Genomic DNA, 144,179 nt, shown 5'->3' on the forward strand with positions numbered 1-144,179 from the left:
TGTTGTTTTGCTCATTAAACCTATTGTTATTGTGATTTTCTCGTTGCCGTCGCGTCGTTGGATCTTAAAGTCTATATTTTGTTTCGCATTGCTTCGTCTCCCTTCCTATACAATTGTAGGAAGTCTAGATGCAATAAATGTGTTTGCACGGAAAATTATAGCGCTCAAGGGCTGGGACTAAATAAAGAAAGTTAGTTTCCAAGATCGCAAAAAAAGAAAATTCACCCAAATTTCCTAGCATGGAAATATGATATTAAACAGCATTGTGATGATACTTTACAGTAATTTGAGTTTATTGGAAGATACTTATTCGTTCAATTATCACGACTATTGGAAATCATTTTTATTTGCGTTTTATTAGAATTAAACATACAGAAGTTTTTCATTCTCACGGAGATGATTTGCCAAACACCAAACTTTATAAGTTCCTGTTGTTGGATTTTCAATGGCAGGTCCAGATGTCAACAAAATTCGTAAGTACCTGATTTCAAAGATTTTTTATCGTTGTTATGGAAATATCGATTGTACTAAAAATATATTTTGACACACTTTGATTCCAGTTCAATAAGTAGCTTAAATTTTTTTGGCGATCGGAAAAGGATGAAGCGATTGGAAAATATGGGCTATGGGCTCCGGAAAACTTTATCAAATAATCTTAAAAGCCGGTTATTTATTGATATTTTATTTTTGGGGTTTAATTGGAAGAAAATAATTCATAATATCTATAAAATTTCTCATACTACGGTGATATCTTTTTTTCATTATTATTGTTTAAAAATGTTAATTAATTCCGATTATTTTATGTATATTCAATAGGAAAGAAGCCAAAATTATAAGGTCAATTTAATTTATGCAATTTCCAAGAGCTTGATGCTGCAATGAGTTAAGGTGGCTCGATACAGTTATTCAGGGTTAATACCTCCCAAGTTTGAGCACAAATTAAATCGCCATAAACAAGGGTTTGGAAAAATTGTCACCACAATTCTATTAGATGAAGATGAAATTTGTTATGATCAGGCTTGCAATGACATCGGAGTTGTCGCAGCAACGAAATGACGAAATTACCTCTTTTACTTGCAGCAGTGTTTATCGGCACTGGGAGCTGTAATTATCCATTAATTATTTTTTGCGCGATCAGAATAAATATCACGTGACAATGACGTCATAATAGTTTTAGCTCTAAACCGAATTCCTGCCCTTATCGGCATTTTCTTTGGAAATGCTTTACGTTACGGATACTTTGGGTGCTTGTCTTCTGTTGTGCGAAGTTTCACCAAAATCTGTCCGAGGAATTTCGAGATATTTTTGAATCTTTACAAAAAGAGTATAAAAAATGCGCGAACTGAAAACTGGACTTAATGCAGAAAAACTTGCTAAATTATTTCCTAATTCTTCCCCAAATATTACAGTTGTGTGATCGATTTCGGTCTTTCATCTTTGCTGACATATTTATAATCTTTTGTCTGACGGAATTATAACCTTGGTTTCTTGAGCGGTTTATTTGTGGACTATTTCGCTGTTTTATTGGCTTTTTGAAAACTGATTTGTGTGTGAAAGTTTTGATTTGTCTTGAACTGCTCAAAAACTTATTGCTTGCTGCTTTATAATACTTTTTATGGTAAATTGTTGCAGTGGTTTTTTTTACTGAACTTCTCATCGTATGGTGTTACTCTTGCAGGCATTTTTTTATATTGTTTCGTAGTTCCTTAAAAAAATTGTTTTTTAATTAATATCATTAAATTTTGTGTATGATAATATACAGTTTAGTAATTGAACACAACAAAGCTGTGTGACGTACAAAATTCACACATTCCGGAGTTTTTGTCTGAGGAACTTGGATTCCGCAATACAATTGTTAATGGGATTCCGGCTCCCTTGGCCTGTATTCCAGATTTCAAATCCCAGGATTCACGATTCCACAAGCAATAATTGTCCAAATTCTTCGTTCCACGAGCAAACATTTCCTTGATTATGGAATCAGGATTTGCTCACATCAGAGGCGACACAGTCGTGGAAACAGATCTGATATAAAAACACGTATGTTAGCTTGAATGCTGGATATCAATCCATGCACTTGTTTTGATTTTGCTCCTTCTTCTTCTTCCGTTTCGTTTGCCTCCTCTGCCATTTTCTGGTACTCCTCCAATTCCCGCTCCTTTAGGAGCCGGTATTGTTTGTTTCCCTCCATTTGAATTGCAGAGGGGCTGTACTAATCTGCCATCATTTTCTTGGCTAGAAACCAAAAGGCACAACACGGTTCAAATATAGAGAAATGACGGGGATCTGTGCGTTGTGCTGTGTAGATTATAATGTGAGTGCCTTTCACATTTCCAGTAATTGTGCTAAGGGTGTTTCGTTGCTCCTTAAGAGAATGTTTTTTAATTAATATCATTAAATTTTGTATATGATAATCATAAAAGTTTAGTTATTGAACACACCTAAGCAGTGTAACGTACAAAATTCACAACATTTATTTACAATGTTATAATGCCATATATAAAGAAGGTGAAAAAGGGGAAACAATATCAAAGAATGGTCTCTAATATCAAAGAATGGTCAGGCCTAGTTACCTTGTTCACTGGAGAGAAATTTACATTTTAAAATCGAGTACGCCGATTTTTTTCTTTTTGCACCTGGGATGTATTTCGCCTGGGCTGTTAGTCTCCTCGGCCTCTTTGTTGCCTGGCCTCTTCTTTTCCTTTCATTCCCAATCCAGTTCTTTGTTAAAGGGAACAAAACATCAAGCGTTGAAAATGGGGGAAAAAATGCAACAGCACTTGAGACAAAATTCAACATAACACGTCAATTCATTTCAGATGCTGGCTGTCAAGTAAAGGAAAAACTTAACATGACTTTGTGTCCTTAAAGGAAATATCAGGGGCTGTTACAATGAATGGGCGTTTAACAGAAGGTGCAAAATGTTGCCTAAAGGAGTGTGAAAAATGATGCTGGCACTCAAAAAATATTTTTGAAAAAATACTAAGAATAAAAAGACAACGGAAAGAATTTACATACCTTCACTTCTGTTGGATTGTGATTCCGCAGCAGCTGGCCCGTTGGATGTGGAGGCTGCTGTTGCTTTATAACCAGGCCTTGGTGAAGGGAGGGATTCCGGCGAAGAATCGTCCAGCAGTTCATCAGCCTCATCTACCCGGCAGATAAAGGAGACATAAAGGTTTACTGAGTAGCAAAGTGAACAGTGCTATCACGACCATGGTTTCAAAATGAATTCAATACTTCAGTTGTTAGTTTTACAAAGCAGTAATTTGGAGGTGTCATGCAAAAAAAATACCCATCTTTCATGTTTGTACTTGTAGCTCTAAGCTACCTTGATTATACTGTCCTACCCTAGCAAGGAAAATGTACCGTAAAGCAGCTGGGTATATTTTACTCCTACGTTTTCTTCGATGGGATAAAGAGACAAAGTGGAGTAAACTTTCCTGTCTGAGGAAATAACGCAGGTAAATGACTGAATGGGATTTCGAAGAAAAGTGTCTCACCGCAGAAGTAATTAAAATCGGAGTAAATGTAACCTTTGGTTATGCTGCAACGTCTTCGTCCTTTCCTCAGAGGACATGAAACAAAAATTTTCCAACAAGGAAAGCGGAAATTCGAATTGATTGAAAGAACTAACAATGAAAGACTAGGCTTCCTCAGTTGTATCCAAGGTAGCGAACTTTCTTATATCGCATTGAGCCTTTGTTTAGTCTACATAGCAACCTGTTACAGTTGTGGCATGATTTTTTTCTTCAAAGAAAGATGTTAGACCCTGAAGAAGGAATTTTGAAAAATAAAATCGGAAAGTAATAAGAAGGATTCATCTTGACATACCTGAACTAAATTCTTCTCTCTGGGCGCCTTTTTGTTCCTTCCTTAAGGCAGCTGACGCCTGCTGTTCTTTTTCAGATAGGACTATATATGCAAAAAACAAAATGATTACGTTCTGGTAAAATTTTGCACTAAAACTCTGCTCTAAACAAATGGAAGGAAATTACCCAACTTTACCTAAGTTAACCCCTATCTTTGTTGTAACATACCGTTATCTGTAAAAATCTCGCTCTTTTGCAGGCTTTTTAGGCGGCTTGAATATATACTTTTATGGTTCTTATTCTCGAGATCCTATCCCATCCACAGAGAAGGAAAACCAAGTTGATCAAGGTTTTTCATCTACAAATAATATATCAAAAAATTATTAATATTCGACTGGCATGATTAGCTAAATGTAGATTCACCTCATCATAGCGTACAGAGTTCACAAGTGCCTTCAGCCATGGCACTTCAATCATTTAAAATTGTGAGCAAAATGGTCTCATAAAGACAGAAAAAGAACAACTGTTTTATTAGCTTTTAAAAATGGATTGTGTGTGGTAGTTTTAATTTGTCTTTAACTGCTTAAAACTTTTTGCTTGCTGCTTTAATCCTTTTTATGGTAAAATTGTTGCTGTGGTTGTGTTGCTGAACTTGTCATCGTGTGTTATTGCTCTTGCGGGCCAGTTTTTTACATGTTGTATTGTTTTGTAATTAATATCATTAAATTTTGTGTATGATAGTCATAAAAGTTTAGTTATTGAACACACCTAAGCAATGTAACGTACAAAATTCACAACATTTATTTACAATGTTATAATGCCATATATAAAGAAGGTGAAAAAGCGGAAACAGTCTCAATAGAAATTAAATAGTTACATATAATAGTAATCAAAAAGGAAAGTGATTTGATATTTATGTAATATTATATTTAGTGTCAATATTAATTATTATTTAAAGGAAAACCAAAGAAAACATAAACATGAATAACAATGGTATTTATTTTAACATTGGAAACAATTGCTTGGTTGTATAATTTGGCGTTTAATATTCCTTTTTTCCCTGAACAGTGCTATTTTTTTGTGCATCTGGGTGCGCTGTTCTATACAGTCATGTAATAATGGTAGCTATTGCAAACGCTTTTCCCAACATTGCAAGGTTGCCTTATTGTCTGAATATCCCATCAAACTCTTTCCAATTGAAATTAGTTAGGCAAGTGTTAACTAGGAAAATTGATTCCAATTTGAGCGTGTTTCAGTGGGTACTGTTACTGGTGTTATGCTTGTGCTTGTAGCACCTAAAAATTAAGGAAATGTCACAGTCTCGCTGTACTATTCAGTTTGTTTTATTCAACTTTCACTTTGGCTTTTGGGGTACTTACAATCCTTATCCTCAAGTACAATATTATGGAATATGCGCCTCATTAGCATATAAGAAGCGGGTTACACGAACTCACTCTAATATCAAAGAATGGTCAGGCCCAGTTACCTTGTTCACCAGACAGAAATTCACTTTTGAATATGGAGTTGGCCGATTCTTTTCTCTTTGCACCCGGAATATATTTTGGTATTGCTGTTGCTCTCCTTGCTGGCCTCTTTGTTGCCTGCCCTCTTCTTCTTCTCTCATTCCCAATCCAGTTCTTTCTTAAAGGGAACAAAACATCAAGCATTGAAAATGGGGAAAAAAAAATGCAACAACAGTTGAGACAAAATTCAAGATAACACGTCAATTCATTTCAGTTACTGGTTTTCAAGTAAAGGCAAACCTTAACATGACTTGGTGTCCTTGAAGGAAATTTAAGGGGCTGTTACAATGAATGGGCGTTTAACAGAAGGTGCAAAATGTTGCCTAAAGGAGTGTGAAAAATGATGCTGGCACTCAAAAAATAGTTTTGAAAAAATAATAAGAATAAAAAGACAACGGAAATAATTTACATACCTTCACTTCTGTTGGATTGTGATTCCGCAGCAGCTGGCTAGTTGGATGTGGAGGCTGTTGTTGCTTTATCACCAGGCCTTGGTGGAAGGAGAGGTTCCGGCGAAAAATCGTCCAGCAGTTCATCAGCCTCATCTACCTGGCAGATAAAGGAGATATAAAGGTTTACTGAGTATCAAAGTGAACGGTGCTATGGCTTTGATTTGTCTTTAATTAGTTAAAACTTGTTGCTTGCTGCTTTATAACACTTTTTATAGTAAATTGTTGTTGTGGTTTTTTTGCTGAACTTCTCATCGTGTGGTGTTGCTCTTGCAGGGATTTTTAAGTTTTTTTCGTAGTTCCTTGAAAAAAAATTGTTTTGTAATAAATATCATCAAATTTTGTGTATGATAATATAAAGTTTAGTAATTGAACACACCTAAGCTGTGTAATGTACAAAAATTCACACATTCCGGATTTTTTGTCTGAGGAACAATTGTTAATGGGATTCCGGATCTCTTGGCCTGTATTCCTGATTTCAAATCCTAGGATTCACGATCCCAGAACCAATAATTGTCCCGATTCTGCATTCTACGAGCAAAAATTTCCTTGATTATGGAATCAGGATTTCCTGGGAAAGAATTTACATACCTTCACTTCTGTTACATTGTGATGTGGAGGCTGTAGCTGTTCTTTTACTTGAACAGAGGGGTTCCTGCTCTTCTAGTAGTTCATCACTCTCATCTACCCGGCAGATAAAGGAGATAAGGTTTATTGAGTATCAACGTGAACAGTGCTGTGACGACCATGGTTTCACAATGAATTCAAAACTTTTTTTAGTTTTACAAAGCAGTAGTTTGGAGGTGTCATACAAACAACATGCCCATCATTCATGTTTGTCACGTTTTCTGCGCTTAGTAGTGTTTAATTAGTTAGTTATAGCAGCAATTTTATACTTTTTACCTTTTTATTGTTATATTTTATATACTTTTTTTTTTTTATTGTTATTGTAATGTCTTTATTGTAATGTCCTTTTATTGTAATGTCTTTCGTAATTCAGCCTATGACTGCAAGGTATTAAGACAATAAAGCATCTATCTATCTATCTTGTACCCGTAGCTCTAAACTACTTTGATTATATTGTTCTAAGAAAGACTTTAAATAAAATCGGAAAGTAATAGGAAAGATTCATCTTATCATACCTGAACTACGTTCTCCTCTCTGGGCGCCGCCTTCCTGATCCTTCCTACAGGGGGCTAACGCCGCCCGTTCTATTTCAGATGGGACTATATAAACAAAAAACAAAATAATGACATTCTGGTACAATTTTGCAGTAAAACTATGCTCTAAACAAATGGACGGAAATTACCCAACTTTACCTAAGTTAACCCCTATCTTTGTTTTAACTTACCGTTATCTGTAAATATTTTGCTCCTTTGTAAGCTTTTAAGGCTGCTTGAATATATGGTTTTGTTTTTCATGGTCGCTACATCTTTTCCCATCCAAATCGAGGGAAAGTCAAGTTCATCAAGTTTTTTCATCTGTAAATAATTATATCAGCAAATTATTAATATGCAACTGGCATGATTAGCTAAATGTAGATTTACATCATCATAGCGTACAGAGTTCACAAGTGCCTTCAGCCATGGCACTAGAAACCAAAAGGCACAACACGGTTCAAATATAGAGAAATGACGGGGATCTGTGCGTTGTGCGGCGTTGATTATAATCTGAGTGCCTTTGACATATCCAGCAATTGTGCTAAGGAGGTTTCGTTGTTCCTTAAAAAAAATGTTTTGTAATTGATATCATCAAATTTTGTGTATGATAGTCATAAAAGTTTAGTTATTGAACACACCTAAGCTGTGTAACGTTCAAAATTCACAACATTTATTTACAATGTTATAATACCATATATAAAGAAGGTGAAAAAGCGGAAACAGTCTCAATAGAAATTAAATAGTTACATATAATAGTAATCAAAAAGGAAAGTGATTTAATATTTATGTAAAAAATAAGTATTTTTGACAAGCAGTTTTCCGAACAAAAACTGTACACAACAGATGATATTTTTGTCATCTCTTTATATTGGTAGATCTATAAACCCTTACTTTTCATTCTTTTACACTTATGCAACGTCTACTTACTTGTATTGTCTATGTAACAGTAGCCAGAAAAATTATCGGCTCAAATTTTAACTTTTTTTATTTTACGATCTTAACGTGAATCGTATTTTTTTTAACCCCCCCCCCCCCCCGACAAACGTTTGTGTTTGTACTGTTATTATTTTTCAAACCCAAATAACTATCTGAATTTGAATAATGAAGTAGCAATAACTGACCTTTCTCACTTCTACCATTAAGCTTCCTTCAAATATATCCGCCTTTATATGGCAACATCTCTTTGTTGATGTCCTCGTCTCTCCCACCTTGACACTCATTTGTTTATTCGTACAGCCATTCTTTGTTTTTTCAGTCATTCTTTTAGTTTATTCCAGCTGACTGGCTTTCTATTCCAATGAATTTTAGAGCTTCTTGAATGTTAAAAGCGATTGTTTTTCTGCATTTGCATCCTCTAGGGACGTGGTATGGTTTAAAGAAGTGTGATGCCTGAAAACTTATCATCAAAGAACTATTTAATAGCGATTTTAACTTTTCTTAGTGATGAGACTGTCATTTAATTTTGTTCTAGTAAAAATGTAAGTCCTCAATATCAGAGTCAGTTCTAATCAGTGGATGGGGTAGTGAATTAAGCGACATTTCTGTTCATCTCAAGTAAAATAAAGGATAGGGAAAACTTTCATTTAGGTGTTCCCATAAAGGGTACACGAAATGGGTATCTTTTTCTACCAAAGGTGGTTTACTAAAGGGTATATCCATGGTGCTGCTTACTTTTCCAGGCGTTGGGCTGACACTCAATACGACTGGCGGTTAAGTCCACGTTACAGCCTTCCTACAAGCGAAGTTCCGGACACAGTGATTCACAACGAGAACCTAGCGGAGGAATTTGAGATTTTTGAGTGATAAATATTCGTTAAAGACCGAGCGTCAGGTCAAGATGGCTCAATTTATTATATGGCCAAAGCAAAACCTAAACTTGGGGGATAAAATGGGCAATAGTAAGCATGCCAGATAGACCGACCTTGCCTGCTCTGTTAACCAATCAGAACACGGGATTTCGTATTTTCGCGCTCGCTAAAAGTCAGCCTTTCATACGGTTTGAGCTTCGTCATTCCTGCAAGAAGCGAAAGGAAGAAGATGAAATAGAGAAAAACAACGAACAAGGAAGGAAAGACGAAAAAGGGATAGGCATTTACAGCCTTCTCAAAGATGTGTACAACTTATTAATTCAATGGATTCTTGACAGAAGCATGAAAAACAAATAAAACGTGGACATGAGTGTTTCCAGTATGATTCCGGGAAGAGAGATTTCTTGCATTTCGTAATAATGATATTTAATTCTTACTTTGAAGTTGAAACCTTCAATACTTGGAAGTACTGGTGTATCAGGTAATTTTACAAGGGACTTGATGACGTGGTTGTTCCAATTATAACGTCTTGTAAACACAATGCACGAAATTCTTTCGCCATTGTTAAATAATACTGTCACCAATCCTTGCCTCGCCGCTGTTAGGATTTTCCACATGATCTCCTAATGCTAGCTTTTACTATTATAACATTCAGTTCACTTTTACTTAGCAGTCGCTGTTCTCACTTTGACTCTATCTGCTCTACTCTATGGATTTCTTACAGTTTCTTTAGTAACAATCTCCAAACCAAATGGTGAGAGCTTTTCTGCTAGCTCTGCCCATCCCACAAATCTTCGACCATCTTCCCCTGCTGTTCCCTTCTTTGTTGTATTGAATTTCATCACCCTGGCTTTTTCTTTGGTATGGTGTTCAGGTCAAAAAAGGTTTGTTACATCTATTTCAGAGTTGCACACATGCAACGGTCATTGACTTGAAAATCACAAGTTAATTCCAAATTCAACATAACACGCCAATTCATCTCAGGTACTGGCTTTCAAGTAAAGGCAAAACTTAACATGACTTTGTGTCCTTAAAGGAAATATCAGGGGCTGTTACAATGAATGGGCGTTTAACAGAAGGTGCAAAATGTTGCCTAAAGGAGTGTGAAAAATGATGCTGGCACTCGAAAAATAATTTTGAAAAAAATAATAAGAATAAAAAGACAACGGAAATAATTTACATACCTTCACTTCTGTTGGATTGTGATTCCGCAACAGCTGGCTCGTTGGATGTGGAGGCTGCTGTTGCTTTATTACCAGGCCTTGGTGAAAGGAGAGGTTCCGGCGAAGAATCGTCCAGCAGTTCATTCGCCTCATCTACCCGGCAGATAAAGGAGATATAAAGGTTTACTGAGTGTCAAAGTGGACAGTGCTATCACGACCATGGTTTCACAATGAATTCAATACTTTTAAAGTTTTACAGAGCAGTAATTTGGAGATGTCATGCAAACAACATACCCATCATTTATGTTTGTACCCGTAGCTCTAAGCTACCTTGATTATATTGTCCTACCCTAGCAAGGAAAATGCTACAAAAATAGGCCAATTCTGTGTTTTCACTCACGTGGCCAGCATCTATGCAAATTTATTGGAACAAAAGAAAGCGTTTACATAAGAAAAGAGTTGAACTCCCACAGGACTGGTTTGGAACACAAACAAGGCTGCCGTTTCATTGTCTTGGGACACAAATATGACCGCCATGACGTCATGTGAAAACACACAATTGACCCTAATGGCCGCTGCAGATCCTGTCTTGTGTACCGTGAAGCAGCGGGGTATATTTTACTCCTACGTTTTCTTATCAGTGTCTTATATGGGATAAAGAGACAAAATGGACAGAGGAAATAACGCAGCCAAACTACTGAATACGATTTCGAAGAAAAGTGTGTCTCATCACAGAAATATTTAAAATCGGAACAATTGTAACGTTTGGTTATGCTGCAGCGTGCTTCGTCCTTTCCTCAGAGGACATGAAACAAAATGTTCCAACGAGCAAAGCGGAAATACGAATTGATTGAAAGAACTAACAATGAAAGACTAGGCTTCTTCAGTTGTATCCAAAGTAGCGAACTTTTTTATATCGCATTGAGCCTTTGTTTAGTCTACATAGCAATCTGCTACAGTTGTGACATGAATTTTTTTTCAAAGAAAGATGTTAGACCCTGAAAAAGGAATTTTAAAAATAAAATCGAAAAGTAATAAGAAGGATAAAAAGGAAATTACCCAACTTTACCCAAGTGAACCCCTATCTTTATTGCTTCTCGGAGATTTCCCCGCCACAGGCAAAATAATAAAATAAAATAACATACCGTAATCTGTAAAAAACGCGTCGTCTTGAAGGCTTTTTAAGCGGCGTGAATATATCCTCTGGTGTTTCTTATTCTCTAGATCGTGTACCATCTACAGAGACGGACAACCAAGTTGATCAAGTTTTTTCATCTTGAAATAATTATATCAGGAAATTATCAAAGTCCGCCTGACATGATTAGCAAAATGTAGATTCGCATCATCATAGCGTACAGAGATCATTCAGCGCCTTCAGCTATGTCACTTCAATCATTTTAACTAAATAGGAAAATCGTCTCATAAAGACGGACAAAGAATAACTTTGCTGTGACAGGAAATAGAAGTACCTATAGTACTGGGAATTAAAAGATATAACAAAATTAGTGATTAATATTATTTACTTGTCTAGCATTTCCTTAAACCACCGTTTAGACCTTGTAAATAGAAATATCTTTCTTGCAGAGGTTTATTTTTGGCATCGTGGGGTATTCCACAAATATGATGGTTTAGGTGAACCGCCGAGGGCTTGAAACCCTGAGTCTGTTTTGGACAAAAAAAACCCTAAAATACATATTCTGTTTGGACAGCGCCCTTAATTGTCTTACCCTGTTTAGGACAAAGGTCAAAATGCACACCATCCTTGTTTGAAAGCCATTTATTGGCAATTCCAATAGAGCAAATCACGTTATAGTCATTGCCTTTGTATACTTGGAGTAGAAAGAAAGTTCACCTAGCAAGTCAAATAAATGGTGAATGCTAACAGACTCGCACGAAATTATATACCCTGTTTAGGACAGAAAGGTATACCCTATCCTTCGGCACAACCCCGTATAGGCCATATAAGGCAGAATAGTTATTGAGGTTTTTTTTTTTGTCAAATTTTACGTGAAATCTAGAAGCATACTTTCTAAGTTTTTCACTGAAAAGAGCATAATTATTGGCAAGATTTTAGAAATATACAAGTATTGCTAGTAGCATATTATGCTAAATTTGCGAACAAAATCTATCAAAGCCTACCCATGTTAGGGAATCCAAGTTAGTCTTGGCTTCTGGATTCCACGAGCAAAAATTTCCTTGATTCTTTAATCAGGATTTGCTCACATGAGGTGACACAGAGATCACAAGCGCCTTCACCCATGGCACTTGTATCATTATAACTAGTGAGGAAAATGGTCTCATAAAGACAGAAAAAGAATAACAGTTTCCTCACTTCCACCATTAAGCTTCGTTCAAATATATCCGCCTTTATATGGCAACATCTCTCTGCTGATGTCCTCGTCTCTCCCACCTTGTAACTCATTTGTTTATTCGGACAGCCATTTTTTTTTTTTTTTTCAGTCATTCTTTTAGTTTTATTCCAGCTGACTGGCTTTCTATTCCAATGATTTTTAGAGCTTCTTGAATGTTAAAAGCGATTTTTTTTTTCTGCATTTGTATCCTGTAGGGACGTGGTATGGTTTAAAGAAGTGTGATGCCTGAAAACTTATCATCAAAGAACTATTTAATAGCGATTTTAACTTTTCTTAGTGATGAGACTGTCATTTAATTTTTTTCTAGTAAAAATGTAAGTCCTCAATATCAGAGTCAGTTCTAATCAGTGGATGGGGTAGTGAATTAAGTGACATTTCTGTTCATCTCAGGTAAAATAAAGGATAGGGAAAACTTTTATTTAGAATTTGAAAACCTGTCGACACAAATACAGATTAACCTTGATCTATAAACTGATCATAACAAGACTCTATTCACGAGTGAAACGTCAAGCACAAACACGAAATAAATTTAAAATAACCTTCAAAATACTTCACAACAGACGGCACTAATACCCAGCAAAAGGGAATCAAAGTGGCTGTGAGCTGCAAAACTCGGAAAACAATAATGTTGTTAGTAAATTCAATATTAGGTTTTTAATGAAGTTTTTGTTAATTTTCTTAAAGAAATATTTTAATATAAATTGTGCAGAATCGATAATTCACTTCAATGATTGATAAAAAAAATAAAAGCAATTTTTATGTATAATCGTCAAATTCAGTCTCTCTCTTGATATAATTATGGGTTAGCGCTTGAAGGTTAAGGCAAGCTCAGTTTGCCTCCAAGCGGCATAATGGCAAAAAATGTAGCAAATTTTTTAGAAAAGTAAAGGCGATCTCTTAGAATGCCTGTGACACGTGGGCCATTTACTTGCCCACCCCTCCCACATAAAAAATTCACAACCAACTAATCAAGATGGCGGCGGTACCAGCTAAAAGAGCGTGTAGAAGAAGATATTATCCTGGTGATCCAACGAAAGAAGTGGTGAAAGCTGCTATTGGATGAAGGAGATGTTGTTTTACTTAACGAAGTTCTCCAAGAGTTAAGCAACAGCGATCGAGCTTCTATATTGAAAGCAACAATCAGTTCAGAGACCGGTTTTACTGTTCTTCATCATGTTGCTTGGCGTGCACAAGACTACCGGTATGCAAGCAATAATGTCTTGAATTGTTTGATTGAAAACGGAGCGGATGTAAACGTACGTTCGGCAGACAGCAAATGCACGCAATTGATGACTGCCAGTGAAGTTAATGACCTCACTGTAATAAAGTTCCTTTTAGAACATGGTGCAGACGTTCATCTTAAAGACAAGAATGGCTTAACAAGTCTTCACTATGCTGTCATAGATGTGCCCGATGGTTTGATCGCTTGTGATGTTTTGAAGTGTTTATTAGAAAATGGGGCTGACATCAATGCACTTACGAATTACAACAGCACCCCCCTCATGCTAGCAAGTCGGTCATGTGATGTGAATGTCATAAAGTTTTTTCTTAATCACGGGTCGAAAAACGACGGTAGGGCTCTTCACTTTGCCTGTGACAGAGCGGCACGATTGGATATTATGCTTTGTCTGATTGGAAATGGAGCTGATGTCAACGCCCGTGGAAATGACAACTGTACTCCCCTGATGACAGCCAGTAGATCTGGTCAGGTTAATAAAATAAATGTCCTCATTAACCATGGAGCCAACTTGCATCTTCAAGATGATAATGGTGATACAGCAATGCACTATGCAGAGTTTGTTCCGGTTCTAGCAGTTCTAACAGTCTCACGACATTAATTGCTGCTGGAGCATCGCAGCTGATGTGTAACAAACAAGGACTAACACCTCTTCTTCTAGCCAGCTGTAATGGGGCTACGTCTTTGGTAGAGCAATTAATCAAGGGATCAGACATAACAAAAGAACACAGAATTACTGCTCTGGAGCTTCTTGGTGCCTCTTTGATCACCTGCACCTCTTTTTGTACAAATAATGAAGGATTGCAATACTTGATGCTTGGCATGGAAGAACGGTATGCTGATCCTTTGCATCCTGTGCTGAAACAACCCATGGAACCCATTGATGCTTATCAATATAGAAAAGAGAGTCAATCTCTTGAGGAACTTGTAAAGATAGAAAAAGACGTGAATGCCCTAAGAATGGAAAGTCTTATCATCAGAGAGAGAATTCTTGGCAAAAACAATCCTGAATTACTTGATGGAATAAGAAGTTCTGCTTGGTACTATAGGAACATTGATGTTTGCACATGCGTAGGATTGTACAGACATGCAATGAAAACAGCGCAAAGATGTACATGGAAATATGCATTTGCCAATCGTGATATAGCGAGGGTAGAACATTATCTCTTGACTTATGAAAAGTCCTGGAGCAATGAGCAAAAAGAGACATATGTAGTTGAATTACTTGAAGTAATTGCTCATGAGTGGAAAAAAACCCATGAGTTGATGGGAAATAAGGAAAAAAGGATTATTACTGTTGACTATCCAGACAACTTGTTCATTGTTTCCTTGAAGGTTATTACTTTCCTTTGCAAGTGTCAATATTTTGAGTTAGGCAAGACCTCAGCTGTATCAGTGCTACTAAGAAGACTTAGTGGCTTAAATCCTCAGGATCGTCATGGAAGTTCATTGTTACATGAGACTTTAAAATGTTGCCTGGATGTGACAAGTTCACTTTTGGTATCCATAGATGTTGTGAAGATCCTTTTGAATACTGGATTCAATGTTAATGCCGCAGATTTTGATGGAAATACTCCACTTCACCTGGCTGTTTGTTTGCAACCCCACATTAATGAGATTCATATTTTTACAAACTTGTTGGAGATCTTGTTAGATGGGGGTGCTCATCAAGATTTTGTAAACCATGATGGTAAAACAGCCATGGACTTGGCTAAGACTGATGAAGCTCGCAGTATTCTTTGGGACAAAAGAAAACTGAAATTGAAGTGTATAAGTGCCAGGGCTGTTAAGAGGTTTGACCTTCCTGATTTGGGAGTAGTGCCCCAAATACTGGAAAAGTTTATAAGTATGCATTAGATTCAATAAGAAGGACTGAAATGCAATGTGACAGAGATAGGTAAACCAACTTTTTGTTTGCCATTGAATTTAAGGTGCAGAGGATCCAAACTTTTTATTGAGTGTACACAAGAGTACTGACTTAATGTGTTTTTCTGTTCCTTGATACCATTCAAAGAGTAGAAAAAAATTCATAATAACAAAAGAACACAAGGACACATTTTTATTGGTCATGTTGTGGATATTCGCACCAGACCACCAGAATTAACCAAGTGGAATGACCTTGGTTGTAAGAGTCAATGACAACAATAGGAAACAACAATGTTTAGTGATGATTTGTTTGTAGAAAGAATGTTGTTTTCAAATAATAACTTTAAGTGTAATACCCTGGAAATACCCCTCTTCACGAGGTCATCCAGAATATATACAACCCCGTAACAATGATGGGATCCATCATTTTACTAACTTAGGGCCTGTTTACATGGAGATGGGGGACCCCAGATAGGTGAGGTAACATATAGCAGGTCACCCCACCTATCATGTAAACGTGAGGACATTAATATGAGAGATTATATCGTCAGGCAGGTTACCCACCTAAGCGGGTTACCTCACCTACCTGGGGTCCCCCGCCTCCATGTAAACAGGCCCTTATTCACTTGGAGATCTTGTTAGATGGAGGTGCCCATCCAGATTTTGCCATCTATGATGGCAAATAGCTATCATGGACTGACGAGGCTCGCAGTACTGCTTCAGTGCTATAGCAGTTTAGAGGTTTGGACTTCCTTATATAGGAGTAGTCCTCAAAAACTGCAAAACTTTATAAGAATGCATTAGGGTTCCCAAAACAATACACTATAGGTTAAATCAGTATATGTGCAATAGCAGATTGTAGCTTGTTTCAAATGCATTTTTACCTCGCAAATGAATACACCTTTAAATTCATTTTACTTCTTTATTACAACAGTAGTAATGGTAAAAATTAAATTATAAAATTATATCATAATAACATTTAATACTGGCTTTTGGACAGAATATTTATTACGAAGAGATATGTCTCTTTACCCATAATTTGTTGCCGAAATAAAGAAACGCAGTGCTCCAATGATCAATGACTCAAAGACCCTTCCTGCGAGTATCCTTCCTCACAGAAGAAAGGGGGCTGGAACTGAATACAACGTTCTAAACAAAGTGGTCATCATGGTACGACTAAGGAGATTAAGCAACAGCGTTTTTGAGCTTGGACATCAACCTTAAGTAGACTTTTTGTTTCTCGGGGCAGTAGTTTGGTTGAAACTCTCGAAAAATCGTCTTTATAAGAGAAAAGAAACTTGGCAGTACAAATTTGTTAGCGTCAAGGCATATAAACAGGGAGAGGGCATCACTTAGGGAATAGGGAGGAAGGGAAAAAGAGAGTGGGATTGGGGAAAGAGGGTAAGGGACAATAAAAATGTTTTATTTCGGTCGATTATGATATCACTTGAAAAAAGCGTCTCAACTAGACAATTTCGGTAAACAAAGTAATTAAGTTCGGACCATGCTGAGAAGCCCCGTACTTTTGATTGGTCATGTATTGACAGTTGACATTATCGGATTACTTAAGTAACGGTGGGCGAAATACAAAACACCGGCTCTTATAGCAGGCGCTCCCTTCCCTTTCCCCCGCTTTCGCCCTTTTCTCCCTCCCCCTCACGTACCATTTTTGCGCCTGTCACGCAGGCTACTCAGAAACGTCTTTGCTTAATCTCGCTAACGTTATAGACCTTTCCCGCATTCCTGTAAACCAAGGCACCAACTCGAGGCTCGGGTGGACAAAATGCAGTGATTTGTATGAAATTGTCCACCCGAGCCTCGTCCTCATTTCTTTATGTTTACTCACCGGAGCGTAATGCAGGAAAGGTCTATATATTAAACCGAAGGAATGAGTAGGCATTGGTGGTGACCACTGACTCTTATATGTCGGGTAAATTATCAATGGCCAATAGTCCAGGTTCGATATATTAAAATTCTATCATGATTCCAAGGCTCCAGGGTCAAAAATTGCAAATTTTTCAAGACTGTATTGTCTCACAATTGCTAGAAGAGGCTTGAACACAAAGAAAAACCAAACCAAATATTGAAAAATGACCAGAAAGCCACAAAGTTATGTTAGAATCTTAATCGATATCGAACCAGATATGGCCCTTGTTGGAACATGGGCTATTTAAGCTCAAGTCGAATGATCTCTGACATGATACCCATGATACCCTAATAGCTTTCTGTCAATGGAATAACCGATGCGTCTAAAGCAGTATTTCTTATAAACAGATTAACAGTAGCCCCACATGTTGTCCATGTCGTAGTTGTCCGTGGTCGCACACCAGAGCACCTGTCTGTCTTTGTTTATGCATGTGCTTTGTTTAACTCCTTTGTAAAGAAAAGGGAAATGGCAACATGATCCATTTGAATTTCCTCCTTGAGACTCAAGACAGTCTGGAGAGAGATGGAGAAAACATAACCTGAGATCAGGCCCAATTTTAGCAGTTCTCAGCCGGAACGTTATTTACAAAGAGAAACGAAAATAGAGCCTGATCCCAGAGAGAGAGAGAACAGTGTTAACTTAAACCATGAAGCCTCATTATCAAATACAAATTCACCAGACTGATTTTCATACATTTCCTTAAAAATTGAGTTGAAAACGATTGTTCAAAACATTTTCCCTTTGGGTCATCATTTCATAAATTCTCATGGCTTTTTCTCTTGATTATGTATTGATATCGTTAAGAGAAAATTGATGTTGGTCACTCTCAGAAATTAAAGGATAAAGAACATACTGAACAAAACGAAACAATACTTGAAACAGCCTGTGTGGAAGCCGCCAATAAGAAGTAGGGGAGAAACGCCCTACCCCTTTCTCTTCCTTTATGCCACCTTTCGGCGCCCGTAACCCAGGTTATTGAAACAACAACAATAAAAGCCTCTGTAGAAAAAGACACGGAATGCGTGGAACACATCCGGGGGATGGTTACTATCAGAACGGCTTGAAGAAGGCTTAAGAAGCGGAGAATTTTGTTCTGTGAGCATGCCCGGACGCAGAAGGCAAAAGCAAGCGTAGTGTTTGAATTACAAGCAATTAACGTTTTGGGTAGTCTTGCTTTGTTATCATTATAGAGTTACTCTCTGGTAAAAATAGCACCAACCTTTATGATCCGTCGAACTTATTGCCTCAGTTTTGCTGATAATATTCCTCGGGTTGCCTAGAAAACCAGTAATCGCGTCACAAACTTGCAAAAGTTGTCTTAACATGAAAAAGTTTTTTTTCTAGTCCATCTACCTCAGTAAAGAGCTTCTCTTATTATACGATAGAAAGATCTTTGCCAATTTGCAGTGGATTCCTGAGCATCAAAAAACCAACTAATACTTCATATTTGGGCAAGGTGAAAAGTCTAAGCTCGGACCTACAAAGAGCTGGAATACTTTCTCTTCAGTCGTTTTGATGGGTCACACTGAAAAATCCTCTGTCATTAAAAGGGATTTTTTAAGGGCCAACGTTTACGACCTGAAGACTGAGAGACAAATCGTGCGCCTCTGGAAAACTTTCTTGTTATAAAATTCGGGACTCCATGTGATGTCCTTCTTGGATTCAAGTGTTATTCCCTTTCAGAATACATTAGCCTGCGTAGCAAACGTTGCCATGCGGTTTCGGAGCAAAGAACGAGGAACGAGAGTCAAAGACGGCGCGCGAAAAATGCGGCGAGTAAAAGAGCGGGCAGGGGGTAGGGAAGAAACCCAAAACCCGTTCCTCGGTCTTTCTTTGCTCCGAAACTAAACGGAAACGCTTGATACGAAGGCTACAAAATACATGTAATTGTACTCACCACTGTCTTGCTGCAACCCAGGCGCAGGGGATACAGTTATATTAATAAATTTGTCGCTGCAGTCAAATGGTATAATAGATAGTGACTCCTGACCGTCCAATAACAGTTGTGGGGATTTGTCGCCGTTCAGGGCTTCTGCATGGTAAACAACGGGCTTGAACTGATTAGCTACGATTGTTTTTAGTTTCTTTATTTTTCCAGAGACAACAAATCCCTTAAATCTCGTCTTGGACATTGTTTTCCAGATCCTTATCGGCTTGTTGTATTTATTGATGAAAGCCACATTTACACAGCCAACTGAAATTGAAAAAATCAGGGAATTTTTCAGAGCCTCGTATTGCGCTTGAACGCGCATGAGCGAGAACTATTCTCGAGCGATTTCTGTTAGAGAAGCTCTGCTTTTTAAACAAATGTTAATTCAGACCAAGATTTGCCCGAGTAATTATATTGCTAACTTTTAGCAATTAAGTTACTAATTCGAGTGTTTCAGACCGGTGAAAGCGTGAAATGGCCAAGCATAGCACCGCAAGACGTACTTAAGGAAAATATTTGGCTACTATATTTTATGATGTTTTACATTGCCAAACTAGCAATTTTTGAAACGACAATTCTCAGTTCTTGTAAACTGTAAATAGAGTGCAATCACACCAGTCAGACACAAAAAAATGGGTCCCAGACGAAACAACAAATATTTAACAATATTACCTGATTCGGAATCCCGCTTTTGATTTCTCGCTTCATCAAACAATGGTTTCGAAAACACCTGTAATATATACCAAGACAACGGTAGAAAAAGAAGCGCATAAACGTAATGTCTCATTACAGATGTAAAGGGTTAAACGTCGATGATAGTTCCACATTGACCCGTATTGTTGTAGGCGCTTAGATTGTGATCTATCATCATTAAACTGTTCCGCTACATCTGTAGCACGTATTTTTGGCTAAATTTGAATCAATATTTTATTACACAACTTTGTAAACACCTGTTAAATGACCGTGGAATTCACTATGTTCCTATCCTGGACGCGCTATTCACCCATATCGGACAGCTTTTAAAATTTTCTAATGATGCCTTGGCATTCTAAGTCCATCTTAAAACTACACCTAATGCTGAATGTTAAGAATGTTTTTAATAGTTTTTGGCTAAGACTCGGAGTGGAACTTTTCATACACATTCAGGTGCATTGCTAAGAATTTTCCAAAAGCACGTACAGTTTTCCAAAACAACTTGAACCCAAATCGATTTTACGCAGGTATTAGGACAATTGTTTTTGGAGAATTTCAGTTACGTCTTTCGCGAGTGGCAAAAACGGAAACTGAAATAAGCGCATTTTGTTTTATAAAAAGTGACGTTCTCTAAAAGATGTTAAAACAAGAAGGCGTGCATTTTGTACTTTGTCCCAAACAGGGTAATAAAATGGATGGTGTTGTCCTAAACAAGGTACGGTATTTCCTCGAATAATAGCCGTACCTCGATTAACCGCCTCCCTCGAATAATCGCCCCCCCCCCCCACCCTTGACGGAAATACTTAAAATAATCGCCTCCCTCGAATATTCGCCCCTCCCCCGCCCCTCTCGCGATCTTCTCTTCCTTTTTTCCCCTCCCTGTCAAGTTGAAGTGCAATGAGATTTGGCAAAACTGATCAGAGGCGCTTCAAGCTCTGAAACTTTATCAAGGAACTAAATTTGGAACACTTAAAAAGCCCATGTTCAGTTTATTTGACGAGATTATTTTTTGATTTAATAGAAAAATAAAACGAAATATTTTGGGAACAACTTCCAGTGAGAAATATTTGAAGTAATCGCCCTCGGCTATTATTCGAAGAAATAAGGTATGTATTATAGGATTGTTTTGTCCTAAGCAGGGTCAGGCTTTCAAACCCTCAACGGCTCACTTATACCCAAATATTTGTACTGGTGGTCCCTAGATTGAAATACAGATTTACCTACCCTTTATATACTTCAACAAGGGAAACCTTTCATATACCTGAAGCCTGAACAAGGTAGCCCTTTCGGGCGGAGCCTTGCTTAATAGGTCATTACAGGGAGTACACCCGGGGTACACCAACAGTCGCTTCCACAAATGACTATACGATATACAGCCATTTCGAGAAAGGTAGTCGGTGAAAAATCTGCCATGCACACGACAATCCTGAATGGTAATTAACAATTATTCCTTGAGCCCGAATGGGCTCGGCCTCATGGGCTATTTACTCAGAGTCCATGAGGGCGAGAGGAAGAGGAATAATTGTTTCAGTAAAATCCAACTAGCTGGCCAAAAATATCGAGACAAAACAACTTTAGCGATAGTTAGAGCTAGACTTTAATCCTTTTTTGCCCCCCAAAAGGCGGCGCTTTTCGCTACTAGTGGGCTATAACATATAGCCTAGTAGTAGCTCAACCAATCAGAACGCAGCATTGATAATAGACCACTAGTTGGATTTTACTAATATGGGATATGACCACTGTTCCCGACGACTGTAGCTGTCAAACCAGGCTACTTTCGTTGCTTTCCTTTAGCACCCGCAAACATGTCCATGGCATCTCGTGCTATTCTTTTTTAAATTTCTTTCAAGAACAGTGATTTTAAACCCACCCACAATGCTTAGTTGGGATTGTCGAGTACACTTTTTCCGACAACCTTTCTCCGAATGGCTGTTATTATTACATTACAGATCAAAACTGAATTCAGGTTGAATTTTTTAACGTAGGATGATTCTCTGTTTTCTTTGTCTTCTAGCCCTAATTATTTATGAATAAGGTCTAGCAGACAAAAGAAATTGTAATGAGAATCAAAATAGACTAAAAATATTATAATTTGATCTGTAACATAAACCTGAAAAATTAGAACCATAAAACACAAAGATAAATTTGAATATCAAAAGTATTTTTGAATTTTAAAAAACTTGGGCTAAGTTCCTAACTAAAGCACTGAAAAGCTCAAGAGTATATTAATTTTTTTTGTCGTACAAATGTAGTGAACCATATGGGAGACTGGGAAATTCTTGCAGAGAGCGTGTTTGCTGGGCACAGCCAGAATCCTTTAATGACTTGATGTTTAATTAAGGAGGACTTCAGCAAGTCACCCAGAAGACCCAGAAGCTGTGTTTAATGAGGATAATAGCAATATAATAATAATAATAATAATATAATAATAATAATAATAATAATAATAATCATAATAATAATAATAAATGCCTAAATCCTATAGCTTGGAGGCTCAAAGCAATCGAAGGGTGCAAGTTGTCAAAACCGATCAGTCTGAAGATGACAGATTTGTTGTACATTGATGATTGAAGGTATCTGCAGCGTCGGAAAGTAAGCTACCGAGAGTTCTGAGATCTGTTAAGGATGACATGGAATGTGTGGGTTTAAAGTAGAACAAGAAGAAGTGCGCGGTTGCACGTGTGAACAGAAGGTGTTTGATTCAAAGTGCGGAGGACCTGAAGATTGACAATGCTAAAGCAACAAGTAGTTTGGAAAAAGTGGCTCTTATAAGTTTCCGGGAGTATTGGAAAATGTGAAACAAGAAGACAGAATTGTCCTTCGAAATGCAGCAAAGGTGTACTTGCAAAGGTTATCTGTTATCTGGTCTAGCCCGCTGTCAGACTACCACAGAGTTGCTGCGTCAAAGCAGTATGCTTGTACCAACCAGAGATGTTACCAACCAAATTATGCCACCAAAGGAAAACGGGAAAAGGAATTTCAAATGTCATGTGCCGTCATGTGCCGAATGTGTGGTAAATCGCCCTAAAGTGTGGGGCACGTATTGGCGGGGTGTGGGACACTCGCTCAGACTAAGTATCTGGCGTGACATAAAGCAGTTCTTAAAATCTTGTTCTTTGAGATGCTGAAGGACCTGGAACTTATTTCAGAAGTGCCTCCATGGTTTTCAAAGACCCAACCGGCAAACCGTCATATAAGAATGGGAGTGCGCAAGCATTATCGGATTAACTGGTTTATGCAGATAGAATTGAGGTGAGGGCCAACAGAATCGACGCCAGAATAGTCGACGAAGAGCGGAAACGGGTGTTAGCCATTGAAATGAGCTGTCCTTGCTTGGATAACCGCCAAGTGAAAGAAAAGGGGACGACACAGAAATATGGTCCATTAATGTGGGAATTGAGCGAGAGAACCCTGGCTACCAAGTGAAACAGTATGACATCATTTTGATGTTCTGGGAGGATATTCGAGTCAAGCAGTAAAGGAACTTGTTGGAGAGAAAAGTGCCACCATCTTACAAAGAATGCAGAGACCCGTCATATCGAGTACGCTAAACATTGCGCGCAGTTTCAAATTCTTGCTTAGACAAAGACGATTGTCGCTAAGTGACCTTTTTTTAGGACAAAATTTATTATTGTATATTGAAATTTTTATTGAAACCTTAAGCATTTGCCATAGATCTTAACCTAATAAGAATAGTGAACAAAATTTTAAGACAAACGGAAAAATTTAAACATTTTAAAGTTCTATTTTACAAGAGCCAGCTAACAATGTGATATTCTTAATATTTCGATACTTTTTACATAAGACAGACTTCATGGCACAGGGGTTGGTTACGGTCAGACGCCCAACTTCTGTGTTTTTTACTGGGCCTTTTGTGTTTTTTTACTTGGCATCCAGACGTAAAAACAACAATACTATAGTAATAATAATTTTAAGATTCTGTTAATAGTACTGAGTTGTAATAATTTTTTATTATTAAAACTCAGTACTAAGCGAAAACAGTGGTGAATTTTTAAAACGTTAATAGGCTAGACAAACTGATTCAAAAGCTACGCAAATGTGGCCAAAGCTCTAAAACTCCTACCGTTAGGACACGTATGGTATCATTGTGCTATAATTTCCAGCCTATATCATCATTTGTATTACATTTTTCTGTCGCCTTGGCACCATTTTGTTATGACTTGTATGCAGTGTTCCTGAATGCTGCAGCTAAATTACCGGATCCTGGGGCAGACCGCAGTAATGTTGACTAATAAGAGAAAAACTGTTATTTCTTTTCATCGCAGGGTCATGTTAGTGGCTCCAAATCTAAAGGCGATTAAACCTTCGCGTTTAATGGCCCTTAATGGCGTTTTTAAGAGACTCTTTAGATATGTATTTATTATTATTAAATATTCTTATGTAGTTTATACTTCATATGTAACAAAAAACCAGATGAATTTTTACCGTGTTAAAATTTGAGATTTGAGATATCAAAACCCTACTCAGAGCAAGAAAAAACCTTCAATACTAAGATCAAGACGCACATTCCTCGACCCTGGGAATTTCGCCGAAAGTAGCGTTTTTAAAACTTGTCGAGCCATTTTATGGTTTAGAAAGCGAATACTTATCGCAAAACCCATCGCAGGCCATGCACTTCCCAGCCTTCTCAACGTGCAAAGTATTAGCTTTCGAAATTCAGGTATGCGCAGAAAGCAAAATTTCGAGATAGTTTTTGGGTTTAAAAGTGACACGGCAGTCTTGACTTTTCCTTTTCGCTTTCACTCTACCCTTACATTTTCGCTTTTCTTATTTATTTAAATTTCTTTCCCTGGAAATTTAGTAACAATTTTCCAACACTTTGAGTATTTTCTTTTCTTTTTAAAATGCATTGGATAAACAGACCATGAAGTTCCAAACTGCACTTCGTCTGAAGTTGGAGAATTTTATTCATTGGACCTTGGGACACTTAGCAAACTGATTTTAAGACTGGATTGAATATAGCTTGAAGTAAGCTTGCCTCCGAAAGATACACGATCTGATGGAATTTCTAAACGTCAATGAACAATTTTTTTGTTTTGTTCATCTTGTCAAGACTCTTGGGTCAAGTTCGAAACTGATGGAGATCTCCTGGAAACGTCGCCTTAGTAGTCCTGGGACTGTTTTGATGTCTCAAGTTAGAGGATGTAAGTAATATGTTTCATTGTCGTATGTTTCATTTACAGTGCTGCTTGCAGATATCCTATTGCAGTTAGGCTACCGGATCGACTAGGCTAGTTGCCCAGTTAGAGAAAAAGGCTTTTCTTGTTTTCGAAGGGTCATATTACTGGCTTCAAATCTATTAAAACCTTGGCGTTTTCCATTAACAAGATCAAAATCTATTTGTTGCAGAAAACTCTTGTGAGTTTAACATGCACATTCTCCATACTCATTTCTTTACCGTTCATTTGGTACTAAGGAGGAGAATTTGATTAGAAATCACAATGTTTTTTCCCGCTGCTGAGCAGTTTTCCTCTATTTTCAGCCTTTTATGATTGATACTCGTCACTAATAAATAGGATATATAGGGGGAAAGTAAAGCGTTACGGATCATGCACTATTAGGCGTAAAGGTACCTAATCGAAAGAGCAAACTGTTTCTTGTGATCACAACTGAAAACAAACGCAGGGACAGACATTTCAAATATTTCATTATTGTACAAAACTTACATCTAAAATCGAAAATGGTTCGTGATAAAGGCGTTCGTGCTTTTTTAAATGTACTAGCGTTCAGAAAAATGCATGAATCCATTGAAAAGGATCTTTCGCAAAACGTAGAAGGCCACAGTTACCATTATGTTCGGTGAAATTTAGTTTGTTTTTTGTTCTCAGGGACCTTTTTCGTTACTTGGGATTAACTTTTGAGCAGTTTCAATATTTCTTTCCTTGAATGCAGTGGATAAATGGAAGTGTTGCGTGGTAATTCGTTAAGCATTAAAAAAATAATAACGCAGAACAAGTTTTGTCTTACTCAACTGTAAGTGGGCGGGATTTGAGGCTACAGTCTTGGAATACCCGCCAATAATTTATACTAATATATATCAAGCCATACCAAAATATACTTGCCACTCAATCGTTATATTCTTGGCTGGAGCTTTCCCAAAGCACATTTTAGATTTGAAGGGAAGAGTTTAATAAAGAAAAAGAAAAAAGGGTATGAATTTTGAGGAGAGGGTCTCATTGCCTCGCTCTCGTTTGTGCACCTTCCACTGTTTCCTGGGCTATGCGTGACAGAGGACTAAATTAATAATAATAAATGTCTTTATTATGCATTAGATAAAAATACATATCTAATGTTACAGGATAAAAAGATTAAAAGTTCAGCTAAATTACAATAGAATAAAAAGATTAAAAAATGCGAAAAACTAGTTACACATGTCTGACATAAAATATCATAAAAGATTGTATTTGAAAATTAACTAGTTACAAATGTGTTCTTATAACGTTCGGTGTTTATCTTGGGCCTTTGGAAGCTTTTACGTCTAAGATTGTAGGGTAGATTGTTCTTTTCTGGCGGTAAGCACACCTTCAGAGGGGGGTTATCATGCTGTTTAGCTTTTGAAAAATCGCTTTATCTTGTTTTTGTAGTAATGATCTAATATTTAACTGTGTAGATATAAAGCGTAACTTATAGCATCTGTCTAAAAATTGCTGAAGGACATTAATTTCCGCAACGGAGGCACCATGATTTATTTAATAAATCATTAACATAAACAGATAGTCCGTAGGTTATGTTAAGGAGAACAATACTATAGAAGAGATAATCAATTTCTGTCTGGCTGTAGCGCTCTCTTCTACATACTCTCAGCACGTGTAGACATTTGTTGGCCTTGCACAGTTTAGCTTTTATGTGTTCAGAAAATTTGCAGTCATTCTGAAAGATCAAACCTAATAAATCAAGAGTGGCATGTTGTGGTACATTACGTACAACAGGATAGAATGTGGAGTTCCCTTTCTTCTCTATGACGAGTTCTTTACACTTGTTAGGGTTACAGCTCATCGAATTACAGTTCGCCCAGGTTAAAAACGCCTCCACTAAATCACTAGACGTATCTCTGCCTCCTTTCCACACTGATGCGACAATGGTTGAGTCATCTGCGTATTTAAAAAAAGCGGGAGTGGAACCTAGCTTGATTTCAAGGTCATTCAGAAACTCGTTAAATAAGTAGGGGCCGCTCACACTGCCCTGAAAAAACCTAAATCCTTCTCTTATGGTTGATAAGAATGACTCAGCGGCTTCCTCTACCCCTTCACCAGCTTTGATCATAGGTTCCCAGAGGGCATTGCAATGCTTATTCATCTACAGGGACTGGGAACTAAGCTAAAAAACGAAAATGGCGGACGATGCTAAACTGGAGGTTGAAGCCGCAAGAGCACAGTTTACGGTAATTTTGATCTCCTTGTGGCCATAAATCACGTCAAGAGTTAGAGAAAACCGTCGTTATTCTTTACTTTTTCTAGTCATGCGTGAACAATGCCAAAGATGCCAACGATGTATCGGATTTAACCGCTGTTTTCCAAACCACTCCTGGCAGGTACAAATAGCTTGATGATCATTCTCTTCTCGGTGGATAAAAGTTGTTGAATGCGCTGTAGTTTTGATTTACTTGTCAGTTTAAAGATAATTTATTAATTTTTCTTGTATCATGTAGCGAACAAGAGAAAAAATTGGTTGTGGATCAGGTTTTCAGAGATCTTGTAAAAGAAACAATGGTGAGTGGAGAAACAGCACTACAATGAGTTAAGCTTAATGATAAGCTCACTCAATATTTTATAGCGCAGTGTTTAAAGGCTACGGAGAGATTGTATCGTAATTTGTTACAATTTTGGTGAAATTTGTATCATGTCAGCAGTAAATGTTAAGGAAATGTTTAAGTTTATGTGTAGTTATAAACGCACCAAAAGAATAATTATTTATTGTTTTAATTATTGTCAACTCCAGTGTGTACTAGCAAGGTTTTGAAACCAGGGGTAGGTTTATGTAAAATCTAAATTATTAATAATTTTTATGTCAGAGAATTCCAGTTTACTATTTTGTTTTCAGCTGAAAGGAAAGAATATAGAGAGATGCAAACTGTTGATTGGTCTGGTCATCAAAGCTGCAGTTGAAGGTGGGTGCTGTATTTTAAGTCGAGAGACAAAATTGGATAACACTAAGCTCTGTCACTAATTAGTGATAACTGAAACAAAATATGAGTTTATTTACATTGTAGAAATACATATAGGACTTTAGAGTATGAGTTAGCTACTTTGGAATGCCAAAATCCTAAACTCAAGATTTTTTAATACCAATATCCTGAATCTTTATTTAGGTTTTTGGCATTCCAAAATCATGGATTCAGATTTTGATGCAATCCTATGGCGTGATCATCAAATTCCATTTCTTTTTCAATATTTTACAAAACAAAACTTGGAATAGTCCAGTTTCGAATTAAATATTTTACCGCCGAATACAAATATTAACGACACATTCATACAGGGTCAGCCTCGAGATAAAGTAAAATATTCAGAAATTCTGGCAAGATTTGAGTATACACAATAGACGGAGTAATAAACAGGTCTTTTCCTCATTGGAATTTGTGAATATATTACTTCAGATGGAAGCTAAGGCTGTAAAAAATGCACGTTCACTTTTTTAATTCAGCAGTCATAGTGAACTCGAAACTGGACTATTTTTCCAAATTTCATTTGGGAGTAAAATGGGTAACTTGAAGTTAACAGTAAGATGAATGAGCAACAGACAAGCAAGAGAGCTGGAAACAGCATATTCCACATTAGTAGCAAAACTAGTGGTTATCTCATCAGTGATCACATTTTCACGAGAGGCGTTAATTAATTTGCCAACAGTTAGCTGACAAAACTCTGTCTGTGTCGAACCAGTTTGGTTTAGTTTAGACAATTTAACTCTGTGCGCCGCTCTAACTACAGCTCAATGGTATTGCACGCGATTAAAGAAAATGTCAGATGCACTGAAGGTTTTCTCCTTCAAATGGGATGATTTTTTTTATTGTTTTCCTCAAATATAGAGACAAGCTGTCAACAAAACAAAAATAGTTCAGATAAACTAGAGATATCGTGTGGCACGAAATTTTTCCGATTTCTAATTTTTAAGATTTTTGCAATTTTTCCAGCAATCTGCAAAAATAATCCCCCCCAAAAAAGAAATTAACGAAAACACTTTTCCCACAAAAATTTACTCCAGAGTATTAAATATACTCTGACTAAAATTCACTACACAAAAATACAGCACTAAGAAATCGTGTCTGTTCAATTACAACTCACCTCTTCAATTCAGAAACAAAACGGTATGAATTGGTTTTATGTACACATACGGTAGTACTATTTGAAAATCTGTATTTCTATTATATCCTGATTGCACGTACTTAACAAGAACGAGAATATTGTCAATGCTGGATAGTAGGTACTTTTTGAAAATTAATTCTCAGCAAGAAAAACCAATGTGTCCTTGTGTCGTGAATGCTGTACAGCCGTTCTTTACGATATCACAGTTTTAAGCAAAAACAGGGTTTATTTCATAACTTCAATCCTACAGCACAATGGCTTGCTCACACACTACATGAAATCCTGACTTTCTTGAATTTATAAGCTTAAGTTTTAATCCGATCTGTCTGCAAGTTCTCTTTCGCTCAGTTATGTTGTTAATTTAATTGAATACTTCGAATGTTTAACCCCGCAATCGGTAAAATCTGACAGACGAGGGAAACTATTAATATAATCACAAAGTTAAAAGGAGTAAAATAACGCCATCTCACAATCACGCTAAACTCTTGCTTCATAACACCTAGCCTCCCCGCAGACGTCCTTTGGGGTTCGTTTGTCACGCATTCATTTCTCCCCCACGGACGTCTGCTAAACACAGCCGACATTTACGTTCACCAATCACAGGCCGTTTACGGATTTTTGTAAAACATAACCCGAGCCGCTTCTTAAGATTCGCACGATCAGTGAGGCTTTTGATCGAGTGTGCAATGAATTTGTAATTCATACAGAGTTAAACAAGTATCAGAGAGAAGGTATCCTGCTTTTTCTAAACACATGAACTTGGTCCTTTCCTAAATTACAGCTGCAAAGAAAACAAAAGAATTCGCTTCTTATAACTTTCCTCGGAGTCTCATCCATGCATAGGCAGGGAATAAATATTCCTCTAAAAAAGCGAGAAATAATTCGTAGGTGCCGTTTCACTTATATCACAGCGCGTGATTGGCTGATCGTGACACAATAACTAACCGCTTATTGGCTTATTCAAACAATCCAGAACGTAAATGTTGGCTGTGTTTAGCAGACGTCCGTGGGGGAGAAATGAATGCGTGACAAACGAACCCCAAAGGACGTCTGCGGGGAGGCTACATAACACCTAGTCGCAAAAATTAGTTTCCACGAAACAGAAAAAAAATGCCCAATCTGAAAAAATAAACAACCGCAAAAATTTCATGCCACATGGTACACCCACCTAGCTTGGTTTGTATCGACCATCAATTATCATTTTCATTTATTTATAGTTTCAGTTCAAACAGTTTAATGAGACCCGTGGGTTGGGGTGGTGTCCGGAATGGGAATGGGTTTAGCAGGGTTACTTCTTCCTTTCATACGCTGTGAGCTGTCTGTTGTGGTAAACTTCTCGTTTTCATACAATACATATGGCAGCCCAGTATAGTTTCATGTATGCGTATATGGCTGATACAGAGCTATTCTAGAGTTAATCATAGCCATAACAAAATTGTCAAATCTGATTGGCTATCAACTGCCCTGATTTCGGCCTTAATTGGACAGTTTAATAGGACAGTACACGTCATGCCTAAGTAATTGGACAGTACGTGCCATCACGCGCTTGCTTAAATGGTTTTTTTTTCACTGCTAGCAAAGCAAAATTTCGAATTTCTTGTGTTTTGATTTAAAAAATAGCCTATTATATCACAAATTTTGTTAAAGTTATGATTAATTGGTAACAGAACTTCGTGTCGTCCAATTCGGTCTGTAATCATACTCGTGATTAAACAAATCGGACTCCCGCTACGTGGTTGTCCAATTTTGTGAATCACTCCTATGATTAAGACCGAATTGGACTCCACTCAGTCCTGTTACCAGTACATATTATAAAAATCAGTGTGCAAAGAAAGTGGTGTCTGATAGCCTGGGGCTACTGGATTTTTTCTGTCAGGCTAGTAAATTCTGTTCTTAACTTGCCCGATGGGCAAGCGATTCTTTTTGGGGGAATTCAAATTACAGAAGAACTGTAATCAATCCTGCTCATCAAGTTTTTTTCGGGCTAGCTGAAATGACTTTCAGGCTAGTGCATGCTAGGTACAGCTTGCCTGAATGGCAAACTGAAAAACTGACTTTCTTTGCACCCTGGAAATACATTGTTCACCCTTTGTACTTACTTTTCCAGGTCACTGCTCACCTAACTTAGTATTTATATTACTAAGTGATGTGTTTGACTGCATTACACTGGAGGACTGTGATCCATTGTTCTCCTTTGTAGAAGAGAGAGTTTCTACCTGGACCATGGTGAGTCATTTATCTGACCCAACTGAAATGCTATCATGCCATTACACTTTGCTTATTGGACACCAGTGATCAGCTTCTCTATAGATCTCACTCTTAAGAGGCTAGCAAAAGAGGCCAACATGTGTTTTAGGGTTTTCTTAATAATAATTATTTTGGTCCTTTGAGCTTAATCATAGCATTGTATAACAGTGCAATACAGCTGAACACCATTGACAACTTTTTTAGTCATTCAAACCAGTATTTTTTGGGTTGTATCCTATAATTTTGGTGTTAGAAAACTCACATCACCCACCAGCTGCTTCCAAGGTCCTCCTACAGCTATATTTGACTGCTTTAATCTCTCTTTGTTATTTGTCGCAAATGTTGTGACAGTTTATATGTGTATTTTGTTATTTCACAGTTGCAATAGGACTGTATTCATTCATTCATTCATTTTTATTGGTTAATTTTATTTTCTCACTGCTAACCAATAGCAAGGGCTAGTCTAGGTGGTTAGTGTCTACATTGTATACAAAACAACAAAGTACGCACTCCAAATTGTATTAATTCACTAGTAAACAAAAGTAATATTTATGTAAATGAACAACTATAGAGCATTACCACCAACATGGCTATCATCATTGCAAATTTAGCATGGTGGAACAGTCATGCTGGCACAGTAATTATGGAACAGTAACGGTGGAACAGTAAAGGTGGAACAGTTATGCTGCAACAGTAATAGTAGAACAGTGACGGTGGAACAGTAATGGTGGAACAGTAATAATGGAACAGTCATGGTGTAATACTCATGGTGGAACAGTCATGGTGAAACAGTGATGGTGGAATATTAATTGTGGAACACTGACGGTGGAACAGTAATGTTGGAACAGTCATGGTGGAACTGTGAGGGTGGAACTGTCATGGTGGAACAGTCATGGTGGAACAGTAATGGTGGACCAGTCATGATGGAACAGTTACGGTGAAACAGAAATGGTGTTACAATAGAGGGGAACAGTCATGGTGGAACAGTTATAGTGGAACAGTGACGGTGGAACAGTGATGGTGGAACAGTCATGGAGGAACAGTAATAGTGGAACATTCATGGTAGAACAGTCATGATGGAACAGTAATAGTGGAACAGTCATGGTGGAACAGCCATGGTGGAACAGTAATAATTGAACAGTCATGGTGGAACAATCATGGTGGAACAGTCATGGTGGAACAGTAATAGTGGAACAGTCATGGTGGAACAGTTATAGTGGAACAGTGACGGTGGAACAGTGATGGTGGAACAGTAATAATGGAACAGTCATGGTGGAGCAATCATAGTGGAACAGTCATGGTGGAACAGTAATAGTGGAGCAGTCATGGTGGAACAATCATGGTGGAACAATCATGGTGGAACAGTAATAGTGGAACAGTCATGGTGGAACAGTTATAGTGGAAAAGTGACGGTGCAACAGGTATGGTGGAACAGTCATGGTGAAACATTGACGGTGGAACAGTCATAGTGAAACAGTCATAGTGGAACAGTCATGGTGGAACAGTCTTGGTGGAACAGTCATGGTGGAACAGTCATGGTGGAACAGTCATGGTGGAACAGTCATGGTAGAACAGTCATGGTGGAACAGTCATGGTCGAACAGTAAAAGTGGAACAGTCATAACAATCATGGTGGAACAGTCATAGTGGAACAGTCATGGTGGAACAGTCTTGTTGGAACAGTCATGATGGAACAGTAATAGTGGAACAGTCTTGGTGGAACAGTCATGGTGGAAGAGAAATAGTGGAGCATTCATGGTGGAACAATCAAGGTGGAACAGTCATAGTGGAACAGTAATAGTGGAACAGTCATGGTGGAACAATCGAGGTGGAACAGTCATAGTGGAACAATCATGGTGGAACAGTCTTGGTGGAACAGGTCATGGTGGAACAGTAATAGTGGAACAGTCATGGTGGAACAGTATTAGTGGAACAGTAATGGTGAAACAGTCATAGTTGAACAGTGACAGTGAAACAGTCATGATGGAACAGTGACAGTGGAACAGTCATGATGGAACAGTCATGGTGTAACTGTCATGGTGGAACAGTCATCGTTAAACAGTAATGGTGGAACAGTGACTATGGAATAGTAATGGTGGAACAGTAATAGTGGAACAGTAACAGTGGAACAGTTATGGTGGAACAGTCATGCCGCAACAGTAATAACAATAGTAACAGTGACGGTGGAACAGTCATAGTGGAACAGTCATGGTGGAACAGTCTTGGTGGAACAGGTCATGATGGACCAGTAATAGTGGAAGAGTCATGGTGGAACAGTGATGGTGGAACAGTGACCGTTGAACAGTCATGGTGGACCAGTATTAGTGGAACAGTAATGGTGAAAAAGTCATAGTGGAACAGTGACGGTGGAACAGCCATGATGGAACAGTGACAGTGGGACAATCATGATGAAACAGTCATGGTGTAACTGTCATGGTGGAACAGTCATCGTTAAACAGTCATAGTGGACCAGTGACAGTGGAATAGTACTGGTGGAACAGTAATAGTGGAACAGTAACAGTGGAACAGTAATGGTGGAACAGTCATGCCGCAACAGTAATAGTGGAACAGTGATGGTGGAACAGTGATGGTGGAACAGTCATAGTGGAAAAGTCATAGTGGAACAGTCATGGTTGAACAGTGACAGTGGAACAGTCATGGTGGAACAGTGACGGTGGAACAGTAATGGTGGAACAGTCATGGTGGAACACTAATAGTGGAACAGGAATAGTGACGTTGGGACAGTAATGGTGGAACAGTAATGGTGGAAAAGTCATGCTGCAACATTAATAGTGGAAAAGTGATGGTGGAACAGTGATGGTGGAACAGTCATTGTGGAACAGTCATGGTGGAACAGACATGGTGGAACAGTAATAGTGGAACAGTCATGTATGGTGGAACAGTAATAGTGGCACATTCATGGTGGAACAATCATGGTGGAACTGTCATGGTGGAACAGTAATAGTGGAACAGTCATGGTGGAACAGTTACAGTGGAACAGTGACGGTGGAACTGTGATGGTGGAACAGGGATGGTGGAACAGTCATGGTGGAACAGTCTTGGTGGAACAGTCATGGTGGAACAGTCTTGGTGGAACAGTCATGGTGCAACAGTAATAGTGGAACAGTCATGGTGGAACAGTCATGGTGGAACAGTAATAGTGGAACATTCATGGTGGAACAGTAATAGTGGAACAGTCATGGTGGAACAGTCATGGTGGAACAGTAAGAGTGGAACAGTGACAGTTGAACAGTCATGGTGGAACAGTATTAGTGGAACAGTAATGGTGAAGCAGTCATAGTGGAACAGTGACGGTGGAACAGTCATGATGGAACAGTGACGGTGGAACAGTCATGGTGGAACTGTCATGGGGAACAGTCATCGTGGAACAGTCATCATTAAACAGTAATAGTGGAACAGTGACAGTGGAATAGTAATGGTGGAACAGTAATAGTGGAACAGTAACAGTGGAACAGTAATGGTGGAACAGTCATGCTGCAACAGTAATAGTGGAACAGTAATGGTAGAACAGTCATAGGGAAACAGTGATGGTGGAACAGTGATGGTGGAACAGCCATGGTGGAATAGTGATGGTGGATCAGTGACGGTGGAACAGTAATGGTAGAACAGTCATGATGGAACAGTTATGGTGGAACAGAAATAGTGGAACAGGCATGGTGGAACAGTGACCTTGGGACAGTAATGGTGGAACACTCATGGTGGTACAGTAATAGTGGAACAGTAACAGTGGAACAGTGATGGTGGAACAGTAATAGTGGAAAAGTGACGGTTGAACAGTAATGGTGGAACAGTCATAGTGGAACAGTAATGGTGGAACAGTTATAGTGGAACAGTCATGGTGAAACAATCATCGTGGAACAGTCATCGTGGAACAGTCATCGTTAAACAGTAATAGTGGACCAGTGACAGTGGAATAGTAATGGTGGAACAGTAATAGTGGAACAGTAATGGTGGAACCGTCATGCCGCAACAGTAATAGTGGAACAGTGATGGTGGAACAGTAATGGTGGAACAGTCATAGTGGAACAGTCATAGTGGAACAGTCATGGTCGAACAGTGACGGTGGAACAGTCATGGTGGAACAGTGACGGTGGAACAGTAATGGTGGAACAGTCATGGTGGAACACTAATGGTGGAACAGGAATAGTGACGTTGGGACAGTAATGGTGGAACACTCATTGTGGAACAGTAATAGTGGAACAGTAATGGTGGAAAAGTCATGCCGCAACAGTAATAGTGGAACAGTGATGGTGGAACAGTGATGGTGGAACAGTCATTGTGGAACAGTCATGGTGGAACAGACATGGTGGAACGGTAATAGTGGAACAGTCATGTATGGTGGAACAGTAATAGTGGAACATTCGTGGTAGAACAATCATGGTGGAACTGTCATGGTGGAACAGTAATAGTGGAACAGTCATGGTGGAACAGTTGTAGTGGAACAGTGACGGTGGAACAGTAATGGTGGAACAGTCATAGTAGAACAGTAATGGTGGAACAGTTATAGTGGAACAGTCATGGTGGAACAATCATGGTGGAACAGTCATCGTGGAACAGTCATCGTTAAACAGTAATAGTGGACCAGTGACAGTGGAATAGTAATGGTGGAACAGTAATAGTAGAACAGTAATGGTGGAACCGTCATGCCGCAACAGTAATAGTAGAACAGTGATGGTGGAACAGTAATGGTGGAACAATCATAGTGGAATAGTCATAGTGGAACAGTCATGGTCGAACAGTGACGGTGGAACAGTCATGGTGGAACAGTGACGGTGGAACAGTAATGGTGGAACAGTCATGGTGGAACAGTAATGGTGGAACAGGAATAGTGACGTTGGGACAGTAATGGTGGAACACTCATTGTGGAACAGTAATAGTGGAACAGTAATGGTGGAAAAGTCATGCTGCAACAGTAATAGTGGAACAGTGATGGTGGAACAGTGATGGTGGAACAGTCATTGTGGAACAGTCATGGTGGAACAGACATGGTGGAGCGGTAATAGTGGAACAGTCATGTATGGTGGAACAGTAATAGTGGAACATTCGTGGTGGAACAATAATGGTGGAACTGTCATGGTGGAACAGTAATAGTGGAACAGTCATGGTGGAACAGTTGTAGTGGAAAAGTGACGGTGGAACAGTGATGGTGGAACAGAGATGGTTGAACAGTCATGGTGGAACAGTCTTGGTGGAAAAGTCATGGTGGAACAGTAATGGTGGAACAGTCATGGTGGAACAGTCATGGTGGAACAGTAATAGTGGAACATTCATGGTGGAACAGTAATAGTGGAACAGTCACGGTGGAACAGTAATAGTGGAACAGTCATGGTGGAACAGTAATAGTCGAACAGTCATGGTGGAACAGTTATAGTGGAACAGTGACGGTGGAACAGTGATGGTGGAACAGTCTTGGTGGAACAGTCTTGGTGGAACAGTCATGGTGGAACAGTCATTGTGGAACAGTCATGGTGGAACAGTCTTGGTGGAACAGTCATGGTGGAACAGTCTTGGTGGAACAGGTCATGATGGAACAGTAATAGTGGAACAGTCATGGTGGAACAGTCTTGGTGGAACAGGTCATGATGGAACAGTAATAGTGGAAGAGTCATGGTGGAACAGTGATGGTGGAACAGTGACCGTTGAACAGTCATGGTGGACCAGTATTAGTGGAACAGTAATGGTGAAAAAGTCATAGTGGAACAGTGACGGTGGAACAGCCATGATGGAACAGTGACAGTGGGACAATCATGATGGAACAGTCATGGTGTAACTGTCATGGTGGAACAGTCATCGTTAAACAGTAATAGTTGACCAGTGACGGTGGAACAGTCATGGTTGAACAGTAATAGTGGAGCTGTCATTGTGGAACAATCAAGGTGGAACAGTCATAGTGGAACAGTAATAGTGGAACAGTCATGGTGGAACAATCAAGGTGGAACAGTCAGAGTGGAACAGTCATGGTGGAACAGTCTTGATGGAACAGGTCATGGTGGAACAGTCATGGTGGAACAGGGATGGTGGAACAGTCATGGTGGGACAGTATTAGTGGAACAGTAATGGGGAAACAGTCATAGTGGAACAGTGACGGTGGAACAGTCATGATGGAACAGTCATGGTGTAACTGTCATGGTGGAACAGTCATGGTTAAACAGTAATAGTGGAACAGTGACGGTGGAATAGTAATGGTGGAACAGTAAAAGTGGAACAGTAACAGTAGAACGGTAATGGTGGAATAGTCATGCCGCAACAGTAATAGTGGAAGAGTGATGGTGGAACAGTAATGGTGGAACAGTAATAGTGGAACATTCATGGTTGAACAGTCATGATGGAACAGTAGTAGTGGAACAGTCATGGTGGAACAGTTATAGTTGAATAGTGACGGTGGAACAGTGATGGTGGAACAGTGATGGTGGAACAGTCACAGTGGAACAGTCTTTGTGGAACAGTCATGGTGGAACAGTCATGGTGGAACAGTGACTGAGAAGAGTCATGCTGTAACACTTATGGTGGAACGGTTATGGTGGAACAATTATGATGAAATGGTAATTGTGGAACAATCATGGTGAAACAGTGACGGTGGAACAGTAATGGTGGAACAGTTATGGTGGAACAGTAAGAGTGGAACAGTGACAGTTGAACAGTCATGGTGGAACAGTATTAGTGGAACAGTAATGGTGAAGCAGTCATAGTGGAACAGTGACGGTGGAACAGTCATGATGGAACAGTGACGGTGGAACAGTCATGGTGGAACTGTCATGGGGGAACAGTCATCGTGGAACAGTCATCATTAAACAGTAATAGTTTAACAGTGACAGTGGAATAGTAATGGTGGAACAGTAATAGTGGAACAGTAACAGTGGAACAGTAATGGTGGAACAGTCATGCCACAACAGTAATAGTGGAACAGTAATGGTAGAACAGTCATAGGGAAACAGTCATGGTTGAACAGTGGTGGTGGAACAGTGATGGTAGAATAGTGATGGTGGATCAGTGACGGTGGAACAGTAATGGTAGAACAGTCATTATGGAACAGTTATGGTGGAACAGAAATAGTGGAACAGGCATGGTGGAACAGTGACCTTGGGACAGTAATGGTGGAACACTCATGGTGGTACAGTAATAGTGGAACAGTAACAGTGGAACAGTGATGGTGGAACAGTAATAGTGGAACAGTGACGGTTGAACAGTAATGGTGGAACAGTCATAGTGGAACAGCAATGGTGGAAGAGTTATAGTGGAACAGTCATGGTGGAACAATTATGGTGGAACAGTCATCGTTGAACAGTAATAGTGGAACAGTGATGGTGGAACAGTAACAGTGAAACAGTCATGGTGGAACAGTCATGGTGGAACAGGGATGGTGGAACAGTCATGGTGGAACAGTAATAGTGGAACAGTAATGGTGGAACAGTCATGGTGGAACAGTGACGGTGGAACAGTCATAGTGGAACAGTGACGGTGGAACAGTTATGCTTGAGCAGTCATGGTGGAACAGTCATGGTGGAGGAACAAAAGAGTCTAACTTCCACAGGATTTGTTTTGAACACCAATGTGGCCACCCTTTCATTGTTTTGTAACACCAATACAGCCGCTATGATGTCATAAGAAAATGCTCTATAGTATAGTACTGTAGTAAATTGAAAGATTATATAAACTTTCTTTTTAATCTTTTTCAGCCCTTGTTCTTCTCTGCTGGAAAGAACCTTCTTCTCAGAATTGGCAATGGTAAGGATGCTGATTTTGCTGTATTTCAGTGGTGTTAATGCTGTTTTTATTTGCTGTAATTAATTGGGTCCATACAGCAAATAAGAAATATATAGAGGATATTACATGGTGACGTGAAGATATGAATTTTATTTTTGAGTGACAAAACAATATTTTACAAACGAGCGCCACAAGTGAGTAAAATGTTGTTTTTGCCACAAGAAAATAAAATTCATGTCTTCAAGCTGCCGTGTAATGTTCTTTTTATTATATAGACAAAAAGACATCAATAATGTAATAGATTTTTATTTGCCAAAAAGAAAGATGCCTACAAATACCGAAATTACGTCATGGATAAACTCATGTGTGAGATTATGGAAAACAGGGTGCAAAGAAAATCATTTTTACAGCTTGCCATTTGGGCAAGCTGAAGCTAGTATTTACTAGCCCAGACGTCATTTCAACTAGCCCCAAAAACTTGTTGTTCTTCTGTTATTCAAATTCCTCATAAAACATCACTAGCCCGTCGGGCAAGTTAAAAACAGAATTCACTAGCCCGATAGCAAAATCCACTAGCCCCGGGCTGTCGGACAGTACTTTCTTTGCACGCTGGAAAATAAACCACTCAGGTCCTGGATGTAGTTTTTATGAATTTTAGGAGTGGGATATTTTCCAGTAAAACACTTGTATCTATATAATAAAAATGTAAAAACTTTACATCTGATAAGATATCACAGTATACAACCATCGATGAGCGCCAATCAAAATCCAAAGACAAAAACCTGTTTTCGAAAAAAATATAAAAATCCCTTGGCTAGAGTTAAAAATATTCTATACAATACTTATAAAAAATAAAATGTGCCTACTTTGTACAATAAATTGGCTTTGGTAAAAAATAACTCTGACCCTGTGTTTGATTTTCATAGATTTATTACGCCGTTTATCAACATCACAAAATACAGTATTTTGTGGAAGGATACAGTTATTTTTGGCAAGGTTGTTTCCTCTTTCCGAAAAGTCAGGTTTGTTTTTATCTATTTTAGTGTTTAATTTTGCAAAAGTAAACTAAAGTAATGGAGGTTGGGACCAATCTTCAAAGTTATTTTTAAGTTTAAATTATTGTTGCTTCATTTACACATACTACTGTATTTATTTCACAGTACTGATCTTTTCAATGATGTTTTTAGGTCTGAATTTAATGAGTCATTTTAATTATGAAAACATCACCACTTACACTCAAAGAACAGCAACAGATCTGAAGGTGGGTCATTTGATATTACCCCTATTATTAGTACATGTGCTGAGATTGCCAAGTGGGTCATACTTTATTGTACGGCCTGGTACGTTTTCATCAAACAAAATTAATACAGCAGATTTACATGATATGTATTTAAACAAAGGCTGGTTAAAAATATAATTATTCTCAAGAATTAAATGAATAAAAGGAGAACAGGCTAGAAAACTGATGATGATGATGATGATGACCTTTTGTTCACAGACATGTTCTGATGATGTCAGGTTACATGTTTCTTCTCTCCTTAACCCTTCAAGTCCCAATAGTGACCAACATCAATTTTCTCCTAACAATATCCATACAATGTCAAGAGATTAGGTTATGAGAATTAATGACATGATCACCTAAGAGAAAATGCTTTGATCTTTTATCAAATTCTCTCAACTCATTCTTTAAGGAAATGTATAGAGATCAGTTTGGAGAATTTGTACATGTATATTGGGGCTTAAAGGGTTAAAATAATGTCTATTTTACAGGACAAATCTAGCACAGGAAGTGAAATGGAGGTGGATGATAGAGAAGCTGGTGAATTAACATCAAGGTAATGTTGACTCAAAGGAAAAACTTGTGAATACACCAAAAATGCAAAGAATTACAGTGGTCACTTACGAGAAAGATGTATGGACACATCTACTTCGTGGAAGATTATTTGTTGCATGAAATTTCTAAGTAACATCATACAATAATGTGTAGCTCCATGTTGTAGCTTACAAAATTTAAAAACAAAAGAAAATTCTAAATCTTTCAGGCCCAAAAAGTGACTGCGGTTGCTTACAGGAGATGTCCTTTATGATAGGTTCTAACTGTAAGGTTTGGCTGGAAGGTGATTGTAGGGATGATGTTAGCCCATTTCATTTACAAGAACATTTTGCTATGTGTCTGTCTTCTTTGTTTCACAATTTACTTGTTGACATGCTGTTGGGAATAATATTATTATTATGGATTTTCCTGGAATTTTTTTGAGATTCAAAACATTTCTGGAACAATAAGTAAGAATAGAAACGTTTGTAAAAAGCATTATTATTTTTCTCTTGCAGTAGTAATGTCCCAATTGATTTTAATCTGTACAAGAAATTTTGGGCACTACAAGACTATTTTAGAAACCCAACTCAGTGTTACACTGCTGCAGCATGGAAGCCATTCACAGATGTAAGTTTGCATGTAACTGTCAGTGGTGTTTGTAGCCCAATGGTATTTATTTTATAGATACTTTTAAACTTGGTTAATACTGGATTGTTATCATAAACGTAGGTTCATGTCCTCTCCTAAATCCAGTTTTAATTGGCTAGAAAAGTCCAATAAATGTATTTTCAAGAAGTTTTAAAAGCAAAAGGGAGTGTCATCCTTTTTACCACTCCCTTACCAGGATTAATCCGGCTACTTTTAAGCTTAGACAAGTCAAGCCTACACTTCCGACTTGTAATACTGAGTTCTTGAAAAATTCTTTTATTAAAAGACTTAGTTTTAATTACAATTTACAACCAATGTAGCTATTTTTAATTAATACACATGAATATGTTCCGCAGCACATTCTTAGTTAATTATTATGTATAATCCATGTAACACTTGATACATGTATGTTATTATTATTATTATTATTATTATTATTGTTATTATTATCATTATCATTACTTGCTAATTGCCATTAACCATTGCCTCCTAAGAGACAAAGAAAATTGATAATCAATCTAGGTAAAAAAAATTCGAACCTGTTATCAAATTTGACCTGATGTAACACATAAAAGAGCACAAATAACTGTATTTGTTACCATTATAACAGGGTTTGTTAGAATGTAGTTACAAAAGTAATGGTTTCAAAGTTGGAGGACAAAATTGTATGTTTTTCACTTACATTTTAGCAGCATTGAAATTCATTAAATTTGGTTTTAAATGAGTTAATGGACTTTGCTTGGCTCTTGACTGATTCTTTTATGTACATGAGGCAAGACACAAACCTATCACTTGTCTCAATTTTCTGCAGAATACAAAACAAGTCTTGAATGTGTTTAGAAGTCACAAACTAGAGCATGTTACATGGAAAAAGAAGGCGTGGGACTTAAAGAATCTTGGAGGAAGGTACAAACAGACAGTAATACCATAACAGCCCTGTTTACTGAAAATCGGCCATTTTCAGCTGAATTATCCCTTTCATTGTTTATCAAAGCCCTCTAACTTGAAGTCTTGATTTATCACAAGAATTTCTTTTATCTTAATATTATACATGACATTATTTTTCCCTTTAATTTTGTTGCCATGTCTCCGGTTGGCACCAACTAGCAAGTCACACTTCCTACTTTCTCTTGAAAACTTTTTAGTTTATGCATTTTGTCTCCAATTCTATTTCTCCTTGAACCAGACCGTAATTCTAAAATCAGAGCCAACTCCAGTGTCAGGAACAGGCCCCAGCTGTTCAAAAGCTGGATTGCACAATCCATTGGGAGAATCTTTATCCATTGGACAGTGCAATTGTTGTCTTTAATACTCATCCATCGGATAGTGATTTATCGGATGTCGCTATCCATCTTTTGGGCAACTGGGGCCAGCAATGTTTCTGGTCAGTAACACTGTGCTCACAGTGTGGGTGAGTCCTTAAATGTTCTGCAGTTGGTTTACAATTGTAGGTTTTAATTTGGACCATTAGCCTTTAAATACATTGTATTGTTGTGGAATTGCACGCATTTTACTAAGGCATCCTTCTTATGAAGGGTTACATCAGGTAAATAATTATTTTGTACTAAGAGATATCGTCATTTTATAGTCTGTTGCCTTTCAATTTGTATGCGCTTTCGAGATGGGGATGTGTGAATGCTTCCGTGTTGTTTGTTAGAGTGCAATTGATGGTAATAATAATTATGATAATAAAAATTGTTTTTATTTGTTATCTTCTTAGTAAGGACGAGGCTCGTTATTTTGCCAAGTTTTTGACTAATGAGAAGGTAATATTTTCATACAATTGTAGTTTATGAAAGGGTTTTCAGAAAAGGAGTTTGAGTGGCCGGATTCTATCCCCAGTGACGTCACATCCTTGTTTCAACTTTTCTTAATTCTTTGTAGCTTTAACTAGCTTTACAGGTAAATACCCTTAAAATGGAACATTTATGGAGAGAGGGGGTAAAAGTGATGAGCTCACTATCATCCTCAAGTTTTTCAGTTGAATTACTGTCACAAGTTGTCGACATAGAATACAGGTGTATGGTTGCTTTACCTTTTAATATCCTGACAAAATCCCCTTTCCATTAAACTCATCGCCAACTGATGAGCTTGGGAACTGGTGCCTTAAAAGTTAGTGGGGAAGGGCCCGAGGTAATCTGGCACCGCAGGGAGGTCTCCATGGCAACCTGGCAAGCGGAAACCACCCCAGTAGCAGCCGCTAACAGGCGCCATCACATTGAAACTAGTCCAGTGGAAATACTTACCTAACCCGATACTTACCTCTGAAGTCAAGTAGCCCCCTGGGAAGGGAGGGTGGGGCTTATGAATCCGCAAAGATTCACTCACAAAAGTACTGATCGCAACGATCGCTAGAGAGCAAGGCTGTATGAGGTTTGCCCCTGCGAACTCCAAAGAGGCGCCCCCACAGATCATGTGCAAACTTGGCAAGACTGCTGGCAGCATTAGCTCGAGATTAACCTTGCCTAAATTACATTTAGCCACAAAGCATCAAAGTTTCTCAGTACATGTACATTTTGATATGTACATTTAAATGTCAGCTTTTGAAATAATCCAGTTGGCAATGTGTATATTGAGGTTCTGGCCATCAGTTAGATGAGTGGTACAGTCAAACTCTGCTTTATGGGCACCCACTTAATGGGGACAGCTCAATATTATGGACAGTTTCCTTTACCGGGTAATTTTTTGCAGGGTTTGACTGTATGTGTAAATTGGTTTTGTTAATTCAGACCTCCTGATACTGTATGTGTTTCATTCTTTATCCAGCTCCTTGATCTTCAACTGAGTGACAGCAATTTCAGGAGAACTGTAAGTCGACCATTATGCCTCTACAAAATTCAAGTTAAATAAATTTTTATTAGTTTGCCTTCTTCAAGGATTCACTGTCACTAAAGTTATGCCTGGGGGACACTAAATTATCATTTGACAGAAAATAATGCATTGGGTGGCTAACCTTCAGAAAACATTTTGCAATGCCATCACTGATGTCCCAGTGAAATGACGTCTGGCCTCAGTTGTCTAAACGTTGGATAGTGCTATCCACCGGATAACTCTCTATCCAGTGGATAAGCATTAACAAAACCAATAATTGCATTATCCACTGGTTAGAGATTTATCTGGTGGATAGCTTTATCCACCTTTTGAGCAACTGGGGCCTGATGTACAACCTCAGAAATACCATTCTAAAGATGCGGCACTACCCAGGATGGGATTTCTGTAGTCGATCATCAGACTTCATTTTGTGGAAAAACCAGTGGCGACATTACAAAATGTTAGCTGCTTTCTCATGCTATATTAGGGTGACCAATGTAAAAATGATATTACGCAGTTAACCCAGCAATTTAAAAATTCACCTTTTTAAATCAGTTTGAAAAAGGAAAGTGCGATTACACACTTTATTTTGTATAATGTGACATTGATCCAACATATAGATGAATGGCAATTTAGCAGCATTCAGTCTGTTTTGTTGGACACTAACCACAATGAATGGACTACGTCAAATAACAGTCCACGGTTTTTGGTTATAATTTCTGTAAAATGACACTTCCATTAAACATTTGTGTGAAATTTTGAGGAGTTAGAATGTATCGGTATGTTATTATCCTAACAGCACAGTGGTCTTTGTTTTTTTTACAGATTCTTGTACAAATGTTGATAATTTATCAGTACCTTGTTGGAAATGTAAAATTTAAAAGGTGAGTCTGCATTCTTTTAAAGACTGTGAACTTTGCACTAACACCCACTGGTATTCATGCTCTTATTGAAGCATATTGGCTTCATTTTCTTTTGTTTCCAGTGAAAGTAGCGAACAGTCGTGGTCATAACAGCAGGGAGAAATTAATGCCTGTCCTTTGGTGACAGCTCTAAATACAGGGTGTCCCAAAAGATCGTTCCTCTAATTTCATGCACTATAACTTTTGATCAAAACTTTATTTTTACATGACATTTCTAGAAGATGTTTATTTCTCTATCAAGTACATGTGTTCAGAATTTCAGTAACTCCCATGCCCTTTTTGTTTCTTTATCACATTCTGTAGCCGTTGCGGCAAGAACTGGGATACAGCGTGTAGACCCACAAATGATCCATTTTGAGCTTTTTTATCACCTGGTGCGCAGGATCCAGTTCAACCCCCAAACAATATTTGTTTAGTTTAGGCAGCTGACAAAAAATTTATTTTGGCCTTTGATCCAAAAACGATAATCATCCCGGCCCCCTTCCACAGCAAGGCTTTTGCAATTCTTTACAAATTTGAAACGAGCTGGGTGTTAATTGGCAGACGTTTTTTTGCCATCTCAGGGGCCTCTAATTTTAAACATTTCAAACAGTTTTTCATGACCCTTTTATTTGGCTTGCCCACTATGTGAGACTGAGCTTCCTTGTCGAGTCTCCTATTTTGTATCTAGCCTTCTTTAAAACTATTTTAGCTGCTTTATTCAGGGCTTTTGGTCTTCCCCTTAGTTTCTTGCCTTCAAAACCTTCATTTCTCCATGATCATTCTACCACCCAACATTCGGATTTTTCCAGTCTTTTAGCAATTTCTACAAGAGATAAGCTAGTAAGTCGAAGTATATAGGCTTATGCTCTCACACTGCTGAACGTTTTTGCATTAACGGGGTTTATCTTTCGTGATATTCACAAAAAACAAGGAAGGAGTTCGAGTGATTCGGGCTATGAAATACAAAAAATGTGTGGCTGGAAAATATACTCGCACACGCGCACCTTTGGTGTGGGAGTACACAAATAGAATATTCCAGTCAAAAGATGGCACAACAAGTATGAAAATAGTAAATTATATTGAAAGACACAACTTTTGTTGAAATGATTTGCTTACCAAGTCCAATCGTTCTGAAATACAGACTTATAAAGTAGAGGGACGAACTTTTCGGACACCCCGTATTAGTAGTCCAGCTATATGGTGTAAAAAAATAGCTGAATTGTGCACTTTGGGGTAAAAGCATCAAACTCGGCACAGTGATAGTACTAGTTGCACTAATTATTTTTAGCCATGGACCCCACTCAAATATGCACGGGGGGAGGCACATTGTGCCCTTGGGGGGGAGGGGTCATGGCCTTTTTGTTTTGGTCCCGAAAAGACTCAAAAACGGGAAGAAAGCGGCCTAAAAAACTTTTGCATGCCCATTTTCTTCAAAGTAGTGCAAGGTAATCCTATAAAATACCCGTTACTTACTTTTCTGAGAGGTTTTCTAAAATTATTTTAAAAGAGTGTGCAAGTGATTCTTGTCACTCGGGAAAGCCACGTAGAAGCAAGTTGAGTTCTGAAGGGCGGAATTAATTTAAGTTAAAGCATTACAATATTATACATGCACCCCCTGACACATCAAAACACTTCAATAATATATTTTTGAGACACCTCCTGATGGAACAAACAAGACTGCACACGGAAGAAACAAAAGGTCAGGCTACTCAAGGAAATTCTGCATGGTGGACAGGAATGGCTGGTCTTTTTGCTCTCTCGTTTGTGAGAGACAGTATGCCGTTTTTCACCCTTGGAAAGATAAGATGTTTCATTTTTACACTTTGATTGAAGTGAATTGCACTTTTTAGGAATTTAATTGCTCAGCCAAACTACCGCAAAAATAAAACATGAGACACTTACCGAGACCTTCAACGACATGCAACAGAGAGTTATTAACCACTTTTATTGCGGGCGACAAGAGTAGCCCGCAGTTTTCATCTTCAGGTTATTATTATGCATGCATCGCAGGTATGTAGCCGGCATTCGTTTGAACTTCCACTTATAAGGATGAATGGAATTCACAGAAAGCAATTTGATCACTCGCATCTGGATCTTCTCTGGTCACTAAGAATCTGATCACGCGTGTTTGGAACAGCTATCAAGTGAAACTTGTGCAAAGCACAGCATTGGAGTAACAGCATTTTCATCTTCCATCGTTGTCGCCATCACTCCATAACCTTTGGTTTTCTCTTGTTTTCAATAATATATTGATCTCTCTCACACTCTATTGTTATCTTTACAATTATCAAAAATAAAAGTGCCGAGTTGAGGAGAAAAGGATATCTAACATCAGACGTCTGATAACAGTTATATAACATAAGATATAAAATCAGACGTCTAATAACAGTTATATGATGTCAGACGTCTGATAACAGTTATATGACAGCAGATGTCTGCTGTTATTTAACTGATAATGATGTTATATAACTGATGATGATGTTATATAACAGTTATATAAGAGTTATGGAACAGTTATATAACAGTTATATATGGTATATAGCAGTTATATAACTGTTATATAACTGGCTTCCCTTGTCATACTTCTATAATAGACGCTTACTGCTGTTCATGTTTGATGTTATCAAACATAATGTTCCTGACAGCCTTGCATCTTTATTTACTTTAAAGTCTGGCAGTAGACCTTCACGAAGGGGAGGCCAATTTGTTATTCCACGTGTCAAACATGAAATTGGCAAACAATCTATTCAATATAGAGGACCAACAATTTGGTCATTTCTTAATAGATTAATTAATATAAATGAGACGATAAGTAAAGACAATTTCAAGCAAATTTTACGTAGATTTTCCAAGGACATTAATAATTTCTAATTTAGAGCTCCTATGATAGGTAACAAACACAATGACTATGTATATTTTTAACTTGATTTTATTCATACATTTTACATCACCTTACTTTTTATTCCGTGGGATGCCTGTGGCACTCCCACGGTAAAAATCCGGTTCGGTTGTACCCAAAATTGCAAAGCCAGCCAATAGGATTGCCTAAAATCTTTATCGATTATCTCTTCTTCCAAGCCGACCAATCAGATTGTACAAAATCTGTATCGATTTTTAATCGATTTGCTTCCTCTGAAGAACGTTGAAATCAGAACGTTTCTTGCCAAATTTGTCGCCCTTGAGTTTTCCCACTCGTGGTTTAGGATGGCTTGTTAACCAGCGAAATCCTTCGGGATACTGGCAAGTCATGAAAGGCGACCTAAGCCAAATTATTTCTTTCCTTCATGATTCTTTTTTGTTTAAGTCTAGCTTTTTCATAAGGTTTTAGTAGCGTCTGGTTTCGGGCCGTGATTTCCGATAGATTTTTCCATTCGGAGTTCGCCAGTTTTTGCCGAGCACAGCTAGAGTTCAGTTTTTTTCTTTTCTTATCGAAAACACCTGGACGATGGGACGTTAAATCGCGTAAATTTCAACTCGTACCCTTGACGACTGGCGTTGAAATCGCGAAAATATTGTCCTCGTCGATCGACGACTCGCTCTCGGCATGGATTGGACTTCTGGATGGGACACGGATCAGGACATGAGTAAACTCATTATACCTTGGAATCAGGGATAATCATTGGAACCATGTTAACTTTGAGACCTTGGAAACACATTGCAATTAATTTTTAACCGTATCAAGAGCATCTTGGAATATTAAACTTTCATCTTGGATTAAAACATTGGAACTTTATCGAACTTTGTAACCCTGGGTTCGACCCTGGATAAAGCAAGCGGATGTTTTGTTTTGTTTTGTTCCATTAACCTAGAAAGAACGCCATTATTCTTCCATAGACCAACGCATCCCACGGAAACGACTTTAGGCGTCTTGTTTAACTTATTTTAGATGCAGGTCCACATCAGCCTTTCGCTGCCATTTTATGTAACTTAACCTGCTTTTTCAAATAAATGTATGTATGTATGTATGTATGTATATATAACTGTTAAATAACTGTCATATAACTGTTAAATAACAGTTATATGACAGTTGTATAACTGTTATATAATAGTAATATAAGTTATATAACAGTTATATGACAGTTATATAACTGTTGTATAACAGTTACATATAACTGTTATACAACGGTTATATGGCAGTTATATAAAAGCTATTTATGTTATATAGCTGTTATATAACATCATCATCAGTGTCATTACTGTTATATATACTGTTATAACAGTTATATAACTGTCATATAACAGTTATATATACTGTTATATAACAGTTATCAGACGTCTGTTATATAACAGTTATATGACAGTTGTATAACTGTTAACAGTTATATAAGTTCTATATAACTGTTATATAACAGTTATATGGCAGTTATATAACAGTTATATATGTTATTTAACTGTTATATGTCATCGTCATCAGTGTCATTACTATTATATAACTGTTATATAACATCATCATCAGTGTCATTACTGTGATATATACAGTTATATAACTGTTAAATAACAGTTATATGACAGTTGTATAACTGTAATATAAGAGTTATATAACTTATATATAACTGTTATATAACAGTTATATGACAGTCATATAACAGTTATATAACATCGTCATCAGTGTCATTACTGTTATATGTACTGTTATATAACAGTTATATAACTATCATATATAACTGTTATATAACAGTTATATGACAGTTGTATAACTGTAATATAACAGTTATATAAGTTATATATAACTGTTATATAACAGTTATATATGTTATTTAACTGTTATGTGTCATCGTCATCAGTGTCATTACTATTATATAACTGTTATATAACAGTTATATAACTGTTATATAACATCATCATCAGTGTCATTACTGTGATATATACAGTTATATGACAGTTGTATAACTGTAATATAAGAGTTATATAACTTATATATAACTGTTATATAACAGTTATATAACTGTCATATAATTAATATATAACATCATCAGTGTCATTACTGTTATATATACTGTTATATAACAGTTATATAACTGTCATATAACTGTAATATAACAGTTATATATAACTGTTATATAACTGTCATATAGCAGTTATATATACTGTTATATAACAGTTATATAACTGGTATATAACATCATCAGTGTCATTACTTTTATATAACATCATCATCAGTTTCATTACTGTTATATAACAGTTATCAGACGTCTGTTATATAACTGTCATATATAACAGTTGTATAACTGTTAACAGTTATATAAGTTCTATATAACTGTTATATAACAGTTATATGGCAGTTATATAACAGTTATATATGTTATTTAACTGTTATATGTCATCGTCATCAGTGTCATTACTATTATATAACTGTTATATAACATCATCATCAGTGTCATTACTGTGATATATACAGTTATATAACTGTTAAATAACAGTTATATGACAGTTGTATAACTGTAATATAAGAGTTATATAACTTATATATAACTGTTATATAACAGTTATATGACAGTCATATAACAGTTATATAACATCGTCATCAGTGTCATTACTGTTATATATACTGTTATATAACAGTTGTATAACTGTAATATAACAGTTATATAAGTTATATATAACTGTTATATAACAGTTATATATGTTATTTAACTGTTATGTGTCATCGTCATCAGTGTCATTACTATTATATAACTGTTATATAACAGTTATATAACTGTTATATAACAGTTATATAACTGTTATATAACATCATCATCAGTGTCATTACTGTGATATATACAGTTATATGACAGTTGTATAACTGTAATATAAGAGTTATATAACCTATATATAACTGTTATATAACAGTTATATAACTGTCATATAATTAATATATAACATCATCAGTGTCATTACTGTTATATATACTGTTATATAACAGTTATATAACTGTCATATATAACAGTTATATAACTATTATATAACTGTAATATAACAGTTATATATAACTGTTATATAACTGTCATATAGCAGTTATATATACTGTTATATAACAGTTATATAACTGGTATATAACATCATCAGTGTCATTACTTTTATATAACATCATCATCAGTTTCATTACTGTTATATAACAGTTATCAGACGTCTGTTATATAACTGTCATATATAACAGTTGTATAACTGTTAACAGTTATATAAGTTCTATATAACTGTTATATAACAGTTATATGGCAGTTATATAACAGTTATATATGTTATTTAACTGTTATATGTCATCGTCATCAGTGTCATTACTATTATATAACTGTTATATAACATCATCATCAGTGTCATTACTGTGATATATACAGTTATATAACTGTTAAATAACAGTTATATGACAGTTGTATAACTGTAATATAAGAGTTATATAACTTATATATAACTGTTATATAACAGTTATATGACAGTCATATAACAGTTATATAACATCGTCATCAGTGTCATTACTGTTATATATACTGTTATATAACAGTTGTATAACTGTAATATAACAGTTATATAAGTTATATATAACTGTTATATAACAGTTATATATGTTATTTAACTGTTATGTGTCATCGTCATCAGTGTCATTACTATTATATAACTGTTATATAACAGTTATATAACTGTTATATAACAGTTATATAACTGTTATATAACATCATCATCAGTGTCATTACTGTGATATATACAGTTATATGACAGTTGTATAACTGTAATATAAGAGTTATATAACCTATATATAACTGTTATATAACAGTTATATAACTGTCATATAATTAATATATAACATCATCAGTGTCATTACTGTTATATATACTGTTATATAACAGTTATATAACTGTCATATATAACAGTTATATAACTATTATATAACTGTAATATAACAGTTATATATAACTGTTATATAACTGTCATATAGCAGTTATATATACTGTTATATAACAGTTATATAACTGGTATATAACATCATCAGTGTCATTACTTTTATATAACATCATCATCAGTTTCATTACTGTTATATAACAGTTATCAGACGTCTGTTATATAACTGTCATATATAACAGTTATATAACTGTTATATATACTGTTATATATATATATATATCTGTTATATATACTGTTATATAACAGTTTTGTTATAGTATAGGAGTTATGTTATACCTGTTAACGTCTGTTAACTGTGTTAATAGTTATATGACAGCAGACATATGCTGTCATATAACTGCCGTCACACGTCTGATGTCTGATTTTATATGTTATGTTACATAACGTCTGATAACAGTTATGTGACATCAGACGGCTGATGTCATATAACTGTTATCAGACCTCTCATTTTTGTAACTGTTAGCAGACGTCTGACATCATATAACAGTTATCGGACGTCTGATGACAGTTATATTACATAACATATAACATCAGAAGTCTGATAACAGTTATATAACATAACATACAAAATCAGACATCTGGTAACAGTTATATGACAGCAGATGTCTGCTGAGACTGGAGCAGTGCTATATTTGCTGTGATGTTTCACAGCAAGTTCACAACACAAATCTTTGACACATTTGATAACAGCAATGTGTGGATTTAATGCCATATAGAGATATTCTCAAAGTCTTTAATGCCTTAAGTGAACACCATGCAATTGTTTAGGAGAACGCCACAGAAAGAAACACTGATAGTGAACAAGCCTCACATCTCTCAGTTTTTAAAAAGTATAATTGAGATCATCCTGGACCGATGGAGCTAGTATTGCGACACAGTCAAGCAAAATCATACAGAATTGAGCTGGTCTTTATAGCTTTTTAAACTTTGTGATTTAACGTCGCGAAGATTCATTGTGAGAATCCATTTCAAATTTATGTAAGTCTCCTGGTGCCGATAAAATCCACCATAACCCTAGTTCCTCCTCTTGCAACTGGTTCTTTACATGGCACAGCAATCATAAGGGCTCTCGAGTGATGAAAAGTGTTATAGGATGTTGTACTTTTATTACGCAATCACAAAATGCAATCAGACATCCCCTTTCTTAGGACGAGAAAACCACCTGGGCCACAAGGCTGCCTTATGGAAAAGCCACTGAACTTTTTACATCCCTTAGGAAACTTTGAAGGGTGTTCAAGACACTATGCCCCGGTGCTTGAGAGATTTGTTATCCTAGTGTCTGACCACACAAACCGGAGTCAAAGAGTCAATGATGCCAAAAAAGTTCCAGCTATTTGCACAAAAGGGAAGAAACCTCGAGAACTTCTCCACTATATCAGCACACCAAGAGAGTTGCCTAGCAAAGATGATACCCTGGGTGCGAAATGTGACCAAAGCGTAATGTGACAATGGGCTACTGGGCATGGAAGAGCGATGCAATGCACCACAAAGGATTCTGCGGGAACACTTCCCTTAAACATGTCCCAAAAGAATTGCGCGTTGGAGAGAGAGTTGAGTTGGAATACAATGACACGAAAGGAACTCAGAAGAAGACCGAGGAGCTTCTACTGATCTTGACAGAAATGTGATTTTAAATTTGCTGTTAAGATAAATTCGCACTCGCTCTGGAGGAGTTTTACTTATCTCCTTGTCGCATAGAGCGGTAATTTCGTACCAATAGATTGTATTTGTCAATGAGACGATGGTTTCAAGTGCTCGTTAACACCTTTTAAGATCACCTTGCCCACTTGCTGATAAGAAAAGAAGATGCCATCGTTTACTGAACTGCGAAGTGTGATCCATGATGACTGTGGTTTTTGGTTCTTTACCCCTTTGAGTAACGGGTACCCTGGGTGGGAGGGGCTTTTCATGCGCGGTTTCCGGTTTCGGTTTATGACTAAATTCGTGGATCGTGAAAAATGGTTTATAACGTATGTGATACGTGAAATTATTTTGTCAGAATTTACATGTGAAACGGGGCCGGGACACTCCTCCCCCCTGCTACCCTCTTATGAATGATGTAACGATGATCAGGGTATTAAATAGCCTAAAAAAGTGCCTTAAGTCACCTAGTTTATTTCCGCAGGTTGATTAACTGATAATATAAGAAACATGCGCTAACTGCACCAGAAAAAACCCACCCATCCCCCCCCCCGTCCCCCATAGACACTACCACCACCATCTCCACTACCATGGAGATGAAGAATAAGTTCAGAGGAGAAACTAATTGCTAAATGATTTAAAATTATCCCAGAATTCAGGAAAGGTCATTGTATTCTTCCTCACAACATAAACTTATACAAACATGCAAACAGAGATACTCCTACCCCTCCCCCTAAGCTGTGTTGAAACCTTCCCCCCCACGCCACCTAGAAAGTTGGATTAAATAGACCTTGTTGAACTTCCCTAGGACACCATTCCCTGTTGATATAGTAGCTTTCTTTTCAATAACGGCAGTTAAATTGGAAACTGCAACCACCCCACCCCCCTGAGTACAAAATTTCCCCCGTGACTGGGGTCCATAGCTAATATTGTTCAGCAACCCAAGTACTATTACCATGCCAAATTTGGTGCTTTTACCCCAGAGTGCACAATTTTTTCACCATATGGCTTGACTATAGGAAAACAAGGGAATCTAATACTGACCCTTTCACTCAAGAGTTAGAACAATAATTAACAATTATTCGCCGAAGGCGAAGTTAATATTGTTGAATAATCCCCAAGACGAAGTCGAGGGGATTATTCAACAATATTAACTGAGCCTGAGGTGAATAATTGTTTTAGTATATTCACACGAAGTGATCTCAACAGAATCAGAAAGGAAACCATTAAAAAACGATTAGTTTGATTGACGGGTGAAAATTCATGCGTGAACACGAAGTCGTAAACAGTGGATGCACAAAAGTTAGATCTTTACAGTATCTTCAAACATGGCAAATGATAGTTTTAATCCTTTTGTATCGAGTTTTGTAAGCTCAACGGTTTAAAAGAAAACGCCGAAAATTTAAATTACTACCCAATTCTGAGAAGGAAAGTATCTAGAGCTTTATTTGTTTCTGTCAACTCACCGTGAATGAGAAAGTTTTCTTCGTCGCTTCTTGCAAATGCTGTCAATAGCGGCTGCGATCAGGGTGAGCGTTGTTTATCTCCAAAGTTCTTTGCCTTGTTAACTTGCTGGCACGTACAATTTTCGAAAATATTTGCCTTCCTCTCTTCTCCATAAATTAACTTCTATTTATAGGCAAAATTGGTCTTGCGAGAAAATCCCGAAATCACAAAACAGTGACAAAGCGACCTCGTTTTCCTCTGAAGTGGTAAACATAGCTTCGAGCGTACAAAAAGTCAACTAAAGTAAACCACTTCACAATAAATCACGCTGTTTAAACACCATGAAGTCTTTTCTTGCCTTCAAAGTCATCAGCACTTGGATATTCGTGTATTTTCAAAAAGGTTTTACTTTGAAACTTTGGCAAAACACCCAGTTCACGACAGCGATTTTGTTCGGCTTTATATTCACCGCCTAGCGCGGTGAATATAACGTCATAGTCCGAGATAGCTAACCAATCAGATTGCTTGAATTACCAAGATCACTGAGTGTGTATATACTAAAATTTATTATTCGAAGTAAGTAAGTACATTTAGTACTATATAAAAGAACTTCTAAAGCTGTGTTATTTGAATGGTCACACTGTAAGATTCCACCACAGACTCAAGAGTTAGAACAACACTTTATACGACTATAATAGCCCTGAGATTGTCTGGGTAAAGATTGCTAAAGATTATAATCATTAATTTTGTTCCACAATACAGTGCAAATCAAGTCTTAAATGAGTCACAAAGTACCTGGGTGAAAGAAATGACATCTCAAGTGTATGAGGTAAACAAATAGTTACTTTTCCTTTGCTAAGAAATCTCTAGAAAATTCCAGATTGTTAGGTCATTTCTGTGGAATAAAAGATCCCCCCACTTTACCGGTACTTTACACTATCTCAGGTGGTCTGGCAATTTTAAATCCTTCGCATTCAATAATTATACATGTACTAAGGGCTCAATATAGAGCATTCTACAGTTGCTGTCTCTTAACAGACACCTCTGTAAGATGGACACCTCTTTAAAACGGACAACCAGAGTTGGTCCCTGCATTTTAGATATTTTGAGCAACAAAAATTGGCCATCTGCCCTCTTTGAATGTCATGACACCTTTTACATGTACAGTGCAGTTGACTAGTAACTAAGATGGACATCAGTCTTAGACAGGTACTTAGTGCCGGTCCTAAAGGTGTCCTTCCTAGAGAGAGTTGACTTCATGGTTGCTTAAATACTAGAAATAAAAAAATTGTTGTATGTATTACTGCATCAGTCAGAGCTGGAAATAACGGTCGGTCATCAGACTTTGTCTGACTAAAAACTTACCCGTGTCTGAAGAAATCTCGTTTGTGATTGAACATGATGACCAGATGGACCAGATATCAAAGACTGCAATTTCAAAGCATTAGTAAGATTCCAATATGCTAAAAGAGATTAAAAGTCAACAAAGTGTAGTATGTCACACAGCCTGACCTGGTTGTCAGACTACTATGGTGATCTGTTTGGACAAAAGTTAATGCACTTTCTAAAGGGAGGCCTTATTTGTAGCCCTGCTGAATATTTACACATAGAACACTCAAAGGATACATTTTGTACATGAGACAGATCTATACATTGTGTTTGTTTATTGGTGGTTATAGAATTTCATTCATTTTTCATTCTATTTTTGTTCTGCAGTTACTAAGAGAAACACCACCAGATGGTGAAAAATTTGCAAAAGCTGTGGAGGTGACTACATTGTTTAGCAGATGAAATAAATAATATTTAACAGCATACTAGTCTGAACTTCAAACTTCTTTTATGTCGAAATAATTTCTCCTAATGATTTTTTGCTTTGGTTTGCTCAGCATATTTTGGAAAGAGAAGAGAACTGGATATCATGGAAGAATGAAGGTTGTCCAACTTTCATTAAGGAAAGGTACAAAATTAAACTTGTATGGAAATTCTGTATATCTTTTGTCGAATAAAAGTAAGGCAGGTCTTTCATTAACTGTCTGAGTTCAAGAGTTTGTAATTTTTTCACAGCCATACTACAGAGATTTTTCTATAAATTCTTCGATTTTACTTCCCCCACAAAAACCTAAATTTCTAAATCACAATTCAGCTGGGGCTATTGTAGAGTAAGAAATTCTAAGTGGATGCTTTACACTGATAAATCACTTTATGTATTATTCATTTACTTGAGCATATTTGTTATTTCTTAGAACTGAGGAGGATGGCAAACCTAAACCTACAAGGTGAGTTGTGTTGTTTTGTTCAACATTGCATTTTCTCTTCGATCCGGCTTGCAAGTACTGTATTTATTCGATTAACCGCCCTGGGCGCCTATTAAATTTTTGGACCTTGAGAGTGGGCGCTTATTCGAGGCTGGGCACTTATTATATTTCAGCATTTTCAGCAAGTGTAGTATGTTTGTTTTGTAACAAAACAATACATGCTAATAACAAAACACGAAGAAGTAACAAAGTAAGGATTCTGTAAAATGCTCTGAAGAAAACTCCGTCCTCTGGGAAGTCTCTTATTAGTACTTATTCAATTTCAATTTCAATCTCATTGTCACTTAAGTGGGTTGGGTAGGGGTGGGTGCTTATTTGAGTTTGATTGGGAGGAGGAGGGGTTGGGGGTGGAGTGGGCGCTTATTCGAGGCTGGGCGCTTATTAACTTTTTCTGCCTTTAGGATGGGTGCTTATTTGAGGTGGGCGCAAATTCGAAGTTGGGCGCTTATTCGAATAATTACGGTACTTCGTCTTTTGGGCTGCTTAACTGTCATCTTACTGTAGGTATTAGTTGATTTGTGGAGCATTCAATTAAATGTTCTTGCATTAATGTGGAATAAAATTAAGTTTTCATGAGGCTAAATGCTATAGCTGTAAGAGAGAAAAAGGGTGAAACGTGTTCTCTTCATTGGAAACAAAGTGATGGCCCTTTTTTTCTCGTTTAAATAGCATCCATCATTGTCATAAAAAATTAAAATAATACTTAAAATCAGCAGACGGGAAATCAATAAGCTTCTGAATGGTTTGATCTCGCAGGAAGCGTAAAGCTAGCATTGGAGATGAAATGGCCTCTGGGTGGAAAACTAGTAAAGTGCTCATGGGAAGGTAATGCTTTTAAGCCCTAATAAAGAGTCATGTGATGGCACCTGTCTAAAATGCATCTTCTATTCTGGTATATGTGACGTGGCAGTTACATTTGTTTCATTGTACACTGTAGTTCCATAATTCTTATAAACCGTTACAGCTTAGCTTGAGACAAAAGACAACATTTCTACGACGCACTTGTGCCTTTCGTAAACGGTCTCTGCCATTTTTGAGACATTTCAAAAGTTTTTGACCTGTTATTGGTGCTATTAAATAAAGTTATTATTATTGAGAGTGTAATCGCAACCCGGGGTCGAACCCAGTGCAGTGACTTTCTAAACATGAAGACTGACAGCCCAGTGACTTTGTAAACATAAAGACTTTTAAGAATAGTATAACTAACTTGTACAAAGATGAATTAGCAAATGTCTTTGACCCCGATAAACCATGTTCATGGGGTGTTGCACGTAATTGTGGGTGCCACTGGTAACAATAGTTTAATAAGCATTTCTTAAGATTTTTACTGACTTAGTTGGAAGGTGCCCTGCATGGGACTCGAGGTTCCGTTTGCACCTTACCTTTTGGTCTTTTTTTTTCTTTTTGTCGTTACTGTAACCATTTATTTAGAGTGACTCAGAGCAATAAAGTTGACAAAACCAACAAAACCCGGACCGTACCAATACACTACCAAACTGACCCGCCAAAATTCTGAAACATTTATTAAATTACATAAACTAGCAAACTGTCTTTCCTAACTGTTAACAGGTCACCCCATCCCTTTTCATAACTTTTAACGTAATTTCAACTTGGGCTTCAATGTCGTTCTTTCTAAAAACATCTTATTTGCCTTATTAGGCTGATTTAGCAACAGAAGGGGAACATCAGTTGACGACGGCGCGTGCAAATTAAACAACTGGCTTGACCAATGGCAGAGCGCAAATAGTGCACCAGAAGTCGTGTTTAGTCCTGTCCGCGCGGTTTCCCGTCGTCAACTGACGTTCCCGTCCTGTTGCTAAATCAGCCTATTGTAATTTAATCCAGGGAGTATACTGCATCTATCATGACTAAAGGCTTGGTTACTAATGGTGGCATCGACCGTTAAAATAACAACGACCATTTACGAAAGGGAAATCGGCTTCTCCGACACCACCACTGGTTTCCCCGCGAAATGACGTCCCAAGAACGAGCATTGCAATCCGATACTGATGACTCGTTACTACCGAGATCTGGGTAGTGATTCTGATTGGTTAAGGCAATTTTTTTACCCAATCAGAAGGTCTATGTCATTTTGCGGGGAAAACTGTGGTAGGGTCGTGGAAATGTCTGCTGGTCACAGCTGTCCTCTCTAGCTTAATGTCGCAGATTACGGTATTGATCAGCCAATAAAAGAATTGTAACTAATAAATTGTGTTGTTATGAGTTAACCCGATAAAGGTGTGTTTGAACTCTATGTGATGTGGTGCACACTATTGTAATGTCAGATATCTGTCTGTTTCCTTTCTCATAGTAATGAGTTGACCCGTTTGTGGAACCTCAATCCAGACAATTTGGAGGCCTGCAAAGCTGAAAACAGGTTAGATATAGTGAAATTCTCTTTCGGACACCAAAGGGACAAAACCAAGTGTCCGCATTGCAGGGGTGCGATTGCATGAAGCTTGGCAACTTTGGGATCAAACAAATAGAAAGGTGTACGCATTATGGGGGAAGAGGCTCGATTTAACAAGCAGAAGCAGAAATTTGAAAGATCATCACCGTTATGTGCTCGTATTTTAAATTTTACAAATGTTTGTTACACTTTTCTTTCGAAAACGTTGATGTCACAGACTCACTGCTCTAGTTTTCTTCCATAATTAAATAAATCTTAGCCAGCGAATACAGGCCTCTCCTTAGCGGTGAGGAGCAAGGATAGGTGGCCGTACCCTGCTAGCAGTTGTTTCTTTTTGGCATCAGGCTTTTAGCGTTTACTAACGAAGTCGTTCGCATGGCTTGCAGTCGCGTAGATGCTTTGTTTTCGCGTCGCGAGAAAAAAAACACGCCACAATAAAGCCATGCCAGAAAGAAACCTCTCTTCGCAGGGTAAGACGGCTGTATTCACAGGGTAAATAAGTCGCCATGTCACAACATGGGTCTTACAGGCAAACCATGATAGATTGGTGGGAAACCTTCATTTAAACGGACACCCTCAGGGTTTGAGTGGTCACAGGCATCTGTATATCCTACACTTCCCTCTTAAGCCTGTGTTTAGCACGGACAACAGCAAGGGTTCCCTGATTCTCTGTCAAATGCCGGTTTTCCATACAGATTCAAAATGTTACAAACATCATCCTAGTCTCCTTCACAGTAGATTTCCACACAGGCGTTTTAGGGGAGTCGTTAGCACATACGATTCCTCTAAAAAGCATGGGTGAGAGTCTACTTTCGCAGCCGCTTGAGCCGGAATCACGCAAAGCTCTCCACCCCCACGCGGGGAGAATTGCGTGACTCCGGTGTGAGCGCCTGCGAAGGAGAGGTGACGTGGGATTGCTATCAAATAAAGTGGTAGATAAGATTAGTGAACTGTGTATGTTACTGATTGCAGAGTATTTCTTCCCACACTTGAAGAGTACTTTTCTGAGGCCATCGAACAAGCTGATCCAGAAGCTATGGTAGAAGATGAATACAAGTAAGAATGTTGTTCGGTGTCAAACTCTTTCACTAGAGCTCTGGTTTGTGTCCAATTGGTGGTAATACTTATTCATGACACCTTGTATTCTTGGCTCTTAACGTATAACGAAGCCCTATATAACCAATACCTCGGTATAACCGGAAAAATACATTCTTTGCTCCAATTATGATAAAATATAGGCGGTAGGACTACCAATCCATTGAAACCCTGTTGTAACAAACTCTGCATAACAAACACAGCGGTATAACGGTTGATACTCTTTGTCCCAGTGATAGTAAAAATTATGGGGTAGGACCCTTATATAAAATACATGTACCATCGATACAGTTAAACCTTTATGTAACAAACCCCTGTATAATGGACACACTGGTACAACAAATGACATTCCTTGTCCTAGTCATAAGAAAATATACGGGGTAAGATCCCGATAAGCTCTGATATAACAAACCACCTTCTAACGAACGCATCGTCGTACCGAAAAACACCACTTCTTGACCCAGGTATAATGAAGTTTTTATGTAAGTGGACCCTCATTTAACTGTCCCCCGGTACAGTTAAACCTTAATGTAACAAACTCCTGTACAACACTCACCGATATAACAAATGACATTCCTTGTCCCGGCTTAAATGTATAGGGTAGGACCCCGATTTAAAATACTTCCGATTCGGTTATAACTAACCTCTTTCAAACGAGCACATCAATATAACGAGTGATACTTCTTGTCCCATTAGTTGTAAAATTTATGGAAGTGGGTCCTCTTATAAAGACGTCCCAATGTAACAAACCCCTATATAAAAAAAACCAAAGTGCCATATAATGGCCTTCGTTGTGCTTGAAATAATGTAATTTTTGACGATTGAGAGACATGGGAACGAATTAGTCAGAAATGAATACTCTGACGGCACGGTATAGAGGCGCGCTGGTGTTCCTGGGATAGTATCGAGCTATTTATGGTTTTGACGCGAGACTTGCGCCATTCTACGTCAGCTCAGTCCTTCCGATAGTTTTCGTTTTGTTTTGCAAGTTTTCCTTTTCTCTATTTTATTTTGTTACGTCTTCAGATCTGTATGTTTTGGAATAAGGTTTCTTATTTCGGTATTTAGTTTATGAATTTAGGTATTTAGACCCGCACCCTTTTCCATTAGTATAATTTTGGAGTAGTTTATGTAACATTTTAATGTATTTTCCTTGATCCCTTTCCCCGAGGTTTTACGTGCCACTGCATTAGTAGGGGAATACGTTTCCACACATTTTTTGGCCACTTCTCAAGGGTGGTTTTTAAGTGGTTTTTCGTATCTAGCATGGTACAAGTTCTAGCTTAGAACATATATTAGTATTTTGCTAGAAGGGTATTGATTTAACATCTGCATCAGATGACTGACTGACGTATCCTAAATAAAGGTTTTCTCATTGAATATCTCGTGTTAGTAAAGTCGGAATGTAAAATGTGTAAGACAGGACTCCCATGTTAAAGTGCCCCAATACAGCCCTAGAGACACCAGGATCAGACAACAACATACAACTTATTCTTGGTCTAAAGTTGTAATCTGATTCCTTTCTTCCCCTGTTATCTGATTTTCAGTTAATTTGTTTAATATTTTTTTCTTTAAAATCTTTTACAGGGTTGTAAAGAAAAGTAATTATGGATGGAGGGGTATGTTAATTATTCTTACTGTTAAATTTTTCTTAACTGTAGTTAAACTTTTAACTTATTCTTATACGATTTTTTTACTTGTTGTTACGAATTTATTTGACTCCTTCTTATTACCAAAGGTCCATCCGGTACCAAAGATACCAAACTTAAGACAACTGCATACGATCGTTACCTATAATATGACACCTCCCTGCTGCGGACAGTTCACTTGGTCCTAAAGATACCCTACATGATAAAATCGTTACATGTATAATATCACCCCTCCCTACTGCGGACAGTTCACTTGGTCCTAAAGACACCCTACATGATACAATCGTTACCTGTATAATATGACAGCTCTTTATTACGGAGAGTTCACTTGGTGACCCTGTGTTACTCTGTGTCACCCTGTGTTCCCTTGTGTTACCCTGTGTTCCCCTATGTTCCCCTGTGTTCCTCTGTGTTACTCTGTGTGACTCTGTGTACCTCCTCAAATAATCCTGCCATCCATCCCACACAAAAAGTCGATCCATTACAGCATGACATTGCGACTAAGAAGAATTTGCTCGACAGATTATTTCTTTAACAAACGTCTCAACGCACTCACCACACATCTCATTAACAGAGCATGTAAATACCGTTTCATCCAGCAAGAAATAAACAAAGTACGCCTTATTCCAGGCAGCCACGCCTTCGAAACATTCACAAGACAGGAATCTGACAGAGTACCATTTTTAGTAACATTCAATCCAGATCCTCCTAACATTAACCATATTATTTCTGGAAATCTTAACATTCTTCATTCTTCCCAACGATGCAAAGAAGAACTTCCTTCTCCTCCTCTTATATCCTACCGCCGTTGCAATAACCTACGCGAAACCTTGTCTGAGCCAAACACCGCAGACCACCCCCCAAAACACCTGGAGATTTCCGCTGTAATAGAAGTAGGTGTAAGACGTGTCCTTTTATTACAGAAGGAACCACGCCTTATAGTCAAGCCATATGGTGAAAAAATTGTGCACTCTGGGGTAAAAGCACCAAATTTGGCATGGTAATAGTACTTGGGCTGCTGAACAATATTAGCTATGGACCCCAGTCAGGGGGGACATTTTGTACTCAGGGGGTGGGGTGGTTGCAGTTTCCAATTTAACTGCCGTTATTGAAAAGAAAGCTGCTATATCAATAGGGAATGGTGTCCTAGGGAAGTTTAACAAGGTCTATTTAATCCAACTTTCTAGGTGGCGTGGGGGGGAAGGTTTCAACACAGCTTAGGGGGAGGGGTAGGAGTATCTCTGTTTGCATGTTTGTATAAGTTTATGTTGTGAGGAAGAATACAATGACCTTTCCTGAATTCTGGGATAATTTTAAATCATTTAGCAATTAGTTTCTCCTCTGAACTTATTCTTCATCTCCATGGTAGTGGAGATGGTGGTGGTGGTGTCTATGGGGGGGGGGGGGGGGAATGGGTGGGTTTTTCCCGGTGTAGTAAGCGCATGTTTCTTATATTATCAGTTAATCAACCTGCGGAAATAAACTAGATGACTTAAGGCACTTTTTTAGGCTATTTAATCACCTGATCATCGTTACATCATTCATAAGAGGGTAGCGGGGGGGGGGGGGGGGGGAGGGGTGTCCCGGTCCCGTTTCACCTGTAAATTTTGACAAATTTCACGTATCACATGCGTTATAAACCATTTTTCACGATCCACGAATGTAGTCATCAACCAAAACCGGAAACCACGCATGAAAAGCCCCTCGCACCCAGGGGATGTCTGATTGCATTTTGTGATTGCGTAATACAAGTACAACATCCTATAACACTTTTCATCACTTGAGAGCCCTTATGATTGCTGTGCCATGTAAAGAACCAGTTGCAGGAGGAAGAACTGGGGTTATGGTGGATTTTATTGGCACCAGGAGACTTACATAAATTTGAAGTGGATTCTCACGATGAATCTAAAAAGCTATAAAGAGCAGCTCAATTCTGTATGATTTTCCTTGACTGTGTCTCTATACTAGCTCCATCGGTCCATGATGATCTCAATTATACTTTTTAAGAATTGAGAGATGTGAGGCTTGTTCACTATCAGTGTTTCTTTCTGTGGCGTTCTTCTCAACAATTACATGGTATTCACTTAAAGCAAGAAAGACTTCGAGAATATCTCTATATGGCGTTAAATCCACGCATTGCTGTTATCAAATGTGTCAAAGATTTGTGTTGTGAACTTGCTGTGAAACATCACAGCAAATATAGCACTGCTCCAGTCTCAGCAGACATCTGCTGTCATATAACTGTTATCAGACGTCTGATTTTGTATGTTATGTTATATAACTGTTATCCGACGTCAGATGTTATATGTTATGTAATATAACTGTCATCAGACGGCTGATAACAGTTATATGATGTAAGACGTCTGCTAACAGTTACAAAAATCAGACGTTATGTAACATAACATATAAAATCAGACATCAGATGTGTGATGACACTTATATGACAGCAGATGTCTGCTGTCATATAACTGTTATAAAATCAGACGTCTGATAACAGTTATATGACAGCAGACATCTGCTGTCATGTAACTGTGTAACAGTTAACTGTTATATAACAGTTATATAAATGTTATAACTGTTATATAACATAAATAACTGTTATATAACAGTATATATTATGTTATATAACTGTTATATAACACTTATATAACTGTTATACAACAGTTATATACTTGTTATATGACTGTTATATAACAGTTATCTAACATAGTTATATAAATGTTATATAACAGTCATATAACATAATATATACTGTTATATCACATATATAACTGTTATATAACTATGTTATATAACTGTTATATAACAGTCATATAACTGTTATACCACAGTTATATAACATATATAACTGTTATATAACAGTTATATAACATAGTTATATAAATGTTAGATAACTGTTATATAACAGTATATATTATGTTGTATAACTGTTATATAACAGTTATTTAACATTTATATACTTGTTTTATGACTGTTATATAACATTTATATAACTATGTTATATAACTGTTATCCAACAGTTGTAATATAACTGTTATATAACATATGTAACTGTTATATGACTGTTATATAACAGTTATATAACATAGTTATATAAATGTTATGTAACAGTCATATAACATAATATATACTGTTATATCACATATATAACTGTTATATAACATTTATATAACTATGTTATATAACTGTTATCTAACAGTTGTAATATAACTGTTATATAACATATGTAACTGTTATATGACTGTTATATAACAGTTATATAACATAGTTATATAAATGTTATACAACAGTCATATATAACAGTTATATAACATAGTTATATAAATGTTATATAACAGTCATATAACATAATATATACTGTTATATCACATATATAACTGTTATATAACATTTATATAACTATGTTATATAACTGTTATATAACAGTCATATAACTGTTATACCACAGTTATATAACATATATAACTGTTATATAACAGTTATGTAACATAGTTATATAAATGTTGTATAACTGTTATATAGCAGTTATTTAACATCTATGTACTTGTTTTATAACTGTTATATAAGATATATACCTGTTATCTAACAGTTATAATGTAACTGTTATATAACTGTTATATGACTGTTATATAACATTTATATAACTATGTTATATAACTGTTACATAACATATTTATATAAACAGTTATATAACATAGTTACATAAATGTTATATAACAGTCATATAACATAATATATACTGTTATATAACAGTTGTATAACTGTTATATAACATATGTAACTGTTATATGACTGTTATATAACTGTTATATAACATATTTAACTGTTATATAACTGTTATATTTAAGCAATACAAAACGTTTCCGTGTTTACATAGCCTGAGATAAACACGAGAGGGGTTGGGAGAATTCGAGACAGTTATGCAAACCCGAGACGAAGTCGAGGGTTTGCATAACTGTCGAGAATTTTCCCAACCCCTCGAGTGTTTGTATCAGGATATGCAAACACAGGGAAAAAGTTCTATATTGCTTTTATAAAATAACTTTCCCGAGAAAAAAAGCAAAACTCTCTTATTTAGCCCATTGATTAAAAGAGAAATTCTTACCAGTTGCGAAGTCTTGTACATAAAGCTTGTACGCGTAATCAGTCTTTGTTTTGCAAAAAACATGCCTCCAAAATACGGGTTTTTCTCCCTTAAAATGTCACCTTAAGCGAACAAAAATTGACACACCTTCTTTGTAACGATTTTCCAAGTTTCAGCCGACGAAGGAATGGGTAAATAAAGTAAACTTGTTGAGTTTTGAAATCGAAAACTTTTTCAAATTCGAGCTTTCGTGATTAGCGCGCGAAAAGCAAAGCATCTTGACACCACAACCATGTTTACATACTCTCATGCAAACACTCCTCTCGGCCAATCAGAGCGCACGTACTATCTTAGTTATTTGATAAAACAGTATAGATTATGTTATATAACTGTTATATAACAGTTATATAACCTATATGACAACAGAATCCGCTGTCATATAACTGTTATCAGACGTCTAACATCATATAACTGTTATCAGACGTCTGCTGTCATACAACTGTTATCAGGCGTCTGATTTTATATGTTATGTTATATAACTGTTATCAGACGTCTGATGTTAGATATCCTTTTCCCCTCAACTCGGCACATTTATTTTTGATAATTGTAAAGATGACAATAGAGTGTGAGAGAGATCAATATATTATTGAAAACAAGAGAAAACCAAAGGTTATGGAGTGATGGCGACAACGATGGAAGATGAAAATGCTGTTACTCCAATAGAGTACTAAAGTGATGACGTCATAGAAATGAAATTTCTGAAATTATGGGATTTGTCAGGATATTCTGAAAGAACAATGTCCAAGAGGCCTACTTGCCAAAAATGAGCATTTCGCGGCAAATTGTCTCTGAGATCGTAGCCCAGTTATACTAGGAAAACTCCATACAAACCCTTCTAATTTTTTTTTGGGTCGACCAAAAAAAATTTAGAAGGGTTTGTATGGAGTTTTGTAGGCATAACTGGGCTACGATCTCAGAGACAATTTGCCCCCAAATGCTCATTTTTGGCAAGTAGGCCTCTTAGACATTGTTCTTTCAGAATGTCCTGACAAATCCCATAATTTCACAAATTTCATTTTTATGACGTCACACTTAAGTACTCTATGCTGTGCTTCACACAAGTTTCACTTGATAGATGTTCCAAACATGCGTGATCAGATTCTAAGTGACCAGAGAAGATCCAGATGCGAGTGATCAAATTGCTTTCTGTGAATTCCATTCATCCTTATAAGTGGAAGTCCAAACGAAAGCCGGCTACATACCTGCGATGCATGCATAATAATAACCTGAAGATGAAAACTGCGGGCTACTCTTGTCGCCCGCAATAAAAGTGGTTAATAACTCCCCGTTGCATGTCGTTGAAGGTCTCTGTGAGTGTCTCATGTTTTATTTTTGCGGTAGTTTGGCTGAGCAATTAAATTCCCAAAAAGTGCAATTCACTTCAATCAAAGTGTAAAAATGTCTCTCACAAACGAGAGAGCAAAAAGACCAGCCATTCCTGTCCGCCATGCAGAATTTCCTTGAGTAGCCTGACCTTTTGTTTCTTCTGTGTGCAGACTTGTTTGTTCCATCAGGAGGTGTCTCAAAAATATTAATGAAGTGTTTTGATGTGTCAGGGGGTGCATGTATTATATTGTAATGCTTTAACTCAAATTAATTCCGCCCTTCAGAACTCAACTTGCTTCTACGTGGTTTTCCCTTGTGACAAGAATCACTTACACACTCTTTTAAAATAATTTTACAAAATCTCTCAGAAAAGTAACTAACAGGTATTTTATAGGATTACCTTGCACTACTTTGAAGAAAATGGGAATGCAAAAGTTTTTTAGGCCGCTTTCTTCCCGTTTTTGAGTCTTCTCGGGACCAAAACAAAAAGGCCATGACCCCTCCCCCCTAAGGGCACAATGTGCCTCCCCCGTGCATATTTGAGTGGGGTCCATAGCTAAAAATAATTAGTGCAACTAGTACTATCACTGTGCCGAGTTTGATGCTTTTACCCCAAAGTGCACAATTCAGCTATTTTTTTACACCATATGGCTGGACTACGTACCCGTTTACTCTATTCTCACTTCGCTTTTCAAGCCCCTGATTAAGCCTAATTTTGTGTAGTCCAAATATTGGGAAAATAAATTTGTAAACCTTAGCTCTACGATAAGCCTTGCCTACAATTTTAAATGCCCTGTGTTACTCTGTGTTACCCTGTGTTATGCTTTGTTACACTGTGTTACTCTTTGTTACCCTGTGTTACCCTGTGTTCCCCTGTTTTACCTTGTGTTAGCCTTTGTTACCCTGTGTTAGCTTTGTTACCCTGAGTTTCCCTTTGTTACCCTTTGTTACCCTGTATTGCTCTCTGTTACAGTGTGTTACCCTTTTTTACCCTCTGTTAACCTGTGTTACCCTTTGTTAACCTGTGTTACCTTTTCTTACCCTGTGTTACGCTTTGTTACCCCGTGTTACCCTTTGCCACCCTTTGTTACACTGTGTTGCCCTGTGTCACACTGTGTTACCCTTTGTTACCCTGTGTTACCCTATGTTAAACTTTGTTAACCTGTTTTACCCTTGTTTCCCTGTGTTACCCTTTCTTATGCTTCGTTACCCGGTGTTACCCTATGTTACCCTTGTTACCCTGTGTTACCCTGTGTTACATTTTGTTGCCCTATACCCTATCTTACTCTATGTCACCCTGTGTTACCCTTTTTACCCTGTGTTACCCTGTATTACCCCGTGTTACCCTGTGTTACTCTTTTTACCCTGTCTTATCCTTTGTTACCCAGTGTTACCCTGTGTTGCCCTTTCTTACCCTGTGTTACCCTCTGTTATCCTGTGTTACCTTTTGTTACCCCGTGTTACCCTGTGTTAAACTTTGATACCCTGTGTTACCCTCTTTTATCCTGTGTTACCCTGTGTTCCCCTTTGTTACCCTGTGTTACACTTTGTTACCCTGTGTTACCCCGTTTTACCCTTTGTTACCCTGTGTAACCCTTTGTTACCCTGTGTTACTCTGTGTTCCCTTTTCCCCCTATGTTTTGCCGTCATCCCCTATGGTACCCTGTGTTCCCCTATCTTACCCTCTGTTACCCTTTGTTGCCTTCTGTTATTCTTCGTTACCCTATGTTACCCTGTGTTACTCCCATTTTACCCTTTGTTATCCTGTGTTACCCTGTGTTACCCTTTGTTACCCTGTGTTAGCCCTTGTTACCCCGTGTTACCCTCTGTTACCCCTTCTTACCCTTCATTACCCTTTGTTACCCTTCATTACCCTTTGTTACCCTTTGTTACCCTGTGTTACCCTCTGTTACCCTTGTTACCCTGTGTTACCCCGTGTTACCTTTTGTTACCCTATGTTACTCTTTGTTACCCTGCGTTACCCTGTGTTACCCTTTTTTACCCTTTGTTAGCCTTTGTTACCCCATGTTACCCTCTGTTACCCCTTCTTACCGTTCATTACCCTGTGTTACCCTTTGTTACCCTGTGTTACCTTGTGTTACCCCTCTTAGCCTGTGTTACCCTGTGTTACCTTTTGTTACTCTGTGTTACCCTTTGTTACCTTTTGTTACCCTATCTTACTCTTTGTTACCCTTTCTTAGTTTATGTTACCCTTGTTACCCGGCCTGTGTTACCCTTTGTTGCCCAGTGTTACACTTTGTTACCCTGTGTTACCTTGCGTTACTCTGTGTTACCCATTTGTTACCCTGTATTACTCTGTGTTACCCCATGTTACCCTTTGTTACACTTTGTTACCCTTTGCAAGCCTTCATTACCCTGTGTTACCCTTGTTATCCTGTGTTACCCTGGTTACCCTTTGTTACCCTTCGTTACCCTCTGTTACCCTGTGTTACCCTATGTTACTGTTTCTTATGCTTTGTAACTCTAGATTACCCTGTGTTACCCTTTTTACCCTGTGTTACCCCGTGTTACCCTTTTATACCCTGTGTTACCCTATGTTACCCTATGTTACCCTTTGTTACCCTGTGTTACCCTTTTGTTGCTCTTCGTGACCCTGTGTTACCTTTCGTTACCCTGTGTTACCCTTTTGTTGCTCTTCCTGACCCTGTGTTACCTTTCGTTACCCTGTGTTACCCTTTGTTATTCTGTGTTACCCTTTGGTACCCTTTGTTGCCCTGTGTTACCTTTTGTTACCCTGTTTTACCCTGTGTTACCCTGTGTTACCCTTGTTACTCTGTGTTACCCTTTGTTACCCTGTGTTACCCTATATTACCCTTTGTTACCCTGTGTTACCCTGTGTTACCCTTTGTTACCCTGTGTTACTTTGTGTTATCCTATGTTACCCGTTACTCTATGTTATCCTGGGTACCCTTGTTACCCTGTGTTACCCTTTTATACCCTGTGTTACCCTGTGTTCCTCTTTTTTACCGTTTGTTACCCTGTGTTACCCTTCATTACCCTGTGTTGCCCTGTGTTACCCTTGTTATCCTGTGTTACCCTGTGTTACACGGTGTTCCCCCGTTGTTCCTTTTTGTTACCCTGTGTTACCATTTGTTTCCCTTTGTTACCTCTCGTTCCCCTGTCTTCTCCTTTTTTACCTTGTGTTTTGCCTCTGTTACCCTGTGTCACCCTGTGTTACCCTTTGTTGCACTGGTCTTAATGATACCCTACGTGATACAATCTTTACATGTATAATATGACATTTTCCCATTTAGGAGAGTGCGCCTGATCCTAAAGACTCTCCACATTATACAATGGTTATTTGTTTAATTTGACACCTAGTTTATTTGATTATAAAGATACCCTACACGATAAAATCGTTACTTGTATGGTATGATACCTTCCTATTGCGGACATTTCACTTGGTCCTAAAGATACCCTTCGATATAATCGTGACTTGACTGTTTAATCTGACATTTTTCGTATTACAGAGAGTTCATTTGATCAGAAAGGTGCCCTACATGATACAATCGTTACCTGTATAATTTGGCTCCTCCCTATTTAAGATAGTGCACTTGATCCTAAAGATTCTCTACACAATACAATGGTTACCTGTATAATATGACACCTCTCTATTATGGAGAGTTCACTTAGTCTTAAAGACATCCTACGTGATACAATCGTTACCTTAGCCTGCGTAGCATGGCGGTTTCGTCGAGCCGGGCGCACGAGCAACGAAGCCGCGAAATTTGCGCGCAAAGCGTGCGAAAATAATACCTCCCTATTTCGGACAGTTCTTTTTATTTTAAATATACCCTACATGATATAGTCGTTACTTGTATAATATGACACCTCTCTATTTCAGACAGTTCTTTTTATTTTAAAGATACCCAACATTATATTATCGTTACTTGTATAATATGACACTTGGCTATTACGGAGAGTTCACCTGGTCTTAAAGATACCCTGCATTATTTAATCGGTCCTTATGTAATATGACACCTTCCTATTTCGGACAGTGCACTTGATCCTAAAGATGCCTGCATCATACAATCGTTATTTGTAGAATTTGACACTTAATTACTACTTAGAGTTCATTTTATCATAAAAATACCCTGCATGATACAATCGTTACTTGTATAGTACAACACCTCCTTATTACAAATAGTTCACTTGGTCCTAAAGATACCTTTCATGATACAATGTTTACCTTTACAATGATACCTTCCCATTACGAAGAGTTTACCTGATCCTAAAGAGGCCCTACATCATACAATCGTTACCTGTATAATATGACACCTTTCAATTGCGGAGAGTTCACTTGATCCTTAAGACACCTTTCATGATACAACCGTTACGAGAGTTCACTTGTTATTTTCCTGTATTCCGATTGGTTAACTCTGTCAAAGTGGCCCCGGTTACAGTAGTCGCATGGTAATGGGACTCGAAATGAATAGGCCCAGCTGTCCATGTTATATAGAGTTTACTATCTGTTGGACTGAGAGAACGTTTTGCGATAGGAAGGTGCCCGTACTATACAACATACGCAAACTTTATTTACATGAAAATCAACATATTACTAGTACCGATATACCTTCAAACAGCGAAGCTAATCAAGGCAGGTCGTGTGGAGACGTAGACGTATCTCTTAAACTTTTAAAAATTACAAATGTGTGTTAAAGGAGTATTTTGTCTCCAACTCTTGACAGTAGTGAACTTACGCAACAGGACGGGAGAGGAAAGAAAACAGCAAACCTTGTGTGACAAGAGTGACAATAATTTTGTTTGAAACAACTTTTCTCCAAACCTTACTTTCCTGTAAACAGATCTTTTGGTAAATTACCATAAAATATTGGTGTTAAGTGAAGATCACGACACAACGTGCAGGTAATAGCCGTGTCACGTTTGTCACACACTAGTGTTTTGCCGTCCTGTTTCGTAAACTCAATAGTGCCTGTATCTAGTAACTTCGTCGTCTAGTTGGTGTATTTTAACATGATGTTATCTCTTCCCAGCACTTCGTCTTCTTGCACGAAGAAGCCATCATTTTTTCCAGCCCAGCACAAATCCATTCAAAACACTTCCGGAATATCTTGACAGCGTGGTGCATCAGCTAGCTCAGGAGCTACCGGTGAGAAAAATGTCTTCTGCTGTGTTCACACAAGTACCAAGATCTTTTCTAAGCGATTGTAAAACGAACTTGTTTCAGTGAACGCTGATCATCACTCACCACCCTGCCTTCCTTCAATGCAATAGGCGAGCAGTGGCGGATCCAGGGGAGGGGCTATTGCCCCGGTACCCCTGCCCCCCCCCCCCCCCCCCCCACTAATTTTTGGGACCAAACTGAGGCCCGAAGGGCGGAAAAAAAATTTTTTTGGTGACCGACCACCCCCTTATCTAAGGGTCTGGATTACCGCCCGCCCTTCCCCCTTATCGTAAGGTCTGGATCCGGCACTGGCCAGTAATCATTCCTTCGTTTTTTGTCTACTTTCTTTTTCCAGACCCTAAAGAGTGAGGAAGGCATCGTTGTAAATGGTTAGTTTTGGGTTCCTAACTTGGTTTGTCGTCGTTACAGTTGTTTTGTATACAAGGGTTGATAATAACCCTGATGAATAAAAATGGATTGAAATGTTCTTTCACTAAACACGCCAAGCACTATGAGTCAGCGATCAAGCTGGACTGACTGATAGCCAGAGAGCTCTTACCACTAGTAACGTAGAGCGGTTTTTTTGGTTCTGTGTCACTCTTTTGGGAAATTTGCGCCTTTTGTAGTTAGTGTTTATCGTTCTTAACAAGGCTGTGTAAATGTTATGGAATGTTGTTGATTATGTGTAAAGGACTTGTGACGTCATCCCACAAATTTTCTTCAATTTTATGCGTTAGAAACGCGACCCAGTGGATGTAAGTTCTTAGGCCGTTTATTTCCCATTTTTAAGTTGTGCGTGGGTTTAGATCGGTATGATGGCGAATTACATGGTTTTGGGTTGCGAGTTATGAACCATTTGATTTTCCCGCACATCCTCGAAATGTCCGGGAGAAGAGGGCCGAAGGAAGGGGTGTCTCCTACGACAGTCCCACAATACAATTCGCCGACGGTACAATATCGATTCAACCTTACGTGAAACCTCAAAATGTCCTATAGAAAGTAGTCTACTACACAGCCGTTTTTATTGTCGCGAATTTCCTCTGTTAAATCCTTATAGTGTTTTAGCTTGTGTTAGTTATATCAATTTCAGTTTGTCTCAAGTCTTTATTTTCTAATTGTTCCTTTACAGGGTCGGCAGATACAACGGCGCCAATCACGTGACGGGGCTAAGTATAGCGCCGATCTTAAGTCGCTGGAGAGACAGTCGTCATTATAATAAATGTTTTTATATTTATGTATTATCATTTAAAAAGACTGGGGAGCCATCCATTCTGTCATTCGTAACGTAAACAATCCCGTTCAACAATGTTGAGTTAGTACAAGAATACATAGAACTAGGAGTAACTCACTTTGAGATTTCATATTTTCCACAAGCATATTTTGGACTTAATACAGTCTTTTTCGCGTGAAGTCATTCGTAATGTTTATTGGGTGTATTTGGCCACGTGCCGTCCAAAATGAAGGCCTAGGTGGTAATAAAAATTTATCATAAGGGAAGGGTAGTAAATTGCAAAATTTCCACTTCTAAAGGGGATGTAGAGTGATTCTGGGATGTTAACCATTTGGGGTACGGTTCCCAATTAACCCACCGAAAGATGGAATACTTGAACGTATTCCGTGTTCTTGTTTTCAACCAATCAAAACAATACGGCAGATATTTCAGATGAACGATTGTGCTGGGATCCTTTCCTGTACATCAGTTACTCGTTAACTTTCGCTGCTGCAATTGACTTTCTAATTCGCGACATCTTCGCACGATCCGGACGCTCTCCCCCCCCCCCCCCCCCCCCCAACACACAAACACACACACACACCTAAAACAGATTGATGCAGATCGTAGGTTATTTCGATGCCCAAAACAGCAAAGCCTGCTTCGAATATGTGATTCATCTAGCCGTTAAGGCCAAGTGCACCATGAAATTAATAGATAAGCATGCATGCAATATTTAAAAAACCCTGTAGAAGTCCCAAATCTTTTATTATTTTAACGTGCAAGGAAAGAGTCATCCTTTCAAGATTTTCTCAAGGGACGATGGTTAATCCTATGTAAGATAATTAACTCAAAATCCTACATTCTCTGAGACGAGAATAGAATAATTCATTTAATGCTATCATGATCACTCTCTCCCCCGAGGCCACAATCCTTTTTGTCAGCTCCACTGTTCGACCCGAAAGGTATCTCATATATGATCTGTGGTGCTGGTCAAACGGATCGGAGCTCTAGCGTAAGTGACCAGTTCTACTATGCTCCAGAGATCTGTGCCCAGTTCAATACTCTGCCGCAAATTCAGCTTCAGCTCAGTGAAAAAAAGGCGGTCTTATTTCCTTGCATTTTTAGCCAGAATTTCTTGGACAAATCTCGTTTTGAAAAAGAAAAAAAAATGCTCAACCCCTCTCCCCTGCAAACAAGTCTCAGAGGAACGGGGATGGGGAGTGAAAAGGTACCCTTCCACACACCTCCCCACCCCCTCCCCATGGAGATTCTTAGATAGTAATTTTATTTATTCCCCACTGTTCCTTTCTTGACGACCACTCAGATGAATTCTCTAAAAGGGTCCGTCATGGGAGTATGTCCTCTTTTGGGTCGTTTTACATGAAAAGGCGGTCTTCCTCGCTGCAAGAGTGGTCAACGTGCACGGTTCCGGTTTGCACCTTTCACTCAATGGTGAAGAGACCTCACTGAAATCACCAACCTTAATCTGCCCCTCACTCCCAAAATTGTAGCAAACTTTCCAAGTTTCATTTTGAGTAAAGCTGAAAAACAAATCTTTCCCTCCTTAAGAACTACCAAAGAGGTTTTATTTGAATGGTCACAAAGAAATTCATCACAAACTCAAAAATTAGACCCATTTTGCAAGACTCATCATTCACTGCACTCTGGGTGTGAAACGATTAACGCTAAGAAATTTCCGGCTTTTGTGAAAGGGAATTTCATAAATAACACCAAGCTTTCCTTTGCTGATAAGGGTTATACAAATCAGTACCATATGAAAAATACTACTGACAAAGTTTCATTGAAATGGTCGCCCCAGGTTCACTCTAACCCTTTAAGCCCTAAGAGTGATCAGCATCAAATTTCTCCTTGTAATATCAATGCTTTGTAACACAGAGTGGTCATGAGAATTGAGGACATGATCACACAAGATGAATCTAATTGATACTTCAACAAATTCTCTCCACTACTTCTATTGGAAACGTATAGGGATAACAAATGAGAATTTGAATTCTGATGTTAGGGTTTGAAGGGGTAATAGCACACTCAAACACCAGAAACGGCGATAACACTTCTACATAAATTTTACACCTTGTATATCTCCGGTTTTGACTCTGGAAGTGAAATGGTTTATTCCACTTGAAAAGTTTCCGTGATCATAGTTCGTAACTAAAGTAGTTTTGATATCTTATAGTTGTTATTATTTTTCCTGTTTTGAAAAAAACAGTGAGATTAAATTAAACGAGAGAGGATTAAACTATTCGGGGTAGTGTATAAACAAGAGGGCCTTTTGTCTCGGGGTTTAATTATATTTAGCATTTTATTTTTAGTTATATTTTACTAGTTTTTTTCTCTTCTTCGCTTTTTTTCAGTCTTGTGTTTGTTTTCTGATTGCCTTGAATGGGCAAGTATGAAATTAGTTTGTCGCCTTTTTCGCATAGCCAAGCGGCTTGTTCTCTTTTTTTACCACACGGCTTTCTACCTCGAGGCACAAACCGGGGGGGGGTACTCCCTATAATAGCCCGAGGTATATGAGGGGATAGGGATTTTACTCGTTGAAGTATATGAAAGGGTAGGGATATCTGTTATTTGGGTCTGCGAAAGGGCCATAAGGGCCGAACAGATGAATTTTATAGCTGTATAAAGTCGGGAAAACGTTCTATTTTTGTGATTGATTCCTGCTTAAATGACAATGCATTTACAGCAGTTAAAAGGAATGCAAAGTTCTAAGCAAGGTATGTGAAAGGGGTACCATTTTCGTGAAAAATGGTTTTTAAAAGGGTAAGGGGTTGGACCTCGGGCCGGAGCCTCCCGGTTTAAAAATTTTTATTGAGTTCCCCCCCCGGGGGGGCACATAATCCTTTTCCTTGTACTCTCTTCCGTTTAGCTCAATATTGAGCTGTCGGTTCTTCAAGTAATAACTTGTTTTGAAGGCGAAGAGGTATACGACACTGGGGGCGCACTGAATAGTCTTAAAATTGTCCTTTTTGCCAGCTTTGTTCCGCGGTACGATACAAATTTGTTTATCAGTTTCTTTTGTGTAAAAGGTCAAAACAATTAAAGCGTTATCAGTAAAATGGATGAAGTGTGGTCGTTTCACACTGTTTGCGCTTTCGGAAATTGTCCACCCACTTTTGTTGTTGGTTTTGCTGGTCAAATTTTAGAGCACGTTTTTGTTTCGTGGGGGGGGGGGGGGGTACTTGGGTTAATTTTTGCTGGGTATGCGCCGCTGGCCTCTCACAGTCCCTTCCCCATTATAGTCTGTTCTGTGGCCAATAATAGGCTAATATGTAATTTTCGCGATCCCAACTTCGTCACTTTCTATTTTTATGAATTGATCCATTTTTTTAGATTGAATGAAGAACACTTTGCTTTTCATCTACCTACAGTACAAATATTTTGGTACGTGTGCTAACCGGAAATATGAAGGACTGCCTTACCCAAAAATCTGAAAATGTGTGACCCCATTCTCTGCCATTCTAGTAGCTCTAATGAAATTGCGACCCCATTATGATCAATCCAGTCGTGAAAATGCGACCCCATCCAGCGGCACATCTCCATTAGGCTAGGGCTCTTGTAAGGGAGTAAACACCCCCCCCCCCGGGGGGGGGGTGGTTGTGACGTGTAAAATGTTTTGCTCCTTACTGATTTCTGTGCCATTCAGTTAAAGTCCTGGTAAAAGTGTGAGATAAATCATGATAAATCTAAAGAAACTTCTACCCAAAGAAAATTCGAGGCACTTAATGCAAATGCAAGGTTTTTGTTGGGTATTTCATTGGCCCCAAAGGTCGGGATTGAAAAATGGTTCGTTCATGTTCGTTCGTCCGACAACCGAAAAGTGACGTAAAGGCGATCATCTGTGATGACAATACTATAGCTGAATAATCCAATAACTAAAATTCACATCTGTATGTAGAAACGTTTTGTAGATTTTAGAGTTTTGCTGAGAACACATGTGTCTGAAAAGGCGATGCTTTGATGAGTTACAACCGTTAGAGGTTTTACTTCCGACTTTCACAAAAATTCAATTACCTTCTTGATCTCTGTACTTGATGTGTGTTGAAAAGAGATTGTTTACTTTTTTATGGTCTCTGATCTGGCTGACGGCCTCATCAGTTCCTGACTCTCTAACATTTTGGTTTCCCATTACGATTATTTACTACGCGTTCTTTTTCCTTTTCTTTTTTCATAAAAATCCTCTCTCCTCGGCCTATTTTAGTCTTACACTGTACTTTTTAATAGTCCGAAACAAGGCCATTTCGAAAATTATTATTTCAAGGGAAATATTTGACACAGTCTCTTAGGTGCAGCGCAAATTGACAGCAAGTCGATTTGTGGTTTGGTGATTACTAGGATAGGCTAGCTTAATGCCCGGCTTGGGGAAAATAGAGGTTTATTGAAGGCTTTTACAAAAGGGTTTCACACAGCGCGGACATTGCCCAGATTCCTGCGTTTCCCTCCCAGATTTTTAATAACAGCTTGTAGTTTGGTGAAAAAACAGAAACTTTTGTACAATTGTGTTCAAAAGCAACGAAATATCTTTACATTCATTGACCTGGTTAACGTAAAGTCTATAAGAGATCTGTCACCGAGTTTCCACGTGCAGTCCACCCTCGGATCGGACATCAAGGATCTTGTTGCAGACATCAAATTTTGACATGCCATTTGAAACACTGCCAGCCTTGAAACTTCCGGCGTGACTTGTCTCCGTCTAAGGCATTTTTAGATGTAAATAAGGCGAACACTAAAGGTCTCTTCCCAGACGTCCGGATTGTATCGAAGAGGTAACAATACGAAATTCAGAGGCAATGAAGCTTATTATAGCGATCTCTTTTGCCCTGTTTACTTTAGCCAACTGCGTTTGCATTCAAAAAGAAGAAGGAGGGCCAGTCCATTGCTGTGATCAGAGAGAACATGGCGGTTCCTTGCGATGTTGCGCGGGGCGAAACAGCAGTTGCGGCATGGAGAATTTTGTTCACAGCGCTCTGTGTTTTTGCGATGAATTCTGTGAAGCCGCTGGGGACTGCTGTCCGGATTTCGAGAGCGTAAAAGAGCCATGTGGATGGGGAAAGCGTAAGTCAGAATATTGAAATGTTTTGTGCTTTCTTTGTACCGGCGTTTAGAGTCAATAGCCGTTATTTACGGGTTGAAGGCTCTACCTTAGACTGCACCAGTTTTTCGCCATTTTTGAATGTTTATAGCTATTAAGCGGTTTGGGCAAACAATGATGGCTCCTCGTGAGTCTGTTTGGATATCACGGGTCTGTTGATATTTTTAACGCCCGATCCGAGCCAGCATTGTTCAATGATAAAATCTTAATACTTTTTGTGATAGTATATTAGTTGTATTTTTTCCTTTTTAGCAGAAAGGCCGATAAGCGCGTTGAGTTTATTGTCCATTAATTGATTCTTTGTTTCCCACCGAAATGGGTGAAAAAGCGTTGGCGGCTTTGACAACTGAAGATAAGTTTGTTTTACCTTCGGAAATAAAAACAATTAGATCTCAAGCGAATCGGCCAAAGAGGTCGCACTCTTCTCTGAAGCCGCGAGAAAGAAGTGTCTTGTCGTGGACGTGTTTTCTGTTACAACACTGTCATAACCCGACTTCCTTTTAACGGAGGGCGAAGACCGGCTATCCGCAAAGAACGAACACCAAAATGGCAGGAAAAAAGAGCCGCGACAGAGAAAAAAAATGGCTGGTTTAGTTTTCTTAAAGGGGATTACTAAGTGAGATAAGAGAAGAGCTCAATTTATAGAAAGAAAATGAATTGATGGTGTCACTCAGTTTTCTCGTGTCGTGTCCAGTTGAAGGGTACACAGAGCATTCATTGTTATTTCTTGGTCGGTGAGGTCACTTTTTTCCGGCTATGCAATACTGATCTGCCGTATTTATTTCTTTCATCTTAGCGGCAAACATAAGCCTTTTAGTGTACTTCTCGCAGATTTTGCAGAAAAAAAACGGGTTTAAAGATGTATTATTTTAAAAAGCTCTTGGGGCCGGATTTCAAAGTATATGGCTAGTCCAAACAATTATTCACCAAACTTTTCAAATCGTGTTCCTAATAACGTCCTGTATGGGGTAAAAGACAAGGGGATAGATAGGTTTATCATAAGTTGTTAACGAGTACAGTAACATAAAAATTGTTAAAGTTGATTGTTTACATCGTAAATCGAGCCTGACGAAATTTCGTGACAGATAAATGATGCCAAAAATAGAAAGAGAAGATGATAAAGTTGCTGATAGGAAGGTATTCGTCCTTGTCACTTAACATTTTTACTAGTTCAAATTTAGTTCAAGCCATTTGACACGTTTGTACTTTGTAGCCCAAAAGAATATACGAGAGCTATCGTTGGTCTTTTTTTAAACTTTTTTCGTTTTATTTGGTTTAAAAGTTGGGTAAGGAGATACGACGCCATCTTGGTTCATTTTTTTGATGGGGATTTAGCAGTAAAGCGCTTAATATATTCCGAATTAAATTGAAACGTAAAGAGTGTCTTGTCGACTTTTGCCTACCAGAAAGAAAATGTTTCATCCTCTTTAAGATCTGAGAGAAAAAGAGGCAGTCAAAAATAACTAGCATGTGGAAAGATCCTTTAATACACAAATTTCCCTCGAACTTGGAGAGCTTTAATACTACTGAGACTGTAGAGAGTGAGTTTTTAACACAGTTCTTCTTAGGATGTCTCTATTGGAGAACGTGAGTAACCTCTGAAATTCCGAGGAACCACGTTACGGCCATTTGACATTTTTCTCATTTGTATCATAGTAGCTATTCATCTATCAAACTGAGAATTTAGGCCAGAAGTATAAATAGATTTTAAAATAGAAGTTCTAGTAATGACTCTGTAAAGAGGATTTCCCAAATCTTTCGTCTGATGATACAAAGTACCGGTACCAATCTCTCTCCATATTAAGTTTCTTTCTGCAGGGGTTCGGATGAGAATGGTGTTTTTCAATCCTGAGAATTAAACACTGCATCACTCACTCAACAGCGAAGAGTATATAATGACGCCATTTACTGTAACTTAAATCAGGAAAACTTAAAATTCTTGCTCCTGTTGATAGCCGGCTCGGAGAATGTCCTTATTTCATCGAAGGAATGCGTAGGCATAGCTCACGAATCATCGATTGAAACAGTTAAAAGACCCGGGCGGGTTACATAAGGATTAGGGTGAAGTGTATCTAAAGGTTTCAAAAATCTTTTTTGATTGCTTGATGAGAAACACCCAACAGATTTAAACATAGTTACTTTTTTAGGTAGAAATTTGGAAAAAATTATTCTCTTCTGCTTGATATCAGAAAAAATACAATTAATATTTAGAGCTCGATTATACTAAAAGCCGTACATACTTAAAAAGCGGCTTGTTGGCCATACACGATAGACTCGGTCACAAAGTTGACAAACAACTTCAACAGAAGCTTCTGGAATCCTTGACAACTTTTTGAATTACGATAGGAGAATTAAAGGCCCTGTTTAGATTAGATTGTGACTTAATTGGCCCTAAAAACCCAATTGTGATCGGCGAAGTTGATCTAAAACGAGTTAAAAATTTTCTCCGATTACAGCACTACTTGATAGTTCCTCGTGTTTTTTACTGCGTTCAGAGTTAAAGTTCAATTATTATTTCCTTGCTTTCTATCATCGATTAATAAAAAAGATCTAACTTGCGCACATTTTAGGCCGGAACTAATGGGTCGTGTTTAGAATCAAGAGTGATAGACGAAAATGACACAAGAGGGCAACAAACTTATCATCATAAAGGGCTAAGCGTGACCCCAAGCTTGCCGAGTTTACGTCTGGTCCACGTGCTCGGGGACTGATATCTGTTTTCACGTCATCAAGACCCATCAATAACACCGACCATTAATATCATATCGGAAAGATGATAAACAAAAGCACGAGCCACCGACAAAACAAACTGACAGTGTCGTAAAAGTTATTGACAGAGTATAGGAGGGATTCTGGGACGCCGCTTTGTCCACTCTCGCCTGGTAAAAACGAACGAAAACAGTTAAAACCACTGAAATAACATTGCGTCAACCGTTGTAGTGATCAGAAAAGGTTTATGCAGTTCCTAAGTCGATCTGACCAATCAGAACAGGCGTAGTTACATTTCAATGAACCAACAGAACCTGGTCCCAGGCGCAAGCGCGGGAAAAAGCTGGTGCAGAAGGTCCAGAATAGTCGCTTGGTTTTGTTTTCACTTCTGATTGGCTGACAAATTGGTGTATTTATATCTGTGTAACCCATCATGGCAAAGCAAAGCTCTCACAGCTGCTTCACTTCAAACACTATTTTGTTTCCAAAAACATACAATTGTTTTGTTGGCTGAGCATTTCTCGAGCTTTTGGCAGCAATACAGTTCTTACACAAGATGTCTGACCTTTCTAAAAGGCAAGTCTGCTCTCTAAGGGACTTGCTGATTCCGGTTCAATCTCTTTTGACTGTGTTGAAACATAACTACGTCACAGTATGTATGAACTTCCCACTATCACTTGACTGACAGAGAGAATACGTCTTCTCCTAAGTCCTTAGTCCCTATTTTTAAGACTGTTCAATTTCGTTGCGCAAAAGATGATTTACAGCCATATTTGCTTACGTTTGTAAAGCAAAATTGTTTTGTAAAATGGCTGGCACAATGCCATATAAGTCACTTGTAGCGTTCAAATCATGAGAGCTCAACTACGCATGCTTTGTCTCCATAGGGAAGCGAGATTGTGAGGTAAGCAAATGGTCAGATTGGGGTCCCTGCGAGCCGACATGCGGTGTAGGTGTTAGTAAGAGAACTCGTACCGTCATTTTCGTGCCATTGAACGGAGGCAAGGAATGTCCACCACTTACAGAAAAGAAAGGATGCCTCAACAAGATTTGTGGAAGGGAGGCTGGTAAGAACCACTGGGATTTCTTTCAGATCACGTGACGTTTTCGCCTAGTGTTACTATAATCTCTCGGGAGACTGCGACAATCGCAACGATGTAGTTTTTTATTCGCGAATAATCTACATTAGCCCCTCAAATGTCAAATATGTAGAATTGTGCGCCTTTTAGAAAACATGAAAAAAAGGTTATAAATTTGTGAGAAATGAAGACACGTTAATTTATAGGGTGAAATAACAAGAAAGAAGATCGTTTGACTAGAGCTTTGAATTCTTGGTAGAGAAACCTTAAGTTTAGGAAAAGAACCATACACAGACTAACATGTTATAACTACAAAGTTTATGTATAGTACCTTGTGAAAGTTCACACCACTGGGATTCATTCTCGGACTCAATAAACAGTACCTTGTGGAAGCACAGTTGAGAGAAGCTTTCATTCGCATTTTCATGATCGTACGACGGGATTTTGTGTAAAGATGCACATTTAGAACCATACATTTCCTCTTGGTTTTTTCAGGTTTAGCGCGCATTCTGCCTCACAAGTACGAGAAAGATCGGGGGATCTCAAAGTGGAAAAGCATCAAACCAGCATCGAAACAAGTTAAGACAGAGAAACCAAAAAGGTAGTATTCTCTCGTACCAGTAGTAGTTTTTCGCGTGCTCGTTCTGCATGCACGCATGTAATTAGAGCTCATTTTCGATGGGAGCGCCGGTCTGCAGGCTCTCAGATATTGGTCTGCCGAGCGGGATGAGATGGGTTCAAACCCCGTCCGCAAAAAAGAACCCACAATGCAGTTCTAAAAGAGTAGGAGATTTAGACCCCGGTGTTGTGGTCTATCTCTCATGGAGGGAGAGGAGAGAGGGGACTGTTAGACCCTTTGATGCTGAATATGACGTCATCGCCATCGTCCTCATCATTATCACTTTTATTTGTACACGGTAAAAACAATCAAGCTAAATATACAATATGCAATATCCTAAAAATGTTTACAAACTATAGAATTAACGGTAATAGCATTTACAAAGATGAATGTTAAAATAAATAAATAAATAAAATTAATTTATAAAATTAAAGCCTGTTTTCCATGAATGCCGTGTTCGAGCTAGAAGTTAACAGTTTCCGAAAGCCAGTCAAAGATTTTGCTTGTCTTACATCAGTAGGCAAATTGTTCGTCAGAACGGCTCCGCTGTAGCAGAAGCTGTTTCTATAGTAACTGGTTCGTGGCAAGGGAAGAGCAAGCTTGTTTTCAGAATCTCTAAGGTTATAAGACAATGTTATATGACAAAGTTTTTTTTTCCCACAGACCGAGCTACTGTGTTAACTACAAGGTATTCTTCAAACACCCTCATTGCAAGAATACCTGGGCAGACCAACTCGACCCACAGAAGCCAATCTGTGTGGAATGTCAGGATCACACTATGAACAGACACGGCAAATGCAAGGGAGAAGGGATTAGTGCCGAAATAACTCTCTGGGAGGGGGTGGACCTGCGGAGTTGTTACGGTGGTTGGATGAAACTTGGACCGAGGATCCCCAACTGTAAATGTGAAAACGAAGAATTTAACAACTTTATATTTGTATAAAGTCAGTTAAAATAACGATTTAGCTTTTATTTCTTTTGCTGTGTTTAAATCATTCCTCGTCGTTAAAAGGATGTTACTTGACTCAGGTTCATTGAATATGTCTTGGTACAATTCCGTATCTATTGCTTATATTTACTCATAAATAACTCAGCGATATTCAGTTGATCTGAGCGAATAATATTGTATAGTTTCATTTTTGTAGCTAAGCATATAAGTGATAAAAAATAACTTGTTTTCGCATAACTCACTCTCAGCTTACATCTTCCACGGCTTGTGCAAAATAATATGTCGCTATCTTTTTATCACATTTTAGTAGCTTCATACGAGACTTTTTGCATATGCTTAAAGAGGAAATGAAAAATGGGAAAGACTAATTAATGTGACAACCCATTTTGCAATATGCACTAACACAATTTAGTCTATCTCACTTTCTTAAAGACTGAATCATTGGATAACGCAATACTAGAGCTCGGATTGGCTTAGCCATCACGGAATATTCAACAATTATTCCTCGAGCCCGAAGGGGCTCTAAGTCAATAGCCTATGAGGCCGAAGGCCGCATGAGCTTTTGGCTCAGACTGAGGCCCATGAGGGCGAGAGGAATAATTGTTTTAGTACAATTTGAACTAGTTTTTCAAAAATATCGAGAATAAAAAACTTTTAGCTAGTTAAAGCTAGACTTTGATCCTTTTTTGCTGCCAAAAAGCCCACGCTTTTCGCTACTAGTGGGCTATAACATATAGCCTAGTAGTAGCTCAACCAATCAGAACGCAGCATTGATAATAGACCACTAGTTGGATTTTACTAACAGCCATTATACCAGGCTCTCCAAGGTAACTGTAGCGTCTGCTCGAAATTGAAAACAAGCTGAAAATCGGTTATTTTTACAAATAAAGTAGGGAAGAATTCTCGATATTCTTTGGGCGTTTTTAATAAAATAATTATTCCACTCGCGCTTGTTGGATATGAGATGATTATAACCAACTCGGCGCTACGTGTCTCATTGGCTATGACCATCTCATATCCAACGCGCACTCGTGGAATAATTGTTAATTAGTTTATCTTAAAGGTTTCTAAGATTGATAAGATTAACCTAAGTGCTATTAGATGTTCCTTTACTCTCTCTTGACACACACTTCCATTAATTGGTTTGAGTTGACAATGACATTCAGTTCAGAGTAATTTAATGATAGCTTCTTCTCTGGTAAGTAGAGGTATACGTAAAGAAAAAATGGGAGGGATAATGGAAAGGGTTAGGTAAAACGAACATTTACAAATTATTGCAGCTTTGCTAGTATCATATATAATTTAAGCTATGCTTTTATTTTTTGATTAAACTGTGAACGTTCAGTAGTTTTTAGTGGTACGTTGATTGGACATTATTGTTTTCTGAATTTAAGTTAAGAGCGTTTCTACAACCTTAACATCTGTAGACTCAAACATTCTGGAGCAAGACCAAATCCCAGATATAAAACTTTCTGAAGTGAGACTGCAGAGAGGAAAACTAGGAATAATAAAGTGTGCCGTGTTAGGGTAGGAACTTTAAATAGAGCGCTTTACGTGCAAATGGAAGATATTAAATTCAGAATTTAAAATCACTCTGTCGTGTCACCCGGCCCTGAAAGTTTTGACTTATCAATTATTAAAATATAATCAAAAGGTTTTATCATTCTGACAGGCCTGGGGATGCTTCATTATATCAGCTTTACGTGTTTTAAGACTTTCAGAATAGAGTCTATTGCAGTGGTCTGGGGATTTTGTACTGACTCTGGTCTCAGGTTTTGTTTAACGTGTAGAACCTGAAATTATCTTGATAATCGCACTTTCTCCTCCCCTCGCAAGTCTTCGACATCAATTTCAGTCGCTTAGTCCTTCCACCACATACCTATATAGCTTGTATAAGGGAGTACCCCCCCCCCCCCCCGGGGCTGGTAATGGTACTCTAGTAACATTTGTCTAAATCATTACTGCCTTTCTTGCTGAATAGGTATTAAAAACGTCATATCCGCGGTTCCGTGCTGATTTCTAATAACTTGTGATATCATTTAGTTAAAGTCAACCTCTAATTAGCGGGGCATGTGTAATGTTCTAGCACCTTCTAATACTTACGGAACCATTCGCCTTTTAAAATTATCGGGCTTGGAAAGTTACCAAAGAAATTGTCATTTACTATTAAAAGCAACAAAGTTTTACGTGATAAGGATCTGTTCAAAACATATAACTGCCTCAAAGAATCGTGCAACTTCTCAGCTTCCAGTCGATTAATTTTGGTGTATTTGCTTAAAAGGGGCGTAGTGGTGATTGATCACGCCTACTCCGTTAGAGACTTTAACGACAAGTAATCAAAGACACAAGCAGATATGTTTTCAATTATGAAAAATAAGAGTTCAGTCTTTAAGAACAGCTTTAGGCATACGCTGAAGTGGTGACGGTTATTTTTGCCATCGGATGAAGGAAGAAAAGAAATTGCCACTTAAAAAAATTGGGGTCATTTGATTGATACTTTCGTCCGTATGACTTGTTGATTTGCAAAAAAAAATTAAAATTGTTGGTATCTTTCTTTCAATAACTCAATTATGCAATTGCAAACTATCTCTTGGTGCTTCAAGAGCCATTGTCCGTTTAAAAAAGAAGTGGTGTGACTTTTTGAATCATTAATTTTTTAAGCGTGCAGGTATTGACTACTAAACTTCCGTTTTTGATGCTACTTTCCCCTTAACCCATCATCACGAGTCATTTTGGAACCAGATCACCCTGCATGTTTGATGTTTGACCCTGACCCTTGTGAGTGCAAATGTGCAAAAATAGGGGTAACTTTTGCTCCCTTCCTTCCTAATATATACGGCTTCGTTTTACAAGCACGACTTTATTGCTCCCCCGGAGAGATGCTGAGAGATAAGAAAATTGCGCTCACGTAACTTAGAAGTCTTGCTGTCTATATCCTGCTTGGCGGCAGACGTTTGAAAGAGGAATGGATTCCGGGCGCTCGAGACTGGTGCAAAAGGCGCGCGAGGGGGTGGGAAAGGAACCTCTTACCTTCTCCCTCGCGCGCAGTCTCGCGCCCAAATTCCCTTCCCCTTCCGATTCGAATGCCTGCCACGCAGGCCATGTTTACTATAATTAGGAAACTTGCTTGTTGTCATATTCAAAGCCATATCGTGAAAGTGCCCCTAAGAATGTATTGCGCGGTACGCTACGATCGACTGATCAAAGCCTTGGCGGTTTTGGTCGGGCGCGCAAACAAGCCAAGATGGGGGCCGTAAAAAAGCGAGGAGATTGGGGCGAGAGCAACAAGAAACCGTTACGCAGGCTGGACTTAAGTTCACACTTTGGTAAGTGACTCTCCATTTTAGATATTATCGCGGCGCAGCTTTACTCTGTTATAGAAATCACGCCGAAATGACAGTTCGGAACATGTGTAAATAGAAGCCCTATCAATCCAGTATGGTTTACGTCCCAGCGCATAGCTATCCGGCATAGTGTGAACATCGCCTTAAACTCCAGGGGGGGGGGGGGGGGGGGGGGACTCCCATATGAAACAGACGGGGATGCTCGTCGTCTCGCTTAGGGGTGTAAATTTTGGATTTTGGTCTCGCTTAGGGTGTTCCGGGCAAAGCGCCAATATTTTAAGCCGCCAAGGTCTCGTTTAGGGTTCCGCGAAGAACTTGAGATTTATGACAATGCTTTTAAAAACTACTTTTAGATAAAAGCATTCGATGATTATGTCTTTATATTATTAAAACTCATTGCATGTCGTATTTGTGTGTTTTTAAGCGGTCTCTTTTAGGGGTCAAAATTTGATTAAGCCACGCCCAGATTAGTCTCCTTTAGGGGTCACAAAAAGCTTGAGCCGCGCCCCGATAGTCTCCTTTAGGGGTAAATTCAAAATTTCCGACGAGCACCCCCGTTTGTTTCATATGAGAGTCCCCCCCGGGCTTAAACTTCTTGTTACGCTATAAAATCTTCGATTTTAACAGATGACTTTGACTTTTCTCCTCCAGCAAACCCGGCCAAGATGAGTTTGTTTACGTTGAAATCCGGGAAACTGATCAATTGGTTGAAGATTTTTGTCTAGACTGGAGAAACCGGGAGTTGCCACAGCCGATTACTGAAAAATATCAAAAATTAATGAAATCAGTTTGGTCAAAACATAATTGGGGCCCGACCCCCTCCCCTGGATCCGCCACTGTTAGAGATGTGTGCCGTAGGACCACAGATCTTCGGCCAAGGTACCATTATTACTGTTAAGTTTTACAATTTAATTGTTTTTTAACAAAGAATATTGCTTTAACGAATTTCAAAATAGCATCGTTCAAACGACCACCTTGTTAATTTAAGCGGATTTTAGTGCTCAGCAATGTTCGTATTAATTCGGGGGCTTACGAGGAGTAACGGAACTTCTCCAGTCGAAATAATTGAAAAAAAAAAAACTTTTATGGCGGAATAATGGAATAATGCATTCTTTTGGGAGGGGGGGGGGGGTGGTGTGCAGTATTGAACATTTTCAAGATGGAGCAATAAATGTAAACACCCCATTATTCCTCTTAAACCTCCGATATTGATAGACTTCTACTATAAATGGGGTTTGTCTAGACGTTGATCGCGATCCTCGGAAGTCTCTAATTATCTGGACCAGTAGCCTTTTCCAGGCGTTCGGATAGTGGAGTGCGGCGCGAAGGAAGAGAGCGAGAAAAAAATAAGGGGGAAAAGAGGGGGAGGGGAGAGAGGAGGGAATGCGTTCCCTCTCTCTCACCCCTACCCCACCCCCACGTTTTTTTTCTGCCCACATCTCTTTGCTCTGTCCCCACAATCTGAACGCCTGGAACTGGCTACTGCAGAGCCATTCTCTGTTTCCAGAAACTACAGTTGCACAGTTAATTATCATTACAAGTGATTTCAAAAGATATTACAGTGGAACTTCTATTCAGGCAACTCCCTCGGGACCGAGGAAAGTGTCCCCTGAATAGAGATGGTTGTGCGGAGGTTTGTCAATAATTAACAAGATTAATATATAAATATTTTTATTCTCTCCCAGGATCTGCGGCAGTCATTATTACATGTACATGTAAGTACTATATTACGTATAAACAATCATGATAAGCAATAATGCAATATTGCAGGTGTGTTCAATTTCCACAAGTAAAGTACATTGATTTAAGTAAGATAACTGTAGTTATAGGGGATGTACAAAGGACAGCGTTGTTGTGTTTAAATACTACAACAAACGAAAGAAAAGCGCCAAACATCTTCTTCCTGTTTTATGGCCTTTTTATGGCCTGTTTTTTGGCCTTTGACAACAAACCTTATCACTGGCTGTCAATTTTGGGTACCTCGCTAACCTATTGCAAAAAGCGCAGTATTTCTTCTCAGCATGTTCCAAAAAAGTGGTTTTTCAGTGGATTGTCTGTTTTTGAATGTTTTTATTTTGAGGCCAGATCAGTTTTGCTGCTGGTATGTCCAACTTCTTTTGACTTGGAGAATGTACTCTTTAAGCACTTCCAATATGATGACAAAAGCCCGCTCTACCAGTAAGTTCATCTTGTATGGTTATGAATGCTTTCTTGAAATTCTGTTGCTTAAAACTTTTCACCTCCCTTTTCTGTGAAGCTATTTCCTAAGTGTGGACAGCTCATGTGGTCGAAAGCTTTGACTCTGCAATATCACTCAGAGCCTTTTGAATCAACTCCAGTAGCTTTTCTGATGATAAAAACAGGAGAATCAATCAAAAACATATCCTTACAGCATGAACCCACCAAAATCAAGGAACACATGAGTAACAGACAGACATCCAATGGCGACAAAAAGAAAGGTAATCTTGTCCTTTATTGTGACTTTAGTTCAGCATTATTTTCTTACACGCACACCTCTCTTTTTCATTTGAATGATCACACCACATTATTACATCCAAAGACTTAAAAACTAGAACCACATACTACAGAAGTATTGCTTAAGTGGTTTCAATTGAATTGTCACAGCACAAAATTTCATTCGCAGACTCAAAACTTGGAGAAACATATTAAATAAATAGTACCAAGTGTACAAACTACATGTACTGAAGAGGATCAATTTGAATGGCTACACTATAGGAATTCATTAAAAGACTTCAAAACTTAGAAGAAGATATCAAATAAATAGTATCAAGTGAACAAACTACTGAAGAGGATTAATTTTGAATGGTTACACCATAGGATTTTATACATGAATCACATCATCACAACTTCCTTTGGTTAAAATCTAGAGAAGCCTGAAAAAAGCTGACATTTTGCAATTTGCCCACACCGGTTTCCCTGCAAAATGACGTCTGAGAAACAAATGCAAAAATCCAATACTGATGACATGTAACTTCAAACATCTGCGTAGAGCTTCTGATTGGTTGAAGCAAAATTCCCACATGGCACAACCAATCAGATGCACTACCCAGATCTGGGTAGTGGTGCATCATCAGTATGGAATATTTGGGCTTGTTTCTCAGATGTCATTTCGCAGGGAAACCAGTGCTGGTGTCGCAAAATGTCAGCTTTTTCTCAGGCTAAAGCCAGAAGGGATATGACACAACCTTTGCTTTATAAAGTACAAGGAGATAGATCTCCACGAGACCACAAATATTCTTATCATTGAAGTTCATTTACCTCCTCTCATTACAGCTTCCTCTAGTTTTCTACCAGCAGCAGAACTTTCACTTTCCAACTTGTGTAAGCTTGCTGCCTGTGTGGCCAATGAACAAAAAACCATTTTAAAAAATTGCTGAAAGTTGTGATATAATAATTCACTAATAATTCTTGGCCGGGTAACCTAAAAATGTTTAAATCTGATCACGAGATGCATTGAATAGTTTAATATCATGTTATAACAGAGATGTGTACAGTTCAACTCATAAAAGCTAAGGTAGAAGGATTAACACAATTAGTTAGTGTGTGGCCTTCTGTGTGGGAGGGCCCAAGTTAGTTTCCAAGGTGTCTTTAGTCTTCTGTCCTTTTGGTGTAGTTTTAAGTAGCTTTAAATACCTGGGGCATGGGGGGGGGGGGGGGGGGTGGGTAAACTGAGGGCACCGTCAGCCGCAGGTTTGTTAGTCAACTGACTATTTCCAGCTATCAACATAAAATAAGGACTCTTTACCTTTTTCCACCTATCTATGATGCCGAATACAGTAGATTACATTAACAGCATATTTTGTTCCTCAATACAAATTATAATTATTATAATAATTAATTATAATAATTAATTAATAATGTTGTCAAATTTGTTATCTCGAATGGAACATATCTAATAACCCGCTGTCCTTTACATAACATACAAAACAGACATTGCTGATACCTGAAGAGCTGGCGAGCATTCCTCACTTGGCAGAGATTCAATCAAGAAATCAATATCCTTAGCAGTTCTTGCAATAAGAGTGGCAAACAAAGCAGCATGCCCTAAGTACAAAATTATACAGTTCCATTATAATTCACAGATAATTTATGTCACCTCTCTCTCTCTCTCTCTGTTTCACCAAAACCTAGCAGTTCTTTTCTCAGAAAACTTCTTTGGCACCAGGAGCATTAAACTAGTGCATTTATTAAACTATACAAATAACTCAGTGGCAAGCTTTTATAAATTCAAGAAATGTTCAAAGAAGTAAATTTTGCAAACCTTCTTGAGTAACATCTCCACCATCTCCACCTGATGCTATAAAAAAAGAAGAAAAAAACCAAGTTACTTGAAAAACTTAATATGTACCTATTTCCTTGATAATAGCTGCGGGTGATTATTTCTTTTTTTGCATCAAAAGGGGGTGATTATTCAAAGGAAGGCGATAATTCAAGGGAGGCAATTATATTATTTTAAACATTTCCATCAAAGGGGGACGATTATTCAAGATGGGCGATTAATAGAGGGACGGCTATTATTTGAGGAAAAACGGTACTTCATTTGGTAAAATCCTTTTACACTATATTACTGTACATATATCTGTTCTAAACTCACATTGGTCAAAGCCAGTAAACTTTCTTCCAGGCTGGGCTGTTTGTTGCAATATGCCAACACTGTTACAAAACTGATCTGCAAGCTACAATACAAGAGGAACTTGTTTAAGGCACTCAATTCAAAGTAAAATCAAAGGCTTAATGAAAAAACACACACAGGGGAACAGGAAAACAAGGGGAGCAAGAGGAACAGGAGAAAAGGGGGAACAAGAACAGGGGAACAAGAGGAACAGGGGAAACATGGGAACAATGGGAGAGATACTGTGGGATGAAGCTTTTATGGTTAGAAATACCGTATTTATTTGAATAAGCGCCCAACCTCGAATTAGCGCCCACCTCGAATAAGCGCCCATCCTAAAGGCAGAAAAAGATAATAAGCGCCCAGCCTCGAATAAGCGCCCACCCCCTCCTCCCCCCAATCAAACTCAAATAAGCAATCACCCCCACCCCACCCAATTAAGTCGATAAGTTCCAATAAGAGACTTCCTTGAGGACGGAGTTTTCTTCAGAGTATTTTACAGAAACCTTGCTTTGTTACTTCTTCGCGTTTTGTTAGTAGCATTTATTATTTTGTTGCAAAATAAACATACTTCACTTGCTGAAAATGGTGAAAATTTAATAAGCGCCCAGCCTCGAATAAGCGCCCACTCTCAAGGTCCAAAAATTTAATAAGTGCCCAGGGCGGTTAATCGAATAAATACGGTACGTTAAAAAATGGTCAATCTTGATGTTTGGCCGTTATCTATAGAAAACGAAGCGCTTTTGTCATGCAATTTCACCTTACAGTAGTTTCAATCTTAAAAATGAGTGTGATGGACCATGGAGATAGCTCAAGCCGATTGCAGTTGGAAAGAAGGATTTGATTAGTATGTATCTAGGCACTCTCGTTCGCGGTTTTGTAGTCATTTTGGTCTCCTTTACAAATGAGCAAATAGTTTTTTACGGCTAGATAGATTTCTTCAAAACACTTAAGATTCTTGATCTTAACCGTCCTTTTATATAACCTTGTAGTTTCGAGATTATTGATATATTGTAAGGCAATACAATAAGGGGTACAATTCGCTAGTTTTTTTTATTGGAAGTTTCGTGTTTACAAGTGACACAGGCACACAGCAGGCTACTTGATAGATTAGCGCTGATCTATTAATCCTGAAATATCAAGTCGCATTTTACCCTACGATCTGAACATTTTTCTTCCTTACTTAAAGAGAATTTCATTGAACGCACTATGAAATCGCTTCAGGTTATGTGCGTTAAAAAAAGAACAATAATTCACCTGATTTAGAGCATCTTGTAACTGAGTGATTCTGTCCGCCATGTTTGTTTCTCGCTTGGTGACCAAGCAGCCCTGAAGTCACTCTGGTCCGCCCCTGAGTGGAGTATATAAGCAGACACGTGCCGACTTTCTTTCTCTGCTCGTTTGTCCAAAGAAGACGAACTTGTGAAAATATCTGATATAAATCTTTCAGCGTGCACATCGTTTCGTGTCGATTTGACTTAAAAAGTGAGTATTAAAATTTCTACAGTGTTGTCAGAAAATAATTTACCATAAATTAGTGGTGAAGTGTGAAGGAGAGCTACTGCAAACGTAGTTTGTCGTGAACGCATGCCTTAACGTGGGCCGCCATTTTGTAACTTAAAAATTTTAAGACTTTTTAGGCCAGTAATAGGCTGAGATGGGAGGGAAGATATTGAAATTATATTTTTCTTTCCATCGGAAAAATGATCAGGGTGTGAGCGTAAAGGAAAAATCGTCAATGATACCCCAGTGAACACATTTTGTTTTACTAATAGTTGAGCCTGTAAAATTATTGAATATAAGCTGCAGAATAAACGGTCACTCCATCTATATTTCACTCAAATAAGAACAGGTCCATCGCACTTTGAGTTGTTCTTCAAAGCGTTCCAACACTCGTAAATGAGGTGGCTGGGTGTTCTGCTTTTTTGTCCTTAGAGCTACAATCCTTTAGGCCAGTGTCAGGGATTGAGAACTCTTGCTGGTTCTAACAGAGGAAGTCAACAACTTTTGGCAATCTGTGCAACCTCAGAAATTCAAAACAATAACCTTTACAACTGGTTAAAAAAATGGCAGCTATTGTGCTCGCACATTCAGTGTACCTGAAACTGGCCAGAGCTCTCGTGGTGCTGGCCTAAAGGATCACAGCTCTGCGGACGACAATGGGTATTATGTAGTCGCTCCAAAGATGGTTATCTTGTTAAACCCACATGCAAGTCCTAGGATTTCATGGCAATGATAGTTTCTGGTACCCGTGTCATTACCGTGGTCTTAAAATAACTGAACAGAAAAATAGTTTGCCAGTGTCATTTTCACCCTTAGGGATCAATTTTCTAAAATTCACCATTTTTCCACTCAGATTTTAGTTATGAATTGGCCTATATATATTTACGAAACTAAAACATTGATTAGCATCTTGCATCTTTCGATTGTTTGTCATCTCGAATTGTTTCCAAAGTGCATTGAACGTTTTATGGCTTCCAGGACCTAGAAGAAAAGTATATGACTTCCAAAAATTGAAAACATTTAAGAGGTGGGTTCCCATGAATTTTGACGGAACCAAAAAATTGTTATGGATGGTTTCCTATTGTCTCTAGGCACGGAAATGAAAAATAACATTGTTTTCCATGGGAATTGAAATCCTGGGGCTTACAAATGACTAGCTCAAGCTGTCACACATGCTTGAGTTTCAAGGTCAATAAGAATAATTATCTGTTGTAATATGTATAGATATTTGTGTAAATCAGTTATAAACCATTGGATTTAAAAATGTGGTGCCTTATACAAGTACCCCGGGTGCCAGAGCCTTTTCATGCATGGTTTCCAGTTTCAGTTAAGTCTTAAACAGTGACCCGCACAAAAAGCCTCAGGACAAGAGCGCCATCCCTTTGATAGCGTCGAGCCAATGATAACCCCACTTATACCAAATCATCCAGAATCTGGATGTTTTGTTGATTGGTTCCTTGGAGATGTCGAATGTTTCAAAGGCAATGATTTTATTTCAGTCGAAGTAGGCACATGATCAGGACGTGGTTAGTTTGAAGGTGAAAAAGATCAAATCCAAACAATCCAAGCACACTTCGCGTACGTTGACAGATTAGAGACATGGTCATGGTCCATCTATCATGGTAAATCAAGGCCCTATGCACCAGAGGTTTTTTCTAGCATTTTTGCCGCTTTTATCTTTGACCTTTGTGCCAAGACGCTTTTTGCACGCGAGAAAGAAGCTCCGGTATACAAGTGTCACTCATGGGTGTATTAATTGATCTCATCATCCTGATGAAAATCAAGCCTATGTGCTAAGAGTTTTTAGTGGTTAATCCTAACGTAAATTTAAAAAGGTGCCTTGCAGGGGTTCTCGTTTCTGTTATCTTTGTAGTATCTTTAAGGGATGGTGGTATAAAAAAGGGTAGAGTCATAATAGAAATTTGTGAGAGTCAAGGAAATGTGGGCTACTAGTCATGATTATAGATTGGGCTGTGAAAAGTGTCACTAAGTTTAGCTCTGTTATGTGATAAAGGAATAATAAAGAATATTTCGCAGATGCGTTACGTGGCCGCTTACCTTCTAGCCACCCTTGGTGGGAACAAAGATCCATCTGCCTCAGACATCAAGGCAATCCTTGAAAGTGTGGGTATTGATGTTGACTCCGAAAGTCTTGATGTGGTTATCAAGGAACTGAGTGGCAAAGATATCTCTGAGGTAAGGTGTTTTATTGTTTTATAGTAAATAAAAACAATTTTTTTCTTGTTGCATCTGCAGGGTTGACAGAAAGTTTTGAAGTAGACAGCTGAGTTGTTTTTTGTAAGCCGCTAGTCCAGGGATATTTACAGCTGATTTCAGTGTTGTGTATACACCTATTTCAATTAAGGTTGCTCCCGTGAACCATGTTTCATAGCCTGCAGTGCTCTATGGTAAACCCTATCGCAGCGGGAAGTTTAGACAGTTTAGTCTTGATCACGTTCATTGAAATAATGGAGACCATTTGTGAAAAGGCGTTCAAATAGCTGCTAAAATTCTGAAGCATGAGCGAGCTGAAAAAATTCATTTTTAAAATCTCATAGTAAAAAATTAAAGCCTCTTCTTTAACAACATTAATATGAAGAGGGTTTTACCGCCTGATTCAGATGCGTCTTTGCATGGGCCAGAATGCTGGTTATTTCAATAAAGCAAATCAACGCTATTCTTTTTTGTTTTATTCAGATTTAAAAAAAAAAAGGCCTCAAAAGTAGATAAACACGTAATGTTAAGTTATTTATTGTTGTTCAACAAACGCCTTGAAGTTGCTTTTTTTAATTTCCATCCAAAATTCCCACGTGCAAGGTGCCAAGCAAATTCGTTGAAAATTTGCAGCATTTGCATATTACCACAGAGAAAAACCTAACCTCAAATCACTGTCTTAAATTAAAAAGCCAAGGATTCAGTCTTTTGAAATACATTGTCTTAACGTTCTGCTGACATAGCATAGAAGCGTCAGCAACGTTTGCTTTCTAGGTTTCTAGGCTCGTTGCGGGCACATAAATTACTAGACTTGCTACAATAATGCACCGCGGGCTGTGAAACACGGATCATACATCATTCTTCTCTGAAGCAACCTTAATTGAAAAAGGTGTACACCCTGATTTTTAGACATGATTCGACGGTCATGATTCGACCGAGAGGTTACCAAGCAGTACAGTATTTTACCTTGATTATCCTACAGGAATTAAAGCACAGAATCTGAAAGTTACTTTAATGATAGCTCAAATGTTTCTATATTAATTCAGAAAAAGTGGACCATGATCCATAATTTGTTCCCCTTTTTAGACAACAGCCTCTCATACAAGTCACGCAATCTAATCTCAATACATGTTATCGGGCGTGTGCATGTCTCGATCAATAAGTTTTTCGGCTCTTTTCTCAACTTTTTTTGGACTTCTTCCTTGATCTTTAAAGAAATATCATATTTTACCCTTTTTCAATAACAACAAATGTTGCTTTCTTTTATGTCTGGTTTTCTTTATTTGCACTCACTAGGGTCATAGGTGGAGGACCGAACATTGTGATATTTTTCAATGGTCGACAAAACAACTTTCAAACTCTCAAGCAAATTCTTTCACAACGGCAGACTGATCAATTTATCTGTTGATTTCTTCTGCAAAACGTCAGGTTTTGGTGTTATTTTTTAACCATGCAGAAGCTAAGTAAGGACGGAAAGGTACCAACTTGAAGAAATACAAATTTTCTCCCTGTTAACAAAATTTGCATCACTGTTACATGTGAATTGCGGGCGGTATTCACTAACGGCAAAATACCGAAACCTTGTCATATGGAAGAACTGACTAAACGATAAACCATTGGACTATTTCGCTTTTTGCCATATTGATAATATTTCGTCCATTATGAAATCGCCTACAGAAATACATTCGAACTCGGCAATCGAATGCCAGGTATCACATGTTATCATAATTTCTGCATCATGTCGCCGCTTTCCAGGCAACACAGCTTTCCTCTTCAGGTAAAACGCATTTGTCGGGATTCTAGCTTCGTTACACTTTACGTCCTTATGTGCTAAGCTTTCCTTGCCAGCCAGATTTTTCCCTCACTGTTTCGGATCGCACGGCAGAACTCTCAATTATTTTTTCAACCGTTTACGTACTGCGAAGTGATAGGTCACTTGATTAGTGTCGAATCATGACAGGTTGAATCATGACCGGCGAATCATGTCTGAAAATCCGGGTGTATACATAGCAATGAAATCAGCTGTAAGAAACTCCGTTTGTAAAGAAATGCCAAGCAGAGTAGCCGGCCAATACTAACCAAAAAGGCGGCTACTTTTGACAACCCTGCATCTGTGCTTATTGTAAAGAGAGAGTTAATGTTTGCTTGATATGAATACCAAGCAAATGAAACAACTTACAAATGACTTCACAGTCACATTTTTGGTTCTTCTCTGAAGTCCTATTCTCATTTATTTTTTGTTTTGGCCTATTAAAATGTAAAAATTATGCTTTAATCAGTTCTTTCAAAACAAGCTGGCGACCGCTGGTGTTCCACCCGCTACTTGATTGTACAGATTCACCTAGCTTCATGGGCCTTGCTGCTCCTTGATTGTAACAGCGGCTTTCCAGAGTCAGCCGCCTACTTCAAAATATTTTGATTCCCCTGTGTAATATTAAAACCTTTTTGGTTGTTAGTTTGTAGTTTGTGAAAACAACCCAAATGAGCACTCTGAGATCCACAATTCATTAGTTTACTGCTCTTGACTATTGTTGTTGTTGTTGTTTTTTTAGGTCATTGCTGAGGGTAAGACCAAGCTAGCATCTGTTCCCACTGGTGGTGCTGCCATGGCCGGTGCAGCAGCTGGAGGTGGTGGCGCCCCTGCTGCCGCTGCCGATACGAAGGAAGAAGAGAAGAAAGAGGAAAAGAAGGAGGAAGAGGAGGAGGAGTCAGATGATGACATGGGATTTGGCTTGTTTGACTAAAAAGCTGAAAATAAAACTGTTGTATACTCAAATCTTGTTGATTGCTAATAACCATGTCCATTCAGTAAGTGGTCACACCATGTGTGATAGCCCCCTCCTTCACCCCCAACCGTAAGCCTCCTCATTTATAAGCCCTCTAAAACACCTTACAAATTTGTATTATCCCACGGGCACATGTCTCTAAAGTCCCGATAACTTTTAGGGACCGAAATCAAATATCCAAGTTGAAATAAAAAGAATAAGAGTGCAGGTCCTGGCTAGCAAACTACCCCATTTTGTTTCATTGACTGATAGTTTTATCATGTTAAGTGCAACTATTGAAACTTTCAGCTTGCATGTAAACAACAACAGCTCTACAGGCCCGTTAATTATCGGGAGTTTTGAGAAACGGGCCCCAGCGCCTATAAACGAAGTTTACGGTAGTTCCTAATTAATTTGTGGCATAACAAGAGTGAAATAAATGGTTAATTTTGCCCTCGCTTAGCCTAGGTAGCCTGTGTACAGATGCCCCTTCCCCTCAAATAATCTCTCCCCAATTTTTTCTGAGTGGAGGGGGCATCTGTACACAAGCTACCCTTAGCCCTTTTGTCTCGGGCGCGTGACCATAAATAAGCAATAATAGTAACGTATAACTGAGCTTTTATGTGAGTTGAAAGACTGCAGTACGCCCTTGTTCTTTTAGGAAGTTGTGCTGTTCTTTCTCGCTCCGCTGTGAGCATATTCCTTGGTTATGCTCGGGTTTTAAAAATGTGTATTTTTAACTTGTGTAGATTACACCACAAATGAAATATGATTGTCCCTTGACCATCTGAAGACTTGATGAACATACCCTTCATAGTGCTTTGGTGTTTTGGTGAACCTCTGACTTCATTGGTTTGAGTGAGCTTTTTCTTGGTCAATTTCCAAGAATGTTTTGGTTTCCATAGCGCAGTATTGAACAGAAGAAGGGGGAATCAGATGATGATGTGGGACTGTTTGACTAAAGAGCTGAAAATATAACTGGTGTATACTCAAAATCTGTGCGCTGACATTTTTTTGATTAATAACTATATCAAAAACAGTTGACCTCCAGGTATCGGACATATCTTCATGTTACTAACACGAATTACCACACGCCTAGCCAATCTATTTCTATAAAATTTCAGCCGGGGGTGGGGGGAGGCGGAATTACAACCAAACCTCTCTTTAAGGACACCTGCATATTGACATCTCTCATTATCACGACTGATGTCACACGTGTGAAATAGTTGTAATCAAGGTAACCCGTGGTGATTCAGTAGATTGATGATTGATTATCAAGATTGAAGGATCTGGGATCTGCACATTGATAGATGTCACAGACTCGGGGTGGATCTGTAGAACGACTGATTCTGCCGATCCTCCTGGGAAATGCTGGGATCGGTGGATCCGTAGGTCGATCTACAGATCTACTGATCTGAGGAGAGTTTCCTCCTCTCTCCCTCTTCCTTCCTTCTCCCTTTTAGTTCTTTTTTCGCTCCGCTCTCCTTTTCGGGTTATTTCGGGATGATTCGATCACAGTGGGATGCCTGTTCAAGTGTCCCACAATCCACTCTGGCTTTGCCTCAGTTTTTGCTGAAAGACTAGAAACCAGTATTTATGAATGTGGACGCATTGTGGACGCATATGGACTTTACATATGGACGATGTTGCATTGTCCATTTCTTCATCTTTTAAAGAGACATTGAACAGATTTTGTGCATCGTGAGGTAAGCAGCCTTTGTCATTTATCCCAGTGGCATTAAGGTCAAATTTGACTGTTAGCAAACCAAGTTGAATACGGTAGGACCAGGATCGGAACTCCAAGGCACCTGGTAACGTGTTTTTCATTGTTTTCCCCAACGTCCTTGAAGAGAATATTCTGAGTGTCACTGCTGGTGTACTTTTTTGTCCCTGCTTTTAACACACAAAGTTAATTTCTCTTGATTATGTCTCGGTGGCTTTTGTTTTGTGTGCTGATTTGATATTAAAAATATCAAATATGCAACCATGTTGATGCTGGCGTACGCCCCTTCCCCACCCCCCCCCCCCCCCAAAAAAAAACAAAAACAAAAAAACCCCGCCATTTTTAAGTTGGCTGTTAGGTTGTGGTCGTTACCATTTATTACATACGTATTTACATCTGAAAATCTCAAATGAGTCTTGCTTCTGGCACAGGCAACCCAGGCTGGTCACACACGCCACCTGAATTAGTCTGCGGCATGAGACTTTGAAATCAGTAAAAGCCGAATTTTGAGCAATCTAGACCTGTTACTGAAAATCCAACACAGGGGAACTTACAGTGCGGTATGGTTAAAATATTATGTATGTTTTAATTAAAAAATTATATAATAATATTTATTAATATATTTGAAAACTTTATATTTTCAATGGCTGTGATAAATTGTTCAAGAAGAAAGTTATGACTTAAATTAATCTTAAGTAAAGTACAGTGTCAGAATGCTTCTTAATAGTCCATTTTACAGTGTCTTTAAATTCAATCCTGAAAACTAACCTGATTCTTAGTAAAACACTCAGAATTGCAGGCACACAGGCCGAATACAAGCACAATGACCCCATCTTTTTATTGCAGTTTTTGAATGTCTGTCCTTTTTAGTGCTAAAAAGGAATTTACCGCTCTCCTGAATTGATATATCGTAACTGCGTGTTAATATGTGGTGCCTGTAAATACTTTTTTACAGGGGAAACTTGACACCTCTACATGGCTTCCAATCATTGTAAGCTCTTTAAACATCTAGTCTCTTTAAACATCTGCTAAGGTTTTCACAGCAGACATTCAATGCTGCTTATTGTTCATGAACTGCTATCCTGTGCGCAGATGATGTTTTCTTTATTTTTTACAATGTACATCACTTGGCAAGCACAGAGTGTGAGAATGAGCATGAACAATGAGGGAAAAAAGAAAGAATATTTTCTTTTTCCCCTGCCCCCACCCTCCTTCCATTAATGGCCAAGAAATCCTCCTTGCTTTTATATTTTTATGCACATTCAATGGTCTCTTAAGAGGAAATAGGGGGTCTATGAACAGGCTAACTTGTGCAGGGGTACAAGATCTTTGAAATCATATCTCTGTATCATACTTTTGTGTACTTTGTAAGGGCCATTGTAAAAAAGTCTAAGGTCGTATTGGTATGAACGTCAATCAATTGATCAATAGTTAATGCTTACATGTTTGAGTACAGACTGTATTTCATTTATCTCATTGGTTAAATGCTGTTGACATGAATATGAAATTTAGTGACAAACCCCATTATTTAATGATTTTATTTAATGTTAATAAGAAATTGGATAATCTAATATTAAAGGCTAGATCTACCACAATGCCTTTCCTTTCACTTTTTCACTGAGGTTTTTCATGCCACTTTTTATTTTTCTTGAACTCCAGAGATAAAGTGTGGTCTATTGAAAGAGAACATACAATGTCCAAGACCAATGCATCAGCAAGAGTGAGCAATCCAACTTTATCAAAGTATGTGAAATGTAAAAAGAAAGAATACAAGTGCAAGTATTGTCAAAAGTGCTTTAGGCAACCATCACATTGCAAGCGGCATGAACTTACCCACACAGGAGAGAAACCTTATCAGTGTACGCACTGCAACAAATGCTTTGGGCAGTCATCACATTGCAAGCGGCATGAACTTACACATACAGGGGTAAAACCTTATCAGTGCAAGCATTGTGATAAGTGTTTTTCACTGCCATCACATTGCAAGCGGCATGAACTTACTCACTCAGGGCTGAAGCTCTATCAGTGCCAGTATTGTGAAAAGGGCTTCATTGATTCAACACATTGAAAGGAGCATGAATGTATCCACACAGGAGTGAAACCTTATCAGTGCAAGCATTGTGATAAGTGCTTTACAGTGTCATTGGATTGCAAGCAACATGAACATACCCACACGGGAGTAAAACCTTATCAGTGCAAGTTTTGTGATAAGTGCTTCAGCTGGTCAGCAAATTGCAAGCGACATGAACAAACCCACACAAAAGTCAAACCTTATCAGTGCAAGTATTGTGAAAGGTGCTTTAGCCAGTCATCAGATTGCAAGCGACATGAATTTACCCATACGGGAGTGAAACCTTATCAGTGCAAGTATTGTAATAAGTGCTTCAGCTGGCCATCAAATTGCAATGAGCATGAACGTATACACACAGGGGTGAGACCTTTTCCGTGCAAGTATTGTAATAAATGCTTAATATCGTCGTCTGATTGCAAGCAACATGAACTTACCCACACAAGAGAGAAACCTTATCAGTGCAAGTACATGTATTGTGATAAATGCTTTTCATCATCATCGGATTGCAATCGACACGAACTTGTCCACAGAGGAGTGAAACCCTATCAGTGCAAGAATTGTGATAAGTGCTTTAGCCGGTCTTCAGATTGCAAGCGACATGAACTTACCCATACAGGAGTGAAGCCCTATCAATGCAAGTATTGTGATAAGTGTTTCAGTTGGCCATCAAATTGCACAGAGCATGAACGTACCCACACAGGAGAGAAACCCTATCAGTGTAAGCACTGTGAAAAGTGCTTTATATCATCATCAGCTTGCAAGCGACATGAACTTACACACACAAGAATGAAAACTTATCACTGCAAGTACTTAGTGTATTCTGTTAAGTGCTACAGCTAGTCATAAAATTTCTATCCTGTGCGCAAATGTTTCCTATTTCCTTTGTGGCTTGAGGAAAAGGAAGCTTTCAAGTTTGAAGCAAAGGAAGTAAGAGACATCTGCATGAAGGTATCAAACTGTTGATGACATGAACTTATCAACACAGGAATGAGACTTTATCAGTGCATGAATTATGAAAAGCACTTTAAATAGTAAGTCATCAGATTGCAAGCAGAATGAACTTACACACAGGTGTGAAACCTGATGAGTAAACGTTGTTAAGTGCCTTACGTATAGGGTTGTCATTGTGGAAGTTACAGGAGGAAATCAACTTATATGAAAAGTTAAAAGTTGGCATAAAAATCACATGATCAGGTCCTTCAAAAGGTACTCCTGTAAATTTCATATAGGTGTGTTCCACCCTGGGTTTTAAACTCTGACTCTTTTTAACCCTGTAAGCCCTAAGAGTGATTAGCTTAAATTTTCTCCTTGTATCAATGCTTTGTAAAGTAAGGTGGTCATGAGAATTACGGACGTGATCACACAAGATGAATTTGCTTGATATTTTATCAACTTCTCCCCACTACCTCTGTAGGAAATGAGAAGGGGCAACAAATGAGATTTCAAATTTTCTTAGGGTTTAAAAGGTTAAGATGAGTCAAAACGAAAATTGATACCAAACCAAACCTGAAAAATGACATCCTATGGAAGGGAAAAACAAGAACAAAGAATTTAAAGGCAACACGTAAACCTCCATTGAGGTGTTTAGATAAAGTTTTTTGGAGACCTTTTCATTTTTCAATCGCCTTGAAAGTAATTTTGTCTTTGTCAGATCACTATTAAAATTTTTACCACTGACAGACTTTAGATTGAAGTTTGTCAAAATGTAGTTTTAAGTTAAATTGATATCACTATGACAACAATGAAAGTTTCAGACATTATTTTATACATCATATAGATTATTTGATGAGGTTTAAAAAGAATCCTGTTGAGCCTTTCCAGAGATATACAAAAAGGCACAAACACTACTTAAGATTCATTTGAGTTATTTAGACCTTTTTGATTAATAAATTTGTCATGATTAATGATTATATAATATTTGAAATTTATTTACTTTTTATTTGAATACAGACATACGGAGTTTTTTTACTTCTCACCGAGCTTAGTTTCTAAACTCTGCACTATAAATTCCTGGTGTTTTCAGTAGCAGGTCTGGAAGTGCAAAATTCGGCTTTTATTGATTTCAAAGTTTTTTGTTTTTTGTTGTCATGGTGATATCAAATTTACTTAAAAGTGCATTTTGACAAACTTCAATTCATATGCAGTCAGTAGTGAAAATTTTACAGCGATTGGACAAGGATAAAATAACTTGTAAGGGATTTAACAATATCGGTATGGCCTCTGAAAAACTGTATCAAAACACCTTAAATCACTCTCTTAATAATATTCTAAGGGATTCAGTTTTGGCAGATGATTTTTTTTTTGTGTAACTGGGTATTTGCATGCTTTAAATAATAAATTGTAGGTACCCTACCTAAGGATCAAACCAGGAACAAAAAGCCAACATGGGCAAATATGATACCCTTGAAGTATCAAGAAGTCCCTAAAAAACCATACCCTTTTGGGCAGCAAATACCCATCTAGCCGGGCTAAGTACCAGTGCATCAGTTGTTTCTTGTGTAATATTCCTTCTCTACATAGTGTTTGTATCCAAAGAAATCTACTAATAATGGTCCAGTCTTGCTAAATTACGTTACATTACTAGTTTGTTCAAAGGCTATTTTACTCTTGAAAATTTGCCTGCCATTGACAAAGCTTACATTGGATTATCTTGTAAACTTACTTCTAACCTCTTTATATATATGATTCTTGTTTTGTTGACGCCATTAAAATTCTAGCGTTTGTTTACCCTAACAAGTAGATGTTGTGGGTGTTTTAATTCGAAAGAAGTTATGCTCACTTCAGGTTTATCTCTGGTTTGCACATTGGAAGGAGTGGACTTTGTAGTTATCGCCAAGGAGCCAGCTTAGCGATGACGCGAGTTTTTATAGTTGCTCTTTTCAGTATCACTATATATCCAACCTCACTTCTCAGAACGGTGACAACCAGTTTCCCTACTTGTCGAATCTGCTACCTCCTAGTTTTCGTTTAATTTGGCCTGGCCCTTCGCATTTGTGCAAAGGTGCAAGCTTTGGACTTTGCCAATAGGTAGCGAACTTTGCATGTAGGAAGCAAACTCGAACGTAGCGAATTTGACAAGCTGCGAAACCAGTGAAAAGCTTCAGGACCCTCTTCAAGCTTACACTGTTAACTTCCGCTTATAATCCCTTCCCCCACCCCAGACGAAGTTGTATAAGCCCAGGCTTATAAACTAGAAGGGCTTATTGCCCCGTTTGAAGCAAGTTTCAAAGCAGTGCTGATGAAAATAATTTTTGAATTTACTCGCTTTTTTAAGCTTCCAAGCTTAAAGAACGTCTTAAAAAAATAAAATTATTTCAATAAAAGCTAGAGGGGTCTTATATATAACCTACTTAAGAACCCGAATAGAACCTGACCTCGCCGATTTTTCAAAGTCCCCGAGCACACACATAAAATTTCAGCCCCTCCTCCCCCTCAACATCTTCATACTCCCTTCTCTATAGTCAATGAACGTTTGGCCTTATCCATGTTGTCTCCATACAGATATTATCAAAAGTAATCGAAAAACAATCCTAAACAGAACGACTAACAACGTTTAAAATAAGTACAAGTATGTTTTTGACTATTGAAAAAACTTTTTAAAACCACCACTTCATGTCAACACACTGTAACTACACTATCACTTCATAACCACATTTGCACGTACACAACTACATCAGTGCAACAACTAAAATCACTTTTACCTCCCAAAATAATTATTTTTTTGTTACTTCATATTAAATTCTACGAGAAACAAGTTTCACTGATTCACAAACTACAACCATTATCTTACCAATTCACGTCCAATATAACACCACGCCTTTCCCTTTTCGCATTTCAACTAAACCCTAAAATATACAACGCTACTGCACTACTCACACATCTCTAATACACATAAAAAAATGTCATACACGCGTTGAACATCGACGCCCAAATATACGCTCCAACAGCGTCTTGTTTGATAAGCAAAGAAATTTGCATGTGATGAACACGATTTTATCGGCCAATCAGAGATGGTTATTTTCGGATTCTTCCAGAGGTTAGTGATCGCCGTCGCTGTACAAAAGGATCGCGGCCTCTGGGAACGAGTTTGGATGGTTTTTGGGTTTAAAAAGTGGCACAGCAGGCTTGACTTTTACTTTATGCTTTCTTTCCTCCCCTCTTTTTTCGCTTTTCTTGCCTCATTTTTTTCTCTTTCTGAGCATCTAGTAGGCTTCATTTTGGTGCGAAATGTTTTTAGGAAAGCTTTTAGAATCTTAGGATTAGATGAAAGAAAAAGTGGGTGGGTGGTGGAACAAGATTTTCATGGAAATTTTCAGGTCAATGTTATATGGTTACAATGTTACATTGGTCTACTGACAGCCTGAGCGGCCTTGACAAGAACACATTTGAACGTAACTCTACAATCTTAGAAAAAAGAAAGCAAAGTGATGCCTTTTCTTTTCATTTACTGCTGATAGAAAAGTAGTTTAAAAAGAGAGGCAAACGGGTGTGGCAAGGACTGGGGAAAGAGGGGTAACGAATTATGAGTGTTTTTCGAACGTTTCAAGACTAAATCAAACCAGAACCTAAATCCTCGCTGATCAGGGCAAATTCATTTTCCTCTGGATTCTCATTAAAACGGTTAAAATATCTTTTCATAAATCAACGTGTAAACGAACATGCAAACGGATTCAATCCGTGCTAAGGTCTTTGTTTAGCTGTTTTCAATCATACAAATTTAGAGTACTTTAGCTCAGTCCTTTTGAAGTCGCATTTTTATAGTTTTTTTCTATTCCTTGATAATGGCGTCATGATGTCGCCGAAACGTTGCAACATTGTCTCCGGCGTTACTTTTTAAATGCTTATTTTTTTGGGTTCCGTTTCTTGGTATAGAATATATGCGTTACCATTCATTGATTATTCTTTGGCATGTGCTTTAAATTCACTGTAAATTGTAAGAGATTGTAACCGCCAAACCTCAACAAAATTAAGAAACTATTTCAGTGAAAAAAATGGTTTTTATGCAGGTCAGTTTTTGGCCTTAATAGTTGCCTTTTGGATTATAAGGCAACTGACACAACGTCTTTGCTTTGAATTACATTTGATACCACATGAATATTCAATTAACCGGGCCTTCGTTGTCACCTTTTCCACGAAGGAAGAACATGGCGACCGAAATCTGTTTAACAATCAGACTTGGGCATGGACTAGAATCCTTCATTTTAATGGTGGATAAAACTGGTAAGAGTTATCGCGTTCACTATGGTGTAAGAACATTTACGCTTTACACAGGGAAAAGAACTTGGACAAAAGAACATTTCTTTGGTTTAAACACGTGGAAGTTTACCGAACGTATGTCGTGGTATTTAGTTGATGTTTATGTCTTCTTGACAGGTAAATGCTATGTAGTTTTAATTTTACTTGATAAAAGTAGACATTTTGATACAATTATGGGGCAAAAACTTTACAGTGAGGCATATTTCTTGATATTTCTCTCTAACATTTCTTGATGAGCAAATCAAGCGCGAACGCGCGAGTGTCCCACGTTCTCGCTCCGCGAGTGGCCTTTGCTTACTCGCTAGAGAATATTCAGAAAGGTAATCTTTCGAATTTTCACTTGAAAAAACGTTTTTGCAGAGAAATAAAAAGTGACATGTCAAGTTAACCTGGAAAAGATAAATTTCCTTACTTCTTTAGGGTTTTAAATTTATCATGCATAAGACTAAGGAGTCAATAAATACGCTCCTATTGGTACATGATAAATGAGAGCCAATCACCTGGAATGTGCATTTCCTTTAGTTTTGAACCGGCGGTCCTTCCTTCATCCCTTTTTCTTTCCCCAAATTCCTAGCCTGCGTAGCGAGCGTTTCCAGTCGAGTTATAGCGCGAAATTTGCAGGCTACCAAATTCCCTCCCTTCCTATCCCCTTTCGGCGCCTGCCACGAATGGGTCAGCGGACTTTTTACCTAGTGAGCGGTCGCTAAGCCTTACAAAACAAGATGGCGGGAAGATCTACTTACCCTGGGGTTTTATGTCACTTCAGTTTCGTTTACGGACTTTTCCTCGACATATGATCGACCGACTGAACTGATGTCTTGAGCTTCACAATCATCCTGTTGGGCAGGGCTCAGAGGTAAGTGATTAAGACGAGATAACTTTCCAGGAATTCCCCCGGGAGGCACAGGTCAACAGGCTTAAACCTCGTCCAGTGTCAAAGTCCGTGTGATCCTACGGTGTAATTCTGTGGAGTTTACAAAATTAATTTTCAAATATTCACTATAATGATCATAGGTCACCTTTTTAGATCTCTAAATTATTTTAAAGTTATGTGATAGGTCAGAGAATGATTTCTCATGCACTCCAGGTAAATGAATTGTGGATATCATTCATTTTTCTCATTTCAATTTTTGCAAATGAAGTTTGGGCTCGTGAGTTGGAGAACACTTCAAGAAAACACAGAACAGAGCGTGTTAACTAATATTGTCACAAAGTAAGAAAATACGGTTGTACAGAATATCATCTAAAAGAAACACAAACCAGTGCATGCTAGGTTATATTATCACAAAGTAACACAAAACAGAGAACGCTCTTTTGTGAGATTTCAAGTAAACAAAGAACAGTGTGTACAGATTAATGTCATCTCAAATTAACTGAGATTTTTAAAAACGTTTTCCACAATGCATCTAAACACACTATTTTCGTTTCTTTTTAGGGGATGAAGTGGAGTAGGGTGGAGGATGGTAAACACTGGAGAGAAACTATCTTAACTGGATCAGATTTTCTTATAAATGGGTGAGTCAACTCTGTTTGTATTGTTGTTTTACTCTATGAGTGACTGTGAACGCGTTTGCGCCAAGTCATTTTAATTACGTGTACGTGGCTCATATTGAAAGTCCAGTCTGCCTTTAATGGAAAAGTTTTACTGTTAAAAAAGCTGGAGGTAGCTAGTTCACCAGATCATAATCAGAAGCCAAACTTCCTGAGGGGATTTTGGCAGGGATCTTGGCCAGAATCTTGGCAGGGACCAGTCATTTTGTTACAAATAACATGTAGTCGTGGTGAGTCATGGGACTCGGTCCTGGGACTCATTTCAATGTTAAAAATCATGAGTCCAAGTTAAGCACCAACGAGTCCCATTGAAAAAAAAAACCAGTGAATCCGAAATTGAAAATGCTTGGACCTTTACATGTATAGTGAAATTAAATATACATGTAGTCCTAAAAGGCCAATATAAATATGCATTTCATATTGTTATGCATTACATGTTTATTATATGAACAGGATATTTCTACAAAGATACATGGATAGATAGATTGCTCTTCATGTCCTATAGGATGCATGCTATGAATTATATTTCAATTTTTAAGGTTTTTTTGTGTCAGGGTTTCAGGATGCAAAGGTAAAAAAAATATCTGAGGGACCTTTGCGTGGATCTTATCAGGAATCTCAACTGAGACTCTGTACAAGGATCTTTGTGGGAATCTTGACAAAATTCCTGGTGCGGGACTTCGCCAAAGTCTTGGGGAAAATATTTTTGGCAACCTTGCCATTATTTGTAGCAGGGATCTTGGCGAGAATCTTGGCGGGGACTCTTTGTGTGGATCTTGGCAAGAATCTCGACTGGGATTCCCTCATAATCATAATCATTAGGCGTAAAGGGTATATTGTTGCTTTGGCTACCTTCTTATAACATTACAAGCCCCTGCATTCTGGAAGTTATTATTATTCCGCAGCATCTCATCCAGTTGAGTATCCATCATTGTTAGTAATACTTTTGCAGTCAACTAATGCAGGGTTCATAAAGCACTTAATTAAAATCATGTTTAAACCCCCCTGGAGTTTGAGTCGATAAATTTGAAACACTTCTGACTTTCACTTTCAATTTTGCATAAATTATCAAAAATTATGTTAAGCGGGAAATCTACCTATGGTTCGCAGGAAACAAAACTTCTATAATGGCACAAGACAAATGTTTTGAGAGTTGAAGATGTGTTTATGAACTATTCACCAAGCGACGAAAGGAGATCTTAATGGCTTGGTAGCCCATGCACATGTAATTGTAATTTTGTCAATCCAGGTTGGGTTTTTATTCGCTCTAAAGTGCATGTCTGGCACACTTCTCAATACTTTCACAATATGTTGTGATAGGTGAGTAGACTCAAGACTTACAGCCGTAGTATCGCCAAGCCATTCTTATTTGTATGCCGTATGTTCTTTGTCTGAAAATTCTAGCAAACAAACATATCAAATAAAACTGAATAGAAGATGAAATTGTCTTCCTTAACGCAGCCAGATTATATTCTGCAGGACGGCGGCACAATTCAATGTGTCTTTCAGGTCAGCACTAATTTATACATGAAGAAATTGCAATCTCCCTATTTTTGCTTAAGCTTTCTTGGATTAAACTTTCATAAAAACAAAACATCACAGACATTCTCCTGCATTCGCTGAGCAACCATGAATAACATACTATTGAATTCAAGGAAAACCAAGGATATGTGGATCTAGTGAGCCTGACCTTGTACAAATGAATGATTGGTGTTTGGAGAGGGTATCCAAGTTTAAGCTACTGGGGGTATGGCAACAAGACAATCTACATGTATGTTGGAATTACCATGTTGAACAGACAGTAAAGAAAGCTAGCAAGAGATTTTATTGCACTAATGCCTTTGTGCTAATGCTTTTAGTTTGCAACTCACCCAGGTATAAACTTACAGCCACAGACACAAAAAAACAGCCGTCTTTCCTTTTGACCGAAATATTGTCGCTAGAAATCGTATGTGATTCACAGAATCTGTTATACATGTTTTCATAGAATCTGTAATATAAATGCCATGCTATTAAGGGTTTCATTTATGGCATTTGTGTCATGGTCAATACTCAGGTATTGATCATACATTTTGACCGCATCTTCATTAGGTGCAATTATTGATTTACTGAATTTTAATTATTTTTACCACCATGGTTGTCCGTGATTGGTGTATTTTGAACCACGCCCATTGTTTTTAATCCAAAGCATTGTTGGCATTATAAGAGGACGAAACTGTTCCCTCGGCGGTTCGTTGTGGTAGTCAATGGCTGCTATGTTGTAGGCATCCATGCTTCAGAAATCTCAATTCCACTGTCTTTATTGATGTGGTTAGGGTGACGTCTTATGTGAATAGCCTTTTTAACTTTACAAGAGTACCAGTGTTATTAGTGTGTTCAGAAAGAAACTTAAAAATCTGCTAAAGTTTGAGTTTGTGCAAGCGGTATATATCCCTATGGTGCATCTTAATCTGTTCATGCATGCACTTCCTAGTGTTTCACTATTTCGTTATTTTTGTATCACGCCATATTAGTCCTCATTCATTTTTTTTTCAGTTGTTTTCAAATGAGATGTGTCACAAAAAGAAGGATTTTATGAAACAATTTAATTTACAGGTTTCATGCTTTGAACCTAAGAGTAGAAATGTTTTTCCAATTTCCATTCTTTCTTTTTTTTCCTACTACATGTGGCAAGAACTTAGCAGTTATTCTATTTTATTGCCATAAATAAAAATAAATGGTCAACATTTTTAAAACTTTTAAAGAAATCAGGGCACAAAAATGGTGATCTGTTTTTTAATTAAACATTCATTTACAAGCAAACTCTTTTTAGCATCCTGATCTGATTTTACAGGATTTTTAGAGTACATCTTACAAATACTGATAGGATCCCCATAGGATCTTACAGGACTTTTAGAGTACATCTTACAGGATCCTGATAGGATCTTACAGAATTTTTAGAGTATATCTTACAGGATCCTGAAAGGATCGTACAGGATTTTTAGAGTATATCTTACAGGATCCTGATAGGATCTTACAGAATTTTTTAGAGTATATCTTACAGGATCCTGATAGGATCTTACAGGATTTTTAGAGTACATCTTACAGGATCCTGATAGGATCTTACAGGATTTTTAGAGTATATCTTACAGGATCCTGATACGATCTTACAGGATTTTTAGAGTATATCTTACAAGATCCTGATAGGATCTTACAGGATTTTTAGAGTTCATCTTACAGGATCCTGATAGGATCTTACAGGATTTTTAGAGTACATCTTACAGGATCCTGATAGGATCTAACAGGATTTTTAGAGTATATCTTACAGGATCCTGATAGGATCTTACAGAATTTTTTAGAGTATATCTTATAGGATCCTGATAGGATCTTACAGGATTTTTAGAGTATATCTTACAGGATCCTGATAGGATCTAACAGGATTTTTAGAGTATATCTTACAGGATCCTGATAGGAGTCTTGCAGGATTTTTAGAGTACATTTTGCAGGATCCTGATAGGATCTTACAGGATTTTAAAGTATGTCTTACAGGATCCTGATAAGATCTTACAGGATTTTTAGAGTATATCTTACAGGATCCTGATAGGATCTTACAGAATTTTTTAGAGTATATCTTACAGGATCCTGATAGGATCTTACAGGATTTTTAGAGTATATCTCACAGGATCCTGATAGGATCTTACATGATTTTTAGAGTATATCTTACAGGATTTTTAGAGTATATCTTACAGTATCCCAATACCATCTTACAGGATTTTTCGAGTATATTTTACAGGATCCTGATAGGAGTCTTCCAGGATTTTTAGAGTATATCTTACAGGATCCTTATAGGAGTCTTGCAGGATTTTTAGAGTACATTTTTTACAGGATCCTAATAGGATCGTACAGGATTTTTAGAGTATGTCTTACAGGATCCTGATAAGATCTTACAGGATTTTTAGAGTACATCTTTCAGGATACTGATGGGATCTTGCAGAATTTTTAGAGTATATCTTACAGGATCCTGATAGGATCTTACAGGATTTTTAGATTATATCTTGCAGGATCCTGATAGGATCTTGCAGCATTTTTAGAGTATATCTTAGAGGATCCTGATAGGATCTTATATGATTTTTAGAGTACATCTTAAAGGATCCTGATAGGATCTTACAGGATTTTTAGAGTATATCTTACAGGATCCTGATGGGATCTTACAGGATTTTTAGAGTACATCTTACCGGATCCTGATAGGATCTTAGAGGATTTTTAGAGTATATCTTACAGGATCCTGATAGGATCTTACAGGATTTTTAGAGTATATCTTATAGGATCGTAATAGGATCTTACAGGATTTTTAGAGTACATCTTACAGGATCCTGATAGGATCTTACAGGATTTTTAGAGTATATCTGACAGGATCCTGATAGGATCTTACAGGATTTTTAGAGTACATCGTACAGGATCCTGATAGGATCTTACAGGATTTTTAGAGTATATCTTATAGGATCCTAATAGGATCTTACAGGATTTTTAGAGTACATCTTACAGGATCCTAATAGGATCTTACAGGATTTTTAGAGTATATCTTACAGGATCCTTATAGGAGTCTTGCAGGATTTTTAGAGTACATTTTACAGGATCCTGATAGGATCGTACAGGATTTTTAGAGTATGTCTTACAGGATCCTGATAAGATCTTACAGGATTTTTAGAGTATATCTTACAGGATCCCAATAGAATCTGGCAGGATTTTAAGAGTATATCTTACAGGATCCTGATAGGATCTTACATGATTTTTAGATTATATCTTACAGGATCCTGATAGGATCTTGCAGCATTTTTAGAGTATATCTTAGAGGATCCTGATAGGATCTTATATGATTTTTAGAGTACATCTTAAAGGATCCTGATAGGATCTTACAGGATTTTTAGAGTATATCTTACAGGATCCTGATGGGATCTTACAGGATTTTTAGAGTACATCTTACCGGATCCTGATAGGATCTTACAGGATTTTTAGAGTATATCTTACAGGATCTCAATAGGATCTCACAGGATTTTTATAGTACGTCTTACAGGATCATGATAGGATCTTACAGGATTTTTAGAGTACTTTTTACAGGATTCTGATGGGATCTTACAGGATTTTGAGAGTACTTCTTACAGGATACTGATGGGATCTTGCAGAATTTTTAGAGTATATCTTACAGGATCCTTATAGGATCTTACAGGATTCTGATAGGATCTTACAGGATTTTGAGAGTACTTCTTACAGGATACTGATGGGATCTTACAGGATTTTGAGAGTACTTCTTACAGGATACTGATGGGATCTTGCAGAATTTTTAGAGTATATCTTACAGGATCCTTATAGGATCTTACAGGATTTTTAGAGTACATTTTACAAAGTCCCAGATGCAATGCTAAAATTCTGGTGAACTTGTATTTAAATTCCAAGCCTAGAACTCGGAGGGTTGTGAGTTCGATTCTTACCTGGAGCTTGGAAAATTTTTTGTGCTTTCTAATGTTTGAATTCTCCTTCTTCTTTCATACATTGTAGTGTAATCTCATCTCAAAGTAACAAGTGAAATTTTGGAAAATGTTTGCCTCAATGCATCTAAACACACTATTTTTGTCTTTGTTTAGGGGAATAACAGGGATGAAACAAAGAATTGTGGAGGATGGCAAACTCCTGAGAGAAACTCTCCTAACTGGATTACGTTCTTTTGTAAATGGGTTAGTTGACTCTGTTTGTATTGTTGTTTTATTCTTTGAACAACTGTGAACATGCGCACCCTAAGGCATTTTAATTACATGGCTCATATTGAAACTCCAGTCTGCCTCTAATGGAAAAATTTCACTGTTAAAGTGCCCATCACCTAAAATTTTTTATTTTCTTATCTGAAACTACACTTTGTTAAAATAACTTCTGCGAAAAAATTTTGTGATTTGAACCAAAGACGATTTTTTTAGAATTTTTTAAAACGTTCAAATTTGCCGCCATTTTGGCACACCATTCGTCTTAGTCTTCTCTCTGAGTGTGACGTTTACGTGACGTACTTTAAGGAACATGTGACCTTATCGACAGGAAAACATTAAGAGTTCTGATAGGTTTTTCTTTTTCAGAAAAACTGTCTTCTTGCGAAGACATTGTGATTCAATCCTTACCTTGTAATTGATATTTTTTGTGTACAGCCGGTGAAGGCAAGGTAATGCGAGTTCCTTAATTTACGTCATATGTGAGCCTGGTAGTTTGCCTGATCAGCGGCGCGGGTGTACCGCAAAAATGTAGACTTAAAAAATTGGTAAAAACATCACGTTTTGTTCAAACCGGAAAATTTTTTCGCAGAAGTTATTTTAATAAGGTATAGTTTCAGATAAGGAAATATAAAATTTTAGGTGATGGGCACTTTAAGGAAGTTGTAGCAAGTTCACCAGATCATAATAAGAAGCTAAACTTCCTGAGGGGAATCCTGCAGAGATCTTGGCCAGAATCTTGACAGGGATCCACCCTTTGTGTGGATCTTGGCAGGAATCTTGACTGGGATTCGTTACAAGGATTCATAGTGGAAATTATGATAGAAATCCCGGAGGGGAACCTCACCTCTCTGTGGGAATCTTGCCAAAAATTCCAGCAGGTATCTTCGCTTTATCTACCAGCCATATTTCTAAATTTGTTTTTGACTAGGTAACTCAGAGTGTCAATAAACCCAGATATAAATTCCTGTTAGAAGAGTAAAACATTCGATGTCTCAAGAAAGAACACCTACATGTAAATTAGGAGGAAACTTTATCATGTAAACGTATTTTCCTTTTTTAAGCGAAGAAATAGCTTAGTTAATTTGAATGTGTTGGTGTTGTGAAACAAGAAAGTTCTATGCTTAATTTGCAAGCTATTCCTAGTACCATACAAACATCTGTACAAAATTAACTGAGCTATTCATTTCTCTGCTGGCTTCTTAACTAGTAAAATTGTGTTCTAATTTTTAGGCTTTTTTTCTGGAGGCATTGATCTGTCTTCTGCATTGGTGGGAATTTAAGTCAAGAATGTTTATTTTTAATGGAGGTTTTCTCTGTGTTCAGTTTGAGGCACTCCATTCAGCCCTATCTTAATGCATTTCAAGAAAACTCCAGTCACTGTCTTTCTGAAAGTTTTCTGAATAATTTTGATTGACGAGGGGAAGCTGAAATTTCCAGTATCCTTCTTAGAAAAAGTTAATTGTATCACCTTAACACAGCTTTTGTCTCCATTTAAAGGAATATCAGGATTGGAATGGAATGGAAAAATTGGAGGATGATAAACCCCAGAAGGAAAGTAAGTTGGTGACATTTGCATTGTATTTGTTTCATCTTGCCTATACTCTATAGCATTAAAAGCTGCTTTGCAGTCTGATGCTGTCGCATAATCATAATTATGTCACATGTAAAAACTAAATTCACTGTCTTTTTTCCTGGCACTTATGTAGAGAAAGTGACAGAAAGAAACTGGAGCACATTTAATGGGGCTTAGTCATGGCTTTCAGGCTCATTTCGTTAATAATGCCAATTACAGCACTCTTATAATATTATTCACTATGGAACTTCTAAAATTGCTTGTGAATGACAAGACCTCCCCCCTACAACTGAAGAAGAGCTGACTTTGTTCATCCTGGTTTTTTCATTTTTCACCATTGGAAAGCACTGCCCTCACTACACAGGACCTAAACTTTTCGAAGCAATTTCTTCTTTGGGGCCTGGAATATTCTAAAGATTGTTGAGATACTGAGTGCTAACTGTTAAAAGTAGCTATTGATTTCAAGAGTATCAAATCTACTGAGGGGGTAGTGGATGGGTTAGAAAAACCCAACCTTGGTACAATGGCCACCCATGACAGCCAATCATACCTAAAAATAGGGGACTATTATATTGTCTAGCAAGAGACCAAATTCACCAAGTTGTACAATGCCCTTGTGGTCTTATTTTCCCTCTATTTTTCAAAACAATAGACTTGAAATGTCTGACATTGAAGTGTTGAAATCAGATTGCTGTTGGTCATAGAGAGGCAAGCTGGGGTTCATATCAGTAGGTGAGTAATTGATTATCTTTGTTGTCAGAAAATAATCCCTTATTTTTGTCCAGTTTCGAATTTGTCACTGCCATTAAATAGTAGGACTAAAGACTCATTTATACATAGCCTGCGAGTAAGCTCTCCTATCTGGGTGAGCTGTGCGAGAAGGCACAAGCGAGCGGCGAAGCCATCAGGGGCCGAGGAAAAGAGAGCTTGCAACAATGTCTCATAAATTTTCATTTGTACTTCGCCCAGACAAAGGGAAATACCACTGGATGAAAAATGACATTCCGGAAATCAAAGTTGATTGATAACAGGCCTGGCTGGCATCCCCTAAATTTTGTGCCAGAAGTAGAAACACAATGCTCTTATCGCAAAAACCCATGTTGTGTCACACTCTGAAATAGAAGACCTGCATAGGAAGAAAATCGCTTTCTCCATCTGTGGGAGATAACCATCGTTTGTGTGTTAAATTTGTTTCTCAGGAGAATCAGATTGATCACACTACTATTACGAAAAATAATGAGAAGAGCTAACTGAGTTTTTGTGTCATGAATACTCAATCTCTAAACAACGAGGCTGGTGAATTTGCTGATTTTGTCTGCAAGTATGAACCTGATGTTGTAGCTATTATGGAAACGTGGTTCCCGCACTCTCTGTACGTCTCCAGGGTACAGCCTTCTTGACCATCCATGATCTAACTGCACTGGGGGTGGTAAAGGAGTCTTGTTCATTGATACCTTAATTGTGACCAAAATTGCTGCTGCGGAATTCCAACCATTTGAGTACTCTGAATGGAACATCAAATCTGAATCCGAGCAGATACATTTGATTATCATCTACAGACCACCATACTCTGAAGTCCATCCTGTAACTACGAGTGTTTTCCTGGAAGAATTTTTAGAATTCCTTGAGTCTACAGTCTTCACTGCTAGCCATCTCTTGATTACCAGAGACTTCAACATTCATATCGATGTTACTTATGATCCTGATGCGCTCAGTCTACATGACCTACTCGAGAGCACTGGGCTTGAGCAAGATGTTACTGTTCCAACTCATATCATATTGTTCCTCTATTCCATGGACCAACTATCTCTTCTCAGGTCACTTACCAGTCCACTGTAAGCTCAAGGCTGTCAAGTTTTCTTTCAAAAGATCACAAATTTCCTTCAGGAAACTGAAGTCAATCAGTGGTGATATTTTGCAGGATGAGCTTTCTAGCACTGATCTCTGTGAGAACACCCTCTCATATGACCTTGAAGGCCTTTTTAAATTCTATAGTAATACGCTCCTGTCAGTCCTTAACCACACCATGCACCTTTGATCACTAAACTATAAAACTGTACAACTGCACTGAGTAGTTTTATTTCATTGACTTCAATGACCACACTGTGTTTTACACAACGGTAACAGTGATTACACTGACTGCATCAACTTCACACTCTGTCTACACTGCAATGGAAAAACTATCGTAAACTTTGGCTCACCAATACAATCTTCGAATACAATGAGGTTGATTAAATGATTTTTACTAATTTGGTTAATAACACCAACTACAAGTATCCCAAGTACACTTAACTACACCAACTGCACTGACTACATAGACTACATGAGTACCCTGACAACATCAACCACACCTACCTAACCACACCAACTACACTGACTGGTAACAGTGACTACATTGACACTGTGTACACTGCCCACCCCACTTGGCCACTACACTCAACTACAAAGACTAACCTGACTACAGTGACTACTTTTTCCCCACCAACTTCAATAACTACATCTATTTCATTGACTACAGTGACTACACTGATGACATGAACAACACCAACTACATTCACTACACAACTACAAAACTACAACGACTACACACTGACTGCACTAACCACATCACTACACCGACTATACTGACTATACTGACTTCATTGACTACTGGACTACACTGACCACATGACTACACTGTTTACACTGACTACACCCCCTACATCACCTAGATACTGACTACACTCAACTACAGTGACAACACTGACTACACCAACTACACTGACTACATTTACTACACTAGCTTCACTGAATACATCTATTTCACTGACTACACTGACTACTACCTTAATCATACACAACTACACTGGGTACACTGACTAGAGCTACTACACAGTACATTGATGACACTTACTGCACTGACTACATTAACTACACCGACTACACTGAGTACTACCCTAACCGTAACAGTGACTACACTGACTGCACCAACTTCACCCACTATATTGACTACACTGACACTACACGGCCTACCCCACCTAGCCACTTACTACATCCAACTACAAAGACTAACATTACCACACCACCTGCATTGTGTAGCGACTGTCCCCTAGCTACTTACTACCCTCAAATGCACTGACTACACTAACTTAGCCTGTGAACAGGCCTTTGGTTGAGCGGGGAACTAGGGAGAGGGAAAAGCAAAAAGGCCTGTAGACAAACATTTGGGACCGCCGTTCCACGGCACCCGCTGTGCATCAGATCCTGATGCAAGTGGAAATAACAAAACACTTCAAAGACTGTTCAGAAGCTATTAGCAAGGGAGGAACTACGCGCTCCAGTCAAAAGACTCACACTTTCTTTTGAGACACACTAGGCTGGAGTTTACCGAGTCACAATGTAATTCTCTATAGTTGATGTAGCTCCGGTTTAAGCTGCACTTAAATCTTATAACTTTGGATCTGTAAATTACTATCCGTGATAATTTTTAAACATTCTGCAAAGAAAACTAACGAGCTAGGCCCAGCGTGATACAACATTTCAGAAAAACATTACATTCACTGACTAAAGAAAATCGCTTAGTTTTTCAGATCCAGAAGGCACTTTGGAGAAAAGTAAGACCCTTATTCAGCGGCAATAAAAAGCTTTACGATTCAAAAGAGGTCAAAGAAAATCCTCTTGCATCAGAGGGCAAATCCTGCCGACCAGAGACAAAAACCACAGTAAATCGATACGGTATGCCATGACCTCTCAGTGTGAAACAAGCGGCTAAAATCACATTTGCTCAGTGAAAATGTAGAACCTTCCGGAGCATAATCTACCCAGAAGAGGAAAAAGCTTATGGGAACAAGCAGCATTTTGGCGTGAGGTAAACGCCGTGTAGGCCTACCACCCCCTTTTATTGCTATAAATACGGGATAAATACCCAAAGGTGTAATTCCCGTCGGTGATCGAAGCGCTGCTGATCTCTTTGCACTTACGGTCTTTGGAGGTTCATGTTCTGGAGAAGTCATGATGATTAGAATCCGTAACTTTTGCATTCCAAGTTCGCACATTGCAGGGGCTTGTTAAATTAGAAACTGAACTAGCAAGACGAACGGCCCGTCGCGCACAAGTTAAGCAGCTTAAATCGGAAAAGCTTACTCCTTGTTCAAGGGGGAATCTTGAGGATTCAAATGCTTGCGCTAGTACAACGCTGTCTTGGCCACTGTCAACCAGCAAGGTCTTATTTCTTGAAACGCCAAAGACCGGCACCGTATTAATTCTCTTACGGGAGATTTTTTAAAAAATCAACAATTAGGCTCGCAGTCCATTTTACTTTGTTTTGAGACGGAGCAAAACACAGCTCATTTCCCATTAATTTTCCCAGGAGTCACTCACGTGCAAAATTGATTGACAGATAACGAGCTTACTGACAGATGTTTGGCAAGATAATTACAAGAGGGCGGAATAGTGGCCTCAAATCTTTGTCTACAGGCTCTCTCCCCCCCTTTCCCTTCCCTTTCCTTGCTATTTTTTTCCCCAAACAGAGAGCCTGTTCACAGGCTAACACTAACTACATGGCCTTGATGCTGACTATGCTTACCAGCAACAAGTGCACTGACTACATGACTACAATGGCTACTTTTAATACACCAACTACATCTATTTTATTGACTGCTACTGACTAAACGGATGGCGTGGACAAAACCGACTACGCAACAAAACTACACTGACTGCACTGATTGCATTACTACGCTGACCACACGACTAGACAGATTACACTGACTTTACTGCCAAGATTACCTTACTATTAACTATAGTCAACTACAGTGACCACACTGACTACACTGACTAAATTTACAATGCCTACTCCAATGTCACTGAATACATCTATTTCATTGACCACACTGACTGTGACCCTAACCGTACACAACTACACTACAACACCAACAACACTGACTAGAGCCACTACACAGTACATGATGACACTTACTGCACTGGCTACACAACTTCACATTACTCACTCGTGAATTAATGTTCTTCAACACTCGAAGACAGAATTTTGTATCTTTGCGCAGCGACGTAATATCCTCTATATGTAAATGTACAAGGAGGAGATATCCATCACCAGAGGAAGGCACCACACTGAAGCAGTCAATAAAATAGCAAACGCACCTAATAATACACTTACCAAAGGGAGGCCATAGAGGGAAAAAAGAGTTTTAAAATTCTGCAGGCAAAGAAATTAAGGTGATTCCCCAGTAAAAGAACCTAACATAGATTGTAGATGAAACTTGGTACACTGATGTAACAAGTCAAGAAGATGATAAAAAGGTAATAAAAAGTGGTGACTGTGCTCGTTTTGACGTCACAATGCTGACAAATACGGCTATTTTGGACCCTTTGACAAAAACCATGCGCAGCGCAAAACTAGACAAAAAGGAAAGATTTTTTCAATGATGCATGTGGTATCGCACAGAATTTGACTTTAATGTATTGTTTATCCACTAACGTACCAGAAAAATGCCTTTTAATGCCTTTGTTTTTACTTTACACTCCAAAGTAGAGTTAAATTGGACACGCGCTATTCGACACGTGATAGCTCAATCCGTACAATTTAGTAAAATTGCCAAAAAACTGAACATAGATTTGTGCTAATTTTTTTCTTACCGAAAGAAAGCACTGTCCTTATTAAAATCATGAAATAAAAAATGGGGGTCACCATACTCGTTTTTGCGGTAGAGCTGCAGAAAGTGCGCACCAAATGCATTTTCCTCAATTTTTGAGAGAGGACTGGGGCGAGTTTCAAAATAATTCTGTAAAAAATCTGTTTTTACAGAATTTACATCGAGATATCACATTTAAGACACAATGTGATAAAGAAAGCGTTTAAATGAAAATCAGAGTGAATAAGCACAAATTAAACATCCACTATCGAGGTTCTCTGTGAGGAAGTCGAACTCAGCAACACGCGTTATGCTTACGTTATGCACATTCCCACCACATTGAGTCTCACCTCGGCAAGAAACAACCGCAAGCAAAAATTGCAATAGCGTTTCTCTTCGGTCAACTTCATTTTAATAATGTTACTTCACATGCTCTTTTTTACGGAGGCCATCTTGTTATGCGCAGTAAGAGATGCGCAGTGCAAAACCAGGGAATCACCTTAAACAAACTGCAAATATCTCCCTTCAGAGTGCTCATTGGCTACTGATTCAGATACTACACATTAAAGTACCGTCATTTTTTGTAAACATTATTTCTCCAGAATAACGTTCATGTTATACACCTTTGTCTTTTTTTAAGAAAAAAATGCTGGTAAAGGGAAATGATACATGTTCAGTTGCAAGTTGTATCAGAGTTCAACATGTCCATATGAGAAAGCTTGACAGGGATAGAAGGACCTAATAACTTTCCAACTTCTGGTAGGTTCAACCCATAAACCCCAATGGGCACCACACTAGGCAAGGAGAAAATCTTTTGACCTTGGTATATTTGCACCCACAACCTCCAAGTTAGATCTGCTGTTGCTCTACTGATTATTCTGTGAGCCCAGCGTGTAGAAAGTCGTGGGTAATTTTTGTGGCATATTGCGTAGAATGTAGAATGTGTAATACTGATCTATGCCATGTACATTGTTAGCACCATGCAAATGAAGAAACATACAATTATCTCTGGAGTGAAAATTAATCAAGAGCTAAGAAAAATCCTATAAACCCCAATCAGCACATTATCGATACTTTTTGTATGTACCCAACCTTAATAAAAAAACACTACTAAAAATCATATTTCAACATTTTGTTATCCTTTCAGAGTACCTGTGGCTGCCTAACTGCTGCAATTGATGTAAAAGCTGCTGTTAGTGGGTATTCTTAGCAGGGATTTCACTCTCAGTATCAATAAGTGAGTGCTTGAGTTTGCAAGTCTTCATCTTCTTAGATTTCTGCTATTTTCACCATTGTTGTTACCCCAAGCTAAAATTATATATGCAGACAGTGGGAATCCTGGTTTCGTTGTGAACTGATTTTTTGTGGAAATTCGACGGAGTGTATAGGCGTTGAAACGTATTTTGCGTAAACTGCTGACACTCAAACCGATATTACACAATAAGTCAGGGAACAGATAAACATATGGACACCACTCTTATTCGGGAAATCAAGAGATACCACTTTCATTAAGATACTTTCCAAAGTGGAAACGTATTCTAACTTTCTTAGTTTCTTCTTATCTCTACAGATGATGATAGCACACTTTGAGATTACCAAGTAAACTTTATTGCTCATGATTCTTATTTTCCCGTGTTCAGTTTTAAAGAGAAGGTCCACATTACTCCAATCTAAAATTATCAATGCGGACAAAAGGAATCCTGGTTTCTTTGGGAACTGATTTTTTGTGGCAATTCGACGGAGTGTATAGGCGTTGAAATGTATTTTGCGTAAACCACTGACACTCAAACCGATATTACACAAAAAATCAGGGAACAGATAAACGTAGGGATATCAATCTAAAATTATTAACGTGGACAAGGGTAGTCCTGGTTTCTTTGGGAAATGATTTTTTGTGGAAATTCGACAGAGTGTATAGGCGTTGAGACGTATTTTGCATAAACCGCTGACACTCAAAGCGATATTATGCAATAAATCAGGGAACAGAGAAATGTAGTGATACCACTCTAATTCGGGAAACCATAAGATACCACTTTCATTAAGATGCTTACTAAAGCGGAAACTTGTGCTAACTTCTTCATGAGTTTCTTCTTATCTCTACAGTTAATAATTAAGCGCAATCACCTTCTGGATTTGTTCCCTTTTCTGCCTCAATCAGTGTCTTTACTGATCAGATTTTTTTCAAGTCACCCAACCACTAACCTTTTAGTTACTCTACAGGTAATGGTTGAGCGCATTTGCTTCCTAGATTTCTAACTTTTTCATTTTTTATCTTTAGTGCTGTTGTTTTAGATCGTCCACAACACTGGACTTTGTAGGCTTTGTCTTTCATTCAGTCTTTCAGGGTCAAAGCAAAGATGTGTATAATTCTAGCTTAAAATTATTGGCTAAAGATTAGAATCCTGAATCCTGACTGACCACACACTGCTGCTTTTGGTTGACCTGTTGTATCTTTGAGTCTTATAGTTTGGCTCGTGAGTATATCACGTTATGAATTTCTTTTTAATATTTCTTTTTAATGTCTAATCAGTGGTAAATAACCACTTCCATGGCACATATATCCCATGTGGGAGATTTGCAGAGAGATTTAGATTTAAAGAGATCTTAAACTGAAACTTATGTCTAGTCATTCCGTTTTAGCATTTATTAACTAGGTATCAATGTACTGTTTATCAACCTGTTATTAGCTTTGAACATTTGGCTTTAGGTAGTCCCTTAAGTTTTCTTGCTAGTTTTTTTCATTTAGAGAAAGGATTAATTATATAAGATAACTTTAAAACACAATTTATTGTATTTTTATTAATAGATTTTCAACATGCTAAATTAACAAATCATTAAATCGTGTTGAAAATCTTAGCCTTGGGTTATTCTTATAATATTCTTAAAATTCACAGGTTTCAGCATCAATATTTTTACAAAATATATTCCTGTAAAAAAGAAAGAGTGTAGTCTTGGCATTGCCCTTAATAAACTATTTTTAGTCCCTAGCGAGGATTTGTAAAAAATGTTTGTATTGGAAAATCTCCTTCCCTTTAGTGTTTTTTAGATGTGTACGTACATCAATGATTGATTTTATTTTAATTCTTTTTCCTTTGTTTATACAAGTATCCAGGATAGTCATTTCTGTTCCTGTTTTCTAACAGGTACAAGTGTTGCCATTTTGAATTTTTTGCTTGCCCTGCAAGTGAAATCTACCTGTTATAATGCAGTACTCTTAAGGGTGAATGAACAGGTAAGTTTTTGCCACCTTCTTCTCACTTTATCTGCTTGAAAACTCAACTTATTTGACTTTTCCTCTACATGTGTAATTTTAGGCCGAAAAAAAAAATTGTTTAAGCATTCTTGTTTGCTAAGGCTGTAGTTGTGTTTTCCTGTTATTGAAAGGCCCTAGTTTATTTTGTAAACTTGTTTATATGCTAATGTTTTTTGTGATTAAAGGTTTGCTGGATATGTTGTATACGTCAGCAAGCATTAGTTACACAGTAAACAAAGCTTGGGTTACAAAATTAACTTAAATTAATCTGTTTTCGGTTTAGGCGGAGATGATTATTCAAACTGAATAATTTTTTCCTTCAATTTATTTTCAAAAACAGTTCACAGTGGAAACAAGTCGAGATCTCCAGGCCCACAGACCCCAGTAAAAAGTGCCCCAAAGAAGAACATTTTGAATTAATGCTTATCAGTTACTGCTGCAGCTCTGAGAAGGTATGTTTACACTTGTTTTCCTGGCCTTGTTTACAATAAATGTCCAGTTCCTTTGCTTATCTTACAAGTGTACCCTCCTATGAGTGTACCATATGGTTAGTTTATTTTTTTTTTTGTTCCAAATAGACCTAGACCTAGAACTACACTGACTACACGACTACACTGATTACACCGCCTGAAATTGCCTATCTACTGACTACACTGACTACACTGACTACACTGACTACATTTACTACGCCAATATTCCATTAACTACATCTATTTCATTGACTGCAATGGCTACACTGTGTACTTTCCTTGCGGTAACACTGACTACACCAACTTCACCCCCAATATTCACAACACTGACACCATCTACACCACCTACCCCACCTAACCACTGACTACACTCAACTACAAAGACTAACCTGACTACACCACCTCCATTGCAAAGCTACTGACTACACTCTTATACACTGATTACATGACTACAGTGAGTACACGATTACACTGACTACATTGCCTAGCTGCCAGCTGTGCTTACTTGTAACTACACTGTTTACATGACTACAGTGACTACGTTTACTACACCAACTTCACTAACTACATCTATTTTTTTGACTGATTGATTGATTGATTGATTTCTCCTTTGTTTATACAAGTATCCAGGATAGTTATTTCTGTCCCTGTTTTCTAACAGGTACAAGTGCTGCCATTTGGAATTTTTTGCTTGCCCTGCAAGTGAAATCTACCTGTTATAATGCAGTACTCTTAAGGGTGAATGAACAGGTAAGTTTTTGCCACCTTCTTCTCGCTTTATCCGTATGAAAAATTAACTTATTGACTTTTCCTCTGAATGTGTAAGTTTGGGCCGAAAAAAGAATTGTTTAAGCGTTGTTGTTTGCTAGGGGCTGTAGTCATGTTTTCCTTTTATTGATAGGCCCTGGTTTATGTTGTAAACTTGTTCATACGCGAAGGTTTTTTTATGATTAAAGGCTTGGTGGATATATTGTATACGTCAGCAAGCATTGCTCTGAGAAGGTATGTTTCAAACTGAATAATTTTTTTTTTCTTTCAATTTATTATCAAAAACAGTTCACAGTGGAAACAAGTCGAGATCTCCAGCCCACAGACCCCAGTAAAAAGTGCCCCAAAGAAGAACATTTTGAATTAATGCTTTTCAGTTACTGCTGCAGCTCTGAGAAGGTATGTTTACACTTGTTTTCCTGGCCTTGTTTGCAATGAATGTCCAGTTCCTTTGCTTATCTTACAAATGTACCCTCCTATGAGTGTACCATAACACGCTGATGTTTTAGATGAAAAGAAAGGTTTTCTGTACTATGAAAATGTCCAAATTACAGAGTCACCATATTTGTGATTTTTCCAAAGGGGTTAACCCATGGTTTAAGTTGAAAAATTGAAAATTGAACTTTGTTTGTTTTTGTTCTAAATAGACCTAAAAATAGTGTTTGCTGATGTTTTAGATGGAAAGAAAGGCATTCTGGACTTTGAAAATGTCCAATTTACAGAGTCCCCATATTAGTGGTATTTCCAAAGGGGTTCCCATGGGGTTCCCATGGTTTAAGTGGAAAAATTGAAATTTAAACTTTGGTTTTTTTTTGGTTCTAAATAGACCTAGATCTACACTGACTACACGACTACACTGATTACACCGCCTGAAATTGCCTATCTGCTGACTACACTGACTACATTTACTACACCAATATTCCATTAACTACATCTATTTCATTGACTGCAATGGCTACACTGTGTACTTCCCTTGCGGTAACACTGACTACACCAACTTCACCCCCTATATTCACAACACTGACACCGTCTACACTGCCTACACCGACGACGCAAAAGACACTGACTACAAAATTACAAAACTACACTGACTGCACTGACTGCAACAACTACACGACTACACTGACTGCACCGACTACATGATTACATCGACTACACTGACTACATGATTACGCTGACTACATGATTACGCTGACTGCACAGCTACATTGACTAGTCAGCTACACTGACCACACAACTACACCAATTACATTGACAACACCGCTACATCACCTAACTATTGACTGCACTCAACCACACTGACTACACTGACTACACGAACAATACTGACTACACTGTGTACTACCACAATTGTAACAGTGACTACACTGACAACTCCACTGTCTGCACCCCCTACCCCACCTAACCACTGGCTACACTCAACTACAAAGACCTGACTACACCACCTACATTGCATAGCTACTGACTCCTAGCTACTTACCACACTCAAATTCACTGATTACATGACTACAGTGACTACACGAATTACACTGATGACATGATTGCACTAACTGCACTGACTATATCGCCTAGCAGCTGACTATGCTTACCACTAACTACACTGACTGAGTACACAATCTCAGTGACTGCATCCATTTCATTGACTACCCAGACTACACAACTACACAGCTATAGCGACTACACTGGCTACACTGACTACAGCGACTGTACAGTGTCTTGACTTACTACACCAGCTTAACATTTTTTGTCATTTCTTAAAGACAAACTACACTATACATTGCATGATTTTCAAACTTAATAGAACATCACAGTCAAATGTATATTTTGATGCCTCCTTGTGGCCTCTCTGTATTTTTACTTTGTTCATCTGCAAGTGATTATTCTTATAACTATTCTTAAACTATGTACTTGTTGTTGCATGTTGAGATGGTTAAGTACCTTTCATTAATCAAGTAATTATTGCTTAAATGTTTGCCAGTAATATATCGGAGGGAAACATTGTAGAAAATGAAGGTTCTCTCATTCAGTTGTATTAATTAATTGATTAATATTAGTTATTTGTAATGAGAAAAAATACCTCAATAAATGACATGGATAAAACTGTCTAAACAAATATTTTTTTCCTGATTTCCTTGCAGAAAGATGAGTGGATTCGATGCATAGATTGGACAATGAATCAAGGGAGGAGCCACACAGGAAGGGGCAAGGAACACGGAACACGGAACACGGAACACGGAACACGGAACACAGAGGAAGATCAGAGAGCTTCAATACAGATCAAATTCAAAGGAAGAGTTGATGGAGGAACCTCTTCGGAGTAAAGGTAGCAGATATGTAAACCTTTTTTTCTTGAAAAAATCGCGCAGATATTTAGGAAGGTCTGAATGGATGCGTTACTGATTCTCTTAGTGAAAGCTTATGGCAGTTGTCAATCTTGTGCGACCTGCACTTCATTTTAGAGCGAAGAAAGCTAAATTCAATGGATGTCAATCAAAGAAAAGCTGTTACAGTATTTTTAAAAATTCTGACATGATGGTTTAAGACAACAGAGCCCTAAAAATGATGAGTTACTTAAGAACCCGGCAAAAAGGAGACGATTAAAAACGTTTTTCCAAATTGGGTATCTAAATAAGATTTAAACAAAAGAATTCTGTTTCTAAGTCCATGTGCCCATCAGAAGGAAGAAACAGACAAGATCAGAGCTAATAAAATAATCAATAATTTCACTTACAAGCAGAATCCTGTTAAAACATGATCAAAAATAGATTTCCCGTCATGATTTCCATGAGATGTTCGCCAAAAATATTTCAAATTAAATCTGCAAAATGGATTTTTTGCAAGTAAAGCCAATTTAATTTCCAATTCCTGCTTCACATCAGAATTCAAGACCTTGGTGATCTGTATGCAAATCTTATTAAAAGCCGCTACACACTAGGCCAAATTCTAATTATATGTTTTAAACTCTCTTCTAAAAAACTGTACCTCTCGAAGAAAAGTTTGTGTGAACAGTGATTTACAATATTAGCTCAGAATCAATTCCAAAACGTATCGCGGACAGCTTTGTTTTGATTGACAAACAAACGCTGCTTTAAACTGATAATTATGCAGTGGTCGCGACATTATTGAAAACATCGTAAGCAATTTCTCTGGAAATCAGCCGATACAGCATTAATTTTCACTGCTGGATTTGAATTCCTGTTGGGGCAGACGAACATTCAATACTGCAGAAAAAGAGCGCCTAAAATCGAGAACCTTGTGGGTTTTTGGGCGGAGATGTAGCATGGCTGATTTGATTGTGTTTATACGGTGAAGGGAGGAATTTGCAAGCTACTTCTATTACCATCTGAACAAAATTAACCAAGCTATTTGTCTCTGCTGCAGTTATTCTGCACAAGTAATATGTTCAAATTCACAACAGTGGTTAGTTTTAGACGCTCTTCTCTGTGGCATCGATTGATTTTCTGCCTTTGCGGAAATTTAAGTCTAATTTTTGGTTGCTTGCGCGTGAAATGTTTACACAGCACAAAACTTTTAATTCTCCATTCAGACCTTCTTTATTTTTTTTTTCAAGAAGCCACTAAGATATCAAATTCAGAAACAAGCTATAGTTTCGTTTGCTCAAAGACGAGTCCTTGGTAAGTTATTCTGAGTAATTTGTTTCTGAAAATCTTAGAGTTGTTGATATAAATTTTTATGTTAATTTCTTGTCTTCACGAAAATATGATTGGAATGTTGCTCCAAGAGACTTAGAAAAAATACGGCGCGCCCACGGCGCATGCGTCGTATTTTTTTAAAAAAAAATTAAAGTTTATTTACTTTAACTACTACTATTAACAAGAAAAATAAACAATATTTTTTCAAGTTGTTTTCATATTTTTATTTCTTCACTAATAAAAGTCATAAATACTTTGTTGTTCACTCTACGTTTTTTCTTGTAGTAATTATTTCTAATACAATAAAGCAATCAACACTTTGTCTACTTGAGTAATGTTTTATTTCTTTAATTAGTTAAGTAATTTTCATTAGAAAGGTGTCAAGAAAAATTTTTCAAAAATATACTAAGTCTTTTGGCGGGAAAATCTGAGCAGATTTGCACAGCGTTTCCCCTGACAAAAATTGATAGAGTTTACCTTGAAAATTTTTCCGCCATAAAACATTTTCTTAAGTTTTTGCACAAGTTTGAGTATTAAATTTTTGGTAAGGCCAAGTAATACAAGCAATATTTTCCTGCAACTAGTCGCGTACAAGGTTACGTTGCAAAGTGAAATACAATTTGTTGCGCGAATTACTTTCTATCTGCTCAGCAAACATTTATGTTGCAAACAGGAGAAGTATCTTCTACCTCTCGCAACACAAAAATTTACCGAACAAGTAGAAAGTAAAACACGCAATAAACTGTGTCTCGCCTTGCAACGAAACCTTGTACGCGACTAGTTGCAGGAAAATATTGTTCGTATTACTTGGCCTTAAGGCGGTTAAAGGCAAAAATGGCAAGCTATAAATCATTGGAACGAAAGAAAATGTAATCTGCCTAAAAACGTTTAAACCAAACGAAATATTTTTGTGTACAAAAAAAAAATAGAAAAACTTTTACTTGGCGAAAGTATAACGCCTTTTGTATTTATTCCCCTCCCCTTCAAAACTGATTTTTCTTTTAAAACCATCTATAGCTTGCCTCTTGATTGCCAGCCCAAATAGTTCTTTAACTAAATTAATAATGGTAGCATAGCATTAAAATCTCAAGGTCTGGAGAAAATCATACCCGTTTATCTAATTTTTGATATTTTCGCGGCAAGAAATAGATTAAGCAGACCACAATGGCACAAACGTGTTTTAAGTTACAAGTCTTACGTGTTCGAGCTCAAATACTAACTGAAATTGCACCTTCTTCAATATTTTCCTATCATATGCGAGTTGAATCGACAAAAAGCAACTTATTGGTCTCGAAATTAAAAACAAAATGCCTTCTGCCTGTCAGTATTGAAAAACATTAATTAACATATTATTGGAGCGGAAGAATTTTGTATTGGTGAAATTCTACACTTGCAAACCTTGTACGTCGATTTACATAGAATCCAAAATGTTACAAAATTAAGCTATCCTCCACAATCTTACGACAAAAAAAAACAACATTTTCGTGGCTCAAATATGTCAGTACCTCGCTGATTATTAAAGCAAAACCAATTCGAAAGGATTGCCCAGAAAATATTCAAAAACAACGCAATGGGTTGCCGACATTTTTATTCATCAGCATCACATTTTTCCGCGAATTCATCGCAGTAAGTTTCCCATAAATTAAACACGTTGAAAAAAAAATAAGCTTTGCAATTTGCGGCCGGATTAAACAACAACAAGCCGCCAAAATTTCTTGCCATAATGAGTTTTATTTCCAGGTAAATTTCAAGTTATTTAAACTGAAACAAAGTTAATTACCAAATCATTTTATTTTGGTCGGTTAATTTAGGCCAATCCACGATATTTGGTGTGATACTTGTTTTTTTAACTTTTTGGATAATGTTGTTAATTAGGTTGATCAACTGTCAAGAAAAAATACTGTATCTGATAAAGTAACTTATGAATGAAAGTATGCTGCGAAAGCATTGTTCAGATTTCATTAATGCTTTGATTTCCAGGAACCAATATTTATAAGTAATCACCCTCTGTGACTTGACTTGACCTCAAAACTATTTTCTAAAATTTATTTTCTTTCACATTTCTTTGTTCTGCCTAGTGTAGAATATGAAAAAAATAAAAATCTGTTCTTAAGGTTAGTTTTGTGACTGTCCTAAAAAGGAAGAAAAGCCATCCACAAACTTGTAAACCTCGTCGATAAGCATTCTACGTTATGCTTTAGCGGAAAAATCTTAACTCACAAAATCCAGAGTGTGTTCTCGTTTTCTTTCAGTTTTATTGTCTTCCGTGATAGTGATTTTCAGATTACAATAAAGCTTTGTTGCGAGGAACTAAAGTTACGCGAAATCACTGTTTATCACCTAACCTTCTTTTGCCACATTTTTTTGGGGGGTTTTGGTTTCACATCTAACTTATTTTTCTGCGTGGTTGGTTTTGCGATTTTCCTCACAGCGCAAAAAAGCTATTTACAAACCTGTCAACCTCGTCTATAAGTATGTTCTACTTTATTATATGCTTTAACTGAAAAATCCTAACTCAAAAAAGCTAGCATTTCGTGATAGTATTCTCCAGATTTCAGTAAAGCCTTGTTTTCAGGAAATAAAAAGGATATCACTGTTATCACTATTTATCATTTGACTTGACCTCAAACTTGTTTGCTAACGTTAATTTTGTTTCATGTCTACTTTTTTCTGCTTGGTGTAAAATATGACCAAATAAATCTATTGTATTGATTTTTTGATTGCCCTTAAGCCTGAGAAAAGCCATTCACAAGCGTGCGATAAAGTATTTCAATTAGAAAGTCAAAATGAAATAACAAACGCGAAAACAAATTACATTTCTCTCTTGTAAGATCCTAAGATACAACCACAAGTTTCAATTGCATGGTAATATCTCGTGATTTTGTGTAAAAGATTTTAAAGTTGATAACATGATCAAGGACAGAGCCATTATTGACAACTAACTTTGGTTTCCTTAAAGCAAATTAAATTTGGAAATAGATAGCCAATCAAACTAATGTTTATCGAAATTCTTTAGAACTCCAAGTTGTTCAAGCAAAGAAGTAATTGATTGAAACCAGAATAATTTGCCAAGTTTATGTTATTCAAAATCCCGATAGTTCACGACGATGAACTACGTAATACATAACGTAGAATTCCGCTGCAAGTTTCTCTCTGTTTCATCTGAACAGTAATCCTTATTTTTTAGAATTGAACGTCTTTGAGCCTTGATAATTTCGTTTAATTTTGATAAATTTTTTAGCTTTATTTAAATCGTTTTTTCTTGTTGTTCTCCAAGGCAGTATTGGCTCTTTTTTGTCATTGCAATAATTAAGGCTTTCACTTTACATCTCTGAATCTTGGTTCGTGTTTCTGAAAAGCTCGCAGCCATCTTTGTTTTTTATTGTGTCAGTAACGCGACACAAGTGGGCCAAACTTCATTAAAGTCAAGCAAAAAACTGTAATTGAACGATATTACTTTCAAAAACTACGACAATAAAGTAATTTTGCTTTAATGTAAAAAAAAATGAGCAAACCTACTACCTAAGAACTGCTTTCCATCGGACAATTCTGTTCATAATTTGTCAAGCTCATGTTCAAAATCCGTCGTAGGTTATTTTCACGATGACAACATCTGAACCACAATTCTTCTATTTTCGGTTTTTAAAATGCTTTTGTAGATTGAAAGTCTGTGAGACTTACAGATTTCGAACAATGTTGCTCGTTTCTGAAAAGTTTTTTGTTTTTTTTTGTTCTGCAGGGCATAATCTGCTTTCCGTTTATCTTTGTAAGAAATTTGGGGCCATGACTTTGAAGTTAGAAATGGTTATTGGATTTTCACTGTGCCGATAAAGCGCCAAACATGGGCTGAGCCTCATAAAAGTCAAGCAATCTGTCAAAAACTACGACCAAAAAGTAATTTTGATTCAATGTAACAGCAGTCAATGCTTTAATGTGAACAAAAAAATTGATCAAACCTACTAGTCAAGAACTGCTTCCATCGGACGATTGTGTTCATAATTTTATAAGCTCATGTTCAAAATCCGTCCCAAAACTAGCACATTAGGTAGAATTCCGCTATCGTTACTTCTAGCTTCATCTGAACCATAATTCTTCTGTTTTCAGTTTTTAAAATGCTATTGTAGATTTAAAGTCTGTGAAACTTGCAGATTTCGAACAATTTTGCTCGTTTCTGTTGAAGTTTGTTGTTGTTTTTGTTGTTCATGGCAGAATCCGCTCTACTTTTGTCTTTGTAAGAATATAAAGGCTATAACTTTGAAGCAAGAAAGGGTTGTTGGATTTTCACTGTGCCGATAAAGCGCCAACGTGAGCTGAACTTCATGAAAGTCAAGCCAAAGAAATGATTAAACGTTCTTACTTTTAAGAACTACGACCTCAAAGTAATTTTGATTCCATTTAATCTCAGCCAATGACGGCAGTAGAAAAAATAGCAATTCCGCTACAGTTACTTTTAGCTTCACCTGAACCATAATTCTTCTGTTTTCAGTTTTTAAAATGCTATTGTAGATTTAAAGTCTGTGAGACTTGCAGATTTCGAACAATTTTGTTGTTTTTGTTCCTCAGGGCAGAGTCTGCTCTCTTTTTATCTTAGAATATCGAGGCTATGAGTTTGAAGCTAGAAATGTTTGTTGGATTTTCACTGCGCCGATAAAGCGCCAAACGTGGGCTGAACCTCATGAAAGTCAAGCCAAAGAAATGATTAAACGATCTTACTTTTAGGAACTACGACCTCAAAATAATTTTGATTCCATTTAATCTCAGCCAATAACAGCAGTGAAAATCACGGCAAACGTTCTTCACAAGAACTGTTTGCTACTTGGCACAACTTTTGTTATAATTTGTCGAATTCATGTTCAAAATGCGTCACAGAACAATGAACATGCTTATGTCAATTGCTTTTTGTTTCATGTCAATCGTAATACTTCTGTTTCTAGTTTGAAGACGTTTTTTATAATTTATTGAAAGTCTGTCGGCTTTGATAATTTCGAACAAATTTGATGTTTTTATGGGCTATGACTTTTAAGCTATAAAATGTTTTTGTTTGAATGGTGTTCCAAAAAGCCGCCATCTTGGATTTTCATCGTGTCAGTAAAACGCCAAAAGAGGGCTGTACTTCATTAAAGTCAAGCAATCTTTCAAACACTACGAAATAAAGTAATTTTGATTCAATTTAACAGCAGTCAATGCTTTGATGTGAAAAAATATATATTGATCAAACCTTCTTGTCAAGAACTGTTTCCATCGGACGATTGTGTTCATAATTTGTCAAGCTCATGTACAAAATCCGTCACAAAACTAGCACATTAAGTAGAATTCTGCTACAGTTGCTTTCTGCTTCATCTGAACCGTAATTCTGTTTTCAGTTTTTAAAATGCTTTTGTAGATTGAAAGTCTGTGAGACTTGCAGATTTCGAACAATTTTGTTGTTTTTGTTCTTCAGGGCAGAATCTGCTCTCCTTTTGTCTTTGTAAGAATATCGAGGCTATGACTTTAAAGCTAGGAATGGTTGTTGGATTTTCACTGTGTCAGTAAGCGCCAAACGTGGGCTGAACTTAATGAAAGCCAAGCCAAAGAAATGAGTAAACGATCTTACTTTCAAGAACTACGACCTCAAAGTAGTTTGGATTCCTTTCAATCTCAGCCAATAACGGCAGTAAAAAAATAGCAAACGTTCTTCACAAGAACTGTTTGCCACTTGGCACAACTCTTTTTGTCAAATTCCTGTTCAAAATACGTCACAGAACGATGAACTCGCAGATTGAAAGTCTGTGAGACTTGCAGATTTCAAACAATTCCGCCCGTTTCTGTTAAAGTTTTAGCTCTATTCAAAACGCTTTTTTGCTGTTTTTGTTCTTCAGTGCAGAATCCGCTCTCCTTTTATCTTTGCAAGATTATTGAGGCTTTGACTTGAAGCTAGAAATGGTTGTTTCGTGTTTCTAAACAGCCGCCATGTTGGATTTTCAGTGTCAATAAAGCGCCAAACGTGGGCTGTACTTCGTTAAAGTCTAGCAATCTTTCAAAAACTGCTACCATAGAGAAATTTTGATTCAATTTAGCCTCAGTCAATACTTAAAAATAAAAAAAATAGCAAATCCACTTGTCAAGAACTGTCTGCTATGGATAACTCTTTTCATTAATATATGAATTAGCTCATTGAGGAGAATTCCGCTACAGTTCAGATTACATTTTTAAAACTAAAAAATTTGTGAGCCTTGACGATTTTGAACAATTTTGATTGTTATCAAGCCTTGTTGACGTTCTTTAAGGCAGTCTCCGCTGTCAAACTTGAAGAAGCTAAAAGGTTTCCATTTAAGTCAAGCGAAAGCAATGATTAGAAGATCTTACTTTCATGGGCTAAGTTTTTGTAAAGTAATTTTTATTCAATTTAACCTTAGGCAAAAACGGATGTAAAAAATGAGCAACCTACTACGCAAGAACCATTTGCTTCTAGAGACAACGCTTTTTACTTGTCAAGTTCACATTTTAAATACGTCACAAAGCGATGAACTCGCAGAATTTTCTTTTGCTTCCTCTGAACTGTTATCCTTCCTTTTTCAGTTTGAAGACGCTATTTTTAGAATTGAAAGTCTTAGCCTCGATAATTTTGCGCTAAGAGGTCATTGGACATCGTTTTAATCATAGTTAATAGAGGGAATGGTTATGAAACCCGACAAAGTTCTTTGTTGTATGTTTTTGTTCTCTTTTTTGGCCTTGACCCTGCACAAAACACAATAGTTGTTTACTCCGTACTGAGGAACTAACCAATAGAAACGTGCTGGTTACGTAATTCATGCATAACGTATGAACGCAAAACAAAAGATTGTGCAGGGTCGTGGACCTTCTAACATAAATCTTGGCATCTTTGTTTGCTCCTTTGATGTTTGCCGGGCTTCATAACCAGTCACCTCCATTAACTATGTTTTAATGAAAGTGAAATTTATATGATTTTACCTTCGAAAAACGATTAGTGGGTCATATCTTAAACAAAATAATAGTGATTTGGTTTTTCAAACCTGTACCATTTTCTTAAAATGAGTAAGTTCGTAGCTGGTCACGTGACCAAAATGTGATTTTTTAAAATTATGAATTACCTCTTTCTGAACACAAATTTTGCACTTAAACTTCAAGGATAATGTGATAACGTTACAGCACATGTGATCGTAACTACCAAACGTTTAACAAGATATAAGCTAAAAGTAGTTTTGGCCTCCATGTTGGAGGGTGGCACGGCGGCCAATACAAATCATACTACTTTGTTGAAAAATTAAAGTGCCATAAAATATCTTCCTTAAATTCGTTTCCTCTCAAATTTTGGGTGTAAGATAATTTTTGTCTGCTCTGTCAATTTTTGGCATCAGCAAGGTTCCAACTCATTGTTTAAAGGAAGCATTGGTCACGTGACCTCTTAGTGCAAGTGGCCTATTTCATCGTGTTTTAGCTCTACTCAAATCCTTTTTGTTGTTATTATTCAAGGCAATATCTGCTCTCCTTTTTGATTGCAGGAATATTGAGGTCCGACTCTGAAGCTAAAAATGTTTGTTTATTTGGTTCGTGTTCCAAAGAGCCGTCAGAGAGGGCTAAGAAACTTTATCTAAGTCAAATAAAGCAATTATTAAACGATCTTACTTTCAAAAACTACGACCATAAGGTATTTTTGATTCAATTGCTTCAAGGTAAAAAAAAATGAGCTAACATGCATGTCAAGATCTTTTGTTTGCCATGGACAACTGTTCTACCATTAGAAAGTTGGATATTGCTCTAAGAATACCAAAGTAAATTTGTTAACACTCAACTGAACAATGGCACTGCCTTCCAGTCTGCGTAGATTTAAAATTGAGTACTGAACTTTGTAGCCAGTATATTCCTGTCGTATGTCTTTTAATTCTTCGATGATTTGTGCTTAATCTGAAACTTAGAGCTTTGTTTGCCTGATGTGTAAAACGGATTTCTCTCTTTACTTTGCGTTTTTATTTTCATTTTTGACGTCAATTCAAGTGAAAGTGGAAAAATGCCATCGAATCGTATTGTTTGCAGGACTGTCCAAAATAATTGAAGAATTCCACGGTTTATTAAGCAACTGTATCCGTTTTGGTTTTCACCTATAAAATAAACTAATTGTTTGTGCACCTCTGTTTAAACAGGAACAATAAGTGAAAAATGTAGTAAGAGTCTTAAAAACTTTGTCCTATGTTGATACCCGAGTGTGAAAAGTTAAAAAAGCCGATTCAATGTCGTATCTAATGTTACCAAGGAAATTCAGAAATTCTTTTTGCAACACAGTTTTGTTTGTAAAGTCACTTGAATATAGGAAACAATATACTCGTGTTGATTCATTGGCCTTGTAAAATTTTCAGACAATATTTTTTAGCAAACATTTTTATGCTAAAATCTAAAATTTCTATGTCTGTTTATGTGGTCTGCAAAACCTCTGTTGGAATAGTACGCGCTGATTGCACCTTTTCTTTACAAAAATGCACAAAAAAAACTAAAAATGCGTGACAAAAATGCCCCACTTTTTTCAACCAGACTTGAGTTTTATAAACTAAGCTACTTAGATGACAGGAGAACACAGGACCCTCAGAAATTAAGCAGCTTTTCCGCGCATGGTAAGCACAATTTGAAAAAAAAAACTTACCTTTTTGCTGTTGAACTGATTTAACAGGCCAATTTCACGATGACATAGGCTCAACTACAAATTCCACAATTCATTTCGTTCTTGCCTTCTAGTTAATATTTACCCCTCCCTCTAAGATTTAGAAAACAATAGCCCCATTTTACACATGAAAACAACCAAGGATTCTGGTAGATGTAGTCAAGTGATATCATCTTGCAAATGTCCTATTACAGTTGAAGAAAAACTAAGCAGCTTGAAAATATCTATGCATTTAACAAGTCTGCATTCTCTTGTCATCCAACTAAAAGTTAAAGAGCGAAATTTCAAGGAAGCAGATCTTTTTAAGGTGGCTTTTGTAGTAAGCAAAACTTAAACTGTATCTTGCATTATCAATGAAAAATTCCCTGCAGTAAATTGAAATGCTTAGTTTTATGTGCATCTCGAGAAAATTTGTTGCAGTTCGTAATTTGGCAAATTTGGCAGCGAAATTGAACTGAAGTGAAGTGCCTTATGCATGCCTTATAGTTTGACATTTCCACCTTAAAGTGATCACCTTGCATCGCCAACTTATTTGATGTAACTACTGAAGGTAACCAAAGACGCCTAGCGTTATAATGCTAATGGACAGACACTTTGAGCGGTCGCGATCTTTTCCACAAATAGACAAATTAAGATTCCCTTTTTAAATAGTTTTACGTGTACTTTTAACAACGACTAGAAAATGCACCTTTTCTAGGTGCTTTTAAAAAAATTCTAACCCCCACCACCCGTCTGAAAAGTACAAAGTCGAAGTAATTGTTGTAGCAATCGAAACAGTAATTTCGTAGTTAAACCCCTGAGATCGCTGCTCAACCTTTCCGTTCAATATCTGTTGCTAACGCTAGCGCCCTTGTGGAAACCATGATAAAATGGTGGCTGCAAGTGTACGATGATTTGTCTAACCTCAAGTCTAACCATTCAAAATTTAAGCTTTTGACCAGGACGTTTTGTGGTAGTGTTTATCATTTTAGAACTTTCCTGTACTTTTGATTACCGTTCTGTGGAATACGAAATGTAAATTCTTCTGTGCATGAAATCCCGTTTGTGTGAGATGACAAATAATTTTATTGATAACAAGTGGCAAATAATTTCATGATAGTGACACTCAGCAAAGTTTAATCGGCCTGGGAAAAGCGGATCTTGCTTTTTAAGTATGTGAATAAAACCCTACAAGTCCTCGAACACTAATCAAATGGGTATTTCTAATTCAGTTTTAGTTATCTAGTGACGCGTTGACTATTTAGCTTTGGTCGTGATTCTAATGCTCAAGTCTGTGTATGAAATAAGAATTTGGACAGCCACCATTTTATTTACAACAATTTAAATTATACTTTCAAAACTCCTTATCTTTGAAGCGTTTCCTGCTGGGATATTGATTCCATCTTCTTTGTTGTTCGTCTTCTGACAGCAGGTCCTCCTCGTCCAATGTTCGTCCCCAGACAGCTTCGTGAAGGGTGTTCTGGATTACAAGAAAGGAAATATTATCATTGAGGAGAACGTGAAGAAAGTGCATCTACAAGGTGGAATACAAGACTACAAAATGAGTCATAATTCAATACAAGACATTTGTACTTCTGTATTTGCTGTGGCGTTTTGCCGCTCAGAGTTCATTCTTGTATTGGAGTAAGGTAATTTTTTAAAACCCAGGAATAAGAGAACAAACGGTGTATTCTTGTCTTGTCTGAATAAAAACTATTTATAGGTCAAGAGGTGTCGTAAATTCACTCGCACGAAGTAAGCTTAAAACTTTCAAAGCGTCGAATTCCAAGAAGCTAACCTTTTCTTTTAAACTCTCTTGCTTGAGATTTTCAAAGCGCAGATTGGTTTATTTGAATGTTCGTTCTAGTTTGCATCGTAAAGTATCACTTGGTAAGCTTAAGCTTTTATTTATTGTGGGTATGAAGTTAAACACCAAAATTTTAAAGTGGAATTTTAAACACGCGGCATTTCTTTCTAACAAAATATTCTACAAAGTTCTACAGCAAAGTGAAATAATATTTCAAACAAGAGCTAACCTTTGTACTTGGTGAGTTGAAAATTCTCTTTCCATTTCGTCTCGTCATGCTGTCCTTGTATATTCCCTTTCCATTTCTTCTCGTCATGCAGTCCTAGTGAAAAAGAATGGAGGAGTTCAAAAGAGTTCCAAAGTCTATTGGTAACTTTTGAAAAACACATTCACAAAAATCCCCAAAATCAGTACTTACCACAGGTTTTTTGGTCTAAAATGTTGTCCTAGCGTCTTTTGGTGAGGGCTCAGACCGCTTAGATATTTGTTAACTTTCAAACAGTCGAAGAGGTCACGCCGAAGCCAACAGTCAACTGTCGAGAACCTCACACGCGTGTTTTTGCATTAATATGCATGAGGAATATGAGCCAATCGTCAATCGTTATACATTGGTTTCCAAAAAAACTTAGAACGTTCTGTAAAACAGAAACAACCGAACAAAACGGACACAAAAACCAAGGAATGATAAGCAAAAAGAAAATATAATATTTTTTGGTTCTTAGTATCTTTTTTTTTTCAGTTAAAGATTCCGCCTCCTCCTTCCTTACCCAACGTATATCCGGCATGACGTGTCATTTATATTCACAAAAAACTTAAAAGACTTAAAGATACCTGCAAATTCCAGCTTTTTCCTTCGTAAGCTCTCTCCAAGAGTTTCCGTTTTCTAAACGATTGATGTCGTTGTAGAAAAAAGCAGCAAAAAATAAAGACAAAGAAAACAAAATATCATGACACAAAGTGATCCGAAATCGAACCCGGCCTTTTCAACCATCGCTCTCCCTCTCTCACCGCTACACTACAAAGCTTTGACGCCAGAAAAATGGCAAGTTTAATTAAATAAAGATAAAAAGTTATATATCATTTAATAAGGTATATATTACTATAGTCGCAAAAAAAGTTACAAATTACAAGTACTTGTTAAGTTTGGCTTTCCCTTTAATAAACGACTGATGTTGTTGTAAAAAAGAACAAAATAAAAAATAAAAACAAAGAAAGCAAAAGCTCATAACCCGAAAGAAAAAAATCGAACCCGGTAATTTCAACATACAATCTCACTCTCTTACCACTACACCACAAAGCTCTGACGCTAGAAAAATGGCAAGTTTTATTAAATAAAGATAATAAGGTATATATCATTTAGTCACAGAAAAAAATCAAAATTACAAATAGTTGTAAAGTTTGGCCGTCCCTTTTGTAAACGGTTCATGTTGTTATAAAAAAACACAATAAAAAATAAAACCAAAGAAAGGAAAACTAAAGAAGTGATCCGAAATCGAACCCGGCCCTTTTAATAACTAATCTCCCGATCTCACCGCTACACCACAAAGCTCTGATGCCAGAACAATGGCAAGTTTTATTAAATCAAGACGATTAGGTGTCTTTTTTCAACTCATAATCTATCATAACCAACTCTGACATTTTTTGTCTTTAATTCGACCGAGGCCCAAATTCTGACCGTTTTTAGTGTATTTTAACCTATGAATTTCTGTTGATCACATCATTATGCAGAAAATATTTTTCAATGTCGGTCGCTAATATTGGTATTGACTGTTTGCGTGAGTATATAACCTCCGGCGCATTGGTGATTAAATGAGCCGATTTGGCTCGCTTTGCCGAGCTGACTTTGATCCCGACATTACCCATCTTGACCGGGTTTCCAGCTAATAGAGCTAGCTGGATGGTCGTGTAATCCCAAACCGGGCCACCTCCGCTCGTGTAATCAGCACCGAAGGAAATCAGATTTAGGATTGGCTTTGTATACCAAACTTCCTTCAAAAGTTCCCTTTTAACAATACGCCATAATAGGCGATGCGCGTGATTCGAGGTAGCGCCCACGTTCCACGCGTCCCTTGATGCTTTTAAGGAAACTATGTAATTGTTAACCTGAGATCAGGCTCAATTTTCGTTTCGCTTTGTAAATAACATTCCGGCGGGCAAGGCGAAACGAAACCAATTTTAGCGCTGGCCGTTAGAGAGAATGTATGAGAAACGCTAAAATTGGGTCTGATCTCAGGTTATGAAATTGTAAGCCGTCTAAACCAAGCCGCAGTGGTATCACATGGTTACCATGGCTACTTGAATGAACGCTGTGGCGCTTAATACATTTTTCGGTCTTCGATGAAGCGTCCGTTCCAAGGCAACGTTGATTTAGGGAGTAGTGTTTTAGAAAAGGGATTTTAAGAGTAAAATTTGTCTAACCTGGTGCTCAGATGGTGTTCGTCTGTGGCTTTGGAAATGTCAATT

General features: G+C 37.7%; 7 protein-coding genes and 1 pseudogene across 8 annotated transcripts; 6 read left to right on the forward strand and 2 right to left on the reverse strand.

The window, feature by feature from the left end:
- Nucleotides 1-13,573: 13,573 nt before the first annotated feature.
- LOC140953146 (ankyrin repeat domain-containing protein 61-like) lies at nt 13,574-14,122 on the forward strand. Its single transcript, XM_073402646.1, has one exon. It carries the CDS (start codon nt 13,574-13,576, stop codon nt 14,120-14,122), a length of 549 nt encoding a protein of 182 aa, XP_073258747.1.
- Nucleotides 14,123-14,145: 23 nt separating this feature from the next.
- On the forward strand, nt 14,146-15,378 carry LOC140953147 (protein fem-1 homolog B-like). Its single transcript, XM_073402647.1, has one exon. The coding sequence runs from the start codon at nt 14,146-14,148 to the stop codon at nt 15,376-15,378; it is 1,233 nt and encodes a 410-aa protein (XP_073258748.1).
- A 2,220-nt stretch (nt 15,379-17,598) lies between these two features.
- On the reverse strand, nt 17,599-20,142 carry LOC140952894 (uncharacterized). Its single transcript, XM_073402342.1, has 4 exons — nt 19,917-20,142; nt 19,212-19,508; nt 18,534-18,590; nt 17,599-17,826 (listed from the first exon to the last, which is right to left on the reverse strand). Exons 1-4 carry the CDS (start codon nt 20,029-20,031, stop codon nt 17,663-17,665), a joined length of 633 nt encoding a protein of 210 aa, XP_073258443.1. The 5' UTR covers nt 20,032-20,142; the 3' UTR covers nt 17,599-17,662.
- Nucleotides 20,143-27,283: 7,141 nt separating this feature from the next.
- Nucleotides 27,284-74,830, forward strand: LOC140951683 (THO complex subunit 1-like). Of its 2 annotated transcripts, none has more exons than XM_073400991.1 (25): nt 27,284-27,339; nt 27,416-27,489; nt 27,607-27,667; nt 27,999-28,065; nt 31,365-31,483; nt 39,201-39,249; nt 40,155-40,250; nt 40,416-40,489; nt 40,999-41,063; nt 41,563-41,671; nt 42,504-42,598; nt 43,413-43,458; nt 44,459-44,500; nt 45,329-45,387; nt 56,137-56,203; nt 57,091-57,141; nt 57,261-57,331; nt 57,618-57,650; nt 58,446-58,514; nt 60,001-60,066; nt 61,072-61,155; nt 62,782-62,813; nt 73,329-73,444; nt 73,815-73,848; nt 74,589-74,830. In XM_073400991.1, the coding sequence occupies exons 1-25, from the start codon at nt 27,289-27,291 to the stop codon at nt 74,618-74,620; spliced, it is 1,662 nt and encodes a 553-aa protein (XP_073257092.1). In that variant the 5' UTR covers nt 27,284-27,288; the 3' UTR covers nt 74,621-74,830. The 2 variants fall into 2 exon arrangements, with proteins under 2 accessions (XP_073257092.1, XP_073257091.1); XM_073400990.1 differs by having other exon boundaries at nt 41,560-41,671; nt 74,589-74,826.
- A 4,534-nt stretch (nt 74,831-79,364) lies between these two features.
- On the forward strand, nt 79,365-86,730 carry LOC140952017 (somatomedin-B and thrombospondin type-1 domain-containing protein-like). The gene is made up of 4 exons (XM_073401415.1): nt 79,365-79,745; nt 83,379-83,558; nt 84,066-84,171; nt 84,853-86,730. Exons 1-4 carry the CDS (start codon nt 79,481-79,483, stop codon nt 85,130-85,132), a joined length of 831 nt encoding a protein of 276 aa, XP_073257516.1. The 5' UTR covers nt 79,365-79,480; the 3' UTR covers nt 85,133-86,730.
- Nucleotides 86,731-90,164: 3,434 nt separating this feature from the next.
- Nucleotides 90,165-94,483, reverse strand: LOC140951699 (mediator of RNA polymerase II transcription subunit 21-like). The gene is made up of 6 exons (XM_073401012.1): nt 94,373-94,483; nt 93,098-93,179; nt 92,765-92,800; nt 92,447-92,547; nt 91,762-91,837; nt 90,165-90,829 (listed from the first exon to the last, which is right to left on the reverse strand). The coding sequence occupies exons 1-6, from the start codon at nt 94,412-94,414 to the stop codon at nt 90,762-90,764; spliced, it is 405 nt and encodes a 134-aa protein (XP_073257113.1). The 5' UTR covers nt 94,415-94,483; the 3' UTR covers nt 90,165-90,761.
- Nucleotides 94,465-99,608, forward strand: LOC140951701 (large ribosomal subunit protein P2-like). Its single transcript, XM_073401013.1, has 3 exons — nt 94,465-94,600; nt 96,656-96,814; nt 99,385-99,608. The coding sequence occupies exons 2-3, from the start codon at nt 96,656-96,658 to the stop codon at nt 99,574-99,576; spliced, it is 351 nt and encodes a 116-aa protein (XP_073257114.1). The 5' UTR covers nt 94,465-94,600; the 3' UTR covers nt 99,577-99,608.
- A 3,215-nt stretch (nt 99,609-102,823) lies between these two features.
- LOC140951897 (uncharacterized) lies at nt 102,824-105,421 on the forward strand (annotated as a pseudogene).
- Nucleotides 105,422-144,179: the final 38,758 nt, after the last annotated feature.

The sequence above is a fragment of the Porites lutea genome, chromosome 11 (genome assembly GCF_958299795.1).
Source record: "Porites lutea chromosome 11, jaPorLute2.1, whole genome shotgun sequence".
Lineage (NCBI taxonomy): Eukaryota > Metazoa > Cnidaria > Anthozoa > Scleractinia > Poritidae > Porites > Porites lutea.

Excerpts from the sequence above, each read along its gene's own strand:
- LOC140952017 (XM_073401415.1), top strand. The coding sequence starts at position 79,481 with ATGAAGCTTATTATAGCGATCTCTTTTGCCCTGTTTACTTTAGCCAAC. Across the intron at positions 83,559-84,065 it reads GATTTGTGGAAGGGAGGCTG|GTTTAGCGCGCATTCTGCCT; the intron begins GTAAGAACCACT and ends TGGTTTTTTCAG. Across the intron at positions 84,172-84,852 it reads AAGACAGAGAAACCAAAAAG|ACCGAGCTACTGTGTTAACT; the intron begins GTAGTATTCTCT and ends TTTTTCCCACAG.
- LOC140951683 (XM_073400990.1), top strand. The coding sequence starts at position 27,289 with ATGGCGGACGATGCTAAACTGGAGGTTGAAGCCGCAAGAGCACAGTTT. Across the intron at positions 42,599-43,412 it reads TTAAAGAATCTTGGAGGAAG|TAAGGACGAGGCTCGTTATT; the intron begins GTACAAACAGAC and ends TTATCTTCTTAG. Across the intron at positions 61,156-62,781 it reads ATGGTAGAAGATGAATACAA|GGTTGTAAAGAAAAGTAATT; the intron begins GTAAGAATGTTG and ends AATCTTTTACAG.
- LOC140951701 (XM_073401013.1), top strand. The coding sequence starts at position 96,656 with ATGCGTTACGTGGCCGCTTACCTTCTAGCCACCCTTGGTGGGAACAAA. Across the intron at positions 96,815-99,384 it reads GTGGCAAAGATATCTCTGAG|GTCATTGCTGAGGGTAAGAC; the intron begins GTAAGGTGTTTT and ends TTGTTTTTTTAG.
- LOC140951699 (XM_073401012.1), bottom strand. The coding sequence starts at position 94,414 with ATGGCGGACAGAATCACTCAGTTACAAGATGCTCTAAATCAG. Across the intron at positions 93,180-94,372 it reads TACAAGATGCTCTAAATCAG|CTTGCAGATCAGTTTTGTAA; the intron begins GTGAATTATTGT and ends CTTGTATTGTAG. Across the intron at positions 91,838-92,446 it reads AATGCTCGCCAGCTCTTCAG|GCAGCAAGCTTACACAAGTT; the intron begins GTATCAGCAATG and ends TTGGCCACACAG.
- LOC140952894 (XM_073402342.1), bottom strand. The coding sequence starts at position 20,031 with ATGAGACATTACGTTTATGCGCTTCTTTTTCTACCGTTGTCTTGGTAT. Across the intron at positions 18,591-19,211 it reads TGGGTTGCAGCAAGACAGTG|GCAACCCGAGGAATATTATC; the intron begins GTGAGTACAATT and ends CTGGTTTTCTAG. Across the intron at positions 17,827-18,533 it reads AAGTTCGACGGATCATAAAG|ACTGTCTTGAGTCTCAAGGA; the intron begins GTTGGTGCTATT and ends ATCTCTCTCCAG.
- LOC140953146 (XM_073402646.1), top strand. The coding sequence starts at position 13,574 with ATGACTGCCAGTGAAGTTAATGACCTCACTGTAATAAAGTTCCTTTTA.
- LOC140953147 (XM_073402647.1), top strand. The coding sequence starts at position 14,146 with ATGTGTAACAAACAAGGACTAACACCTCTTCTTCTAGCCAGCTGTAAT.